The sequence below is a fragment of the Camellia sinensis genome, chromosome 5 (genome assembly GCF_055761805.1).
Source record: "Camellia sinensis isolate YWXY chromosome 5, ASM5576180v1, whole genome shotgun sequence".
Taxonomy (NCBI): domain Eukaryota; kingdom Viridiplantae; phylum Streptophyta; class Magnoliopsida; order Ericales; family Theaceae; genus Camellia; species Camellia sinensis.
The window spans coordinates 107,450,155-107,594,333 of record NC_138965.1 but is presented as its reverse complement, the minus strand read 5'-3'; the positions used below and the strand labels follow the sequence as shown (position 1 = coordinate 107,594,333).

The following is a 144,179-nucleotide window of genomic DNA, read 5'->3' as shown; positions in this document are numbered from 1 at the left end:
CTTAGTTTTAGCATTATGGCTACTGATTTGGGCATGACTGAGGTCTATCCATTTTGGTTTAAGTCCATCGAATATGTTATGTGAATGTTGTCACATTGTATCATATTGTTGCATGCTTATGTTGCCTTGCATTGTCTATGCATTAGCATTGTTTGCATGGCATTAGCTTTGTTAAGTTGACCATGTTCATTGCATTGAGTATGCCATGTTGAACTTTGCATTGTGCATGCTTATGTTACACTGCATTGAATATTGCCATGTTGTTCTTTGCATTGTGTATGCCATGTAGTTGCATTGTGTTTTGCATGCCTTGCATTGCATATTTGCATGCTTAAGTTTCATTGCATGTTTGCATGCTTGAGTTGCTTTGCATTCGTTTGGATTAGGTGTTAGTCCAAACACGAGAAGCGAGGGACATTTTATACTTGAAGTGATGAAATGTGCCTCAATTCTCGGTCGCCGACGCTCTTGATCATACATGATAGAGTTTAAGGCTTTATGTGTTTATGTGTGCATTCATTTTACATTGAATTGTGCAATTTGACTTCTCGGCCATCATGCATCGAGATGTGTGATTGGTGGCCCGAGGGTCGAGAACCACACTCCCTTAAGCTTATGAAATGATAAGGAGGGTAGTTGTGCACACATATCTTGCAAATACTTTGCCATGCCCTTTCTTGCTCTCTGTTGCAACAAACAGGAGAAGTGCAACAACAATTAGTCAGCCAACCAGAAAAACTAGCTGGCCGACCACTTTTTCTGGTTTGCAGCAATAGAAAGTGGTCGGCCAGTGGCTGGCAACACCCCTAGGTGGTCGGCCATGCTCCTGCAGGTCCCCAAGGTGAGTTGGAAGCTATCTGGAGCTTGGTGCAAAGTTTTGAGAACAATTGCAAACAGAGGCAAGTTGGGGCATCGCGACGGATTTTCGAACGAGGCGACTGAGCATGCGTGCATTCTTCTTCCTCTGAGGACATTTCTTTACTACTTTACTTAGCTAATTTGCTTAGCTAGTTTACGCTTTGGTTTTTTACTTAATTAGCTAATGTGCTTAGCTATTCAATTTGTGTTGTAATAATTAGTTGTAGCTAGTTATTCAATTTTGTGATGTAATAATTAGTTTCATTAGCTTAGAATAGCTAGTTAGCTTCTTATTCGGACCCTCTATCGAGAGGGCCAACTGTTGTAATAAGCGTGCGTGTGTATGATGCATGTCTTCCAATCCCCATTTCTTTCTCCCTTTTACATACTGCTTACGATGGTTAGTTTTAGGGCATGTTTCGATTAGCATCCGTATGCTTCGCATGCGTGCATTCATTCATCTGTTTTGCATGCACTGGGCTCGGTGCATCATATAAACTGCATTGTATTTCAATTCCAATTTGAATATATGTATCAATAGTTACATTTCACATAACATCTTAGAATAGCCAAGCCTATCTTAATTGTACTTTTGCATGTGTTGCATTAGCCATCTTAACATGGACTAGGATCATGCATGATTTCTAACTAGTTCTATGTTTTGGCTTGGAGTACACTGTGAGTGTTTATGCTTTAGCATACTACATGTGTGTTAATGTTTCCATGAAAGCATGCTTACCATGAGGCTAACTGCTTGAGTGTTTAACTGCCTGAATGCCTGTGGGTGAAGGTTGGATTGCTTGAATTTGAAAAATTCATCAAATCCCCGATTTAGCCTACTTGCGAGTAGCAAACTTCAATCATTTTTTCACAAACGAACATGCAATGTTTTGTTCCAAATTAGGCGATCTAGTCTATACTTGTATGTTGTGTGCATCACATAGTAATTCTAGGTTAATAATCGGAATAAGAACACAAGTGTTTTCAAAAACAAAATATCATGTTAGTAAAGGCCGATCTTTTGATCAGGGCGAGCGGGGGTGCTCATTGCATGACCTTCCCCTCTCGTACCCAAGTTCTCAAGCCGAGGCAACTTTGGTGATGACGAACACATGACTTTAGGCACGAGTCAAGGTTTCCTAAATTTCCCCCAAAATAAAATATTTAGGTGGCGACTCTGTATCTGGCAAAGCAATTCATGTTTGGCACTTCTTTATTAAAATCAGTTTTCCAAAACGATTTGCCTAATTTGGACTCTTTGGTGATTTATCGGTCTCACATTGCACTTTGTGAGATTAGATTCAGAACCGTGACACGAGTCTGAACTATAGTAGCCTAGAACAAAACAGATTTCATGCCCTCGCGCGTGGAGCCGGGGAGTTCTCCGGGCCGGTTTACACTAATGAGCCTCTCAAGGGTAATATTTTTTTAACTTGTCTATATTGATCGGTTGTGAAAATACCAGACCATCTAGGTCCATAAGAATAACTACCTCTCTTGACTAGATAGCTTTGATAATGTAAGGACCAGTCCAATTGGGTTTAAAGTTGGCCCTAGGGTCATGGATAGGAGCTCTGTTGTCTTTCAGCACTATGTCTCCCTCTTTGAGATTCCTGAACTTAACTTTCTTGTTAAAAGCCCTGGCAATTCTGCGCTAGTAGCCTTGAACATGATACAATGCCTTTAGCCTCCTCCCATCAAATAGTATTAACTCCTCAAATCTGCTCTGTTGCCAGTCCGTCTCTGCTATCTGACATTCAACCATAACTCGCAGCGATAGGACGTCAATTTCAATTAGCAAAACGACTTCTATCTCATAGACGAGAGAATAAGGGGTTGCCTCTGTAGATGTCCGGATCGAGGTTCTATAGCCCTAAAGTGTGATGGCAGTTTATCCGGCCAGTCCTTGTAGGTCTCAACCATCTTCTGCAAGATGTTCTTGATATTCTTATTGGTGGCTTCAACAACTCCATTGGATTGTGGCCTGTATATGGATGACTTATGAAAAGCCACGTTGTATTTCTCTAACAAGTCTATCACCTCTTTCTTGAAGTGGGAGCCGTTATCTGATATGATCTCGTTCGAAACTCCGTACTAGCAGATGATATTGTTTCTAATAAATTTGGCCACATGCGATGCCTTCAACACGGCATAGGACTGAGCTTCCACCCACTTTATAAAATAATCAATCGCCACCAAGATATATTCATGTCCATTCGATCCTTTTGGCAAAACAGCATCGATAACATCGATTTCCCAAATTGAGAAAGGCGCTGGCGAAGTCATGTTGTAGAATTTTGACAGTGGAATATTCATGCGATTAGCATGGATTTGACATTTATGGCATCGCTACACAAAACCAATACAATCCTCCTCCATGGTGGACCAATAATAGCCTTGTATGAGGATCTTCCGAGCTAACATTACACCATTCATGTGTGCCCCACATTCTCCATCGTGGATAGCCTCCATAAGGCGTTTCAATTCCTCTTCTTCCACACACAGCTTATGCATTCCCAGATAACCTCTTTTATATAGCTTACCCCCACAGATGATATATTGGATGGCCATACGCCATATTCGCCATTTGTCCTTGGCATTTGCCCCTTGTGGATACATCTCCTTTTCCAGGAAGTTACAAATATCGTAATACCAAGGGTTTTTGTTTTGCACTTTATCTATCGCGGCAATGGTTTCATAAGTCAGCGTGCATTTCTGTTCGATGATAATCGGACGCATCCGAACTCCAAATGGGATGTCTACCATAGAAGATAGAGTTACTAAAGCATCAGCGAACCTATTGTTCTCTCTTAATAGATGCGTGAAAGTTAGTTTTTCAAACCTAGGAATCAGAACATCCAGGGTCTGATGGTAAACCTTCATCTTCTCTTCTTTGACTTTTCAGTCTCCGTTTACTTAAGAAACAACCAAGTTCGAGTCTCCGATAATATCTGACCGTATTGCCCCTAGTTCTAGGGAAGCTTCTAAACCAGCAATAAACGCTTCATATTCTGCTTCATTGTTGGACACCTTAAACCGGAGTTTGAAGGCTAAAGGTATATGGAAGTCATCGGGTGCTATCAGCAACACACCTATCTCATAGCCGTACTGATTGGACGCTCCGTCAAAGTACATCATCCAAGTTTCCTCTTTGACTCGCAAAACGTCTTCATCTGGGAACAAATATTCCACTGCCTCATCTCCTTCTACCGGGTGGTCTGCCAGGAACTCCGCTGCAGCTCTTCCTTTAACTGACTTACGGGTGACATATTTAAGATCAAATTCGAAGAGAATAAGCAACCAACGAGCCAACCTACCCGTAAGCACTAGTTTCTCAAAGAGATATTTGATGGGATCTAATCTCGAAACCAAGATTACAGAGTGAGCTAACAAGTAGTGCCTCAACTTCCTGGTAGCCCATACCAAGGCTAGGCAAGCTTTCTCCAAAGGAGTGTAGCGGGTCTCGTAGTCTTGAATTTTCTTATTTAAGTAGTAGATGGCTTTTTCTACCCTATCTTCAGATTCCTGAGCGAGCATGCATCCCATGGTTGTGTCTGTTACTGATAAGTACAGAATCAAAGGCTTCCCTGGCTCTAGTGGCTACAACACAGGCGAATTCTGGAGGTACTGCTTAACCTGTTCAAAGGCAAACTGACATCAATCATCCCACCGAAATTTCTTTTCTTTTTTCAAGAGACCAAATAGTAGTTCACAAGTCAAGGTTAATTTGGCAATAAACCATCTTATGAATTGCACTTTACCCAGAAACCCACGTACCTCCTTTTCGGTCCTTGGTGGTGGTATTTCTAAGATGGCCTTGATTTTGGAAGGATCTACTTCAATTCCCCTCTGTATGATCAAAAAGCCCAGCATTTTTCCTGCCGTTACGCCGAAAGTGCATTTCTGCTGGTTTAACCTCAATCTGTATTCCTTGATCCGTCGAAAGAATTTCTCCAGAGCGGTGTAGTGGCCCTCTCGTTCTTTGGACTTGACAATCATGTCGTCCATGTACACCTCAACCTCTTTGTGGATCATGTCATGCAGAATGGTGGTCACAACCCTCTGATAGGTAGCTCCAGCATTTTTCAACCCAAACGGCATAACCCGGTAGCAGTAGGTACCCCATGGTGTAGTCAATGCGATCTTCTCTCTGTCCTCGAGTGCCATCAAAATCTAGTTGTACCCGAAAAACCCATCCATAAATGATAGCAATGCATGGCCCGCAGTGAAATCCACCAACTCATTAATATACGACTGAGGAAAGTCATCCTTCGGATTGGCTCTATTCAAGTCTTGGAAATCTACATACACTTGGATTCTACCATCCTTCTTCGGCACTGGGACAATGTTGGCCAACCAGGTCGGATACTCTGATATTAACAAGAATCTTGCATCAATCTACTTAGTGACCTCTTCCTTGATTTTCAGTGCCCAATCCGAACGAATCCTACACAGCTTCTACCTGACTGGTCGAGCCTCAAGGTCAAGAGGGATCCAGTGTTGTACAATCTCAAGATCGATTCTAGACATGTCTTCATAGGACCACGTGAAAATATCTTTGAAATCTTTTAATAAAGCGATTAAACGCTCGTGCTCCTCCGAAGACAATGTGGACCTAATCTGGACCAGGCGCAGATCCTTCTTAGTACCCACATTAATGGCAATGATTTCATCAGCATAGGGTTTAGCAAACCTCTTCTTCTCCCGATTAATCAAGTTTTTCAAAGCCAGAGGAATTTCTTCCTCTTCATTTTCATTAAAATTTTGAAAATCTTGGACAATACAATAAACCAACGGCATAAAAAAGTACACAGAATCTGCAGAGTTTTTATTCAAAATGTCCAGAAAGAAAAACTAAATGAAGACCTAGAAAGGACTTTGGTATCCGGGTTACCACCCCCAGAAATACCAAACTCAGACTTAGAAGAACTTAAATCTGATCCCAACTCCACAGACTTAGTGGAATCAGATTCTGGCTCATCGCCCGATTCAGGACTGGAAAGATAGCCCTTCTCCAGCTGCCAAGTACGATATGGTGCCCCTGATGCATCCAGAATGCCACTGGTTGGGTTCACACCTGGTTCTTCCTCGATCATGGAGACAGTAAAGTTATCTCCCAAGTTCTCTAGGTCGATCGCAGGATTTGTCAGAAGACTGGCCAGTGCTGTCCCTACTCTAGGCTCACTATCATCTGAGTCATCTTCCGTGCTCTATTCAACTTTGATGCTTGGTTCAACCATTTTCTCATTATCACTATCCTACAGCTGCAGATCAAAGAAAATCTCGAACCCAGGGATGCGCCTCTTTGAGGAATTTACCCAAGGCTCAGGAAAGCCACGAAAAGGAAAATCCTCTCCCTCTCGAACAAAATGGCCGTTGAGCGTCCCCGGGATCGGCCTGTGGACGAGCTCATAATGCTTTCTAACTCTCTTGGCCTTGGCTCTGCCTTTCATCTCTTCTCCATTCTTTATCCAGTCCTCTTTAGTAGGCACATAGCCCATTCCAAAGGCATGTGGGTTGTGTGGCACATCTGCCAATGCTGCAACACCTTCCGGCCACTCTTTCCGAGCCCCATTCTTGGAACATGCTGCAGTTTGTTCATGAAATAGATGGACTGGGTGCTGACGTACATGCCTTCCTCTGCGGCCAGTATGGTCTGCACTATCTGAGGCTTCAGCTAGAGTAAATCCTGAGAAGAATACATCTTCTTCACCATGGTTGATCTCTAGCACTAGTGTAGTCACTTCCGGGGGTGGATGGATGGATGAGTTCCCAAAAACAATTGTCACTCCTCCCCTATGAGGATACTTCAACATTTGGTGGAGAGTAGAGGAGACAATCTTCACATGATGCAACCAGGGCCTTCCTAACAGCAAATTAAAGGTAGCCAACACATCCAAGACATGAAACTTGATCTCTTGCTCTGATGGGCCCGCCTGGACTCTCACTTACACTGTACCCGTGACCTCTCTACTCGTGTTATCATACGCCCGTATTACTTGGGCTGTGGGAACAAAGTCCGCTGGTTTGAGGCCAATTGCGTAGGTGGTATAGAAAGGACAGAGATTAATGGTCGAACCGGTATCTACCAACACCACCAGCACCTATTTCTCCCTGCATTCCACAAATATGTATAACGGTTTATTATAAGTCGAGCCCTCCGGTGGCAGCTCTTTGTCAGACAAAGTAAGCATTGGCCTAGCACCACTTGGAAAGACCAAATCCACAAGCTACTCAGGCTTGGTGTCAATAGACAACTTAGCCTTGTCCATTGTCGGCAATACTGCCTGTCGGTGTACTCGCGAGGCCATGAGAAGACCCCAGATTGAGATGTCAGCTTGGATTTTCTTAAGCTGTTTCAATACTGTCTCTTCTTCTAGTTGTTTCTCCTTCTGTTTCTCGGCCTCTCTGTCTTTTCCAGATGCCTCTGCTTGATCCATGTGCGGCGGCTTAAAATACTGCCCACTGTGGGTAAGATGGTCTATCTCTTCAACATACCACGTATTGTCCAGAATGCAATCTCCCCAATCTTCGTCGGTATAAGCCAGATGCAAATCATTGTCATCCCACCACTTACCATTAGCCATAACTGGACCATTATTCGGTTCCACTTGAAGCATGTTCACATCACACCCTCCATTATCATACCACTCTTCTTCCATAACAACCCTCGGTTCTGCATCCAAAAGTCACCTGAGTTCCCTTGGAATACTTTTTCTGTCACTAGGCTCCCATTTGGGTTCTCCCATTCTTTGAACATTATCTGCAGTTGGCTCAGCCTTTGTTTTTCCCTTCTCATTGTCCTGCCCCGGTGCTATCTTTCTCCAGATTTCTTTTATCCTTTCATATTGGAATTGTTCTAGCTCTCATTCTTGCTTAGTCATGGCTTTACTCATAAGCACGGCTTCAGGCACGACTTCAGTTCCAGGTGCAACCACAGTTATCTCTATTTCCTTTCCCTTTGGTTTTACCCCAGTTTCTTATTCTTTGTCTAGCTAATCACTCAGCCATCCGGTATTATCGATCAACCCATCCAATCTGTACATCTCTTTGATCATGCTCATCGAAGAATTGCAAGTTGTCCAAATCCTCTTTGAGGTCGGCCAAATCATCCAACCCTTGGCTCGGGCTATCTTCTCTAACTACATTGATGTCTACCAGGTTGGCAGCACCAATTCAGGCTTGATTTAACCAGTTGACACAATATAGCAACTTGGATCATACACCCTGTCAGATAAGTCCTCAGGACACTCTAGCAACAGACTAGTACCTTCATCTAAGGTCGACTCCCCTTTCATTGTAAGTCTCATCACCACAGGCTTGGGTTGAGATTTGGACATGTCCATCAGGTACAGGTCTGCGCCTTCCGGAATGAACAACGTCGGTTTTGGTAGGTGGGAATGAGTAATATATATACTGGGGTCGTAAGAGCTAGCCAATGTATGGATAAGGTTAAGGTTTCGAGGTGGGGGGACTTGATTATGGACTGGGAGTGGATTTGTGGTTGCGTTCGGCTTCCAAGGTGGAGCGATCACCTTGTTGTCAATGAGATCTTGAATCTAATGACGTAAACGGTAGCACTGGTCGGTGTCATGACTATGCTGCTAGTGAAAAGCATAGTATTTTGCAGGGTTATGTTTTAGCGGAAGAAGGTAGGAAAGTGGGCGAGGTTCTAATGATTTTAGGTGCCCTTTCTTAACTAGCACCTGCATGGCTTTGGATAGAGTCATGTAAAGTTGGTTAAAAGTCCTCTGGGGTCGGATAGGGTTGGATAATGTTTGTGAGTTTGTGTTGGCAAAGGGGTCAGCAGTCTTGGTTGTGGTGACAACACTTACGTCTGACGGCCTCGCAGCTGTGCTACTACTGGCAGTATTGGAACTGCGAACAAATGGCCTTTTCGCCGGCTTTTTCTCATCTGTAATAAACCCCTGTCTCATGGCATCTTCAATTTGCACCCCTATTTCATGGAGTTCTGTAAATGTAAACAGAGGTAGAACAATCATCTTTTGTAGCAGCTTACCATGCAGATTCTGGAAAACCATTCTTATCTGATCTTTTTTCAAAGGTCAAGTGGTCATCATTGAGGCTTTAGCCCTCTATCTCGTCACTAACTCAGAGAAACCTTCTTTCGACTCTTGGTGTGTTGCCTCGAGATCACGAATTGTGACCTCGATTTGAGTATTTTACGAGTACTACGCAATGAAGGCCTCGGCTATCTCCTCCCAATTCGGTTTGACAAAATCTTCTAACTTAGCACTCCAAATGGCCGTTACACCCGACATGGTGCAACCAAAGAAAGACAGCTTCTGTAGTCTAGTCAAGCCCATCGGCCGCAAGATATCCAAAAATAGTCGTAGGTGAACCATCGGATCTCTAGAACCGTCAAACGGTTAATGTGTGGCATTTTAAACCGATCCGATAATGTAACTGCAAATCAGTGTACCTGTCCTCTGTAGACCGCCCGAACTCACTCCACACGCCCCCCTTTTCGGAGAGGGTGCGGATTTGGGTTCATAGCTACTACAGTTCGGACTCCTGTCACAGTTCTGAGTCTAATCTCACAAAGTGCAATGTAAGACTGATAAATCACCAAAGAGTCCAAATCCAGCAAATCGTTTTGGAAAATTAATTTTAATCAAAAAGCGCCAAACATGGACTGATTTGCCAGATTTCAGAGTCGCCACCTAAATATTTTATTTTGAAAAATTTAGGAAACCCTAACTTGTGCCTAAGGCCACGTGTCCGTCATCACCAAAGTTGCCTCAGCTGGGGAACTTGGGTACGAGAGGGGAAGGTCCTGAGATAAGCACCCCTGCTCGCCTGATCAAAGATCGGCCTCTACTAACATGATATGTTGTTTTGAAAACACATGTGTTTTTATTCTAGTTATTAATCTAAAATTACTATGTGACGCGTATAGCATACAAGTATAGACTCAATCGCTCAAGTTGGAACAAAACATCTCGTGTTTGTTTTTGAAAATGGTTTGAAAGTGCTACTCGCAAGTAGGCTAAAGTGCGGATTTTGCCACCCTCGAGTGGGCTTAAAACATGATGTGTCACTCCGCAAAGTGGGCTTAAAACTCGCAATCAATGAATTGTTCCAATTCAAGTAATGAAGCCTTCATCCACAGGCATTCATGCAGTTAAACACTTAAGCAAATAGCCTCATGGCAAGCATGTTGTCATGGCAATCACTTACACACATGCAAGGATGCTAAAGCATAAACACTTACAGTGTGCTCCGAGCCAAAACAGAAACTAGTTAGAAATCATGCATGATCCAAACTATGCTAAGATGCCTAATGCAACACATGCAATAACGCAACTAAATAGGCTCGATTATCTCAGATGGCATATGAATGCAACATTTTGATATATGTATTCAAATAGGAATTGAAATACAATGCAGTTTAAATGATGCGTCGAGCCCGGTGCATGCAATACGAATGAATGATGCACGAATGCAACCATAAGGATGCCAATTGAAATATGCCCTAAACTAACCATCAAAAGCTGATAAGTAAAAAGGAGAAAGAAATGGGGGTTGGAAGACATACACACACACACATACCCTTATTACAACAATACACCCTCTCGACGGAGGGTCCGAATAAAAGCTAAGCTACATCTAAGCTAAGCTAGCAACTAATCTAATAATCTAATTAGATTAATTACAACACAACCAAATTGAATAATAAACAATCCATTTACTAATTATTACGTCATTTAACTAATTAACAAATTAATCAATTAATTACAAATTCAATGCTAACTAACAAGTAAACATAAAACTAAGCTGCTCCAGCTCTGTTCGAGGAAGAAGAGGATGCATGCTCGGTTTCCGCCCCGAAAAGCTCTCTGGTTGCTCTCTTGAGGCTCTGTTTGCAGGGTGTCCTTGAGAACTTGTTGTTGGATCTTACCAAAACCATGCTGGGGAGTGCACCAGTGGCCTGCCGGCCATGAAAGGTGGCTGCCAGCCAAGAGTGGGCCTCTGCCGGCCAAGGATGGGAGGGTGTCGGCCATCAATGTGGCACTGCCAGCCACTGGTGTGCTGTGACACCATTCTGCAACAGAGCACCAAAGAGAGGAAATTGAGGGTCTCCCTAGGGCATGTATGTACTGTGCCACTCCATATCACTTCAAAACATCAATGGAGAGGCATTATTGGATCCAAGACCATCAATCAAGCATGTAATGCATGTTGGCCAAAGATCCAATCTTGTACACATTCAATGAATGCAATGCAAACAAGGCTCTAAGACCATAGCCTTATCATGAAGGGTCAAAGGCAATGGAGACAAAGGGGATTGGCTCACTTTCATCACTTTGAGTATGAAGTGGACCAATCCACCTCGTGTTCAACATAACGCCTGGTTGAACACAATGCAATGCACACAAACAACATGTTATGCAAACAATCATGCTAATCTTGACATGTTAAGATAACATGCATGAGACTCTATCATGCAAGCAACGCATACATGGCATGTTTAAAGGCTAAGGCATCAAAACTAGTGAAGTGCAAGAGGCATGCAATACAATGCTCAATGGACTAAACCAGCCCCAAACAGACCTCATGCATGCCAAAACAAAGGCCTAAGCATGCTGGAATTGAAGCTCAAAGGACTAGACAAACATGCATACATGTTAGGCCACAAACAAGGCACAATGCTCAACTCTCAAACACAATTAAAGAGTGATAAACATGAGAGTATAACAAGGCTATATGCTCTGAAATTATATATTAAATGATGCCATATCATAAAAGCATCACAAGTATAGCATGCAAGAGGCCCTAAAGCATAAGGCTAGTAAAGAGCACTATGCAATAAGCATGCAATACATGGCCTAAACAACCAAATTAGCTCTGGACAGAGCTCAATCATGCCAAATCAAAGGCCAAAATATGCTGAAATAATAGCCCAAAAGCTTAGACAAACATGCATACGTATTGGTTTACAAACAAGGCATAAGGCACATCTCTCAAAAGCATTGAAAGAGTGAAACATGTGAGAGTGTGACTACACTATACGCATTGAAATCTTGTAAGAAATGAGGCTAAAGCATGCAATCATCACATTCAAAGCATGCTAGGGACCTCCAACACAAAGCTAGTAAAGCCCAACTACACTATAACTATACAGAGCTAAGCATTTATGACCAAGACCACTTAAAATAGACCTCAAGCATGTTAAATCAATGGTAAAAATGTGCTGGAGCAAAGCTAACACATGCTAGAATGATGAACTAAAACATGAAGCATGTTAGGTCAACAAGCATGATTGCACTAGAGGTATAAGATGCAAGCAACCAATGACCAAATCAACCAAAAACAGAGTAATGGCAGGTCCAAAAAGTCACAAAAACATGCTTGGACTCAGCTTAAAAGAAGTAAAAAAGCATGCTCAAGTATGAAGCCAACAAGGGAAGGAAGCAAGACAAGAGAAGAGGGGACTACCCCCTCTCATTTTGGACCTCAAAAACGCCTTTCCACCACTAAAATTCCTTTGAGTTTCAATGGTAGAAAGGCCATGCAAAGGCCACTACAAAAGCTTCAAGGAATGGCTCCAAAGCTTAACAAATAAGGCATACAAGGGGGTGAAACACCCCCAACTCCCACAAGGCCTCAAACAATCATTTTAAACACTAAAAAAAAAAAAAAAAAAAAAACTTTTTGTAGTTGAAAGCCAAGCCTAAAATAGCATGCAAAGGTGGCTAAGATGGCATACAAAGATAAGCTTAAAAGGGGAATACACTCACCCTTGAAAAACAGCAGCAAAGCAGACCTTTCTCTGAGCTAAAACCAGCCTTTTGAGTCCAAACAAGACCCTCAAGTACCTCAGCAACAAAGTGATGGTGCTTTACTAGGTGTTGTAGTGCAAAAGTGAAGAGAAAACATACTTTGTGACACTATTGAGCACAATATATATATATATAGAGAGAGAGAGAGACAGAGAGAGAGATATTTTGTCTCTAAAATTCTGTGAACCCTCAGATAGGGAGAGGGAGCTCCCCTTATATAGAGCAATGCAAGCACAAGCTTTCTTGACACGCTTCAACCTGCCTCCACATGTATGGAGGATGGTTAAGTGAGCCACAGCTGGCCAAAAGATCTAAAATAATATCTGTTGAAACATGGTGGCCGGCCGGCCATCAGTGGTGGCCGGCAGTGCCTCATTGATGGCCGACAGGGCTTAGACCATAGCTGCAGCCCTGGATCATGGCTGGCAGTGCACTAAAACAAGCAATAGGGAAGGACTAGAGCATGGTCCAAAGATGGGGCAGAAATGAAACAGGGTTTGGAAAGCTCAAACCTGTGACGTCCCGCTGCGAAGTTCGAATGTTCGGTGAACAACCAAACTTGTTACTGGATGTACCTGCAAGCACAACCAAGTCTTGAGGACGGTCAAAAATGGGATGTCTACATCCTCTATGTCCGAAATGGAGTTAACCTCTTGTGCTCTCTTGAATAACTTTTCCAGTTTATTGACCTTGAGTGCAGTTGGGTCAACCTCGAATTCGAACGGAGCCTCGGTCTGATAAATAGGGGTTTTGGAGGCTTGTGTTGGGATTGGCTCTGCTGGATTGCCCTGATTTTCTTGAACATGGGCAGTATGAGCGATGACTCCGAGTGCTGGGATAGCCGCAGTAGGTGCATGGGATGCAAAGGCCACCGCTGGCTGTGGTTGCTATTGTCATAGCCTAGTTATAACCTCGGTCTGACGGGCCATGACCTCAGCCTGACGGTCACATGCTGCTGTAGGGTTTCAACTATCTGTTGCAGATGGTGTATCAGTTCTTCCACACTGGCTGGCGGATACTGTACCATTGGAATAAGTGATTGATCTCGTGATCGGCTAGAAGTAAATGACCGTTCCAGAACCAGACTGGACACAGGTGAGCTGAAGGGTGACTGCTGTAGAAACTGAACAGGTGAATTCTGCCTAATTCTCCTTCGTTTTGTAACTAGTGAGAGTGAGGTAAACACGGGTTGTCCCCGAACAAGATCCTCGGCTTTACAAAGTCTTCTGACTCGAGTCCATACTACTTGAGGGATATCCGAACTTTCTGAAGCTTTGGTTTTAAACTACCTCTCAAAAGAAATAAAGCAAAAGAGCAGTAATCAGAAACCGCACAGCACCTCAGCTAAGATGTTATCAACACAGACATGATCAAAGCTGTAGGACTATACTCCACACTGAATTATGCCCCAAAGCAGATACCAACTTTGTAACCGCTATGCACATTCCTATACAGTTTCACTGTAAAGCACATACCAGTTAAAAGAGAGCTTAAACATGGGGGTAAGGTTACCCTGTCCTAGTTTTGTCATGAACTAGGTTTCACTATTTCAATTAAGCAGTTTCACACAATCCTGTATTTTAGGTGAGCATCCTATCTTAGCTTGGATCAGCCACTATAACTTTTCTATATATAACTAGGCCAAATGGTCAAAAAGGGTGTCTCGGCAAGACTATCTAATATACCTCTCACACCTAATACCGAGAAGTGAAAGGAGGATCAAACAGTACAGCGGTAGTCCAGATCCAAGGGTTTTGTTCCCATCATGGCAAAGCCCACGACCAATCCGCCTTTTGGCAAGATTGTGGGCAAGCCTCCGGCAAACCATCCAGGAATAGTAGATAGCAAACACAGTGACATAAGCGCACCAATACGAATGCAATGCAAAGAACATACAAGTGTAGATAAAATTTCACATAATAAATTCCAAGTCAAGTTCTCTAATCTCCCCAGCAAAGTCGCCAGAAACTGTAGCTCGACTTCTCGTGCTCCTTTCGGATACGATAGCCCTATAGTTTGGACTCTCGTGGTTCCGAATCTGATTCCATAAGTGCAATGTGAAATAGATAAACACAAAAGAGTCCAAATCCAACAAATCTTTTAGAAAATCGATTTTGAATCAAAATGCCAAAAATGGACTACTTTACCAGATACAGAGTCGCCACCTAAATATTTTTGAAAAATTTAGGAAGCTCATGACTCGTGCCAAAGGCCACATGTCCGTCATCACCAAGATTGTCTTAGCTCGGGAACTTGGGTACAAGAGGAGATGGTCATGAATTGAGCACCACACTCGCCTAATCGAAAATTGGCCTCTACTAATCATGATGTGAATCTTATTTACATTATATGCTCTTATTCTGTTTATTAGGCTAACATTACTATGTGTTGCACACAAGTATAGACTAACTTGCAAAAATTGGAACACTTTGATTTCATGTTTGTTTTGAAAATGGTTTCGAATATATACCACTTGAAAAAGTGATCTCATATGTACATTACTCAAATTTATTTCAATTCAAGCAATTAGCCTTCATCCACAGGCATTCAAGCAAGTATACCAATTAAGCACTTAGTCTCATAGCAAGCATGCTAAACATGGCAACAATCACACACATACGATATGCTAAAACACAAAAATGCTCACCTCGTGCTCCAAGGCAAGCCAAAAGAAACAAAAGAGTTAGAAAACATGCATGCCCTTAATTAATGCAACATGACTAATGCAACACATGCAATGATGCAATTAACTCGGCTACTAATTATGACATGTGAATCAATTTGGAAGCATGCAGTTTTAAACATGTATTCAACGAAGTAATAAACAGCAATGCTTGTTAGAATGATGAACCGAGCCTCGATGCATGCAAGACAAGTGGATGCAAACATGTGAAATGCTAAAAGAAACATGATGTTCTATTCTATCCATCATAAGCGAGTAAATAAAAGGGAGAAAGACGTGGGATTGGAAGACATACACATTATTACAAGTTTTTCCCTCATGCAATAGGGTCCAAATGAATGTTTGAGTGTCAAAATAAACTAATTATTACAAAACCGAATGAATGAATTAAGCTAAGCTAACTACTTTTTACAAATTCTAATGAATACCAAAAAAAAAGAACTAGCTATCAAAGTTAACTAGCTATAACAATTACAAATGAACAATGGCTACAATAATATTAATTAAGTACAACAATAATAATTAATGATTAATCATCAAACAAGGATGCACAATGCTCGCATGCATAGCGTCCAGAAACTACCCTGTTTGCCTAAACCATTCTGTTTTACCTTCAGCCATTGCCCTCTATTTTCTACAAAACATGTTACTGACCAAACATGTGAGCCCAACCGGCCCCAAATGAGGCCTGAAAAGCCCAGATAAGGTCGGTCGTGCCCTGTTTTTGTGCTCTGAAGTGAAAACAGTGCAGACAGAGTTATACTGAACTCTGTTTGTCCCTTCTACTCTTCTCTATCATGGAAAGCCTCAAGAGAAGAATGAAGTCATTTCCAAAACCATCAATGAGCAAATTGATTGCTTGATGTGTTAGGACATGATTTTGGACAAAAATTAATGAATGCAATGAATCAATAACCACCCCTCCCTCCTATCATGGAGTAAGCTCAAAGAGGGAGGTAGAAACGCTTCAAGGCTCATCGAAACATCATGAATTGATGTAAGACGACCCTTGACACAATAGACTCGACATAACGTCCGGCCGAATCCAAGCAATATGACTCATTTTCTTTATGTGGGTTGGTTCATTTTAATAATTTTCTAGACCTTTCCATTCTTTAGTCCATTTGTCCAAGATAACGGTTAAGTCCTCTACAGATTACGTCCACTAAATGAGAAGCATGTCAAACGGGTAATGATTCTCAACATGAAAGAGAGACTATGCCGTTGGCGATGAACCTCCGTAGAGATTAAGTCATTAAGCATAGATCTCTAACTCATATTTTGAACAACCATCAACTGGTTGAAACAACTCTCAAATGAAAGAAATAAATGGTAAGTTGCTTATTAAAATGAGGCTCTTAACATGGAAATTAAACAAAGAGAGGCTAAGAATAACATGCAACAAGCTATATATGCGAACTTATGATACAACAAGTGAACTAATCAAAGCATAAACTAATTAAATAAATTAGGATAGCCCTAAAACAACCCCTAATAGGTGGAAAATAGTGGCTCAAAGTGCATGAAAAGAGCCCAAAAAAGCTAAACAACAAAGAAAGAAAATAAGGCTAATAAGCAAGAATAAGGAGGGGTGGCTAACCCCTCCACCTTTGAAATCTCAAAACATGATTTTTAGCCTCTTTTGAACTCTGAAAATCAATTTGAAAGGTCAAAGAAAAGAGTGTAGAAACAAGGGTTTGAGCTATAGGTGAAGGTGTAAGAAAGAGTGTTAACTCTCTCTACCTTTTGGTAGCTATTCAAACCCAAGTTTCAACACTTGAACTAGGATCAAAACAATACAAAGACACAAGAAATGGATAGAAAATGAAAGCAAAAGAAAGAGTTACAAGCTTATACCTCTCAAATGGAGTAAGCCTTGGTTGTTGATCCAACGCAATCCTAACACACTCTCAAGATTGAGTTGTACTCCTTAAGGTTCAACCAAGGTTCCAAGGTTAAGGTTTGAGGATGTGTATGGAGTATGGAGATGGCTTAAGGGTGACAAGCTTGTTTAAATATGACTTGCACAAGAAAAAGGAGCTCTCAATGTGTGTATAGGCTCTTTTTAAATTGTTCAACCCTCAAAACAGAGGTATAACCTCATTTTTATAGAATTTGAGCAAAACAAGTCGAAAATATCTCCAAAAATGGACAGCTGGCAGGCTCCCGCCCAGAACAGTATCTATCGCTATCGAGGCACGACCGGCCCCAAATGGCCACGGCCGGCCCTCAATGAGGCACAGCCGGGACCACAAGTGTTCCCCTGTTTCTCTATTTTAAACTCAGTGTAGGGCAGCACAAGGATCAAAAATAAAATTCAAGGGTTCAATTAGTGTAAATATGAAAGGTTTGAGATTGTTTTGAGCGCCCAACCTTGGTTGAGAAGGCGAATCATGCACAATACTATTTTCATCATCGAGTGTACAGGACAAAGCGCACAAGTCTTGCGAGCGGTCAAAAATGGGGTGTCTACACTTAGCTTGTTTACTGAGTAGGCTATACATGGTCTTGTACACCTCATCAGATATTTTAAACTTCCAATAACTTGAGAATATTCTAGTTGAAATACACTCTTACTATTATTCTCATCCAAATGTAGGCTCAAGTCAACCAGTGTCCTCGAAACACTTGTATCTGATTTACTAAATTTCTCGAGTATCTTATCAACATAATAAGACTGAGAAAGTATAATACTACCAGATGTTTTGGTAATCACATTTGCAAGGCCCATATCTTTCATATCAAACTTAGAATGCAACATCCACTTGGCAGTATTAAATATCTTCTCAAGTATTCAAACCTTAAAGATTTATTCAACTAAATCTTCATATAGGAAAGCTATCTAAACATCCATCTTGATGTATTTTCATACGTCGCACAATTGCGATCACACTCACTATAACTGGTGATCACGTCTCAAAGTAATCCAGGCATTCTCTTTGCCAGTATCCTTTGATAGCAAGCCTATCTCATTGGCTTTGATTCACTTGTATCCCAAGGCTTACTACCTATGCAAGATAAAGCTAAATTTTCTAGAGAAATCACAACATCAAAGAAGCTTTTAGCCTCACTAGCCACCATATAGGTTTAAGAAGATTTAGATAGAAGAACTTAAAAGTCCTAGCATATTAACATCTTCTAGGCTCATCTTTTTTCTCATGAAAATCACTTCCTCAATTTCATGATAATATTCTTGTGTAAATCTGAATAGCAAATTTGTCCACACAAAAAATTGATATGCACTATTATATTGTGCATAACCGTTGAATACAAAGTCAATAGATTTTAAGGCTATCCTACCTACTTGGGTTTAGGTATTGCCACCTTTTGCATGACACCCCCACATTATAGAATTTATACAAAGGCTTTCAGCCTTTCCAAAAATTCATGCAGGGTCTTTAAACAATTTCTTGTGTCACAATGATTATGAGACTCTCATAATCATATCACAGAAAACACATTTCCAAACCGTCATCAACCGAATTAAGTCTTTTCCAAATTCAAGGCATCAAATAAATTTGGTCCAACCTGTCACTCTGAAGCCAATAGCCTTACTATTAGGAAACACAAATCTAGTGTTCAGTAGTCTACTATTTGGAACTCCATAACATGGCCAGTAGTCTTATCACTAGGAATCACTAATTTCTTAGCATGTGGTCAGTAGACTTTCCACTACCAGGAATCACAATGTTTTGACATGTGATCAGTATTCACTCTACTACTAGGAAACACAACGTCTTGACATAGGATCAGTAAACCATTTCATTACTAGGAATCATCATGTCTTGACATATGATCAGTAGGCTCTTTTACTACAGAAAACCATCATGTCTTAACATATGATCACTAATCTATTTACTACTAGGAACCACAATCTCATAACTGTGTTGCCAGCGGTCTAACACCTCTTACAAACCACCAGTTTTCTATCTCTATGATCAATGATCTTACACTTACTAGGAGCCACCAATTCAAGAATATTTTTAGAATTATAAAAATTCAAAAAATACATTCACCAACCCTAACGGGTTGTCTCATCTTTGCTCTTCAAGCAAAGTCACATAGTAATCATACATGCTATAATTGACACAAGGATAACATACTACTTGCCTCCGATAAATTCAAAGATATCATCATGCAATCTTATGATTTCCTTTAATCACACTTGATCTCTCTTGATCTTCCTTTAAGAACCTCCCAAGGTTTAAGGTTTTCAGGTGGAACAACATTTCCTGTTGTCACCTTTTGAAGCCATTTCTAAAAAACCACAACAGAATTTCACTATTCTGTTTTTTCAGAAACTAAACTTAACACTAGAAAATTTCAAAGTCTGAAATTTAATTCAAAATTGATCTCACCACTTACTCTAGAATCGAACATGGTCAAGAAAGTTTCCAGAAAGACTGGAGAGGTCACACCGGTCCCACTTAAGACCCAGTTAACCTTAGACAAAACTTTCAAGAGTATGTTTACTCCTAGTCCATGAGAAACAAATTTAAAATTAAGTTTTCCAGGGGATAAACTAGGTTAAAACAAACCAAGTTTACAAAACTTATAAGCAATTAAAATTTTCTATTAGAATTACACCACTCATAAAAGTTAACCGGTACTCCAAGAACTGAGCCCATTATTTCTGAATAAAAATCAGAAATATTTTAGCTAATGATAAAATTTGGTTTCTTTTCCCACAACACTTTGGAAATAATCAGATTATAACCAAAGACTTTCTCAAAACTTGGTTTACTACCATTTTGGGAATAAAAATATTTAAACCCAAAGAGTTCCTCTAACCACAAAGGTTTTAAACCAAATCCATCTTAGTTTTTTGGAATAATAAAATTAATCTCAAAGACTTTCTTTAAACCCGAAGGTTTATAATTTCTTTCCTTTCCCATTTCCTTTCACTATGGTGAAACTATTACAAATTAGAAATTAAAACTTCCACAAAAGGAGATGCAACTGTTACAATTACAAATTATCTAAATCTGCAAAATCAAAGTTCATGGCTACATCTGAAATGGTTTGTTTAGCCAAGAACATACTTCTCCACTTGAAACCATCCTATCAGATTGCCAGTTTATCTTTGTTTAAAATACAATATAAAAAATAAACTCAATGCTCTATTCCATGTAAAAGTGATGTATACAAAACTTTATCCATGTTGTCGCTAAACCTCCATATTCACTGTTTATATACACGCTTGGATACAAAATAAGTTAATAAACCAATAACTTATATAATGCATATTACATAAGTAATTTAAATTATCACTCACATTATGTAATTCAAGCAACTATAGATGTATTGCACTTATAAGAATGTCATAAGTTTCATAGCTATGAAATAATTACATATATAGGACTATTATGATCATAACATTGGCATTCCAACCATCTAACTATGAATAAATAATCTTATAAACAATAGAGTTAAGTTCTAACAATACAGAATAATTTTTGGAGTAATTCACTTGATTGTACACATCAAGACATGGAAAAACTCACAACCAATACAACAATTAATTAATAGAATGAATACAAAGTAAAGACATTATAATGCAAAATATTCCACCATGCACTAATACTCTCGTAGAACCCATCCACCTTATAATGCAACATAAATATTATATTAGAAAAACCGAAACTGTTTTGCTAAATTTTCTCCCAAAACAAACCTGTTTAGAGATTTTTATACCGTTAGAAACCTCTCGACTAGCCGAATCTCTTGAAATTCTCAAAACAAAAAAAAAAATCCAAATCTTTATTTTTTTTTCAGAATTTAATTAATCAAATTAAATAGAAATTTTTACCAAACTTTCAAAACAACATACGGAATAAATCTGAAATTAACCTGAACTATAAAGTGAATAATTAAATTCACAAATATGTCCAAAATCCTAAATATCCAAAATTCTCATCCATGCTTAGGTTTCTCTGTTCAAAACAAAAATTAGTAGTCCCATTTGCTAATTCCAATTTGTTTTATTTGTTCATATTATACATCCTCCTTTCGCGTTTAGGTAAACCTGTAGAGAAAGTTAAGTATAAAAGAAAACAAATAAGAAACAAATCAAATAAATTAGTACGAATCTTAAGAAATAAAATTCTTACTTTATCTTATCAATACTTAGTAAATCATGCACTAACAATTAAATCACTCATGCAATAACAACTAATTAATATAAAATAAATTACATGAATAAATTACTTGAAACGAACAACTCAAATTCCAATAACTCTAGGCAATTAAATTAATTTTAATTTCAAGAGTCACTAGAATAAAATTATAACAAAAACTAAATTGTTTTATCAAAACTATTTATAATAAATCTGTTTTAAGATTGTTGGTATTTTTTCATAATAATATATGAAAAATATATCAAATAAATTAAATAGAAATGATAAAACATTTATTATTATTATTATTATTATTATTATTATTATTAAAGAATGAAATATACAATAAACTATAGAAAAAAAAAAAAAAAAACACACAAGAATATAGTAGATTACACCATGGAACATATTACAAGATGGATTCTAATGGACAGATAAAATAATATACGAGAAATTATTTAAATTTAAAACTTTGAAGAACAAAAGATAAAGGATGCAAACCGAAGCCTGTATGATACCACAATTTCCTTAAAACAGATTCACTGACTCCTGGTGAGTGCTGGAAGTAAGCTAGCGTCTGTCTCCCAAGATATGACGGTCGAAACCAGTTAATGCAGAAGCACCATCTGAATAGTTTCAGTGAACTTGACAATAGTTGTACTCTCTCTAACAAGAACCAAAGAAGGGGCTAGCAAAAGAAGATAGGAAAAATTTCCTTTGGTGTAAAATAAACATCTCCAACTTTTTATCTCAAAACACCACCTTCATTTTTCATCAAAAATCTCTCTAAAAAACTTTTTTCCAAGTTGGAGGGGAAAAGCCTCTATTTATACAAGTAGGAGAATCCCTAGCCATGACGGCTATACATCAATAGGGCCATCAAATGCCATTAACCAAGGCCATCAACTCTAGCCATTAGGACTAGAATTACAAAGGTTAAAAACCTATGGCCACTAATATGATCATCAACTTCATAATCAAAGGATAAGAGTTACAAAGGTCTAAACCTCCCATGTGCTTAATATATACAAATATATATATATATATAATGATGTTTGAATAAACCAACTAGATGGTTCACAAAATGGATACTAATGTTGGGTCACAATCCAATCTAAACCCAATTCTCAAACACATGCACAAGCTAAGGCCAACACAACATAGCTTAGCCCAAGCTTAATATTAAGTTGAAATCTAAGTCCAAGACCAAACCCAATACATGCACAAGCACAAGCACAAGTCTAGGCCCAGTCCAAATTAAGACTAAGTCTAAATCTAAGCCCAACTTTATTGATGCCCACTTTATGAGACAATTCTCATTCACAACTCAATGGTTTCAGCTCATTATTTTTATATTATAATCTTCTCACTTGAGAGAATACAAAACCACTCAAATCCACCTCAACCGGCGGTTGGGTCTCACATTAATTTCGAATTAAAGTTGCTGAAAAATCATTATTTTCCAACAATTATATTATTGTCATAATTTAACAGTCAAAAAATAAGTTCTAATAGTTGGTTAGGGCAACTATTAAATTTGACAAATATTAAAATTTATGTCAAATTGATACAAAAATTGTTGTATAAATTATGTGATAACATAAAACAAATAGATTCATACGGAACAAATAATTGAAATTTCATAAACAAGAACATGGTGGAATTTACAGAAATTCATAATAAAATAAAGCAAGCAAAAGGAAGCAAGTCGAAACCTACACTAGACAGTGTCCTTAAAACAGATTCGTCGCCTCACCGATTGGGTACTGGAGATTGTTCGACGTCTGTCTCCCAAGATATGACGGTTGGACCAGCTACGCAATGCACCGATTGAATAGCTTTGGCGAACAGAAGTTTGCAGCACTCTCTCACAAGAAGAATATAAAACTTGGAGAAAAAATTCTGAACACACAAAGATGGTAAAAATTTATTGTGTTGAAGAATGAAGGAGAAGGTCTCCTTTTATACACATGGAGGGAAAGAGGAAAAGACTCTTGCAACAAATGCAAGAGATTTAATTTTGCAAAACTCTCAATTGATGACAAGACTTAATTTTGCAAAACTCCCAATTGATGGCAAGAATTGATGGCTTTAATCCATCATCATTATAGGGGAGTTACACCAATTTTATACACATGTATAATGTGTATAAGTCTGCAGTCACCTTTTCCAACACCTCATTCATGAGGCCAACTTAATGAGTCAAGTTCTCATTCAAATCTTAATGGTTTTTTGTCATTCTTTTTGTTGTGTAAAGATATCATTATAAAGAATCTAAACTCACTTTAATCCACCTCAATTGAGGACTGGCACCTACTTTAATATTGCATTAAAGTCACCAAAAAACCATTATTTTTTCAACGAACATCCCTTCCTTCCTCTTACCCTCTCTTTCGTCGGCCAGTCGTCCCGAATACACCAATTTTTGTGTTTGGTTCTGTTAAAATGGCAACTGACCATGAGAGCACTATTGCTATAATTCTATCATTTCATACTATTCATTGTCATAATTTGGCAATGGCAATACTATTATAGCATATGCCAGTGGAGATGCTCTCATAAAAGTTTAGCAAAAGTTTAAGCGCCTTGGTAAACATTGCTTGAGGGTGTGTTTGGAATATTAATTTAAATATAAATTTTAAAAGGATTATGTTTTAGATAATTAAAAAGGAATTTTCATTCAAATAGTTTAGTTAAAAAATCATAATATAAAAAAATTAATTCATTCTTTCAATTTTTTTATTTATAAAAAAAATTAAAAATCACAATTCTCAAATGAACCCTTAATGAAAAATATACTCTGAATCTACAAGAAGTCTTTAGTTTGATAGTATGGTTGTTGTTTCACTAGAGTTGCAAATAATTGAATTGTTTGCGAGCTGCCTCGACTCAGCTTGGTTTGACTCAGCTCATTTAGTAAATAAGCCGAACTCGCGCTCAAGTATTAGACTCGTTTAGTAAATAAATCGAGCTCAAATAAACTTGGCTCGTCAAGATTAATTTGTTTATCTTTATTTAAATTATATAATAAATGTATTGTTTATATATTAAATAATATGTAAATAATAGCATAAATATATTATTTATGTATTAACTAATATAAATAGTACCAAAAAAAATCTTATTGAGTCGAGTCGAGCCAAACTTAAGTTTTAATAATATTAACATGCCGAGCTGAGTTTGAACTCAATAAACTAGCTCGATAAGCAAACGAGTCAAACTTCAAAACTCAGTTCGACTCTGCTTGTTTACAGTCCTATCTTTCACATATATTTATTAAACTTTTTTGATAAAATAATACATTTTTCACATATTTCAATACTTATTTTATTTGTTCATTTTCTAATCTTACCCAACGCCTTAGAGAGTCGTGGTTAGCATTCTCCAAAAGGTAAATTAGCCTATTTTGTTGCGCTCTTTAACAGGCTAACTTTTCAAACATTTTAAATGATCCAAATTATTTATTTTTTAAGATTTGTTGGAAAAAATATTTATATAAAAAGTTAAATTAATCAGATGTCAGTAATAAGATGATAGAATTACATTTGTCTAGAAAAAAAGAAGAAGATAATATCTATATCTATTTATATATTATATAAGCAAAAGGAGATATTTAGTGAGAAGACTTGTAAGAGTTTCAATACTCATACTAATTTTTTTAATTTTAAACAATTAAAAAATCTCTATTGGTCAGTTTTTATTTAACTATATAAAAATAAAACTCTAATTAGTCTATTATTTATTTAGTAATTTCACATGGGAAAAAGAAAAAAAAAAGCGAGCTATTTCATTTATATAAAGTAAATTTTATTCTCTCATTTAATATTATAGTGTCGTGCATGTTTCAATTCAATATAGTTTAAATTTTAAAATAAAATTTAAAAGTTTTTATTAATTAATTTTTGTGTAAGTTGGTTGTTCTATTGACCTAGCCAATTAAGCTGAATCATTTTTGGTTTGACCGATTCGTTGGTTTAACTGTGATTTTAGCAGTTTTATCAAAATATATATTGGTTAGATTTGTTTAATTCGAAATAAGTTAAAAATTGATCTGATTAAAGATTAAATGAATAAGATTACTTGATTAGAAATAAATTTCACGCCCAAACAATTGTTAACTTTTATTTTATAATCGCACATAGGAAAAGAAGAAGAAAAAAAAGTGAGTTGTTTTACTTCTATAAAGTGAACATTATGCTCCTATTTAATATTGTAGTGTTATACATGTTTCAATTCAAGATAGTTTAAATTTTTAAAATCAAAATAACATTTAAAAGTTTTAATTAATTAATTTTTCTATAAGTTGGTTGGCTTTTTGACCTAATCGATTAAGCTAAACCGTTTTCGGTTAGACTGATTCGCCGATTTAACCGTGATTTCTCATACTGATTTTCTTAATTTCAAACAATTAAAAAAATCTCCATTGATTAGTTTCCATTTTACCATATAAAAATAAAACTTCTCATATTGATTTTCTTAATTTCAAACAATTAAAAAAAAAAATTCACTGATTAATTTCAATTTAACCATATAAAAATAAAAATTTAATTAGTATATGATTTATTTTATAATCCCACATCGGAAGAAGAAAGAAAAAGCCAGTTATTTCACTTCTCTTATTTAATATTATAGTATTGTGCATAATTCAGTTCAAGACAGTTTAAATTTTAACATAAAAACTCTAATTTGTCTATGATTTATTTTATAATCCCACATTGGGAAAAGAAATGAAAAGCAAGTCATTTCACTAATATAAAGTGAATCTTATACTCTCATTTAATATCGTAATATTGTGCATAATTTAGTTCAAGATAGTTTAAAATTTTAAAATAAAATTTGAAAATTTTAAGCGGCAAACTTCACTTTACTTCCTGTGGTTTGGATCGGGTGCGGTTTATCCTCTAACATTTGGAAATCACCACATAACTCCCATGTGGTTTGTGGACTAAAGTACACACTAACTTCTGTTAATAGAATATATGAATTGACCATTATACTCTCTTCTTCTTCCTGTTCAAAATTAAACCTATACATACATATATATATATATATATATGTGTGTGGAGAAGTGGTTTGGAAATACTCTTCTGATCCTGGGGGACGCTCGTGATCCTCTGCTAGTCACCTAAAAATGAATAAACACTCCAGTCGGGGGTGCCGGAATTAGCACTCTGACAGGCAAGTCAGTCTGTACACTCAGGATTACTTGTATTCTAAGTTAAACTTAATAGTTCTCACATGCCTTTCTTTGACTGTTGTTCCTTTATTTGTACTCGTTTCCAGGGCCTCGGGGCCTGGTCCATTTTTCGCTCATTATCTGCTTATTTATTCGGCCCCATAGTTCAATAGTTACTCAGCCTATTTATTGTATTCGGCCTCATAATCGTGCAGGTTAGGGCCGAGTAATGTCTATCTTCTAAAGCGTACGCTTCTGATTCTGCTAATTATTCGGCTCCCACAATTGTCCCCCAAACTCTCCATTGACGGCAGTTAATTGGTGTGTTTGGTTTCGAATTTGAAAAGTCAAGAGAAACATAAATTAGGCGGCTTCACCTATCCCAATGTGAATGTTAGAACACACACGCCTTTTGGTCATCATTATATGTTCCCGCCTCATTCGTGCATCTTTTGCATTTATTATGATTTGAAACTTCAGTCTCTTCGAATGCATACTTTTTGAATATTCGAGCCTCCTAGATTGCCAGCCGAAATCCCTCCTCTATTTCGCGTCTTCTGCAACTTATTCCCGTCTCTTCTTGTCTCCTTTACCTCTCGTAAGTTTTCTTCTCTTCTCTTTGTAATCCTATTTTTCGTGTTCATTTTTTATTTAGAATACCTCTGAGCCCTTACTAGAATGGCTAAGCATTTGAAAGACCTCCTTTCCGAGGGTCGTATTTTTGGGTTCTGGCGACATTTTTCTATCCCTGATGATGTCCATATATCTCTAGTGACGGACAATACCCTTGATATGGAGAGGGAGGACCAAAATACCATCGTCTTTCCTCTCCTATCCATTGCGGAGGGCGGGGTTCGCTTTCCCCTACACCCATTCCTTAGGGTCGTCCTCCGCCATTGGGGTCTGATTCCTTCCTAACCCAATGTGAATTTCTTTCGAATCATAATGGGAATCGTAGAATTGAACCGGCGCCTTAGGATCAACCTTGGCATTCTGGCAATTCGGCAATGCTACGCTTTAGCCAAATCCTCCAGTCAGCTCGGGCGCTACTTTCTCAGGGCCAAGGACACCGACCATCACTTGGTAACCATGCTTGCCAGTTCTAGCAAACGAGTTGACAATGTAATGGTCAAAGTCCGAGGCAACTAGGAATTCGGCGAGGGCGAAGATCGCCTAGACCCTGTTCCCAGAAAGAGGGGTGAACAAGGTTGCCATGTAACTCGTTGTGTTTATTGATCTTTCTTTTATTCGACTTTTTCTTCAAGTCTAATCCTTTGTTTTTGCAGGCAATAAGTTGAAGAAGGTTCTGACCTCGGCTGACGACGCAGTCCTTGCGGAGATTAAGACTGCACTCAAGTATTTTGGCCGTCCAAACGTACAGAAGCAAGGGAGAGCCACCCATATACTCCTGCGGTACGAGCCCACTTATACTATGTTCTCGGCCGCGGACGACATTCTGATCCCATCTGGCGAACACCACCTTACGGCTCTTATCTTTCCCAGCTTCAAGACCCTTAGGAAAATTTGTTTCGAAGCTTCTGATTCAGAGCAAGACGTAGAGACGATGGTCGAGGTAGTTGTCGAACAAACGAGAGAGTTCGCTGCGAAGGCTGAAGAGGTCGACGAGGCTCTAAACTCAGCGTTTGAGGCAGTCGGTCTTAACCAGCCTGACCCACTGTCCACTTCGAGCCGGGCGGAGTTTTCCTTTGGAGATATTTTTACAGATTTGGGAGATCTACCTAGCGATTTTTCTGAAGGTATGGCTGGGGAAAATCTAACGTAGATGGCGCGAAAGAGAAATGCCGAACGCATGGCCGTGCAGCGAAAAGCTGAGGCCACCCGTTCTGGACCTGCCCGATTGAATCTTCACAACCCGTTATTGTAAAAGAAACGGCTCAAGTTTTTGTGGCCGAGTCGGATACGGAGGCCGAACAGCAGATTCCAGAAGAATGGCTGATTCAAGAAAAGCGGGACGAAAAACGTACCGCCAAGGGAGAGGCCGGCTCAGTGGAGAGCCCTGTTGACAAACAGCCTCATCTAGAGGAGTCGGATGTGGTTGTTCCTTTCGTTGTTCAACCAAAGATCAAAAACACGCCGATCTCCTCTAACGCATTTGCCTTGAAGGATCCAGCTGTAGCATTGAGCTTGGCCGCCTCAGTCTCGTTGCCGACTGACAAGGCCACCTTTCGAGCAGAGCCAGATTTGGTAGCTATAGCGTTAGCTGCCCAGTCGGCCCTTCTGGTATGTGACTTGATCTTTTTTACTCCTTGTTTGGTTTGGCTTACATACGATATTTCTTGGTATGAGATGATCCTGACTCCTTGTTTTGCAGACGGTTGGAATGATAGCCGAACAAGGCCACCGCCAGCACAATGCCGTTGAAAGAATTGGCCGCCTGAAGTTGGAAGCTGAAGGTGAGAGGAGCAGGGCTGAGTTCGAGGCGATAAGAGCCGCGATGGAAAGTGTTCGAGCCGAAGCTGAGAAAGAGAGGGCACAGACTGCTGATCGGCTCAGATCCGACGCCAAGGAGAGGGCGAACGCGTGCGAGGAATCGCTCAAGTTAGCCAAGGAGGCGCTTGCCAAGGTGGAGGCCGAGTTGGAAGAGTTGAGGAAGGCCAAGGAAAAAGCCGACTCTGAGCCTTCTACGGCATTCGAGGCTGGAAAGAGCGCCGCCCTTGAGAACTATGTAGAAGAAGTCCCCAAATTTGAGAATCGGGGATTCAAACATAGGTGGCTCAAAGCCCTTACTGTCGCTGGAATTACATTAGCCATGCCAATTCCATACGAGCAAGTGGACGTTGAGCCACTTGAGTCTGATCCCAAGGATTGATTTGGGAGACATTCTAGTTTTATTAAGTATTTTCAATTTCAATGTATGTTTTTGTTTAGTAGATTTCTGTTAGTTCAAGGTAATTTTCATGTATAAATTAGTTACTATCTGCGCTCAATTTATTAATGAAAATTTTCTTTTCATTTCACTATTAGTTTTAAGCAATTTTTGATTTTAATGAAGAGTTTTGCTTTTCACTACCTTGGATAAAACGATTACTGTCTGTTGTGCTTGCTAACTATCGATCCGATAGGAAGTAGGATCATGAGATGAGTAGATTAAATATCCCACTGCATAGCTACCGATTGGATAACAGTGTAACTTGGCAATTAATTTAACCTTAATTTATTCGAACAAGTAAATCGACTCAGGGCCCCGTCGCATGCCCTTGCCCCAGTTGGTTCATGAACATTAAATGCCGAATGTGGAGAGGTGGTTTGGAAATACTCTTCAAATCCTGGGAGACGCTAGTGATCCTCAGCTAGTCACCTGAAAAGATACAAACACTCCGGTCGGGGGTGCCGGAATTAGCACTCCGACGGACAAGTTAGTTCAGACACTCAGGATAGCTTGTTTACCAAATTTAGTGAAGTGATTCTTACATACCTTTCTATAACCGTTGTTCCTGTATTTATACCTGTTCTTTTTGAGCCTCGGGGCCAGGACCTACTTTTTAATCATTATCCTTTCTTTTATTCGGCCCTAAGGACTTACATTTATTTGGCGCATATATTATATTCGGCTCCCCACTCTCGTAAGATACAGCCGATTAATATCAGTCTTCTAATGGTACGCACCTTCTGATTTTTCCATGTATTCGGCTCCCACAATTGCCCCCCGAACTCCCTATTGACGGAAGTTAATCGGCGTGTTTGGTCTTGAATTGGAAAAATTAAAAATAGGTCAGGCGGCCTCGCGTACCCCAATATAGATGTCAGGATTCGCACACATTTTCGTTCATTATTACGCTTTCCCGCCTCAATCATGCGTCTCGCATTTATTGTGATTTGAAATTTCAGTCCTTTCGAATGCACAGTTCAACGAGTATTTGAGACTCTTGGACCGCCAGCGGATACCCCTTCTCTGACTCACATTTTCTGCAACTCTTCTCCGTCTACCCTCGTCTCCATTGCTCCTCGTAAGTCTTCTTCTCTTTTCTTTGCAATCCTACTTTCTGTTTATTATTTTCATTTTGGTGAACCCTTTATTTCCCGTGAAAATGGCCAAACACTTGAAAGACCTCCTTTCTGAGGGTCGTGTCTTCAGATTCCGGTGACACTTTTCCATCCCCGCCGATGTTCATCTATCTTTAGTGACGGACAACACTCTGGATATGAAGAGAGAGGATCAAAATTCAATCGTCTTTCCTCTCCTATCCATTACAGAGGGCGGGGTCCGTTTTCCCCTACATCCATTCCTTAGGGCCGTCCTCCGCTATTGGGGTCTGATTCCTTCTTAGCCCAACGTGAACTTTTTTCGAATCGTAATGGGGATCGTAGAGTTGAACCGGCGCCTCAAGATCGATCTTGGGATTCCGGCCATTCGGTACTGCTATGCTTTAGCCAAATCTTCCGGTCAGCTTGGGCGGTACTTTCTTAGGGCCAAGGATACTGACCATCATTTGGTAACCATGCTCGCCAGTTCTGGCAAGCGTGTGGATGACGTAATGGTCAATATCTGAGGGAATTGGGAATTTAGCGAAGGCGAGGGTCACCTAGACCCTATTCCCAGACGGAGGGGTGAACCAGGTTGCCGTGTGTCTCCTTGTGTTTACTGAACTTTTCCTTTACTCGGCCTTCCCTCTGTGTCTAACCCTTTGTCTTTGCAGGCAGTAATTTGAAGAAGATTTTGGTTTCTACTGACGACGCAGTCCTTGCGCAGGTTGGGACTACACTTGGATACTTCGGCCGTCCAAACTTACAGAAGCAAGGGAGAACAGCCCACATACTTCTTCGATACGAGCCTACTTACACTACTTTTTCGACCGCTGACAATATTCCAATTCCATCCGGTGATCGACAGCTTGCGGCTCTTATCTTCCCTAGCTTCAAGAGTCTCAGACAAGTTGGTCTCGAAGCTTCTGACTCGGGGCAAGACGTCGAGCCGGTGGTAGCGGTAGTCACCGAACCAGACAGAGAGTTTGCTGAGGAGGCCGAAGAGGTTGACAAGGCCCTAAACTCGGCATTTGAGGCAGCCAGACGTAGTCACCCTACCTCGCCATCCACTTCAAGTCGGGCGGAGTTTTCTTCTAGAGATATTTTTGGAGGTTTGAGAGATCTACCCGGCAATTTTTTTGAAGGTATGGCAGGGGAAAGCCTCACACAGATGGCTCGAAAGAAAAATGCCGAGCATATGGCCGCCCGGAAAAAGACCGAGGCCGCCCGTTCTGGACCTGCCTTGGTTGAGTCTTTCGAACCCGTTATTCAAGAGCCGGCTAAGATTATTGCGGCCAAAATGGTGCAAGAGGTTGAACAACCGGTCATTGATGAACGGTTGATTCCGGAAGAGCGGGGCAAGAAGCGTAGCGCCGAGGGAAAGGCCGGTTCAGAAGATAGTCTTGCTGACAAAAGGCCTCGCTTAGAAGAATCGGGCGTGGTTGTTCCATTTATTGTTTAGCCAAAGATCAGAGACACGCCGATTCCCTCTGATGCATCCATCATTACCGACCCAGTGGTAGCCTTGAGCCTGGCGGCGTCAGTCTCCCTACCAGCTGATAAGGCATCCTTTCATGCCGTGCCGAATTTGGTGGCCATAACCCTATCTGCGCAGTCGGCCCTTTTGGTAGGTAAACTTTGACTTGTTTTGATTTTGGTTGCCTATGGCATCTAACGATCCCAACTCGTTTTGCAGACGGTCGGCAGGATAGCTGACTTGAGCCGCCGCCTACACGATGCCCTTGAGACGATTGACCATTTGCATTCAGAAGTGGTCGATCAAAAGAGCAGGGCCGAGTTTGAGATAATGTGGGCCGCTATGGAGACTGTGCGAGCCGAAGCTGAAGTGGAAAGGGCTCGGGCTACCGATCAGCTCCGTTTTGATGTCGAAGATAGGGCGAACGCGAGCAAAGAATCGCTTAGGCTAGCCGAGGAGGCGCTTAACAAGGTGGAGACTGAGTTAGCAGAGTTGAAGGCGGCCAAGGAAAAGGCAGAATCTGAGGCTTCTACCGCATTCGAAGCAGGAAAAGGTGCCGCCTTCAAAGAATACGTAGATGAAGTCCCCAAGTTTGAGAATCGGGGGTTCAAACACGGGTGGCTCAAGGCCCTTGATGCCGCTGGGGTTACATTGGCCTTGCCAATTCCATATGAGCAGGTGGACGTTGAGCCACTTGAGTCTGACCCCGAGGATTGATCTGGGAGTCGTTCGAATTTTATGAAATGCTTTCCCTTTTAATGTATGTTTTTGTTTTTAGGACTTTTGTTGGTTCCGAGTAGTTTTCATGTATAAATTGGCTACTGTCTGCGCTCAATTTATTAACGAAAATTATCTTCTTGTTTCACTACTAATGCGCAGTTTGTGATGTTATGTTGGTGTAGAATGTTTTCCTTTCACTACTTTAGATAGAACGATTACTCTGTTGACCTTTTTATGATTGAATATCATGGCAAACTTATCATTCATATGCTGAATAGTTCGTTGGTATTATACTGAAACGATTCATGGGCCGGCTGGGGCACTTAAGCCGAGTGTATTAATAAATCTATCACGCCCTTGCCCCAGGCGCTGCATGATCATTCTGAAGTCGATTCATGAGCCGACTGAGGCACTTAAGCCGAATAGATTGGTTAATCTGCCCTTGCCCCAGGCGGTGCATGATCATTCGGGCGCCGGAAAAGACGAACTTAGGAGTTTTGTCGACGATTCATGAGCCAGCTGAGGCACTTAAGCCGAATAGATTGATTAGTCTGCCCTTGCCCCAGGTAGTGCATGATCATTCGGGCGCCGACGGGTCTATCCAGTCAGCGCCTGGCGATTGAGGTTTTCACAATTAATGAAATTGCCTCGAGGGTGCTGCCTCTGTAAAGGATGAATGATTAAGGGTACAACTTTTATGAATACAGTAAACAATTGACTCTGGCTTTTGAAGGTATTGTGTGAATGTCGAACAAACGTTTCTTTAACAGCTGCGGGAAGCGAGGACGCTAGCTGAGCTGGGCAGAGACATGCATCGAGGTGGTGACCCTTTGCGCACAGGGGGTAGGAGTTCCAAGGATTGAGAGAGGCGTCAGTCTCCTCGACGTCAAAGTAGGTCGCCTAGGCGGGACAAGCAGTCGCAGGGCAGATCTTCTCAACCTCAAGTCGAGAGGGGATCTGACTCGAATCCGTGCCCATTAAGCTTTGTGGTATTTGTGGGGAATAGACCCATGATAGAGGCGGACTCGATCGTTCGGGACCCAAATGTAGCGGCCGAGTTTGCTCGACAAATTTTTCCTCCTGAGATTCAGCAATTGATGGTAGGTCGTCAAGACTACGAAGTATTTCGCGAAGGCATTCACGGGGCGGTGAAGGGGCTTTACGCTGCCTATGAAATCGACATGCGGTTGCGCACTGCCCGCCAAGAAATGGAGAAGAAAGAGAAACGTATTCGAAGTTTGGAGGCTCGCGCAGAGGCGGCTGAGCGCGAGTTAAGGAAGACCAAGGCGGCCCAGGCACAACTCGCCGGGCACGAAAACCCAATCGTGGAAGAAAGGGTTACCAGTCGGCTCATCAGTTCCGTGCTTGCCGATCGTGAGACGGCGAGTATGTTCACAATAGAGAACGCGAAGGGGAGGGCCTATGAGAAAGGTTTCCATGAAGGCCGAAAAGTTGGAATCAAAAAGACCAAGGAAAAACTTGCCGTAGAAGTTTGCCGATGTGAAAATCGTGGATTTAGGCACGGTTGGATCAGGGCATCTCAAGCCGCAGAAGCTCTTCGAGCGTCGGGCATTGATTCGGCATCGCCACTCTACCACAGTAAACATTTTCCGTTTTCTGCTTTTGAAGTCGAGAAGAGTGAGGATAAGGGTGATGCTGTATAAGTATACTTATTGTAAGGTCGAAACGCAGATCGCGTTCAAAACTATGTAATATATTGCTTGTTTTATTGAATAAAAAAATGTTCTACGATAAATATTTTGTTGCAGTTCGTATTTAGTATGTATGCATTTCGTTTTACTGTATATGTTTGAATGAATGTATAGACGTTGATCGGCAGGGTCGGCCCATACGTGATAGCCGTTTATTCCTGAATGAGGCTATTGTAACTTGAGGAAGCCAAAAGCCAGTGGGTAGAGTGGCTGCGGCAAATTCAACTCGGCTCGAGACCTAGATTTTTGGCCAGTGCACGTGCTTCAAAAAGTCGTTTGGATGACTACGCCGTGGTGAATGTCAACCGACGTTTTTCTCATGGAGTTTAGTGTTAGTGAAATCGCCTCGGGATTGGGGCCTCAAGATCGCTGCCAGTATTGAAAATAAAAAGAGTGGGCACTTCGCGCAGATAAACAATCACTTATGTGAGGTGGGATAAGTGGGGATGTAAGTTAGAGAGACTGGAGTTCAGCCGAACTTGATGTTGCCATGAAGCGCGGCAGAGGACCATCCGTATGAGAAGTAGGGCGTCCAAAAGTTGGCATGAATCTTCAAGTCGTCGAAGCAGATCACCTCAAAAGGAAAGGCAACGACCGTTGGGTTTATCCTTCCTTGTCCTGGATCTTTGCCTTGACATTGTCAATGGTATCAGGGGAGGACTTGGGCACAGTTGGCTCAAGGCATTGCAAACCGCGGAGGACTTCCAGGTGACGGGAGTTGATTCGGCGCTGCCGCTTTACCAATGCCTCTTCTCCCCTTTTTAGCTTTTGAGTTTGGAAATGGGTATTGTAATGCTCAAACACAAGTTGCATTTATGTGACAACTGTCTGATTAAATAAAAATTGTAATGCTCAAATGCGGGTTGCGTTTATGTAACAACTGTTTGATCGAATAAAAGCTTTATTTCAAACATTTGCATCTTATTCTGAATTTTTTATATGCTCAGTTAATCGTCACCTTAGGGCCGATTAAGTCTCCGTATCCGGAGGCTAAATCGGCACTAAGGTGTTATGCACCAAAAGGGGGCTCCGAATCCGGAGACTTAATGTGGCCAATCGTGATATCCACGAAGGGCGCTCCGAATCCGGAGGCTTAATCGGCCCTAAGGTGACATACACCAAAGGGGGCTCCGAAACCGGAGACTTAGTGTGGCCAATCGTGATATCCACAAAGGGCGCTCCGAATCCGGAGACTTAATCAGCCCTAAGGTGACGTGCACCAAAGGGGGCTCCAAATCCGGAGACCTAGTGTGGCCAATCGTGATATCCACGAAGGGCGCTCCGAATCCGGAGGTTTAATCGGCGCTAAGGTGACGTGCACCAAAGGGTGCTTCGAATCCAGAGACTTAATCGGCCCTAAGGTGACGTGCACCAAAGGGGGCTCCGAATCCGGAGACTTAGTGTGGCCAATCGTGATATCCACGAAGGGCGCTTCGAATCCGGAGGCTTAATCGGCCCTAAGGTGACATGCACCAAAGAGGACTCCGAATCCGGAGACTTAATCGGCCCTAAGGTGACGTGCACCAGAGGGGACTCCGAATCCGGAGACTTAGTGTGGCCAATCGTGATATCCACGAAGGACGCTCCGAATCCGGAGGCTTAATCGGCCCTAAGGTGACGTGCACCAAAGGGGGCTCCGAATCTGGAGGCTTAATCGGCCCTAAGGTGACGTGCACCAAAGGGGGCTCCGAATTCGGAGGCTTAATCGGCCCTAAGGTGATGTGCACCAAAGGGGGCTCCAAATCCGGAGACTTAATCGGCCCTAAGGTAACGTGCACCAAAGGGGGCTCTGAATTTGGAGACTTAGTGTGGCCAATCGTGATATCCATGAAGGGCGCTCCGAATCCGGAGGCTTAATCGGCCCTAAGGTGACGTGCACCAAAAGGGGCTCCGAATCTGGAGACTTAATCGGCCCTAAGGTGACGTGCACCAACGGGGGCTCCGAATCCGGAGACTTAGTGTGGCCAATCGTGATATCCACGAAGGGCGCTCCGAATCCGGAGGCTTAATCGGCCCTAAGGTGACGTGCACCAAAAGGGGCTCCGAATCGTCGTCATGACGAGCGTTACAATGGGGTTTGTGAAATGAATTGAGCTACGAAGAAAAATGGTTTGCATTGCAGAAGTGATATATATACAAGTATCAAAGCCCACAGGTCGAGTCAGTGATAGGGTTTTCATAAAATCTCTGCTTGTGCCGATTGGGGGGAGCCATGGATCTCTTCAATGCCATGGACTGTCGGGTAGCGCACAAGCTGATGATAAGTGCTTGGAACGGCCTTCATAATATGTATCCAGGTTCGCCCCATGATGACATTATACGGCGAAGGGAGCTTTACGACCAGGAATTCTACTTCGATGGTTCTAGAGCCCGCTCGAACAGGTAGTATGATCTTCCCTAACGGGTATTTAGGATTCATATTAAAGCCGAACAATGGGTGAGGCGCCAGAGACAAATCTGACTCGCTGAGGCCGAGTTTGATGAAAGTTTGGTAACACATAACCTCTAAAGTACTCCCCGGGTCTATGAGAATGCGTTCAATGGTGAACCAATTTATGCGTAATTTAATGACCAACGGATTGGTGTGGGAAGCTGTTATGCCACTAAGATCGGAGTCATTGAAAGTAATTATCAGAGCTTCTTTGGGCCATTCAGTCGGAATACGTCGCTTTTGGGGGATTAGATGCGATTGAATTGCGTGCACGGTTGGGGATGCAGGGCTGTAGATCATATGGATCACGCCAAGTGGAGGTGAGTCCTACCTCAAGGCTAGTGCCTTGATTGGCTTTCCCTTTCTCACATACTGTTGCAGTCGGCCGTCTTGCACCAATTCTTCCAGGTGATCTTTTAATGTGTAACAGCTCTCCGTTTCGTGGCCGTGATCTTTGTGATATTCGCACCGCCTATCCCTTCTTCGCATGTCGGGCAGCCCCACCATCTTTGACGGCCATCTGAAGAATGGAAGGTGTTGGACTTTGGTCATTATTGCAGCGATTGGTTCTGACAACTCTGTGTACTTCTTGTCGGCACGCCTCGAACGCCTGCTGTCGACTTGCAATTGTTCATTCGTCCGGTGGGTGCATTGATCGCTTGATCGGCGAGTATCCCGTCTTTTGTCTCATTTAGCACATTGCCGAGGCTCTGGGCTAGGAGGTGGCACGGAACTTATTGGTTGAGCAATTTTAGAGGGGGCCGTTCTGTTGGACATTTGGCCAGCTTTTATTCTCAAAGCATCATCTTCCACTTTGCAATACTCTTTAACTTTCTTCATCAACGCCCAGACTGTTTTGGGGGGTCTTCTGGTCAGGGAACTGCGAAGAGGACTGTCAAGATATAGTCCCATTTTGAAGGCGGTGATGGCCGTGGAGTCATTGCAAGCGTCATCGACGAGGTTAAAGCACTCCCAATGGCACGCCAAATACGCTCTGAGCGTTTCTCCTGACTAAATCTGCATAGCCCACAGAGAGTCGGCCTGTTTCGACTGTACCTCATTGGTGATGAACCTGGCCCTGAAGGATTTCTGTAATTGATGGAAGCTTTTGATCGAGGCCGGCTCCAGCTTGTAATACCACCTAACAGCTAATGATCCCAGGCTGCTGGGGAATATTCGGCATATGAGGGCTTCGTTGTCTGCGTGCAATGTCATGGCCTGCTTATAGTGACGGATATGATTAGTGGGGTCTGATTTTCCATCTTAAAGAGTGAATGACGGAGCTTTGAACTTCTTGGGCAGGGTCACCCTTGTAATCCGTCGGACAAAAGGATCGTGCTGGTCCTCTTCGTGTGAACTGCTCCTTCTGCGCTTGTTCCTTGTATGTAGACTCTTTTCGGAGGAGCTGGAAGTTTCGAATCGTCCCTTCTTGTTGAGCTCCGTGGGTAATGAGTTGGAGTCGCTATCGATATCCTTTGGTCGGGCTCGGGGTTGTTGTCCACCGGCCCTCGGAGGTCGTTCGGTCTCTTGGCACATGGCTTCTCTCGATTTTGCGACTTCGAGGGCCAAATCTTAATGGAGACGTTCATTTTCAGCGATCATGTTCTCCAGGCTTTGTTCGTTCTGCTTTGCTTGTTCCATGACCGCCTGTATTGTCTCTTGCGCTGAGGTTGTTGGTGAGTTGAAGTTCAAGGCGCGTCTTGCAGCGATGGTTTCTTTTCGGAGTATATTTGCTGGAGTGAGGTCATCTCCCTGTGTGGTCTCGTCAATGGCTACCGGAGGATCTTCAGTCACACCTGCCATGGATGTATTTGAGTATTCCCACAGGCGGCGCCAATTGTGGAGAGGTGGTTTGGAAATACTCTTCAATCTTGGGAGACGCTAGTGATCCTCAGCTAGTCACCTGAAAAGATACAAACACTCCGGTCAGGGGTGCCGGAATTAGCACTCCGATGGACAAGTTAGTTCAGACACTCAGGATAGCTTGTTTACCAAATTTAGTGAAGTGATTCTTACATACCTTTCTATAACCGTTGTTCTTGTATTTATACCTGTTCTTTTTGATCCTCGGGGCCAGGACCTATTTTTTAATCATTGTCCTTTCTTTTATTCGGCCCTAAGGACTTATATTTATTCGGCACATATATTATATTCGGCTCCCCACTCTCGTAGGATACAGCCGATTAATATCAGTCTTCCAATGGTACGCACCTTCTGATTTTTCCATGTATTCGGCTCCCATACCGAATAACATGAACTTATGAAAATTGTATTGATGAATCGATGCGTGGAACGGCTGGGGCACTCAAGCCGACAAGATTGATGAATCTGCCCTTGCCCCAGCTGGTTCATGAACATTAAACGCCGAATAACATGAACTTATGAATATTGTATTGATGAATCGATTCATGAAACGGCTAGGGCACTCAAGCTGACAAGATTGATGAATCTGCCCTTGCCCCAGCTAGTTCATGAACATTAAACACCGAATAACATGAACTTATGAATATTGTATTGATGAATCAATGCGTGGAACGGCTGAGGCACTCAAGCCGACAAGATTGATGAATCTGCCCTTGCCCCAACTGGTTCATGAACATTAAACGCCGAATAACACGAACTTATGAATATTGTATTGATAAATTGATGTGTGGAACGGCTGAGGCACTCAAGCTAACGAGATTGATGAATCTGCCCTTGCCCCAACTGGTTCATGAACATTAAACGCCGAATAACAGTGGTTGATGAGTGATTGGGGCATATGACTCAATCGGCGCGGGGTTGTTGAGGTTTCAGTATTAATGAGATTGCCTCGGAGGTGCTGCCCTCGTAGGGAATAAATGGGCACGTAGACTTCTCTTCAGTCAGTCTAGCTCTTTGAGTTCCTATTTATATGCTCAGTCAGTCACTCAATCCAGCTCATTGAGAAAGGTTAAACAAGTGCGAATGTCAAGTAGACTTTTCTTCAACAGCAGGGGGGAAGCGAGGACGCTAGCTGAGCTGGGAGGAGATATGAGTCGAACTAGTGAACCGTCACGCACGGGAAGTAGGACTTCGAGGGATCGGGAGAGACACCAATCTCCTCGTCGTCGAAGTTGGTCGCCCAAGAGGGATAAGCAGTCTCGGGACAAAGCTCCTCAACCCAGTTCTGGAAGGGAATCCGATGCGATTCCGCACCCATTGAGTTTTGCGGTCTTCGTGGGGAATAGACCAATGACAGAAGTAGACTCGATTGTTCGAGATCCAAACGTGGCAGTCGAGTTCGCCCGACAGATTTTTCCACCCAAAGTCCAACAGTCGATGGTAGGTCGGCAGGACTTCAAATCGTTTCGCGAAGGCGTTCACGGGGCGGTGATAGGGCTATACATAGCTTATGAAATCGGCATGCGTCTCCGTGCCTTTCGGCGCGATATAGAGCAAAGAGATGAACGCATTCGGAAGTTAAAAGCCCGTGCAGAGAAGGCCGAGCGTGAGCTAAGGAAAATCAAATATGCCGAGTCTCAATCAGCTAGCCAACCCAATCCGGTTGTGGAAGAGAGGGTGGCTCAAAGGCTGATAAGTGATGCTATTGTCAATCGAAACACGGCTAGCATGTTCGCGATTGAGACTGCGAGGGCCACGGCCTATGAAAAAGGTTTCCATGACGGCCGAAAGGTCGGAATTCAGAAGACCAATGAGAAACTCGCCGAAGAGGTTTGCCGATGTGAAAATCGTGGATTTAAGCACGGTTGGATCAAGGCATCTCAAGCCACGGAAGCTCTCCGAGCGTCGGGCATTGATTCAGCATCGCCGCTCTACCAACGTAACCATTTTCCATTTTCCACCTTTGAAGTCGAGCGGAGTGAGAATGAGGACGACGCCGTATAAAAATACTCATTGTGATGTTTAAACGCAAATCGCGTTCAAAACTATGTAATCATCGCCTGATTGAATAAAATGTTCTTTTTTAAATGCGTTTTGTTGTAATTTTCATTCGGCACACACGTGTTTGCATGTTTGGTGTTTCATTGTATAAATGTATGAAAATTGAATATTTCTTCGGTCATACACGTGTTTTGTGTTTCATTATATAAACATTGACCGGCCCGAGATAACTAGGCATTTCATTCTGAATGTTTATATGCTTTGATGTATAAACGGGTTTTGCCGGCTAGATATGAGATCATTCTACATTAAGTATTTAATCGGCATAATTATGTTACGCACGGCCCGAACATCCACGAAGGGTGCTGTCATGGCCCCAAACCCGCCCCCGTGGATTGAGGACATAACCGGCCAGTAATCATGAGATTACCTACGGCCTCAAACCAAACCAAATGTATGTTAACAGAGTTAATGGGGGCCAAGCGGAAGCAGTTTAAAACTTTGTCCATAGAGCTGTGCTTACATGGCACATCATAACAAACCATACATATGCATATTAATAACTCACGACAAAATATGTACTACACAAGGTTCTGTACATACAGGATCATATAAGTCTAAGTTAACCCAAGAAAACTATATACAACATATTCAAAGACTTCGCCCACATGACAAAATAAAACAGAATGACAAAATAAAACAGAATGACAAAAAGACGAAGACGGGTCTCGGGCGTGAGACGCAAGGGCTGACTCTTCAAAACCTTTATTGTTCCTCACAGACTTCACTGGGGCTGGGTTTGGACTCCTCCTGGCTCACCTACAAACACATGAATGAGCGTGAGCGAAGGCCCAGTGAATAATATCAAATAAAGGAGTTATACAAACGGTATGTAGAACAACATGCTTCAAACGGCCTTGGGCCCAATTCATATTTTCATTTATGTCAAACTGGCCTTTGGCCCATTCATTTATTCGTATCAGACTGGCCTTTGGCCCATTCATTTATTCATGTCGAAACGGCCTCTGGCCCATTCATTCATTCGTGTCAAAATGGCCTCTGGCCCATTCATTCAGGTCAAAACGACCTCTGGCCCATTCATTCATGTCAAAACAACCTCTGGCCCATCCATTCATTCTTGTCAAAATAGCCTCTGGCCCATTCACTCTATCATTCAGATCAAACTGGCCTCCGGCCCATTCATTTGGCATAGCAACATTGTCCATCAATCGAATCAACGAACTTATAAAACTTACATAGAAGTAAGTAATATGGACAACAACATATTTCAGATATCTTTGTTAAGATATTACTCACAGTAATCGGTTGGTTGGTTTGCCCTGAAGCTCGACCCTACACATTCCATGAACACAAAAGGGTCACAAACATTCAATCCGTTCTAAATTCACATTTTCCTCTTTAGGCTTCATTCTTATCTCTTTAACTCAATTACAATGCTCAATGCATGCCTAAGAGTACTTAGAAGTGAAAGAAGACGGAAAACGAAACTCAGAATGCCTTTTCAAAATTTCAGAAAACAAGGTCCCCGCTCGAGCGTGAACTTCCCCGCTCGAGCGGACCCATGAGGTCTGCAAAAGTGCTGGATGCATCAAAATTACGCTCGAGCGTGAAGTCTGGCGCTCGAGCTGAAGGTCTTTCTACATAGCTCCCCGCTCGAGCGTCAACTTCCCCGCTCGAGCGGACATCCAAGTCGGCAAAATACTGGGAGCACGAAATTCACGCTCGAGCGGCGGTTTCCCCGCTCGAGCGGACATCAAATTTTCTGGGTTTTCCAGAACATGTTCTTGAGCTCCAATTCGACATTCAATGGTTCTAGATGCATGCTTTTGGCTCAAACTTCACAGAATCATATACTAACATGGTACCAACACCAAATTACAACACAATGGAGCTCAATTTCACAAATTAATCACATGCATGTCCCAATCTACACCAAATTCACTTTCAACATAACAATTTCATGCATTTAAGCTCATACTTCTTATGAATGGTACATGCATGTGAGATATAACTTTCATTTCAACTCAAATTGTACAAATGGTGGTCACAAGCATGGATTCTAGCCACAATTCTACATTGGATCATATTTTTCATGCTCAACTATACAAATTCGTGGCTATTATGCACATGCATGCATTCCATGACTTCAAATACAACAAAATCAACTCAATTTCCTTATAATGAATTTAATCCATGTTCTTGACCATTATTCAAACTTGAATTCAAGATCAATTACCTACTTAGAGGCTCAATTTCTCCAATCAATGGCAAATTCTTGAGTATAACTTCAAAGTTATCAAGCTTCAAGGCCAAAATTGCACAATTCTCCCCTCTCTCTTTCTCTATAGCCGGCCTTCTCACCCTCTCAAATGTATATCTCAGATTTTGAGCTCAAAAAGAAGCCATGAGAGTGTATATGGCCCTTTACATAAAGCCCTACTAATTCTAATTTAATAATAATAAATAATTGGGCACTAATTCATCAATTTAATCTGGTCCGAATCAATTTTTCAATTAAACTTCACCGTAGGCCCTAAAAATTATGCCAATCACAATGGCGTGACCAATTTCAGTTTCGGTGGCCAATAGGGCCTTCAATTTAATTTTCAAAGCAGACAATCAAACAGATATTCCTACGGTGAACAGATAGAAATTCAAAACCATATATTTTCACATAATGGCACACAAAGTCATGTCAAACACATAATCATATTCATGTTAAGGACCAATTAGCATACTATAGAACAAGGATATTACAGTCTTCCCCCCTTTAGGAAGTTTGGTCCTCCAAACTTAATTTACCTTCGTCGGGAAACAAATGTGGATAGCGTAGTCGCATTTCATTCTCCTTTTCCCACGTGGCATCCATCCCATAGTGTTCTTTCCATTCCACTTTCACCATTGGGATGGACTTGCTTCTCAGTTGTTTCACTTGTCGGTCAACGATTCGTTCCGGCCATTCGGCGTATTCCATATTTTCATCAATAGCTACCCGGTGATAATCAATCACATGAAACCGGTCTCGGAGGTAACCCCTCAACATCGACACGTGAAACACATTATGGATTTGTTCGAATCCTGGTGGCAAAGCAACTCTATAAGCAACTGGACCAAGCCTTTCCAGAATCTGAAACGGCCCAATGTAACGGGGCGACAACTTGCCTTTCTTTCCAAACCTGACTTGGCCTTTCATTGGGGACACACGGATAAACACGTGGTCACTGACCTCATACACAAGAGGTCTTCTTCGAACGTCTGCATAGCTCTTTTGTCAGTCCTGAGCTGTTTTGAGCCTTTGCCGAATAGTTTTGATTTTCTCAAAAGTATCTTGCACAATTTCAGGCCCAAGTAAAGCTCTATCCCCGACCTCTGTCCAACAATTTGGTGATATACACCTTCTACCATACAATGCCTCGTATGGTGCCATACCGATGCTGGAGTGGAAGCTGTTATTATAAGCAAATTCCGCAAGTGGCAAATAGTCTTCCCAACTCTCCTAAAAATCCAAAGCACACATCCAAAACATAACTTCCAAAGTCTGTATTGTTCGTTCTGATTGCCCATCTGTCTGTGGGTGGAATGCAGTACTGAACCTTAGTTCCGTCCCCATAGCTTCCTGCAAACTCTTCCACAATCTAGATACAAATTTTGGATCTCTATCCGACACAATAGATACCAGAACTCCGTGTAAACGGACGATCTCATCAACATAAATAGTAGCCAATCTATAAGCATTAAATGTAGTTTTGACAGGCAGAAAATGTGCAGATTTAGTCAGTCTATCAATTACAACCCAAATAGAATCCATACCTCGAGAAGTCAAGGTAGGCCAACAACAAAATCCATAGTCACATGCTCCCACTTCCATTCAGGAATAGGGAGAGGTTGCAGTAGCCCCCTGGTTTCTGATGTTCAGCTTTAACTTGCTAACACTGAAGACATTTGGACACATATTCTGTAATCTCTTTCTTCATCTTAGGCCACCAATAGGTCTGTTTCAAATCTCGATACATTTTATTATTACCCGGATGCATAGCAAACGCTGATTTGTGGGCTTCATCTAAAACCCTATTCTTTAGTTTCGGAATGTCTGGGACACACATTCGGTTTCGAAATCTCAACCCTTCATTTACAACGCCAAAATCTACTTTCGGACTTGTCTTAAATTCATCTATCACCTTCTTGAGGAATTCATCCTCTTTCTGTTTCTGTTTGATTTCATCAATGATTGTCGGCTCGGCTGCAATAGTGGCTATCAATCCGCCCTGTTCACACATTACCACTTCAATTTCAGACTTCTTAAAATCTTGCAAGATCTCTTTCTGTTCAGTAAGCAAACAAGCCATACTCCCCATTGATTTTCTGCTCAAGGCATCAGCAACTGTGTTAGCTTTCCCGGGGTGATACTGAATCTCTAAATCATAATCCTTTATCAGTTCTAGCCATCTCCTCTGTCGCATATTCAACTCCTTCTGCGTGAAGAAGTATTTCAGACTTTTGTGATCCGTGTAGACTTCACACTTTGCTCCATACAGATAATGCCGCTAGATTTTCAAAGCAAAAACAACTGCGGCCAATTCTAGGTCATGTGTTGGATAATTCTTCTCGTGTGGCCTCAACTGTCGAGAGGCGTAAGCAATAACCTTTCCGTCCTGCATTAACACACAACCCAAACCTTTATAAGACGCATCACTGAAAATTACAAAATTCTCCGTACCTGAAGGTAGTGTCAAAATTGGTGCAGTGGTCAATCTTGTTTTCAATTCATGAAAGACAGCTTCTCTTTCGTCGTTCCATTCAAACGGTTGCCCTTTTCGTGACAATTGGGTAAGAGGCACAGCTAATTTCGAAAAGTCCTTCACAAACCTCCTGTAGTACCCGGCCAAGCCCATGAAACTGCGGACCTTTGTTACATTCGTCGGTGTGGGCCAATTCACAATTGCTTCTATTTTCTGTGGGTCCACTGAAATCCCTTCTTTGTTGATAACATGCCCTAAGAAAACAACTTCATCCAACCAAAACTCACATTTCTTTAGCTTAGCAAATAATTTCCTTTCCCGAAGTATTTGTAGGACAGTTCTCAAATGATGTTCATGTTCAAGTCTATCTTTAGAATATATCAAAATGTCATCAATAAAAACCACAACGAATTCGTCAAGGTAGGTTTTAAAAATTCGGTTCATTAAATCCATAAATGCTGCCGGAGCATTAGTCACTCCAAATGGCATAACAAGAAACTCAAAATGTCCATACCTCGTTCTGAATGCGGTTTTCTCAACATCTTCTACCTTGACTTTCAACTGATGATACCCGAACCTCAAATCAATCTTAGAAAACACCTGTGATCCCTGCAACTGGTCAAATAAGTCATCAATACGGGGTAGGGGATATTTTTTCTTTATTGTTACCTTGTTCAATTCCCGATAATCGATACACAGGCGTAGGGTTCCATCATTCTTTTTCACAAATAATACCGGTGCACCCCAAGGCGAAGTGCTAGGTCGAATAAACCCCTTGTCAAGAAGGTCTTGCAACTGTTCTTTCAATTCTTTCATTTCGGCAGTAGCCATTCTGTAGGGAGTTTTAGAAATGGGCTGGGTGCCTGGCACAGTTTTAATAGTAAACTCTATCTCCCTTTCTACCAATTCCCCTGATAATTCATTTGGAAACACATCTGAAAATTCTCTAACAATGGGGATATCATTCAATTCAACATTCACAGATTATTCAGACAACACATAGCACAAAAACCCTGGCACCCTTTCCTGATCAGTTTACATGCTTTCATTGCAAATTTCAAATAAGGTGGGGGCACTACCCCATTACCCACAAACACAATTTCCTTATGCTCTGGTGGTTTAAACACAACCCATTTTGTCACACAATCAATGGTGGCACAATATTTGGTCAACCAATCCATGCCTAAAATTACATCAAAATGCCTAAAGTTCAAAGGCAACAAATCTACATATAGGATAGCATCCTCAACACGCATATCACAAAATCGGTATATAGATTCACACAATACAGATTCCCCAGCTAGAGCAGACACACATAGCAGATATGGCAGTAATTCTAAAGGTCTATTCAGTCTAGATGCAAATGCACATGTTACAAATGAGTGTGTTGACCCAGAGTCAATTAACACAAAGGCATCCTGATTACATATAGAAATGGTACCTGAGACAACTGCGTTGGCATTCCGTGTATCACCCGGAACAAGTGCAAAAACTCTCCCCTGTCTCATGGTATCCTCGGTGGTAGCGGATTTCAAAGTATTTCCCGACTTCGGGATCGATGCAGTTGAGCTAGCAGTTAGCTTTCCACCATTCTGATTACAATCTCGGGCCATATGCCCTTGTTTCCCACATTGAAACAGGCTCTTGACACACGGTAACAAACTCCACGGTGTTTTCTGCTACAAATATTGCACATGGGAGCTATGTCTCAGGAAGAATTTGAAGTATTTGAGGAGCCCGTATTTTGCTTTTTTGAAAATTTCTTCTTTGAGAAGAAGCCTTGCCTTTTGTTACGTTTCCAGTCAGTTGTTGCCTTAGTCTGTCTAGCTATGTTAGCCTCTGATATGATGGCCCTGTCTAGCACCCCAATATAGGTCTCCAGCTTCAAGACATTCACTCTTTCTAAAATGTCATTTTGAAGTCCACCTTCAAAATGTCTCGCCTTCTTATAGTCAGTATCAATTACATGTGGTGCAAACCTGGCCAATTCAGTGAATTTGGCCTCATACTCAGCTACAGTCATGCTGTCTTGCCCAAGTTCCATGAACTCTGCTACTTTCCTATCCCGAACACATTGTGGGAAGTACTTGTCATAGAAAATCTCCAGAAATTTCACCCAGTCAACATCTTTATGATTTTCTCGCATTAACATCCACCATCTTCTTGCCTCGTCTTCTAGTATAAAAGTGGCTAGAAGTACTTTCTGTGTCTCTGAACATGGGAACACTTCAAACAGTTTCTCAATGCCGAGGACCCATGTTTCGACTTTCAACGGATCTAGTCCCCCCCGTGGAACTGTGGTGGTTTCATTTTCTTGAATTCTTTGGTGAGTGCTATTATCCGATTGTCATTCTGATTATCTGGCACAGGAGGTGTCGGAGGTGGAGGTGGAGGTGGAGGGTGTGGTTGTTGCCACTATTGTTGCCACTCCTATTTTTGCCTCAACGTTTCTGCCATTTCCTAAATCAATCTTTCCATTCTGTCTATTCTGGCAATAGAGGACTCCTCTGTCTCATCACCTCTTGTTCTCACCATCTGATTAAACTTACATTATACCTTATACAAAAGATACACAAGTATGCATATACTAGAAAGCACACATATTCAAACAATTGCAATGCAAGCAATTCACAAACTTATAGCACATAATCGTTCATATCAAAACTGTTAGGCATATTCTCGATGCTTCCAAATTCATACTTATCACATGAATGCATCCTAGATCTTTTCTAGACGCTTATTGCTCTTTTGGACAAGTGTGTGAGTTATTAACTCGTGTCCTGATACCACTCTGTCATGGCCCCAAACCCGCCCCCGTGGGTTGAGGACATAACTAGCCAGTAATCATGAGATTATCTACGGCCTCAAACCAAACCAAATGTATGTTAACAGAGTTAATAGGGGCCAAACGGAAGCAGTTTAAAACTTTGTCTATAGAGCTGTGCTTACATGGCACATCATAACAAATCATACATATGCATATTAATAACTCACAACAAAATATGTACTACACAAGGTTCTGTACATACAGGATCATATAAGTCTAAGTCAACCCAAGAAAACTATATACAACATATTCAAAGACTTCGCCCACATGACAAAATAAAACAGAATGACAAAAAGGCAAAGACGGGTCTCGTACGTGAGACGCAAGGGCTGACTCTTCAAAACCTTTGTTGTTCCTCACAGATTTCACTGGGGTTGGGTTTGGACTCCTCTTGGCTCACCTACAAACACATGAATGAGCGTAAGCAAAGGCCCAGTGAATAATATCAAATAAAGGAGTTATACAAACAGTATGTAGAACAACATGCTTCAAATGGCCTTGGGCCCAATTCATATTTTCATTTATGTCAAACTGGCCTTTGGTCCATTCATTTATTCGTATCAGACTGGCCTTTGGCCCATTCATTTATTCATGTCGAAACGGCCTCTGGCCCATTCATTCATTCGTGTCAAAATGGCCTCTGGCCCATTCATTCATGTCAAAACGGCCTCTGGCCCATTCATTCATGTCAAAACAGCCTCAGGCCCATCCATTCATTCTTGTCAAAACAGCCTCTGGCCCATTCACTCTATCATTCAGATCAAACTGGCCTCCGGCCCATTCATTTGGCATAGCAACATTGTCCACCAATCGAATCAACGAACTTATAAAACTTACATAGAAGTAAGTAATTTGAACAACAACATATTTCAGATATCTTTGTTAAGATATTACTCACAGTGATCGGTTGGTTGGTTTGCCCTGGAGCTCGACCCTACACATTCCATGAACACAAAAGGGTCACAAACATTCAATCCATTCTAAATTCACATTTTCCTCTTTAGGCTTCATTCTTATCTCTTTAACTCAATTACAATGCTCAATGCATGCCTAAGAGTACTTAGAAGTGAAAGAGGACGGAAAACGAAACTCAGAATGCCTTTTCAAAATTTCAGAAAATAGGGTCCCCGTTCGAGCGTGGACTTCCCGGCTCAAGCTGACCCATGAGGTCTGTAAAAGTGCTGGATGCATCAAAATTACGCTCGAGCGTGAAGTCTAGCGCTCGACCTGAAGGTCTGTCTACATAGCTCCCTGCTCGATCGTCAACTTCCCCACTCGAGCGGACATCCAAGTCTGCAAAAATACTAGGAGCACGAAATTCACGCTCGAGTAGCGGTTTCCCCGCTCGAGCGAACATCAAATTTTCTGGGTTTTCCAGAACATGTTCTTGAGCTCCAATTCGACATTCAATGGTTCTAGATGCATGCTTTTGGCTCAAACTTCACAGAATCATATACTAACATGGTACCAACACCAAATTACAACACAATGGAGCTCAATTTCACAAATTAATCACATGCATGTCCCAATCTACACCAAATTCACTTTCAACATAACAATTTCATGCATTCAAGCTCATACTTCTTATGAATGGTACATGCATGTGAGATATAACTTCCATTTCAACTCAAATTGTACAAATGGTGGTCACAAGCATGGATTCTAGCCACAATTCTACATGGATCATATTTTTCATGCTCAACTATACAAATTCATGGCTATTATGCACATGCATGCATTCTATGACTTCAAATACAACAAAATCAACTCAATTTCCTTATAATGAATTTAATCCATGTTCTTGACCATTATTCAAACTTGAATTCAAGATCAATTACCTACCTAGAGGCTCAATTTCTCCAATCAATAGCAAATTCTTGAGTATAGCTTCAAAGTTATCAAGCTTCAAGGCCAAAATTGCACAATTCTCCCCTCTCTCTTTCTCTATAGCCGGCCTTCTCACCCTCTCAAATGTATATCTCAGATTTTGAGCTCAAAAAGAAACCATGAGAGTGTATATGGCCCTTTACATAAAGCCCTACTAATTCCAATTTAATAATAATAAATAATTGGGCACTAATTCATCAATTTAATCAATTTAATCTAGTCCGAATCAATTTTTCAATTAAACTTCACTGTAGGCTCTAAAAATTATGTCAATCACAATGGTGCGACCAATTTCAGTTTCGGTGGCCGATAGGGCCTCCAATTTAATTTCCAAAGCAGACAATCAAACAGATATTCCTACGGTGAATAGATAGAAATTCAAAACCACATATTTTCACATAATGGCACACAAAGTCATATCAAACGCATAATCATATTCATGTTAAGGACAAATTAGCATACTACAGAACAAGGATATTACAGGTGCTCTAAATTCAGAGGCTTAATCGGCCCAAAGACGTCATCCGCCGATGGGGCTTCAAATCGTGACATCCACGAAGGCTACTTTGAATCCAGAGGATTAATCGACCCAAAGACGTCATGCGCCGATGGGGCTCCAAATCCGGAGACTATTTGGCCAATCGTAATATCCACGAAGAGCGCTCCGAATTCGGAGGCTTAATCAGCCCAAAGACATCATACGCCGATGGGGCTCTGAATCCGAAGACTTTATTTGACCAATCGTGATATCCACAAAGGGCGCTCCGAATCTGGAGGCTTAATTGGCCCAAAGACGTCATGCGCCGACAGGACTCCGACTCCGGAGACTATTTGGCCAGTCATGATATCCACGAAGAGCGCTCCAAATCCGGAGGCTTAATTGGCCCAAAGACGTCATGCGCCGATAGGGCTCCAAATCCGGAGACTTTATTTGACCAATCGTGATATCCACGAAGGGCGCTCCAAATCCGGAGGCTTAATCGGCCCAAAGACATCATGCGCCGATGGGGCTCCGAATCCGAAGACTATTTGGCCAATCGTGATATCCACGAAGGGCGCTCTGAATCCGGAGGCTTAATCCGCCCAAAGACATCATGCGCCGATGGGGCTCCAAATCCGAAGACTTTATTTGACCAATCGTGATATCCACGAAGGGCGCTCCGAATCTAGAGGCTTAATCGGCCCAAAGACGTCATGCTCCGATGGGGCTCTAAATTCGGAGACTTTGACCAATCGTGATATCCACGAAGAGCGCTCCGAATCCAGAGGCTTAATCCGTCCAAAGACGTCATGCGCCGATGGGGCTCCGAATCCGAAGACTATTTGGCCAATCATGATATCCACGAGGGCGCTCCAAATCCAAAGGCTTAATCCTCCCAAAGACGTCATGCGCGGATAGGGCTCCGAATATGGAGACTTTATTTGACCAATCGTGATACCCATGAAGGGCACTCCAAATCCGGAGGCTTAATCGGCCCCAAGACATCATGCGCGGATGGGGCTCTGAATCCGGAGACTTTGGCCAATCGGGATATCCACGAAGGGCGCTCCGAATCTGAAGGCTTAATCCGCCCAAAGACATCATGCGCCAATAGGGCTCGGAATTCGGAGACTTTGTTTGGCCAATCGTGACAGCCACGAAGGGCGCTCCAAATCCGGAGGCTTAATCAGCCTAAAGACGTCATGCGCCGATGGGGCTCCGAATCCGAAGACTATTTGGCCAATCGTGATATCCACGAAGGGCGCTCTGAATCCGGAGGCTTTTATCGGAACAGCTTTGAACTGGATTTTGTAATGAGTAAATAGGGATCTTTGCATTACAGAAAATGAGATGTACATGGCGAACCGTTCAGAACAAGCATCATGTCCCACAAGTCGGGTCAATGATAAAATTTGCGTAAATGCGTGGAATTCCAAGGCCCTGGCAGACTCCTTCCTGACATGTCTTTAAGCCGATATGCCTCTACTCTAGCAATTAAATCAATCTGATAGGGGCCGTCCCAGTTAGGACCCAATTTTTCATCCATCGATTTCTTGGCAGCTGGAAGTACCTTCTTCAGGACCAACTCTCCTGGTATGTAGCAGCACAGCTGAACACGTTGATTATACGACTTAGTCAGCTGCTGTTGATACCGCGCCATGGATGCGAGGGCACGGTCTCTTCGTTCTTCAATCAGAATCAAATCCAAGGCCAGCATCATGTCGTTTTGGCCTATCAAAAACTGTTGATTTCAAGGTTGGGAGGCCGATCTCTAGGGGTATGATTACCTGGGTTCCAAAGCATAGGGCAAACGGTGGTTCCCCAGTAGATCGCCTCGGCGTAGTTCGATGAGCCCATAAGACACTAGACAATTCTTCAACCCATTTGCCTTTAGCTTTCTCCAGCCTATTCTTGATGCCGTCCAAGATGGATTTGTTAGAGACTTCAGCCTGACCATTGCTTTGTGGATAGGCCAGCGTGAAAAAGTAAGGCCAGATACCATACTTGCTGTACAACTCTCGGTAGACGCCACAATCGAACTGGGTGCCGTTGTCTAAGATAAGTGCTCTCGGAATGCCAAATCGTGTGATGATATTTCTCCAAACAAAGCGCTTTACGTCGGTATCTCGGATGTGTGTTAGTGCCTTCACTTCTACCCATTTTGTAAAATAATCTGTCACGACAATCAAAATCGCTTGTTACCCGGGGAACGAGGCAGTGGTCCGACGATGTCAAGTCCCCATTGGGCAAACGGCCAGGGACTGGTTATGGAGCTTAGCTCTTCAGTAGGCAAGTGGGTCAAAGAAGAGAACTTCTGGCACTGTTCATACTTTTTCACGTAACATTCGGCATATGCTCTCATTGTCGGCCAGTAATACCTCTGTGTCACGGCTCAATGAGCCAAGGGCCACCCGCCAGAATAGGCACCACAACTACCCTCATGTATTTCAGTCGGAAGCTCCTCGACTTTGTCCGAATGCACACATTCCAAACATGGACCAGAGAGGGATTTTTGATAAAGTCTTTTTTGTGGATCCAAGTAATATCTCAGGGCTTTGTTTTGCAGCTTGTGCGCTTCTTTCTTGTCCTCTGGGAGCTGTTCGGAAGACAGGAATGCAGTAATAGGATCCATCTAACTAGGTCCAAATTCTATAACATTGACCTGGACTTCCTCCGAAGGGCCAATGCTCGGCTTCGGGATGAAACCTACTTCGATGGTCCGTTTAATCTCTGAGTTAATGGCGGAGGCTAGGCAACTAAGGGCATCTGCATGTGTGTTCTGATCATGTGTTATCTGGTTCAATTCATGATGGTCAAATTTTGCTAGCAAGGAGTTAGCCGTTTTCATGTAAGCCGCCATACGGTCATTTCTTGCCGCGTACTCCCTCTTTAGCTGATTGATCACCAGTTTTGAATCGCAAAATACAAGTAAACGCCGAGCACCCAGAAGATGTGCATTCCGTAAACCGGCTAGAAGGGCTTCGTATTTGGCTTCATGAGCCATGATTACAACTCCGGCTCCACTGCCCCACTGATTGGATGATCCATCACAATGTAATTGCCAAATGCCCCCAACATAAGTTCTCCAGTTCGACTTCGGTCAAATTTCATCGGACTTGAAATCGGCAAGACCCCCAATGAATTCGGCAACAAAGTCGGCAAGCACCTGTCCCTTGATTGAGGTTCTAGGTAGAAACTGAATGTCATACTGGCCGAGTTCAAGAGCCCACTTTGAAACACATCCTGATGCTTCTGCACTTCGTAGTACTGATCGGAGGAGATAATCTGTTAGCACCCCAATGTTATGTCCCTAGAAGTAATGCATCAGTTTTCTTGCCGCCATAACTAGGGCTAGGATGAGTTTTTCCAGCTGAAGGTAGCGTGTTTCGGCGTCAACCATTGCCTTGCTCACATAGTACACTGGCCGCTGCTCCCCCAGCTCTTCCTTTATTAGTATGGCGCTAACGGCCTTGTTAGAAATTACCAGATACAAAATGAGCGGGTCACCAGCAGCGGGTGTTGTCAAGAGTGGTACTGAGTGGAGGTAGGTCTTGAGGCCGTTGAAAGTGGCTTCTCATTCACGGACCATTCAAAAGCCTTGCCCTGCCGTAGTGTATGAAAGAATTGTCGGCGGCAATCTGTGGACCGACTGATGAACCTGTTTAGTGCGGCGGCCATCTCCATTAACTTTTGAACTTCCTTGACCGATCGAGGGGAGCCGAGTTCTAGGATTGCTGTGATTTGCCTTGGGTTGGCTTCGATTCCTCGGTGGTTGACAATGTACCCCAAGAATTTGCTAGAGCCGATCCCAAACGCACATTTGGAAGCATTCAGCTTCATTCTATATTTGCGTAGAATGCCGAATGTCTCTGTAGACGTCCCCGAACGCCCCGGGAGGGAAATCCTGTGTTGTTCATTTGGGCTCACTACAAGTTCGGACTCTCAAATTGTCACGGTTCTAAATCTGAACCAAAGAGTCCAAATCCGGCAAATCGTTTTGAGAAAACAGATTTTGAAAGAAGTGCCAAACATGGACTGCTTTGCCAAATACAGAGTCGCCACCTAAATGTTTTATTTTGGGGAAATTTAGGAAACCCTGACTCGTTTGCCTAAGGCCACGTGTCCGTCATCACCAAAGTTGCCTCGGCTCGGGAACTTGGGTACGATTGGGGAAGGTCACTTCATGAGCACCCCCGCTCGCCCGATCAAAGATCGGCCTCTACTAACCATGATATCTATTTTTGGAAACATTATGCGTTCTTATTCCGGTTATTTAGCCTAGATTTACTATGTGATGCGCACAGCATACAAGTATAGACTGGGTCGCCTGAATTGGAACAAAACATTTCATGTTTGTTTATTTGAAATGGTTTGATGGTGCTACCCGCAAGTAGGCTAAGACGTGGATTTGCCACCCTCGAGTGGGCTTAGAAAAACATGATTTTGCCACTATCTAGTAGACTTAAAACTCACAGTCAACGAATTGTTCCAATCCAAATAACCCAACCTTCACCCACAAGCATTCAGGCAGTTATATCATATAAGCATATAGCCTCATGGTAAGCATGCTATCATGGCAGTCACTCACACGCATGCAAGGATGCTAAAGCATAAAACTTACCGAGTACTCCAAGCCAAAACAGAAGCTAATTAGAAATCCATACATGATCCTAATTATACAGAAATGCCTAATGCAACACATGCAAAAGTGCAACTATAGCAGGCTCGGCTATTCTAGACATGGCATATGAAATGCTACAGCTAACATGTATTCAACTTGGAATTGAAAATACAATGCAGTTAGTATGATGCGCCGAGCCCGGTGCATGCAAGACAGATGAAATGAATGCAAACATGCTACCATACTGTATGCTAACTGAAATATGCCCTAATCTAACCATCATAAGTGGGTAAACAAAAGGGAGAAAGACGTGGGGTTGGAAGACATACATCACACACACGCACACTTATTACAACATTGCCCTCGCGCAGAGGGTCCGAATAAATAATATACAGTCCCAAATGAATAATTACAGTCCAAATATGTACAAAACCCTAATTAATTAACAAATTAAATTAGGAAAACAATAAATTGGCATGCAAGCCAAGGACTGCCTCAAATCTGCTCCGGATGATGAATGATGCATGCTTCGGTTGCCTTTGTCGGAAAATCCCTCGTGATGCCCCGGTTTGCCTCTGTGTGCAATTGTTCTTGGAATGCGTGTCAAGCTCCGGAAGGCTGCCGATTTCTGATTTGCTGCAACAAAGAGCAACAAAGGGGCATGGCAAAGTATTTTCACATATGTATGCATGACTACTCTTCAGGGAGTGTAGTCCTCGATCCTCGTGCCACCAATCACGCATATCGATGCATGATGGCTGAGGAGTCGAATTGCACGACTCAATATGAAATGAATGCACATATAAACACAACAAGACCTAAACTCCATCATGGATAATCCGGAGTGTCGGTGACTGGGAATTGAGACACGTTCCGTCACTCGAAGTACGAAACGTCCCTCGTTTCCCGTGCTTGGGCTAACTCCTATCCCAAGCACAATGCATTATGCATGACATGCATGAATGCAACTAATATACAACCTAGCATGCACAATGCTATGAGATGGCATACACAATGCACGATGTAATAAGGCATACACAATGCTCTAACATACAACCTAGCATACGCAATGCTATGAATCGAAATGGCATACACAATGCATGATGGACTTACATCAACATGAGTGGACCTCAGCCACACTCACATCAGTAGCCATGAGATGAAAATGAGACACTCGAAATGCGTGAACACATGCACGCAAACCGAGGACCAAGCCTAAGGCATCAAATGCCACTCTTCCCAAAGCATGGCAAGGCATGGAACATGATATGCAAACATGCGAATTTCAACGCTGAAATGTGATACAAAACAGCCCCGAAACATGGAAACATGGCACCCGATGCATGGAATGAACCCCGAAATTCAAAACTAGGCACATGGAATGAATTACAGCTATACAAAGCATGCATTATTTGATCATGAGGCATGAAGACAGATGCAAGAAAGTCCCAAAACATGCATATTTCCAATTTATAACAAGTCTAAAAAATGAACACAAATAGGGCTAATCTATCATGCAAAAATGGCCCTAAAAGAGAGATTAAACACAAAGGGACAGCAGCCGACCCTAAATGGCAAAGAGACCTTCAACAAAGTTGAAGAGGGGCTCAAAACAAGGCACTTTACAGTTTACATCAAGCCGTGAAAATAATCAAAAATAAGGCCAAACTATCATGCAAGAAAAGGCCTAAAAGAGGGGTAAAGAGACAAGTGGTAGCTTCTGTTCTCAAACAGAGGAGAGCCCCTCAACAAAGTTGAAGAGGGGCTCAAAACAAGATATTTCATAGCTTATGGAAAAGTCCAAAACAGCTCACAAATAAGCCTAAAATACTATGCAAAAATAGGCCTAAAAGAGAGTTAAAGAGGCAAGTGATAGTTGCTGGCCTCAAACAGAGAAGAGCCCTTCAACAATGTTGAAGAGGGGCTCAAAACAAGACTATTTACAGTTTGGGTCGGAGCTCAAAAAAGCTAGCAAATATGGCTTAGATAGCATGCAAAACAAGGCAAGAAAAAGGGAAAATGGGACTCACCCTTATAGAACCAAGCTTCAACAACTTTTGGGCCAAGTTTGGGAGATCTTCACCTCTGGAAAGCAGCCTCAAGTTGCTGGAATGAGGGATGGAGGCCTTGTGCTATGAGGTGTAGGGTAAATGGTGTAGAACTTAAAGGGTTTTGGTGCTTGGAGTAGAGAGAGAGAGATAGATTGAATGCAAGAGCTCCAAACAAGTTTTTGTAACCCTCAAACAAGGAGCTGAGGGGCTGGTTTTATAGAGGAGAGGAGTGGAGAAAAGGGGAGGAAAATCAAATTCAAATTTTCCCTCCAAAAGACCCCCCCTCGGATACAGGATCTGGGGGGAAACAGAGGGTGCAGCTGTAAGGAACCAGGTGAAAGGGTCATGCCGGCCAGGTTCAGAAGGTTCAGGAGGCCGGCCGGCCACCCCCCATGGCCAGCCGACCAAGGGTCAAAGGGGTCAAGGATAATTGCTGGTCGGCCACCTCAAAAATGTGGCCTCTCATGTGTGCACAACACAACTATGTGGTTGAAACCCGGAGAATGTGAACCAGGAGAGAGAAAAACCCATTTTTTAGAGGGGTTCAAAAGGGGCAGGCACAATTACTGGTCGGCCATCAAATATTGGTGGCCTCCCAGGTGTGTACAACACAAATATGGGGTTTAGGGTTCAATAAAGTGGCCCCGAGGTGGTCAACATTGGCTTTCAAGTGAGGAAAACGGGCGTCGGAGAGCGATGAAGAAATAAAGCTGGCTTTTCAGAATAATTGCTGGCCTTCCACCCTCCTACAAGCTTCCTAACTATGAAAATAAGGTCTCCACCAAAAATGAACCAAAACGGACGCAAAACGGAGGTTTGGGGACCGAAACGCGCGGCCTGGGGCCCCGAAAATGGGCTGTTAAGCACTGGAGGTGGCATTCGACCACGAAGTTGGTCTCTCGGGCCACAGTATCCCCCAAAAGGGAGTAAATAAGGTGTATACCAAAAATTGGAGCAAACAGAGGTGGTTAGGTGGTCCCGAACCGAGGCACACGGCCGTCGGCTCTGAAAAAATCGAAAATCGGGCTCCAAATGGGAAAAATGGCCTACGACCACGAAACGTAGCCTACGACCATTGAGAGATGGTCTACGAGACCTCTCCCTCCCTTTGGGAAGAGAAAACAGAGCCTGGTTCGCAAATCAAGGCAAGGCACGACAGAGTCCGGAAGTCCAGAGGCAAGGCTTGCAGTCGGGACTCTGAAACTTCTGAACGAGCACAATATGCAATATCACCGAGCGCTCAACTGGTGACGTCTGAGTCTTAAGGTCGGTCAAAAATAGGGTATCTACAGTCTCTTCCAGATCGGCTATATGATTCTGCTCTTCCTTGGACTTGACCACCATATCGTCAATGTACACTTCCATAGTGTGGTCGAGTTTCTCTTTGAACATGGCAGTGACCAGTCTTTGGTAGGTTGCCCCTGCATTCTTCAACCCAAAAGGCATAACCTTGTAGCAGTAGGTTCCTCTTGGGGTGAGGAATGCAGTTTTGTCCTGGTCCTCTGAATGCATGGCGATTTGACGGTAGCCTCTGTAAGCATCGAGAAAGGTCATACGTTGATGGCGTACCGTCCTGTCTACAAGTTGGTCAATTCTGGGTAAGGGAAAGTAATAATTGGGGCAGGCTTTGTTTAGGTCCGTGAAATCGACGCACACTCGCCAACTCCCATTTTTCTTCTTCACCACCACTGTATTAGAGAGCCATGTAGGGTAGGTCACTTCCCTTATTGCCCCAGCTTCAAGCAGTCTGTCAACCTCCTCGACAACGGCGGCAATGTGCTCTGCAGCTGATCGCCGGCTTTTTTGGATGATCGGCTTGCGTTTAGCATCAACATTCAAACGGTGCTATGAAACTAACAGATCTATACCCGGCATCTCATATGGAGTCCACGCAAAGACATCGAGGTTGCTTAGTAGAAAAGAAATTAGCTGCTGTCTGTCGGCTTGATTCAGGGATGCGCCGACCATGAAGAACTTGTCTGGGTTTCCATCAATTTCAACTCGGTCTAAGCCTTCCGTGGCCTTTTCATTTGGGAGCCGCCCAACATCGTCGAGGCTCTCTCGATCCGGCACCTCAATGGAATTCACCTGTAGCTCGTTTGGCATTTTTTTAGTAAGGAGGTAACATGCTTGTGCCGATTTCTGGGAGCCACGGATTTGCTCAATGCCGTGTTCTGTCGGGAAGCATAGCAACTGATGATAGGTGCTTGGCACGGCCTACATAGTATGCAACCAAGATCACACCATGATGAGATTATACGGCGACGGCAGCTTGACGACCAAGAACTCCACAACCACTATTCGGGAGCCTGCTCGAACGGGTAGTGTAATTTTCCACAACGGGTATTCTGGATTGGCATTGAAGCCGAATAGCGGATAAGGAGCTGGGGGAAGGTCTGATTCAGAGAAGCCGAGTTTGATGAATGTCTTGTAATATATGACTTTCGATGTGCTCCCCGGGTCAATGAATACGCACTCAACGGTGAACCAGTTTACGCGTAACTCAATTACCAAGGGATCAGTGTGGGGCAGTGTCACTCCGGCCAAATCTGAATCATCAAAAGTAATGCTCGCAGCTTCATGGGGCTGTTTAGCCGGAGTGAGTTGATTTTGAGGGTCGGGATTCGACTGAATGGTATGCACTGCGGATGAAATTGGCAGGCTGTATATCATGTGGATCACGCCGAGTGGAGGGGAATCTTGTCTTAAGGCTATTGCTTTGGTTGAACTACCTTTTCGGATGTACTGCTGTAGTCGACCATCCTGTACCAATTCCTCCAGGTGATCCTTCAAGGCATAACAACTCTCAGTATCATGGCCATGATCTTTGTGATACTTGCACCGCCTATCCCGTCTTCGCGTGTCGGGAGGTCTCACCATTTTTTACGGCCATTTAAAAAATGGAAGATGTTGGATTTTGGACATGACCATGCTGATTGGCTCTGACAACTCCGTATATTTCTTGTCAGCGCGCCTTGTGCGCCTACTATCGACTTGCAGCTGTTCACTTGCTCGGTGGGAGCATTGGTCGCTTGATCAGCGGGAATCCTGTCTCTTATCTCGTTTTGCCCGATGCCGTGGTTCTGGGCTCTGAGGTGCTACAGAGTTTAACGGCTGAGCAATTTCAGCAGGAGCCATCTTGTTGGGCAAATTTCCGGCTTTAACCCGCAAGGCATCATCTTCCACCTTACAGTATTCTTCAACTTTCTTCATCAACGACCAAACTGTTTTAGGGGGCCGTCTGGTCAAAGAGCTGCAGAGGGCACTGTCGGGATGCAGCCCCATCTTGAAGGCAGTAATGGCCATGGAGTCATTGCAAGCATCGTCTACCAGATTAAAACATTCCCAGTACCGCGCCGAATACGCGCGAAAGGTTTCCCCCGGTTGAATCTACATTGCCCAGAGGGAATCAGCTTGCTTTGGCTGGACCTCATTAGTGCTAAACCTCGCCCTAAAGGATTTTTGGAGTTGGTGGAAGCTTTTAATTGAAGCCGGCTCCACTTTATAATACCACTTGACAGCTAGTGGTCCCAAACTGCTCAAAAATATTCTACACATGAGAGCCTCATCGTCTGCATGCAACGTCATGGCTTGCTTATAATGGCGGATGTGATCGGTGGGGCCTGGTTTACCGTCGTAAAAAGTGAATGACGGTGCTTTGAATTTCTTGGGAAGCACTGCCTTTGCAATCCGTCGTACAAAGGGATCGTGCTAGTCTTCTTCATCTGAACTGTTTCTTCTTCGTTTATGCCTTATACGGGGAGTTTCTTCAGAAGAACTGGTAGTTTCAGGTCGCCCTTTCTTCTTGGGCTCCGGGGATAATGAGTCGGAGTCACTTTCAAATTAGTCTTGTCGGGCTCAGGGTCGTTGACCACCTGCCCTCGGAGGTCGCTCAGGATCTAGGCGTACAGTTTGTTTGGACTTCGCCACCTCCAAGGCCAGATCTTGACGGAGACGTTCGTTCTCAGCGATCATGCTCTCCAACCTCTGTTCATTTTGCTTTGCCTGTTCCATGGTCGCCTGCATTGTCTCATGCTCCGAATTCGAGGGTGAGGCAAAGTTCAAAGCGCGTCTTGCGGCGATAGTCTCCGGTCCAAGCATGGTTGTTGGAGTGAGGTCGTCTCTCTGCGTGGTTTCATCGGTGACTATCGGAGGGTCTTCTGTTACGCCCGCCATGGATGTATTTGAGTATTTCCACAGACGGCGCCAATTGTGAAGAAGTGGTTTAGAAATACTCTTCTGATCTTGGGGGACGCTGGTGATCATCTGCTAGTCACCTGAAAAAGAATAAACACTCCGGTCGGGGGTGCCGGAATTAGCACTCCGACGGGCAAGTTAGTCTCTACCTTCAGGATTACTTGTATTCTAAGTTAAGCTTAATAGTTCTCACATACCTTTCTTTGACTGTTGTTCCTTTATTTATACTCGTTTCCAGGGCCTCGGGGCCTGGTCCACTTTTCGCTCATTATCTGCTTATTTATTCGGCCCCATAGTTCAATAGTTACTCGACCTATTTATTGTATTCGGCCTATTTATTGTATTCGGCCTCATAATCGTGCAGGTTAGGGCCGAGTAATGTCTATTTTCTAAAGCGTACGCTTCTGATTCTGCTAATTATTCAGCTCCCACAATATATACTCAGTTCTTCTTTTTATGTTTGTAAACCTCTTGTCCACATAGCCCATTCTTACTCAGCAACCACCGCCCAATCATAACTTCCCAACAATTTGAACACAAATTTACACTAGTTGCAAATTTTGTTTTATATTATTTTTTTATTTAGAACTTTTATTTACTATGGTTGCAAACCTTCACCCAGCGCAGCCCCATTCCCACCCAACAATCACCATCCAGTCACGGCTGTGATCTTGCACCCATTAGTTGTAATATTTATTTATTTTATTTTGATTTAGAGCCTTTGTTCTGTTAGTTAAGCAAATATACAGAGATTCATTTCTTAGTTCTCTCTCTACTTTCTTTCTTCACTCTCTAGACTCTGTTTCTGTTAGTATTTTTCATAACACCCAGTTTAACTAATCTTTGCTATAAAATAAAATAAAATAAAAATAAAAATAAAAATAAAAAAAGAAGAAGAAGAAGAAGAAGAAGAAGAAGCTATATGTGAGTATATATATATGCAGAATTGCAATCAGTTTAACACCCATTTTAACCCATAATATAATTATTATCATAATTAAATTAAAATTACTTTTATATAGTTAAGAGAGAAACAAAAGTGGCGAGAGATGGGTTTCTATAGTAGACAAAAGTAACAACTCACATTCAAAAATGTGAGGCCATTTTATAACCAATAGGTATATTTATATGAGCTAAATGGTTATTGTGATGTTTTTCAGCAAGTATAGGAGGTGTTGATGGATATGTAGAAATGGAGTAGACAAAGATATAATAGAGAGAGAAAAAAGAATGGAATTTTTTTTATAAATTTGAAGTTGTGTAAGTCACCAAAAAATCATTATTTTTCCAACAAGCATCCCTTCCTTCCTCTTTCCCTCTCTTCCATCAGCCAGTCGTCCCAAATACACTAATTTTTGTGTTTGGTTCTGTCAAAATGACAAGTGACCATGAGAGCATTATTGCTATAATTCTATCATTTTATACTATTCATTGCCATAATTTGACAATGGCAATACTATTATAGCATATGTCATTGGAGATGCTCTCATAAAAGTTTAGCAAAAGTTTAAGCATCTTGGTAAACATTGCTTAAGGGTGTGTTTGGAATGTTAATTTAAATATAAATTTTAAAAGGATTATTTTTTAGATAATTAAAAAGGAATTTTTATTCAAATAGTTTAGTTAAAAAATCATAATACAAAAAAATTAATTCATTCTTTCTATTTTTTTATACAACTTTTATAAATAGATAAAAAATTAAAAAATCACAATTCTCAAATGAACCTTTAATGAAAAATATACTCTGAATCTACAACAAGCCTTTAGTTTGATAGTATGGTTGCTCTTTCACTAGAGTTGCAAATAAATTGAATTGCTTGCGAGCTGCCTCAACTAAGTTTGACTTGACTCAACTCATTTTGTAAATAAGTTGAATTCGCAATCTAATATTAGACTTGTTTAGTAAACAAACCGAGCTCGAATAAACTTGGCTCGTCAAGATTAATTCGTTTATCTTTATTTAAAATATATAATACATGTATTGTTTATCTATTAAATAATATGTAAATAATAGCATAAATATATTATTTATGTATTAACTAATATAAATAGTACAAAAAAAATCTTATTGAATCGAGTCGAGCCAAACTCAAGTTTTAATAATAATAACATGCCAAGCAGAGTTCGAACTCAATAAACGAGCACGATAAGCAAACGAGTCGAGCTCAGCAAAACTCAGTTCGATTCTACTCGTTTACAGTCCTATCTTTCACATATATTTATTAAATATTTTTGATAAAATAATACATTTTTCACATGTTTCAGTACCTATTTTATTTGTTCATTTTCTAATATTATCCAACGCCTCGAGGGTCGTGGTTAGTTAGCATTCTCCAAAAGGTAAATTAGCCTATTCTGTCGGGCTTTGGCTAATTTTTCAAATATTTCAAATTATTCAAATTATTTATTTTTTAAGATTTGTTGGAAAAAAAAATATTTATGTAAAAAATTAAATTAATCGGATATCAGTAATAAGATGATAGAATTACATTTGTCGGGGAAAAAAAAAAAAAGAGATAATTTCTATATATATATACATATATATTATATAAGCAAAAAGAGGACTTGTAAGAGTTTCAATATCTCATACTAATTTTTTTAATTTTAAACAATTAAGAAAATTTCTATTGGTTAGTTTCTATGTAACTATATAAAAATAAAACTCTAATTAGTCTATGATTTATTTGATAATTTCACATCGGAAAAAGAAAAAAAAAAAAGGCGAGTTATTTCACTTATATAAAGTAAATCTTATACTCTCATTTAATATTAATTCAATATAGTTTAAATTTTAAAATAAAATTTAAAAGTTTTATTAATTAATTTTTGTGTAAGTTGGTTGTTCTATTGACCTAGCCGATTAAGCTGAATCATTTTTAATCTGAACGATTCGTTGGTTTAACTACAATTTTAGCAATTTTATCAAAATATATATTGATTAAATTTGTTTAATTCGAAATAAGTTAAAAATTGATCTGATTAAAGATTAAATAAATAAGATTACTTGATTAGAAATAAATTTCCCGCCCAAACAATTGTTAACTTTTATTTTATAATCCCATATAAGAAAAGAGGAAAAGAGTGAGTTGTTTTGCTTATATAAAGTGAACATTATGCTCCTATTTAATATTGTAGTGTTATACATGTTTCAGTTCAAAACAATTTAAATTTTTAAAATTAAAATAACATTTAAAAGTTTTAATTTATTAATTTTTGTATAAGTTGGTTGGCCTTTTGACCTAACCGATTAAGCTAAACCATTTTTGGTTAGACTGATTCGTCGATTTAACCATGATTTCTTATACTGATTTTCTTAATTTCAAACAATTAAAAAAATCTCCATTGATTAGTTTCTATTTAACCATATAAAAATAAAGCTTCTCATATTGATTTTCTTAATTTCAAACAATTAAAAAAATCTCCATTGATTAGTTTCAATTTAACCATATAAAAATAAAACTTTAATTAGTACATGATTTATTTTATAATCTCATATCGGGAGAAGAAGGAAAAAGTGAGTTATTTCACTTTTCTTATTTAATATTATAGTATTGTGTATAATTTAATTCAAGACAGTTTAAATTTTAAAATAAAAACTCTAATTAGTCTATGATTTATTTTATAATCCCATTTTGGGAAAAGAAAGTAAGTTATTTCACTTATATAAAGTGAATCTTATACTCTCATTCAATATTGTAGTGTTCTGCATAATTTCGTTCAAGATACTTTAAAATTTAAAATAAAATTTTAAAGTTTTAAGGGACAAACTTCATTTTGTCCCTTGTGGTTTGGGCCGAATACAGTTTATCTCCCAGACATTTAGAAATCACTACATAACTCCTATGTGGTTTGTAAACTAAAGTATATACTAACTTCTGTTAATAGAATATATGAATTGACCATTATACCCTCTTCTTCTTCCTGTTCAAAATTAAACCTATATATATATTCAGTTTTTCTTTTTATGTTTGCAAATCTCTTGTACACATAGCCCATTCTTACTTAGGAACCACCACCCAATTACAACTTCCCAATAATTTGAGCACAAATTTACACTGATTGCAAATTTTGTTTTATATTATTTTTTTTGTTTAGAACTTTTATTTACTATGGTTGCAAACCTCCACCCAACGCAGCCCATTCCCACCCAACAACCACCATTCAATCACGACTTTCCAGTGATCTTGCTTGCACCCATTAATTATAATATTTATTTATTTTATTTTGATTTAGAGCCTTTGTTCTGTTAGTTAAACAAATATACAGAGATTCATTTCTTGGTTCTCTCTCTACTTTTTTTTCTTCACTCTCTAGACTCTATTTATGTTAGTATTTTTCATAACACCCAGTTTAACAAATCTTTGCTATAAAATAAAAATAAAGAAACTATATATGTGAGTATATCTATATATATGCATAATTGCAATCGGTTTAATACCCATTTTAACCCATAATATAATTATTAACATAATTAAATTAGAATTACTTTTATAAAGTTAAGAGAGAAACGAAAGTAGCAAGAGATGGGTTTCCATAGTAGACAAAAGTAACAACTCACATTCAAAAATGTGAGGCCATTTTTATAACCAATAGGTATACTTTTATGAGCTAAATGGTTATTGTGATGTTTTCCAGCAAGTATAGGAGGTGTGGATAGATATGTAGAAATGGAGTAGATAGAGATATAGTAGAGAGAGAAAAAGAATGGCATTTTTTTTTTTAAATTTGAAGTTGTATAAGGGGCATTTTCGTCTTCAAAATGAACCTACTCTCTACATAGGCGAGTGGTTCTCACATTCTGTTATGTTAAACAGAAAAGCTAACAGTGTACTTTAGATCACAAATCACATGGGGTTATGTGGTGATTTCCAAATGTCAGGGGGTAAATCGCACCCGGCCCAAACCACAAGGGGTAAAGTGAAGTTTGTCCAAGTTTTAATTAATTATTTTTCATGTAACTTGGTCTTTTGACCTAGCCAATTAGGGTGAACCATTTGTGATTTGACTGATTCCCTGGTTTAACTGCGATTTTAGTGATTTTATCAAAATATATTGGTTAGATTTGTTTGATTCAAAATAAATTAAAAATTAATTGAACGATTAAGATTGCTTGATTAGAAATAAAATTCTCGCCCCAATAATTGTTAACTTTTATTTTATAATCTCATATCAGGAAAAGAAGGAAAAAGTGAATTGTTTCACTTATACAAAATGAACGTTATACTCCTATTTAATATTATAATGTTGTGTATACTTCAATTCAAGACAGTTTAAATTTTAAAATTAAAATAACACTCAAAAGTTTTAATTAATTAATTTTTGTATAAGTTGGTTAGTCTTTTGATTTAGTTGATTATGCTGAACTGTTTTCGATTGATTGATTCACTGGTTTAATCGTGATCTTAGCGGTTCATCAAAATATATTGGTTAGGTTTGTTTGATTCAAAAAAAAGAAGTAAAGATTGACCTAATTAAATATTAAATGACTGATATTGTTTGATTCGAAATAAACTTTCCACCCGAACAATCGTTAATTTTTATTTTACACAATCCTATATCTGGAAAATAAGGAAAAAGTAGGTTGTTTCACTTATATAAAATAAACATATGCTCCTATTTAATCTTATAGTATTGTGTATGTTTAAGTTAAAGACAATTTAAATTTTAAAATAAAATAAAATATAAAAGTTTTAATTAATTATCTTTTCTGTAAGTTGGTTGCCCTTTTGACCGATTTTAACGATTTTATCAAAATATATATATTATTTTATTTCTAAAAGGTTCATTTAAGTTTTATGACAAACTTTAATATAGAATAAACTAAACTTAAAAAATTTATAAAATCAAATTTATTTTTGTTTTATCAAAAATATAATTTTTTTAATTTATTCTTTTTTTTTATCTTTACCAATTAAATTATGACATCTATTCCTTATTTTCGAACTTAGAATATATAACTAATGACACAATAATTGAAATATGTATTCTAATAAAATAGTTAAAATTTAATTCATTTTAAATTATTTTTCTATATTTTTTAAATATATTTTATGTTATTATTTAATTTTAAAATTATTTTTTATTATTTATTTATATATTAATATTTTTAAAATCATATATACCGTCCAATTTTATAAAACAAATATAATCCGAATATATAGTTTCGATCCGATCAACTGATCCAATGGAAACAGTTGCCCAAATCAAAAAACCTAATTTAAAATTAGTGATAAAGAAAAAGATTGGTATTTAATTGCATAATTAAAGTTGGCCCATAGTGACAATATCGCAGATAAAAATAAAAATAAAAATAAAAAGTAACAAAAAAATACTTCCCAGGCTTTGTTCTTTTTTGATAAATTATAAATTTATTTTTTGAGATTTACTTAAAATATGAATTGTCCTCTATGATATGAAAAATTACAAATATCTCATTCTTAAATTTTTTTTATTTAACAGAATTAACTAAAAAAATAAAAAATTTAACTGTTCTCTTATACAATAATAAAATTATTTGAATTATTAACTGAAATATATTTCTCATATCATTAAAAATTATTAATTAACTTTACGATTTATTAATAAAAAGGTCCATTTGTTATGAAATTAAAAATCTCAAAGGTGGAATGTAATTTTCAGAAATTCATGGAGCGATTTGTATTTTAAACAAAACTCATGATTATATTTATAATTTACCTTTTTTTTTAACAAGTTCCTAGTTTTAGGGTTATTTGGAAAATTAAATTTATTTTGTGATTTTTTAATTTTTTTTCAAAAAGATGTATAAAAATTTGAAAAAAAAATTTATAATAACTTTTTACTTTTTAACTAAATTTCAAGTCACCACATTTTATTTTATTTTATTTTATTTAGATTGGCAAACAGGCCTTAGCGTGAATGTAAATTAACAAACGTTGATTTAAGCGTCAATACACCTCCGAAGAAAGACCCAAAAAATGATTTATGGCTTTTTTTTTTTAAAAATTATTATCAAGTTTATGGCTGATGTTCGAATCAAAAATTTAAAAAACAAAGTAAATTAAAGTCACCTCCTTAAAATTTGAAAAAAAAATACCTTTAATTTTACAAATTTGATAATACATTGACTTCTTTCTTATCCCTATGTTAGCTATTAGTTGCCTTTTTTTTTCTTTTTTCTTTTTTTTTTGACTATTTTATGAGATGAAAAACGTTCTGTTTTGGATGATTTGTGAATTTTTTTTTGTAATTGAATAGATAGTTGTAAAAGAAAAATTGATTGATTGATAGGTAGAATGTAATATTTTATCTTATTAAATTTTTTTTGTCTTTTTTTGCCCTTATTGGCTATTTTAGTCATTTTAGCTCATCACAAACACTAAAACTAAATAGACAAAAATAAATATTCATTTCAGTATAAAAGGTGTGACAATAATAATTTTTTTTTTCATTTATGTGACTAATAAATTACGAATAAAAAAAATTAAAATATTATATGAATTAAAATCCCTAAAAAAATAGTGTAATTATGTTTAAAATATTAAACTAAGAGTGCTGCTAATAAGCCTTACCATTTTTTCCTTTAGTAACCCACACAACACCTATCAAAATTGCTCATCACCTCATTTACTTTGAATCCTATCATAATTTTCAAAATATCCTTTCCACTTCGTACCTGCACCCCATCTTACCATCCGTTTCTCTACAAACCACCATTTTTGACAGCCTCACTTCGTCACCCTTTTTTCGCAGACTCATCAACCTCTCTTACTCATCTTCGCACTCACTCTCTGTCTTCGTTAACCACTCTCTCTCCCTTTTGTGTGTGCTCTCTCCTTCTCTCTCTCTCTCCTTTAGAATCAGGAGGGCATTGACTTTTTAGCTTTTTGACTTTTTTGACTATTTTAGTCTAGGCTAAAAAGCTTAGTTTGAAAAGGATTTTTTGACTTTTTGACTTTTTTAACTTTTTTTTTGTGAGAGAATAGTGTAATAATTATGGGTTGGATATGATTGTTATTTGTTGTGGCTAAAATAGCCTATTTTGTCTTTTGTAACTAAAATAGGCAAAAAAACCTATAAACCATCTTCCCAAACGGAGCTAAATAGAGATCAATGACAAGAGTGATAAAGATAGAGAAATCAAAGTTATACTTCCTGATTTGAAAAACTAGTGCCGAACAAATAGTGGTAGTACATATATAAACCACTAAATAAATGTTAGTAGTTTAGATGTAGTCTACTGAACTAGATCTGATAAGATTGTAAGGGATAGATAGTGAGGGTTGAGTTGTGGGTGGGACGACAACGACATGGGTGAATAGTGGAAGGAACGACGACGATAGGATTAGGTTATGAAAAAAGTGGCGGTGGCGAGATTGGGCTATGAGAGGGATGGTATTGCATTGTGTAGGAGACGACAATAAGAAGGAATTGGGCCATGAAAGTGGGACGAAGGCTGGGGTGGGTTACTGGCCTGGTAAATGGTAGGGGAAGATATATCGGAGTTGGTGGTAATTAGGTCTTAAGGAAAAGGGTAAAGGTAAAGTTAGGGTTTGAGTAGGGGTTTGGGAGATTGAGTCCGGATCCTCGGCCGCACAAGCCTGCCGCCATCCCTACGGCACCCCCAAAACGACTTCGTTTTGGGGGAAATTTCAATTTAAAAATAGAAAAGAAAAAAAAGGAGAACAAAAACCAAAGAGAAGAAGGAATGAAGAGGGAAGAAGAAGAGGGGAAAAGAATGAAGGCAGATCCGAGCAAACCACTGTCGACTAGGCTGACGTCATAAAGTCTTGTTCGGCGCCAAGGGTGATTTTGGCTAGGATGGTGGGAGGGGAGCCGCCGAGGCCGATGCAGAAGAGGGCACCGCCGCAGTCGCTAGTGGCGCAGTGGCCTCGGAAGGTGGCGAGGTCGAAGGAGCAGCCGTGGTGGCCCCAGATCCGGCCGAACCAGGCGAACAGAGTCTCCGAACAGAGATTCCTCCATCTTGGGGTGGACGATGGAGAGGAATTTCTTAGAGCAAAACTTGCCGAAGTGGCAAGTAGATAAGATTCCGAGGAGCTCGATTGGGTCCATGGCTTTCATGTCTCGTTACTGGGTGAAGCACTCGCGGCGGAACTGGTCCGGGTGGAGGAGAGAGGAGAGGCTATCGTCCATATAGAAGGTCTCGTGGTCGAATCCTTGGAAGATTTTGCGCTTAATTTGGGTTTGTGTAAAGAGTTAGGGTGGGTTTGATTTTGGCCTCCCTCTGTCCTCTCTCTCTTCTTCCCCTCTATTTCTGGGTTTGATTTTGGTCTGTCCTCTCTCTCTCTCTCTCCTTCCTCTGGTTTCTGTTTTGCGCTTTTTTTTTTAAATTGAAATTTCCCCTCAAAACGACGTCGTTTTGGGGGTGCCACAGGGATGGCGGTAGGCTTGTGTGGCCGAGGATCTGGACTCTAAGGAGATTAGGGATGATAAAAATAAAATTAAAATTTTGTATGGATTTAGAATTGTAATAAAAATAAATAAAAAACATGAGGTGTCCAAAAAAAAAAAAAATTGGATGTTACTAGCAACACCATATGGTGGTGTTTGGGAACTTGGGTTTGAGATTTTTTTTTTATTTTTTCTACTAAAAGACAAACTTTTTACAAAATCAAAAAAAAACATATCCAAACAAAATATCACATCCAACCCCATAATCATTTCATTTTTTCTCCTAGAAATATCACATCCAACCACAAAAAAACCCAACAATCTTCCCAAACACAAAAAAAAATTTATCCAATAATATCTTACAACTAAAAAAACCTACATAAAAACCCACTTCCCAAACACTCACTATAAACTATTATATTTTCACTGGACATAAATATAATTTATTATAAAAATTAAAAAAAAAAAAACAAAAACAAAAACAAACAAACAAACAAACGAATGAAGAATTAAAATGGGATTTTTTTTGATAAATCCCCTTTCTAAGTGTTTTGTTCCATCTAGCCGAAAACGTTTTTGACTATTCCAATAAATCCTATACCTAGCAATTTGTCCAAAACACCCCTAGACATTTTTGAGCATTTATTTCCATTCAAAATGTCATAGCCCAAAAACATAGGAGCAAATCACAAAATATACGGCGAGGCTTTCGGAAAACCCTTTTTTCCATACCAGTTCTCATCATCTCATCGTTTGAATCCTCCATCGCGATTCTCATGATCTCTGCATCCCACCACTGTCACGTCGTTGTCGGCGATTGAAACCCTACTCCGAAGTGAAAAATCAACTCTGTGAAAGTTTGCATCTACCAATTAGATGCGGACCAAATGTAGCGCCCATATTTTTTCCTCTTTTGTTTGTATAATCATCGAATGATTGTTTGGTTCAATATGAACTTTCACATGTGTTGTTTATATTATTATTATTATTGTTTTTCCAATTTTTCTGTGATTGTTGTTTTTGTTGGTATTGATGTGAATCACTCATTTTTGACCATTTTTCCTTTCCAGAAAACAGAGTAAACGTCCATATCTTTTCCTCTTTTGTTTGTATAATCATCGAATGATTATTTGGTTCAATGTGAACTTTCGCATGTGTTGTTCATATTAGCGGTGTTGTTTTTCCAAATTTTCTGTGATTGTTGTTTTGTTGGTGTTGATATGAATCACCCATTTTGACCATTTCTTTCTTTCCAAAAAGCAGAGTAAGCCACCATATTTTTTCCTCTTTTGTTTGTATAATCATCGAATGATTATTTGGTTCAAAGTGAACTTTTACATGTGTTGTTTATATTTTTGTTATTATTTTTTCAATTTTTCTATGATTGTTGTTTTTGTTGGTGTTAATGCCCAATTTTTGATGGTTGCCAACCCTATTTTAGTTCAATGTGAATTCTTGTAGGCATGTTGTAAATAATAACATCTTATTGTTTCTTTTATTATTGAGTAACAACCAATGTGAACATTAGCATTTTGAGGGTAGCCATTTTATAAATTTACATAATGGTGTTTGTTGTATCTCCCCCCTTATGTCAATGTCGGACTTGTTGATGTTGTTGGTTATTCATGGTGATCAAATAATTACAACCTTAATTTTGGATAGTTGCCAACCCTGTTTTAGTTCAATATGAATTCTTGTGGGCACGTTGCGAATAATAACATCTTATTGTTTCTCTTGTTATTGAGTTACAATCAATGTGAACATTCACATTCTGAGACTAGCCATTTTATAAATTTACATTATGGTGTTTGTTGTGTTGTTTGTTGATTAACTGCTTTATTCTCAATTTCGTAGTCTCAAATGTTTGTGTGAATATTCACATTGCTCGATGTGTTTTTGTGCATATTGACACTATGCAAGCCAACTTGATTTTAACATAATGGTCTTGTCTTGCTGTAATTGTGACTCAATCAGAGTTTTCTAAAGTTATGACATTATTCACAATATGACTCATGTAAATATTAGTCTGAACATTCACATTATATTTATTGCTAAAATAATGGTCACATGGGTTTGGTCAATGTAGTTATGGGAATATTGATGCTGAGATAATATGTAAATGTTTCCTTTATGTTGTGAAATTTTGTTCGTGTTAATATGAGAAATCGACATATATTGGTGTTGTCTCACTCCTATTTGTACCCTAGCAGTAATGTGAATATTCACATCTCTAATGATGTAAATGTTCACATTATTATGTTTGTCATCTAAATAGTACTTTGTTGCTTTTACTTATATGAATATCGCTGAATGTAAACATCCACACTGACTAATGATGTACTGATGTCAATGTGCATGCCTACCCTACCAATTCTATTGAAAACAAATTTAATGTTCATATAAACACTCACTATTTGTGCATGCCTATGTAACAGATGTTGCATCTAAATTATGCATAAAGAGGAAGAGGGAGAAGTATCATGTCAAATAAGAGAGCATGCCTCTAGAGAGCAACACTCACATCGACATGCGACATGTCAATTATCAATCAAACATTACAAGCTTAGTAAAACTGATGACAAGCACCAATTCTGGGATCCTCAGCTGGACTATTTGAGGCAAACTCCATTGTTCGATGGTTGGGGTTGTCCACCATAGACTAGTTATACCAAAATACAGTGCTAGTTTTTTTTTTTTTTTTTTTGGTAATTTTGAAAACTTGTAATTGAAAACACTTGACAACATATATATAAATTAGTGATATACTTCTCACAGACCTATGTGTTTTGATGGTATATTTGGTGTTGATGTGTTGCTTGTGCTAAACAATATAAACTGTAAACACTTACATTTGTTTTTTTATGTTGAAGTTTGTGTGAATGTTGACATTGTAACTTATATTTAATAATGTTCAAATTATGTCCTATGTTTACTATGGCTGACTACAGATGTTAATATTCACATTATACATTAATTAGGTGTATGATATATGCACAAATGTATTAGAATTAATGTGAATCTTCACATCTATCTATTGCATTGTGAATATTTATATTATATTGTGGTTGACTACAGATGTTAATATTCACATTATACATTAATTAGGGGTACGACCCATGAACAAACATATCAAATGCTAATATTCACATTTTATATATGTAAGGTGTATGATTCATCCACAAATATATCAAAAAAAGAATATTGACCACACACAATGACAGTTCACCAAACAATGTTTTAAACAATATGAAGTGTGAATATCCATATCTGATCTCTTATGTTGTGTCAATGTTCACATCGTAATTATGTTGAGGCCCATTTTCAATCACATTATGTTCTATGTTTATAATAGTTGATTACAGATGTAAATATTCACATTGTATTTACCATTCAATATTATATTAGTGTGTGAATAATATTAACATCAATTGATAACACAATGACAAATTTTCAATTTAAATTAATGTGAATATTAACATTGATTAATAATATGAACATTTACATCATTTTTATATCAGACACATTACTAATCTCAAAAAATCATTACTGTATTGAAATCCAATAACAAAAAATAAATATCAGTGACAATAACATAATCATAAATTCAAAAATCTCAATCTCTCAAAAAATAAAAAAACCATCACACAAATCCTCCTCTATATCTTCATAATTTTAGTCTCCATCTTTATCATTATCACTATTGTTAACACCTCTTACAATTCCACCATTACAGCAATCCAAATAAAACCAAACACTCATCATCTCTTCACAAAGAAAGCCACATTACTGTATCAGAGACATTATTCTTCACAATTCCAACACTCATTTCTTGAACTTCCAAACAATATGAAATGTGAACATTCACATTGATTGACAGAAAAACCAAAAATAATGGCAGCAATAGAACTATAAATTCAAAAAAAAAACCTCAATCTTTCTAAAAATAAAAAATTATCACCTACATCTTTATCTTCATCATAACTCTGTAATTTCAACACTCAATCTCTCTGTAATTTCACCATTCCACCAATTCAAATCAAATCAAACCCACTTTCAAAGAACAAGTATATAACAACATAGGTTGGATACAAAAATAGTCGCGATTCAAATCTATCTCCTCTTTCCCTTTGATTCAATCCAGTTGAATGTGGGTTTCAATCAATCTACTGAATAAGTTTGCAAGCCATTACCTCTGTTCCTTCGATTTAAATCCTCCTCTTTTCCTTTGATTTTCAGCTGAAATCATAACTATGGAAGAAAAAAAAAAAAAAAAAAAAAAAGAGCATAAACTCTGAATCGTCATCTTCTCCCCTACAGGAATGAAATCGTATCGCACTACAACATTTTCTTAGTTTAGTGGCATTTGAAAGTGTCACAAAACTATTCTTCTAACGACATTTTTTGGTCTTGTGGCATTTTGAACAAGTGCCATTTCTATCGGTGCCACGATAGATACTTGCAAGTGCCACTGCACCATTATGGCTGAAAACTTTCAATGACATTTTAATGTCATGGTAGATATTATTTGTAGCACTATCAAGCGCCATTAAAAAAAGAGTTAGTGACACTTGTAAGTGTCATTACACCATCAAGACTAAAACCTTTCAGTGACACTTTAATGTCATTGTAGGCACTATTCGTGACGCTATCAAGTGTCATTCATGACGATAATTTGTTGTAGAACAATTTGATCCGCTCTTGCGGAGACTCGAACCGCCAACCTTCCGCACCATAAACCTTATACACCACACTCTTCCCACTACACCTCTATAGCACCACATGATTATATATGCAACATATATTATTTATATAGTGCATACATCCATATTAATATAAAAGTATATGTATAAACATAATTATTTTATTGAACATAATTTATGTAAATAAACTATTTACTACCAAAATAAAAAAAAGACCACTTTTGGCGACTAAAAATATTTTTTAGTCGCCAATTCTATACTTTTGGCTACTAATTATTTTTTAGTTGCTAAAAAATTTAACTTTTGTCGATTAAAATCGGATTTGGTCGCCGAAGATGCACTTTCAGCTACCAAAATTTTAGTCACCAAAAAATTTTATTCCCGCCTTAGGATTTTAGTTCTCCCGCGCTAAAAATGATCACTTTTGGCGACTAAACTTATTTTTTAGTCGCCAATTGTAGACTTTTGGCTACTAAAATTTTTTTTGGCACAAAAAAGCTTTACTTTTGGCTACCAAAATTTTTTTAGTCGGTAAAACCCATATAATCAGCAACCAAACTTATTTTTAGTCGCCAATTGTAGACTTTTGGCTACTAAATTTTTTTAGTCGCCAAAAAGCTTTACTTTGGGCTACTAAAAATTTTTTAGTCACTAAAACCCATATAATCAGCGACCAAACTTAGTTTTAGTCGCCAATTGTAGACTTTTACTAAAATTGTTTAGCGCCAAAAAGTTTTACTTTTGGCAACTAATGCTGTTTTGGTCGCTGAAAGCTATACTTTCAGCGACCAAATTTTTTTGATCAGGAAATTTAGTCGCCGAATATGCTTTTTCCTATAGTGTATATTGAGTTTAATTCATTTATTTTTAATCATTTACTGCATTTTAAAAATTTAGAAAATATGTTGGCATTTTTTGTTTTTTCAAAAATGTCATTATAAGTTTGGAAAGTTTTTGGCTTAGTGGCATTTCTCAAAATACTATAAAATATTTGTTTATGACACTTTTCACCTAAGTGCCATAAAAAGTAATTTACACCTACCTAGTGTCCTGACATTTTTTAAAAAATGCCATTACAAATATTCATAAAAAGTTTTTGTAGTGACATTTTTGTTGTAGTGAAGTGACATTTTTTTTAATTGAAATGCCACTAGAGCCTTGTATGTTTGTGGCTCTATGGCATTTTTCTAAAAAATGCCATCAAATATTATTTTTGTGACATTTTTTAAGAACATGCCACTAGTATGGTGTCACTAAACTATGTTTTTGTTGTAGTGTTGTGACACTTGTTTATTGAAATGTCACTAGAGCCTTTTATGTTTGTCGTTTTGTGGCATTTTTAAAAAACGTGCCACTAAATATCATTTTTGTGTCATTTTCTAAAAATATGTCACTAGTGTAGTGCCACTAAAGTATGTTTTTGTTGTAGTTTTGTGACACTTGTTCATTGAAATGTCACTAGAGCCTTTTATGTTTGTCGTTTTGTGGCATTTTTCAAAAACGTGCCACTAAATATCATTTTTTGTGGCATTTTCTAAAAATATGCTACTAGTGTAGTGCCACTAAAGTATGTTTTTGTTGTAGTGTCGCAACGAAACACTATCACGAACTGTGTCGTCGTCTTCTCTTTTATAGGAACGAAATCCTACCACAACAAAAACAGGGGGAAACATATATATTATTTTGTATATAATATATATCAATATATAGACATAAGGGTATAATAGTTCAACAAAAAATATAAACCAGGAAAAAAAGGATCTTATGAAATAAAAGTATAAACACATGGGACTAATTAGGTTATAATTTTTCTTTGCGGACTTATTGAGATAGAACACCTTTAGATGAGATTTATCAATAAAAAAATCCAATTAAAATTATTGATTTAGAAGAAAATGAAGTGAATTTTAACGTGGGAGATCCGATGTGGCAAGAGATAATTGGGCGGAGGATCCAGGTGGAGTGGTAACGTGAGCCCACGTATCTACGTATAAATATACGTATTCCGATCTTCTCCCCCGGACTCCCTCTCCCAGACTCAAAACGCCCTCTCTCTCTCTCTCTCTGCGATCTTCAAAGTCGGGCGATCCGAGCGCTGATCGGCCATTGTTCTCCTGATTCTAAGGTGAGTTCACTTCTCTCTCTCTCTCTCTCTATATATATATATATATATCTTGTGATTTATAACCTGTGATGCAAGATTTGCGATTTTTTGATGTCAAGGTTTAGCTGTTCTTATGGCTTCCGATCAGAGAATCTTGAGATCTGTGCTAGGGTTTTAGTTGTGTAACTTTCATGAGATGCTATGGTTTTTTTCCCCCTAGATTCTGTATCTGTGAAAATTCGGGGAATTGGGTATGCTTCCTGATCAATTTTGTGTTTGAGTAATTTGCCAAAAAAAATTAAAAAAAATTCTAGGTAATTGTCAAGTTGGATTGCTCCTGGTCTTTTTTCTTTTTTTTTTTTTTTTTTTTTTTTTTTTGGGTGCGAATATCAGTTGTATTTTATGTGAACTTGTTTTTATTGTCGATGTCGATTGAATCTTCTGTTTGTTGTATTGAGGACATCTTAGGCATCATTTGGGACTCTATACATTTTAGCCAAAAAAAACCAAATAGTCACTGTCACATCACTATGTCTAGTTTTCTCTGCACATATTTTCTTTAAAAAATAAAAATAATTACTAAAGTAGTATCTTTCCAAATGACGCCTAGTGTGACTTGTGATATATATATATATATATATTTTAAAACTTCTTGAAAGTGCATTCAAAGAGGTCCTTTGTTTAGCTTTCTTTTATTTTCTTTGTGCTTTTACTGAAAGAAGAGTTTGCTTTCAAATATCTCTGGATGTGTGAAATTTATGTAAGGGATCAATATCTTATTTCCTTCTGAGTTGGTGGGACTTGCTCAATCTTCTAAGGGCAAATACAACTGTAGTCGTTACATTTTGCCCTTGTGGTATTTTCATCCCTAGACTTTAAATTGGCTCAATTTTGATTATTAATTTTAGGTTTGTATCAGTATTTAAGGTTGTTAAGACCTTAAGATATATTCTGGAAATTACCGCATATGGTGGGGATCCTGGAAGGTATTCATACCCATTGGACAACACTCTGAGTTCTAAAACTTTGGATAAATTTGCATCAGAGAGTGCAATACTCAGATTAGGATAGATATCAAAATAGACTGGACCATGGGATAAACTGGTTTCAACAGCTCCCATGAGAGAGGCTCTCCAGTCAGTACATCGTCCATCTCTAAGGGTACACTGAAGACTGATATTTTAACCTAAAAGGGTCAAAGGTTTGAAGGCTATCTAGACAAGTCCTATGTGGACATACTTGTATTTTTCTAGGAAAGGGTATAGATCCTGGAAATGAAGGAGATGTATTATCTCATCATTGTTCTGGACAGGCATAGCATGTTCAAATGTTTTGATTATGCGTTTACTGGAAAAATCAAGTTTACCTATCTTATAGATGGTATCTGGTTTTACTTTTAGGATAGTCCACTTATCAAGAGCTTCCTTAACCTCTTGATAGGCAACTAGTTCTCTGGCTTCTGATGAAGAAGCTTCTGTATTGGCCACTGTTTGGGCTACTGTAGAGACGGTATCTGCTATAGGTTCTGTAGACATTAGGATGTATGATGACTATATATGTATAATTAATTCAGAATAAAACTAACTATAACACATAATAAACTTGGCTCTAATACCAATAATGGTGCTTGCACAGGTTATGGCTAACACGTCTGTCAACGACTTACGAGACAAGACCTAACTGCACTCACTGCTAACGGTCTAACTCTACGCGACTTAGGTGACGTCCCATTAACCCTAACGTTGTCGTAACCATCATTAAGCACTGACCCAAGAATATTATTAATTATGGTTTTATTTTATTTTAGATTAATTATGCCATATATGATCTCATGATCTAATTGTCTGAAGGAGGTGGAGGCCTACCGGCCAATATGAGCAAACAGATTTGTTCCTGAATTTGTAATTGCGTTTGTTCAATTAATCTATTAACTTCTTCTAATTGTTGTAGACCCCAAGGGTCATTAGGCCAGATTGATAGGAAATTTGAGAAAATATTATTTTTTCGATTTATATGATATGTTAATATATCATTTAATATAATAAGTACATATTCAGACATGCATAATGAAATAGAAAAGAATACTTACAAACAGTACTTACTCAATACGGCACACTTTATTAGATACTTGAAGAGTGTATATTACAAGAGCACACCTGAGAGAGTACAAATTTGTAAACGGAAAAACTAAAATTTCGTTCTGCCTCAACAAGGGTGAGGATGCCCTTTATATAGAAATGAAAATATTACAAGAGATGTATCTGCGAGACAGGTGGTGTGTCCTGGATAGGCTGGAGTCGATCATCTTTATCTCCTTCTGATCCCTTATCAATAAGTGTCGGTAGGATGGACAGCTGGATGGCGTCAATTAAGTATGGCAGACAAGGAATCTGCTTTTAGAAAAAGTATCCAAAAGTATTTTTGTCGCCATGTGGAGCTGGATCACGCGTCTGAATGAGTGGAAAATAAAGGAAAATTATTCTGCTTTTCCTTTTCCTTTTTTGTCCTTTTCTTGACTGAGCTTGTCGGCAATTAGTCCTGTGAGAGAATCTCAAAAATCTCCAAGATTGGGATCAGCATCGTCTGGTTCTTGAGCTTCACCAGCTAACACGCTGAACTCATTATCATCATTGTATGGATCAGGATGGCCTTCATCTTCATGACTGGCACCTGACTTCATGCTGATGTCATCACGGTTGAGAGATTGGAGAAATTGCTCCTTCATGTAATCCATACTTTTGATTACTAATTCTGATTCAGAAAGTGCTGGAAATTTTTGCCTTAATTCATTTTGATTAATATTTTGTATGGATCAGGATGAGCTTCCTTAACCTCTTGAGAATACCGCCAAACCCTAAATCAAAAGCATCAGTTTCAACAATTTTTTCCATTCTGGATTAGGTAAAGAAAGGCAAGGTAGAGTTTGAACTCTAGCCTTAATTTTCTTTACTGCTGTTGTATGTTCTGGACTCCATGCAGGAGGATTTTTTTCTGAGTCTGGAATATAGAATTGCTGCATCAGTAGCAAGGTTAGGATAGTAATCATGAATATAATTTAAACTATCCAAAAATCTCTGTAATTGAGTTTTATCTTTAATTTCATTAGGAAATTTAGAAGCAAATTCCATACTTCTATTTATAGGAATAATAGTGCCATTGTGAATATTATGGCCTAAAAATCGGATAGTTGTCTGAAAAAGTTTTATTTTGGAAGCAGAAACTACTAAACCATTTTTTATGATAACATGCTTAAAAATATTAAGATGTTTCACGTGTTGGTCAATTGATGAGGAGAAAAGTAAAACATCATCAATATAACAAATTGAGAATTCTGTATAAGGATTGAATATGTCATTCATTATATGCTGGAATTCTGATGGAGCATTTTTTAAACCAAATGGCATTACATTCCATTCGAAATGCCCAAAGGGTACAGTAAAAGCAGTTTTATACCTGTCTTCTTCAGTGATTTGGACTTGCCAAAATCCTGATTTCATATCAAATTTGGAAAATACGACGGCATCGCGGAGGCGATCTAAAAGATCTTTTTTGTTTGGGACAGGATACCTTATCCACTGTAAGGCTTCATTGAGAGGTTTGTAATTGATTACTAATCGTGGAGTACCTCTTTCGATTTCGGCATTTTTATTCACATAAAATGCAGTACAACTCCAAGGAGATTTACTGGGGCGAATGAGTTTCTTCTGGAGAAGCGTATTGATCTCTGTTTTACAGAGTTCCATGTACTCTTTTTTCATTTGACTAGGGTGAGCACGAGTAGGAATTTTCCGCTCATCATAACCGGGTTCATAAGGTAGGGAGACAATATGCTTCTTCCTATTCCAAAAAGCATTGGGAAGATCACTGCAGATTTCCTGTTTGAAATTCTTGTTCAAGAATTTTGATTTTCTGTTGGAAAGAGGATTGACTAATCCTTTGTTCTGTAGTAAGAAAACTAATCTCTTTTTGCAGGAAATTAGTTTGCTTTTCTTTGAAATTAACTAAGTCCTTGATTTGGTCAAGTTCCTTAGTATAGGGTTGTGTAATAAACTCAAAAATAATTGGTTGATTATTCAGGTTTGTATGAATGCCAATAGAATCAATCTTCAAAATTGGCATCAACAGACACAGGAAAGGAGTACCAAGAATTATGGCCTGAGACATGTTCTTAATAAGAACAAAAGAGGTGGGAAGACATAATCCTTGATTACAAATTAAAACTTCTGGAAGTTTATACTGGATGTAGAGGGTATTACCACTTGCACTTCTAAGTGATTGCATTGTTTTATGAAAGTATTTGGTTGGAATAAGTCCTTCCTGAATACAATTCATATTAGCACCACTATCAACAAGGGCAATGGCATCTTTGATGATAAAGTCAGGTTTTATCATAAAAGTAATTCGGATGTACCATTTCTGGAAAGTTACGGAGTTCATAAGCATTAAATAATCTGTTGCTTTGGTTTCTGGAGGATTCTTGGAAGTGGATTCTTCAACATTTTTATCTTTCTGAAGTTTGCTATTAATCCTTTTAATCTCAGAATTGATAGCGATGTTGGAATTTTGTAAATGCTTAACTTCTAATTGTAAAGCATTTACTTCCATTCTTAAATCCTGAATGGAGATGGGTTTTTCTTCTGTCTAGATATTTTGGAGTCGGTTAAAAACTTCTTTCATCGTATAGTGTTGTGGAGGAAGAATTTCTTCCTTCTTCTGTTGCTGTAAGCATAATTCTAGGAATTTTAATTTCATTTCTGGATTAGAAATTTGGTCAGCAAAATTAATAATTTTGTGTTCATTTGCTGTTAGAACATTAATACTGGGTCGTCCAATATCAAGTCCATTCATTTCAACTATTGCTTTCCAATAGTTGACTTCATCTGAAATTTGATTAATATTTGTTTGGCAATCACAAATTTCGGGATTTTCTTCTGATGTATTGGAAGAGTCTGAATATAAAACATTAAGCTCTTCTTCATTATCAGAAGAAGTGTCAGAATCTGAAAGCATTTGAAGAATTTGTTGCTTCAAATTATCATCTAAAGACAGTTCATTAAGCTTATGTTGTATTTTGGATTTACAACGGTTGGCATAATGTCCTGTCTGTCCACACTTATAACATTTAATAGTGGATTTGGATGATTTCTTTCTGTAAGGTTTTGATTGCTTCTTGTAAGGCGTAGCTTGATGAGCCTGTGGCTTAGCATACTTTTGTATTTTCTGGATTTTTTAGGATAAGATTTGGATTTTGTTATCTTTTTATATTTTCTGGATTTGGGGTATTGTAAAGTATCACCATAGGCAAATTGTTCACAGAACTCGCCTATTTCTTTTCGACCAGTAAGATGTTGATGTTTCATTTGTTGTTGGAGTTTGAGTTCATTGCAGAGAGCAAGACCTTCATCAGTAATTATGGCAATTAGCTGACCATAGGTATATCTATAATAAGGTATAGACATTCTATCATGTCGGTCACGCAATTTCTTCCTAACTCTTTCAGCAAAAAGAGTAGGTAAGCCATCTATAAATTTGGCCTTCCAATGTTCGGAACTGGCATCTGTACGTCGATGAACTTTCATCATGAAAACATCTTTGTACCATCTAAAATGAGATAAAGATGGACATCGCAATTTCTGAAGAAGTTCACGAGTACGATCTTCAAGGCCAGTAACATTGCCAATAAAATGCTGGATGATGGTATTTACTAAGGTGTAAACAGCATCTTGTTCTGGAACTTCAGTTCTAGTAATAGGATCCAGGCGTGTTCGGGTTGAAGTTAGGATTTCGTCATTTTGAGCTGTTGTGAGAATATTATCCCACCATCCTTTAAGGATACCGGTGAAACCGCTGACAATAAATCTCACAACCTAATGGTCTGTGTTTTCATTTTGTTTGCAAACAGTTGCAAACATCATCATGTGCTGTAAAGTTTCATATATTTGATAATCAGTTAAACCATCTATGTTCCATTCATAAATGGTACGACTTTGGTAATGTTTTTGATTTTGTAGGAAATTTTCTTCATACAAGATATCAACAGGAGTTGGTCTGGAATAATAATACCTACTTGGGGCTAGGTAAGGGTGTCTATCAACCTTAGTGTCATACATGACCCTATTGATATCACTAGGCTGATCATCCTGGAAATTAGCTTGAATTTCAGCTATTTGTTGAATGGTTAATTCGGAAAGAGGTTCTTCTTTGGCTATGTGATCTCTGGATAACATATTGACCTGGGACGGCCCAAAGCCAGTTGTCGAAAGATTAAGATTTTTAATTTTATCTATCAAAGTGTTCATAAATTCAGTATTATCATGCTTTGGTTCCAAATTAAAATTGGTAACCGTCGGATTAGGTTTTAGTAAAGCAGGCTGGATTTCCGGTTGCTTCATTGGTTGAATTTGACAATGTTCTTTTAAATGAACAACCGTTTCTTCAATTCGGGTTAACTGTTTCCCCATGGTTTGACAGTAAAGATTAGTGTAATTATTCTGTTTAATAACAGGAATAAATTCTTTGACTGTCAAAGCATTGGTACTTTTAGGAGGAGGCTCCATAAAAGGGGAGATAACTAAAGGTTGGCTGGAAGTTGTATCACTAAGAAGTAATTCTAAAGATTTGGCTGGAGGATGGATGGAGGTATACATATGTCCATCAGTGGTGACCCAATTTCTTTGGATATTTTCTAGTACGTTAACCTGGGAAATCGGGATTTGTGCATGGGTTTTGAACCATAAGGGAAAAGGTTGGAGTATTTGGTGGATTTCCAAATATCTATAATACTGGATTTTGAAATTTTGTATCTGCGCTGGAGTATGATTGGCAAAATACCAATTTCTGAAGTCGGTATATTGTTCATGGTAAAAGTCTTGATTTAAGACTTTTCTATTTGCACTACCAGGGCTAAAATCCATTAAACTTCAAAGTTCATGTCGCTGGCAGTAGGACTGTAAGGTCCTTTGCTACTGGATTTCCTTGGCTCATAAGTGCCATGCGGGATTTTGTTGGGTGAAAGTTGTAATCCGTGAACAATAGGATCCATAGGATCTATATGATCAGGAGTACTATGTGACCTGGATGACAGTCCTTGAAGGACAGCTTCAGGGGGTTCAATACTAGAGTGTCTGGATGATTCGGGAAGATCTACCTTATATGGTTCTCTAAAAGAGGGTGTAGATCTAACACTAGCAGTTGACATGCTTCTGGTTCTGTCTTTGTGGTCTATGGAAACGGAGGTAAACATTACCACCTTCGGTTTGTATGACATCTTCCAAATTGTGCCTAACAATTGGTCTAGGGGGAACAGCATGGGTTATCTGCCATCTTTCTGGAAAGGTTATCTTTTCCCACTCAATCATTTTGGGAACAGTAACTTGGCTACTGTAAAGATTGGGGTATCAATCAAGACAGTGTGACCTGTGGGACTTTGTTTTCTAATATATGGATTTAAGGTTGTTAAGACCTTAAGATATATTCTGGAAATTACCGCATATGGTGGGGATCCTGGAAGGTATTCATACCCATTGGACAACACTCTGAGTTCTAAAACTTTGGATAAATTTGCATCAGAGAGTGCAATACTCAGATTAGGATAGATATCAAAATAGACTGGACCATGGGATAAACTGGTTTCAACAGCTCCCATGAGAGAGGCTCTCCAGTCAGTACATCGTCCATCTCTAAGGGTACACTGAAGATTGGTATTTTGACCTAAAAGGGTCAAAGGTTTGAAGGCTATCTGGACAAGTCCTATGTGGACATACTTGTATTTTTCTAGGAAAGGGTATAGGTCCTGGAAATGAAAGAGATGTATTATCTCATCATTGTTCTGGACAGGCATAGCATGTTCAAATGTTTTGATTATGCGTTTACTGGAAAAATCAAGTTTACCTATCTTATAGATGGTATCTGGTTTTACTTTCAGGATAGTCCACTTATCAAGAGCTTCCTTAACCTCTTGATAGGCAACTAGTTCTCTGGCTTCTGATGAAGAAGCTTCTGTATTGGCCACTGTTTGGGCTACTGTAGAGACGGTATCTGCTATAGGTTCTGTAGACATTAGGATGTATGATGACTATATATGTATAATTAATTCAGAATAAAACTAACTATAACACATAATAAACTTGGCTCTGATACCAATAATGGTGCTTGCACAGGTTATGGCTAACACGTCTGTCAACGACTTACGAGACAATACCTAACCGCACTCACTGCTAACGGTCTAACTCTACGCGACTTGGGTGACGTCCCATTAACCCTAACGTGTCCTAACCATCATTAAGCACTGACCCAAGAATATTATTAATTATAGTTTTATTTTATTTTATTTTATTTTAGATTAATTATGCCATATATGGTCTCATGATCTAATTGTCTCGTAAGTCGTTGACAGACGTGTTAGCCATAACCTGTGCAAGCCATGGCATTCAAATTGATGCCTTTCCTAACGATATCCGCACTGCATTTAATGAATGGCATGTTGCTTTCAGTCATCTTCCAGGACAGCAGGAAATTTCCATATCCAAATCTACAACTCATTTTGTTATCCGTTTTGGTATTCCGTGGATTTGGAAATGGGACTTTCAGACTGATTTTCAGAATAAAGTTCCTCGTTTAAAAAGAGTATTCTTTTATAAATTGTGGAATAAAATGGACGATCCAAAACCACGACAGGAATTACTCCAGAAAATTAAGGCTCATACTCAAGCCTGTTGGGATGCTACTCCCAAACTCATCCCAACTGCTCCAGTCCAGAATCCATTTGTCCAGATTCAAAATGAATTAAGGCAAAAATTTCAAGCACTTTCTGAATCAGAATTAGTAATCAAAAGTATGGATTACATGAAGGAGCAATTTCTCCAATCTCTCAACCGTGATGACATCAGCATGAAGTTAGGTGCCAGTCATGAAGATGAAGGCCATCCTGATCCATACAATGATGATAATGAGTTCAACGTGTTAGCCGGTGAAGCTCAAGAACCAGACGATGCTGATCCCAATCTTGGAGATTTTTGGGATTCTCTCACATGACTAATTGCCGACAAGCTCAGTCAAGAAAAGGACAAAAAAGGAAAAGGAAAAGCAGAATAATTTTCCTTTATTCTCCACTCATTCAGACGCGTGATCCAGCTCCACATGGCGACAAAAATACTTTTGGATACTTTTTCTAAAAGCAGATTCCTTGTCTGCCATACTTAATTGACGCCATCCAGCTGTCCATCCTACCGACACTTATTGATAAGGGATCAGAAGGAGATAAGGATGATCGACTCCAGCCTATCCAGGACACGCCACCTGTCTCGCAGATACATCCCTTGTAATATTTTCATTTCTATATAAAGGGCATCTTCACCCTTGTTGAGGCAGAACGAAATTTTAGTTTTTCCGTTTACAAGTTTGTACTCTCTCTCAGGTGTGCACTTGTAATATACACTCTTCAAGTATCTAATAAAGTGTGCCATATTGAGTAAGTACTGTTTGTAAGTATTCTTTTCTATTTCATTATGCATGTCTGAATATGTACTTATTATATTAAATGATATATTAGCATATCATATAAATCGAAAAAATAATCTTTTCTCAAATTTCCTATCAATCTGGCCGAATGACCCTTGGGGTCTACAACAATTAGAAGAAGTTAATAGATTAATTGAACAAACGCAATTACAAATTCAGGAACAAATCTGTTTACTCATATTGGCCAGTAGGCCGCCACCTCCTTCAGACAATTAGATCATGAGACCATATATGGCATAATTAATCTAAAATAAAATTATAATTAATAATATTCTTGGGTCAGTGCTTAATGATGGTTACGACAACGTTATGGTTAATGGGACGTCACCCAAGTCGCGTAGAGTTAGACCGTTAGCAGTGAGTGCGGTTAGGTCTTGTCTCGTAAGTCGTTGACAGACGTGTTAGCCATAACCTGTGCAAGCACCATGGGACAGGCGATCTTCAAAACCCCTCTCTCTTTCCTAGGCTCAAAACCCTCTCTCTCTCTACGATCTTCAAAGTCGGGCGATCCGAGCGCTGATCGGCCATTGTTCTCTTGATTCTAAGGCGAGTTCACTTCTCTCTCTCTCTCTCTATATATATATATATCTTGTGATTTATAACCTGTGATGCAAGATTTGCGATTTTTTGATGTCAAGGTTTAGCTGTTCTTATGGCTTCCGATCAGAGAATCTTGAGATCTGTGCTAGGGTTTTAGTTGTGTAACTTCCATGAGATGCTATGGTTTTTTTCCCCCCTAGATTCTGTATCTGTGAAAATTCGGGGAATTGGGTATGCTTCCTGATCAATTTTGTGTTTGAGTAATTTGCCAAAAAAAATTAAAAAAAATTCTAGGTAATTGTCAAGTTGGATTGCTCTTGGTCTTTTTTCTTTTTTTTTTTTTTTTTGGGGTGTGAATATCAGTTGTATTTTATGTGAACTTGTTTTTATTGTCGATGTCGATTGAATCTTCTGTTTGTTGTATTGAGGACATCTTAGGCATCATTTGGGACCAAACATTTTAGCCAAAAAAACCAAATAGTCACTGTCACATCACTATGTCTAGTTTTCTCTGCACATATTTTCTTTAAAAAATAAAAATAATTACTAAAGTAGTATCTTCCCAAATGACGCCTAGTGTGACTTGTGATATATATATATATATATATGTATTTTAAAACTTCTTGAAAGTGCATTCAAAGAGGTCCTTTGTTTAGCTTTCTTTTATTTTCTTTGTGCTTTTACTGAAAGAAGAGTTTGCTTTCAAATATCTATGGACGTGTGAAATTTATGTAAGGGATCAATATCTTATTTCCTTCTGAGTTGCTGGGACTTGCTCAATCTTCTAAGGGCAAATACAACTGTAGTCGTTACATTTTGCCCTTGTGGCATTTTCATCCCTAGACTTTAAATTGGCTCAATTTTGATTATTAATTTTAGGTTTGTATCAATTTGGTTCAACGAAAGTATAGGGATTACTGGTGTAATTTATCTATTTATTATTATGAGATATGGGTTTTAATTTCTTTGAAGCAAGCATGTCTGCAGAGAATAAAGAATTAATTTTTTGTCAATTGATGACCACTGATGTAATGTTAAATAGGCCCTTTTTGGTGTAGATTATTGGAAGGTAAAAACTGATAATCAGAAAGCAGAAACTAAAAGCACATCTCTCCCAACCTTTAGATTATCAACTTTTTTTAGCTTATTTATGCCTAATAAGTTATAACCAGAAATTGTACCAAACAATCTGGCATATATTTCTAAATTAAAATAAACTATAATCACATTTTTTAAGTTGTAACAAACACCCCCATAGTGATTCTAGTTGGTGAAATATGGCAGCCAATAACTTCTTAGTAGAGAAAGCTTTCTGTTCCTATAATTGAATCAATTGATTAATTTTGCAACTTCATTGGAGAATGTAAAATAACAATTTTGAAATTAACATATGGTATTAATGGCTAGTAAGTTTCCTGTAGAACATCATAACAGTTTCTTTAAATAGCTAAGGACTTTGAAATTTTGGTATTTTGTGGATGAATGATAAAATTGTTAGGAATGGTTTCAAACACTCCTTTCTGAGAATCCTGCAAAACTTTAAATGGACTAAACAACGGCTATTCTTTGTTTGCTCATACTCAAATTGGAAATAATGTATCCTATTTTTATGCTATGCTCAAGTACATCAGCTATGTGGAAGATGATACAACATTTGTCTTGCACCAAAACAATTGACAATGTTCATTCAATGTGCTTTGGAAGTCCCAAAACTTTTACTAGGAGAAACTTAAAGATTAGGAATATTTATGTCATATTTTGTTGCCTACATCTTTGTTTTCATATCATATGAAGCGCCAATGGGGTCACGTAAGCTCCTGATGGCTCTTGTTTTACTGTATACATCTTATGTGTGTCCCTTTGTGGTGGTGCTTTTTTAATAAACTTTCTTATCCAAAAATACGTTTTGTTTTTTTAAAAAAGCCTACACGTTGATAGTTTTGGACCACCTTGTACACATATTCTTAAAAGAGACCTTTGACATTCTCTTTCAGTTACTGTCACTTAAAATTGTCATGAGGTGCAGTGTTATCACATGATAACTATGTTATCTGAAATTATGGTTGATTGAGGATGCAAGTTATTGAATTGCCAGTTTATGTTTTCTGTGCTTCTGTCAGGATAATGCATTGATGATTGAACATTGGTCATATTTCATTTGTATATATTAAATGTTACCAAGCCTACATGCTTTGGTATGCCCATGACAACCTATGAGACACCTGTCCTCCCTACTTTTATCAGCTGCGAATAGCAGTGAGCTTCGGCTGCTATATATATGCAGGATTATTTAATACTTCTCCATATGCATATAAGCCTTTAGTCTAAAAAAAAATTGGTGTGAATTTGCCAGTTGAATAAAATAGAGGATTCTAATGTTGTTGATATACTAATTTATCAAAAAAAAATAAATGTTGTTGATATACTATTTGTATTGTCAAATGTAATTGTGTACAACTTAGGACTACCATAATTCTTTCTTTATGTTTTTGTTTGAATGATCCTATTGTGCATATGCATGCATCTTTTCGGGGCGGGTGGGATGGGTGGATGGATGAAGCTTTGTGTGGCCAAATAAGGAATGAACAGAGTGGGTGTTTGGTTCTGAACTTGAAAATAGTTTGTTGCAGAGATGGCTCTAAATGGAGGAGAACCCCCTAGAGGAAGTGCAGCAGCAGCTGCTGCCAATCTGCGTAGGAGGAGGACGACAAGTGGTGGTGGGGCTGCAGGAGGAGCAAGCGGCACCATGCTCCAGTTTTACACAGATGATGCCCCAGGACTCAAGATTTCTCCCAATGTTGTTCTTGTTATGAGCATTGGTTTCATAGCATTTGTTGCCGTTCTTCATGTCATGGGTAAGCTCTACTTTGTGCATAGGGAGGCTTGAGATAGGCTCTGTTACCAGATTGATTGGTAAATGTACTAAATTTTGGATTTTCATTGGCTGTTTCGGTTTGGGTTCTCATGATATATGATTTTCAAGAGTCATTACTGTTCTTTAGTTTTTTGGATATACCATTGGGGAAGCACAATTTTTCCATCATGGAATCTGCAAATGCCCTATATGAGGGTGATTGTGATCATCTCTTGATTATTAAAATCCAAGTTTTGGACACTTAAAATTGTTATGGATACTTAGACTAGTTCGGTCTGGCTGAGAGTTTGTCCAATTCAAGCTCAAATTGAAATGTAGAGGGATCTATTCAAGCCCAGTCCGAGCTTGACCTCTAGCCTGAATTTTCTTGGCTGAGCGTGAGCATGAGCATGAGCTTATCTCAAAAATAATTTGGGCTTGGCTCAAGCAGTCCAAATACAGTGCAAAATTTATTTGAAAATACAAAAGATACTCTCAAAAAATACATACACGGAACATACATAATAAGAATTTTGTTTTGAGTTATATGTACTAAGTAGCAGAATATATTACATTGCAATATAATTGAATCCAACAGTGAAAAAAATCAATATTTTCTATCTATATTTTATGTTTATTATTATTTATAATTTGGGTGGCGCTAATGCCACGAAGTGCAATGCTTGATCAAGTCAGTTGATTCTCCTGCTGTTTTCTTCTCTCCCACCCAACCCTGAAAACAGAGCATCGACCTGTTGGATCTTGACAACTCATATTTAACCAATCCTCAACACCAAAGATCCTCTAGAGTGTCTTTTTCCTAAAATTTCCTAAAGTGGTGTATTGTGTGGTTGAGATTTAATGTTGAAAAATTGATGTGACTTGTCATTAAATCTCAACCACACAATGCACCACTCTAAGAAATTTTAGAAAAAAAAAACTCTAAAGGATCCTTGCTCAATGCTCAAGCCCATGGGCATATCTCACTGTTGTTCCCCTTCATATAGCTTTCACTATTTCAATTAAATAAATGTACATATTTGTGCCAATGTTTTATAAAGAAAGTTTTTTGAGGCAACAATACTAAGATGGGTATTAGGGTGCCTCCATTTTTGTTGCTCTGTTTCCACACAGATATTGTAGGTCTTTTTGGGTGTGGTGTTAGACTTTTTTTTTTGGGCAAAATCTATTCTGATGTATAGGGGTTGTATGGCATGTCCTATATTAATACACTCTTTGTTTTTTGGTCTTGGGCGAATTACACTAAAAGTTTTTATAATTTGAGACTTATATCACTTTGGTGTCTAACTTTTCAATTTTGATACATTTGATCATGAATTTTGAATCTTATTCCAAATAAGAACAATTAAAGACATTGTTGTTCCATTTTAAGGGTAAAGTCGTCATACAATTTATTTTGTGTTGGTTAACTTATATGTTGTTTGAATTATAATGGCTTTTTTTTTTTTTTTTAATGAATAATGTTGAAACTTTTTTTGTTATAAAGTTCTGTTTGGTTTGGTTTGAGAATTTATTTAAATTGGTGAAACAAAATTAAAAATACATCATTTTTATATAATAATATCTTTTGAGAGGATAGAAATAATTTTTTTAAATAATTTGTTTTATATTTATTTTCGTTAAATTAGTTTTTATTTTTTTTAAAATCAAACATGATGACAACATTGATGTCATTATTAAATCAATTCATTAAGTTAAAAAATTCAAAATTAAAAATATTTTACATATTAAACATATCGATTATATATTAGAAGTATAATAACCATCAATTACATGATAACTATTTAAAAATATTTATTAATAACAAATACAACCATTTAGTCCATGATAACCATTCAAAAATATCAACAAAAATAACCTAAAAATATTTATTAACAACAAATATAACCATTTAGTCCATGATAACCATTCAAAAATATCAACAAAAACAATCGCTTATTACATGATCATCATTCAAACGCACACTGAAAATTAATTTGGTATAAAAATAAAAAAATAAAAAAATTTATCGTTTTTATATAACTTTATCTTTAGTGAGTAGATATAATTTTTAAAATTTTAAAAAAAAAAATTTGATATTTTTTTTTTGGTTAAATTGGCTTATATTTTATCAAATTGACAATTTTGCCGTGAGGCAACAATGTTTTTAATTATTCTTATTTGGAACGAGATGCAAGATTTAGGGTTAAATATATTACAATTGAAAGATCAGGGATCACACAAGTCTCAAATTACAAGGACTATTAGTGTAATTCGCCTTTATCTTTTTATTTTTTTTTTGAGTCACATCACCTTTATATTTTTCTACACATCTTTTCTTAAAAAATCAAAAAGTATACTTATTTAGATCATTTTAAACAATCTCATAAAGTGAAAGCTAGTGATGGTGTTGATATATTTGTGTTTCATATTTTGAATTTTTTCAAAATAATCTTAGAGGTGATATTTATGTAAAAAATAAAGAGAACATGATTTAAAGCCAAAATTATGAATTTGATAAAGCAAGTCGTTACCACTTGAGTAACAAATATTATATGTATATTTTTTTATCATTATTTTTATGTGCCGCTAGTAAAAATTACATTTAAAGAGAATAAAACGCATACATAAGAGTTCTCGTATTCAAATTACATAGCCGGTCAAAAACATTACACGCAGAAAGGAAAACATGAAAGTTAAATTGCAACCATGTAAAGTCACCATCATTACGAAGTACTTGAAATTTTATTTGTAGCTTCCAAATTAACAACCTTTTAGCAATCTTCTTAAGCATCCTTTTCTCAAAGCTCCAACACCACACGTCCAAGCGGGAAGACTTGAAAAACATAAGAAAGGAATCAGAAGTAAATTGTGACCGTCAATACGATGGTTAATGGAGATAGAGACGCTGAGGGGTTCCAAAGATATCAATATTAGAACTGTCTTTACTGATACTTCTTTTTTTTTTTTTTCCCCCAAGAACAACTTTGAGGGTGAGATACATCCATAGCCTTAATCCACGTCTTGTAGCGCACTTGGTAGAGACTTAGGAGTCAAGACTCAAGGTCTCAAGTTCGATATAAGAAAGGAATCATGAGTAAATTGTGACCGTCGATAGGATGGCTAATGGAGACAGAGACGTTGAGGGGTTCCAAAGATATCAATATTAGAACTGTCTTTACTGACACTCATTTTTTCTTTTTTTTCCCCAAGAACAACTTTGAAGGTGAGATACATCCGTAGCCTTAATCTACGTCTTGTAGCGCACTTGGTAGAGGCTTAGGGGTTAAGACTCGAGGTCTCAAGTTCGAAACTTTTTGGGTCAATTTTTTGAGCATAGCGTAGTTGGTTAAAAGGTTAGCCTTAAGTTGTTATTACCGCAACACTTAGTGTGGATTCAATATTCCTAATTGCGCGAGTTCTGACTTAAGCAGAACTTATCTTGAGAGGTCGGAACGAGTTCTCAATTTATAGTTTCTGACTCAGAACGAACAACATGGCACTTTGGTGATCTCTGTAAAGGGCGCTACCTTAAACTTGCGGGAGAGGAGGAGGATTTTCCTGCAACAAAAATAAAAAATAAAATTTACATAGCCTTATGGCTTCTCATTACACGGCGTTGGTGCCACTATTTGTTTAGATCGTTTCACAGAAAAGTGTAATCATTTTGGAGGAGCCAAACATATCACAAATAATGGCTCTCACTAAAAAGAAAATCATGCTTGTCCAAAATAGGACTAGCATCCGGAGACTGAACAGTTGGAATGACCGATTCATCCAAACAAGGAGAATTTGAGCTGCTGCCAAAAATGGAATTAATCATTAATGACTTCAATAGTGAGGATATTGCATCTCCAGGGATGAAAAATCATTTTATCTTGTGCCCATCTCTAATATACAAGACAGCAATAAGTTCTCTTATGGATATGGGTCAGGCTCTAATTGACCTTTGATTCTGCCCAATAGCCCTTTCAGGTATGAGCAAGTTTTCCAACTCTGGTTGAATTTATTCTTAAATTCCAGCCAAATTTAACTCAGAATTTAAGAATTAAGTTTTCCACCCATTAACCCTTAATTTTGCCCAATAGCTTCAGATTGTTGCATACAAACAAGTTTTCCAACCAAATTTTGAGCTAATTAATTCTTAAATTAAATGAATTTATTCATGAAACTAATCTGACTACTATGTTAACAAATCAAGTTGTTTGAGATTGATTTGTGTACTATGTAAATAAATAAGTTTGAATACATTTGAAATTCATTAACTATCTAAATTTGGCTCAAAAAAAAAGAAAAATAAAAGTAACTAACATTTTTTTTAATACTATCTGTACCTGTCAAAAACATTAACATCTTTTAAACCTCATTTTCAATAATCTTGTGCTTGTTTGGGAAGTGGTTATTTTAGAGGCTTTTTGACTTTTTGACTATTTTAGTAGGCTATTTTAGTTTTTGTATCTAGGTAGATGGGATGAATTTTTATTTGAATTGTTGTGTTGAAATGATGTTTGAAGTTAAAATGACAAATTTGTCTCTAAAATCACATTTTTTCAAAATTGATGTAAAGGGGCAAAATCACATTTTTTCAAAATTGATGTAAAGGGGCAAAATCGTAATTTACCAAGTGATGAAACAACTTGTCAATGTGCCTACACTGTCCCACGGCTACAGCTATTTATTTATTTATATATATTTTTTTTAATAAAAAGGGTTGGTTTAGGGGCTTTTTGGCTTTTTTTTTAGTTTGAGGCAATTTTAGCCTCCAACCCATCTTCCCAAACACCCCCCTTGTGTTACTACGACGCTGACAAATCAAGTGATTCGAATTTGATTTGTATACTTTGAAAATGAACAAACTTGAACACATTTGAAACTCATTAATTATCTAAATTTGGCTCAAAAAAAATTATTAAAAAAAAAAAACTCAAACATAATTTTTTATTTTTTTTAATTTACTATCTATCTGTCCAAAAAAAAAAACCATTTAACATTTTTTAAACCTCATTTTCATTCATCTTGTGTCAGCACTAACACATGAAATAATGTTTCTAGACGACTAAGAGTAACAATCACAGTAACCTGTCATTTTGGTTGGCTTAACTAGATTGACTTAACTAGATGGGAGACGAGGTCCTAATACTTTATTTGATTTGTTGAAATAAGATGAAATGAAATAAAATAATAACTTTCAAAAAAATTTCTATGAAATGACCAGTTAAAATAATGAAAAATAATTCCATTTGTAATGTGTTTGTTATTAATTTTTTAATCTAACAAACACAGAAATGCAAATTTTAATAGAATAATCATTTTTTTTACCAACTCATTCCAGTTACCTAAGCAATGAATAATTTTCAATCATGCCATGCTCACTGTGTAATGACCCTATTTGATAGGGCTTATTTTTAATTTATTTTAACTTTTAGCTTAATTTAAACTATTTTAATGTGTCTAGTTCAACTTAACAATACAGCTTATAACTTTTTGTAAGTCAAAAATCAACTTATTTTTTGAGTAGGGGAGGAGAAGCTTAATTTAAAAGTCAAAAATCAGCTTATATTCACAGTTATAAGCTATAAGTTATAATCACTTTCCTATAACTCTACCAAACGGGGCCAATGCAGAGGACAAAGCGAAGGCTTTTTAGAATGTGTTTAGAATAGAAATTTGAATAAGAATGAATTTTGAGAGGAATTTTAAAAGATACAAGAAAATGCAAGAGAAATGAAAAATAAAATAAAAATCATATACATTCACATTTTCCTTTTTCATTCTTTCCAAATCACTAATCAAATCTATGATCCAACAACAACCGAAATTATGATAAAATTATTAACCAACAAATGGGTATACCATAGAAAGTTAGACCAAGCCATCTTTTTATCACCAGCAATTGAACTATAAAACATCTTAATTAAATGAATTCAGGAACCCAAAATACACGGGGGGGCATGCAAAATGCAAAAACAAAATCAAAATATATTTACATTTATATAAGATATATTGTCTATACATTCAATTAAGTCACAACAATAGATTTGCAAAAGTGTTTTGGGAAAACAAAAGTAAACGTACAACCGGACAAATTTGCAAGCGGCAGACTTTAGTGCATGTCGTCGGATATCCCACCTGAGACCATGCTTTCATCCACAGGTTTTAGGCCACCACATGATCTTGAGACCGATTCAAAGAGTTTCTCAATCTCTGGTGCACACCTTGTAAACGACCGGCTCCGGAAGTTGTATCTAGGATTCTGCTTTTTGACAATAAAAACACAAACCAACTTTGTAAAATACAATTTACAGACAACAGATAGTGCACTATCGAGTCCGGATCCTCTGCCATACTTTCCTGTCATACTTTCCTGCCATGCCCCAAAACGACGTCGTTTTGGGGCAAAATTTCAAAAGAAAAAAAAAACAAAAAAAACAAAACAGAACCAGAGAAGAGAAGGGGACGAAGAAAGAAGACAAGAACGACGGTGCCGATTCGATGTATGGCGAGAGAGAAAGTCATGATGTTGAAGAACGAGTGACTAAGGTGCCTCCTTAGGGATCTTGGGGTCTGAAATCACAAAAATCTCTCTTGATTTTCTCTCTCTTCATCTTCGATTTGGTGATCGGGGTCGGTGATGTCGGTGATCGGTCGCCCTTTCCAGTAGATCTGGATTTGATTGTTGATGAAGATGATGAAGATGATGAAGATGATGATGATGATGATGTTGAAGGTGATGATGATGTTCAAAACTGAAGATGAAGGGCAAACCTTGTTGATGAACAAAATTTTTTTTTTTTTTGTTGATGTTGATGATCTGGATCTGCAGAGTTTTTTTTTTTTTTTGTTGATGTTGATGATCTGCAGAAATTCACTATTGTTCTTCAAAAATCAAAGAGTATATATATATATATATACACATACAACAATATACATGAACAAATGTCTAGTGCTATAAGATAATTTTCTTTTTTTTTTTTGTTGATGTTGATGATCTGGATCTGCAGAATTTTTTTTTTTTTTTTTGTTGATGTTGATGATCTGCAGAAATTCACTATTGTTCTTCAAAAATCGAAGAGTATATATATATATATATACACACATACAACAATATACATGAACAAATGTCTAGTGCTATAAGATTCTCTCTGCCCTTCAAATAACTCTGTTTTTCATGGGTTCTCTTTGATTTTGTTCAATTTAGTGAGGTTTTGGTTTAATTTTTCTTAATTTCTTTTAGTTTTTGTTACTGGGTTTGTTTTATATTTTGCTCATGAGAGCTCACAAACCTTTGAGAGGTCAGGGGAAAACAAAAAAAAACAAAAATGATCCTATATATATACATATGTATACATACGTGTGTGCATATATATATATATATATAGATGATTGGGTTTGAAGGGTGGGTTTGTTTTGTTCTGTTTTACACTTGGTCAAAATGATCCTATATATATACATATGTATACATACGTGTGTGTATATATATATATAGATGATTGGGTTTGAAGGGTGGGTTTGTTTTGTTCTGTTTTACACTTGGCCTTTTCAAATGAGAGAAGAAAACAGGTTCAAAAGGAAAAGGAAGAAAGAGAGAGAGAAAAAAAAAAACAAAGGTGTTCTTCCTCTTAGATTTGGTTGTTTGAATGTTTGAATGGGTGTTTGAATCGCACTTTTTGGAGATTACATGATAATATCCAGAGGTGTTCTTCCTCTTAGATTTGGTTCTTCCTCTGGTTCTGGCCTCCACTTTCTTTTTTTTTTTTTCTTTTTTTTTGAAAACTTGCCCCAAAACGACGTTGTTTTGGGACACCGCAGGGACCACCGCAGGAGACCACGGCAGAAGATCCGGACTCGAGGTGGGTTAACAATCAGGCGCTCCAATAGAACTCTTGTGATTTGCTCCTGAATGATTTCCTGCTCGAGTCCGGATTCTCGGCCGCCCTACCCGGCAGCCCCCCAAAACGACGTCGTTTTGGGGGGGTTTTTTTTTTTTTTTTTTTTCTTTTCTTTTTCGTCTTCGTCTGGCTTTCTCTCTCTTCGAAACCAGACCAGAGGGGAGGGAGGAGAGGAAGAGGGAGGAAGGAGGAGGAGGAGGAGGAGGGAGGGAAGGGCCGGACTGGAGGGGGCCATAACCAGTGGGGGAGGAGGAGGAGGAGGCGGAGGCGAGGCGGTGCAGCTGCGGCGACGGCGGTGCAACTGCTGCGACGATCCGGATCGAGCGACGATCGGACGGCTGCGACGGCCGGCGGCGAGGCGACGAGCTGCGATGGCGAGCTCGCAGCCTCCTCCCTCCTCCTTCCTCCCTCTTCTCTCTCTCCCTCCCCTCTGGTTCGAAGAGAGAGAAACGGCAGAACGAAGACGAAGAAGAAAAGAAAAAAAAAAAACAAAACAAAAACCCCCAAAACGACGTCGTTTTGGGGGCTGCCGGGTAGGGCTGGCGGGTAGGGCGGCCGAGGATCCGCGTTCTTCCTGCTCAGCATAAAAGTGAATTTCCGTAAAAGACGGGTCAGTACAATAATATCCTCATTTGATGGATGGATGACGTGGAAACAACAATGCTAAAGTCTTTGAGGTGTCCCAACAAGATAATCTTGAATTTTACACTAGGAAGCACTGACACTTCAGGTTCCGTGTCGGTGTTGACCACGTATGGGACACAAACAGGGACACTTGTCCACATGTCAGACAGGCTACACGGCATGCCAATTTTCTAATTATTTATTTTTTATAGGACACTTTGGGAACACTTAATGGACATGCATGTCCTGTGATTATTTTTTATAATTAGAGAGTTAATTTGAGGTGAAAGTAAAATATATGAAAATAAAGACAGAAGAAAGTGAAAAAATAAAGATAAAAATACACCCACATACACATTGGTGCCTTCTATATTTCTGTACCCTAAATTTATATTCAGCAAATAAAAGTATTTTTTTGTCGTATCGTATCCTTTTTTTTTAAATCGCCGTGTCTTGTGTCAGTGTTTGTGTCCATATCTGTGCCCGTCACTATATTTTACAATACATGCATCACTGTGTACATATCCTCTACTTTTTTAAGAAAAAAAAAAAATCACCATGCGTGTGTTTGTGTATGATTAGTAATAGAGAAGTCTTGCTAACCTGGTTTGATTCGGCAAATAGGTAAAGAAGGATGAAGGAAAAATAATGCGTATGATTGTTTGGATAACGTAGTTGGTTAGTAAACGCATTCAAAAAGAGGTAGTGCCCCTCAGTATCAAGATCCATTATTAAAGTCTGGAAGATATCCAAGGCAGCACCAACTAAGAACACAGCTAATGGAACGCAACTGGCCATTGACTGTCCATGAGGAGGAGTTCTCGCCTGCAGCTGCTGTATAGCCTATGGAATGGTGCCAAAATATGAGTGTCAAGAAAGGGGATGTAAAATACAGGAAAAGAACCCACAAGTCACCTAGAAAGAGAGAACCCCACATGCGGACAAGTGATTAAATCAAAACTTAAAAACATGCAAATTAGCAATTCATAAATAAAATATTGTAAGTCAGGGGCTTCAAAATAATATGAAACTAAAGAGGTTTCTAGAAAAATACGAGGTTGTTGAAAAAATATCATTAGACATTTCAAAATTTGGCATTTAATTTTGTCCCATCCACTTATTGATGATAAAAGAGTCCTAATTATTTGAGAAGGGATTTACAAAAAATAAGATTATTGAACCTTGTTTTCCCGAACATGAAATCTCTCATCTGACCTATAATTTAGCCTGCTGGAAGTGATTTCTAATCCGTGAAAAATATTAGGCTTTAGTTTGTATTATTCAGTTTTGGAGATAATATTAAATAAGAATAGGTTGTGGCCATCATTCGAGTGTTTCTTCCTCTCTTCTACATATTCTACATCAAGATAAACATAGCAAGCCTGACATGTAATTGCTCACAATGAGTTGAGACTGGAGAGTTCCATTAAAAGGTTTTCCAAATTAAAGATAGTTTAGAACAAATATTTTTGAAGAAAAATCATGGGGTACTTACCAATCAGTTCTATTAACTAGACTTATTTATCCACAGGTACTGACTGATAAATTTATCACTGTAAATTTATTCATAAAAATAAGAGAGACTGAGACTGATAAATTTATCAAACTTAATGCGTAATAAGTCTCAAAAGTAGGATCTATTGGTAATTTACCCAAAACTAAATTTATTATTTGTTGAAACAAATGACAATATGCACACATTACATATATGGTGTAATTAATAATTTAAGATGGGAATTTTTCAAAAATAAAAGAAGAGTAATGTTATACAAACAAACAATTCATACATAATTTTCATACATAATGATGTGACTCGTTGTGAATCTTTCACCCTAAAATAAAACACCATTGAAGATGGATTTATTTACAATAATAGCATTATCACATCATTTTTGTGAAATTCTTTGTATGAATTTTATGTCAATAGAATTTACCATAAAAGAAAACAAAAGTCTCACAGCCTCTATGGATTATAAGGGTGGCATTTGCATAGCCTCCTTTTGCTCTGGACAGTGCATTTTAGTTTTGTTTATTTTGATGTACTTTCTATTGGAAGGATTTATTATCATTCTAGTTGTATATTCTCTCATTGCAATTACCACTATTGCATAATGAAAAAGTAGAGATATTCAAGAACACACCTGCATTCCAACATAAAGCACAAGGGAATTGATCAATGGTACATTTTACCGTGTCCCAGCCAGAGCAGCATCGTTAGGTGGAAGCAGCAGTTTCTGCTTCAATTCAGTTAAAAATGAAGACCCCTGCTGTCTCGTCTGCACATAAATTTAGAAAGGAAAAGACCAACAGCATGAGATGAATAAAGGGAACAAAAAAATTAACTCCATATTATAAGAAAAGAGAGGAACACAAAAAATCCATCTTCATTGTTCTTAATCATATGTGGGTTGCTCGGGGGCCAAATGTAAACAGACGAAATCCAGATACCCGCAGATACTCATCTACATCACCCTTAATCTGCTTTGCTTTAAGAGCCGCATCAACCTCGGAGAGAATATGCGGAGATTGACTAATCTCTGCTAGCAGATCAATCTACACAAATAGAAAAGAACAGTTAATTTTGCGATTAATTAAAATCATTAAAGAATTTACAAGTAGTCAATTATGCTCTATGAGAAACCTTTAAATTTGGAGTAGATGGGTCTGGTAGCCTCATATTACGGGGGAATGCACTGAGGATTATGTTCCGCATCTGTATGCAGCTCAGAGGAATGACATTGCACAAGCTGAAATGATAATCGCAGAGGAACTCAGGGTAATCATGAAGTAGCACTAGCAACACCCTTAGTGTGCCTTTGTACAGAAAATGAACCTGTAGGAGTTTTAAAACAGGACACAAGGTGCAATAAGCCACGGGTAATATTAGGAGGCAAAGTAAAAAAAAATAACCAATTAAGGAAAAGAGGCAAACCGGCTCTGCAAGTTCAGCATTCCTCAAGAATGACTCCAGGAATTGAAATAAGTCAACCAGCAAGCGCTGCATATATGGCCATCCCTTCTGAGCATTTCCAGCAAGCAATTTTGGCATGAAACTCCTGTGACTCACCAGCTCAAGCCATGCAAAGCTGAAATCATTTTAATCAAGTTAGCTGTGTGTAACAAGTAAGGAACTTCATCAAAGCATATTCACAAACAAAATTCTCCCAAATCTAGATCTATTTCACTTCAACAAAAACAATGGTTGTTACAACCAAATCTAATATTTTTAACTAGTGGAATTAACTTAAAATATAGAATGTAAAAGCAATTCCAGTGGTGCAGTATTTAGGTGTAGCAGTGCTAAAATAGAGCACAGCACGACATAAACACTCACTCCCGCAGTGTAGTACGTTGTGCTAAAAAAGCAGAGTGCTATTTCCTGTGCCACAATGATATTTTATACTACACCTTTGACCAGTTTATTTTAATAAAAATTACATCTATACCATTATAATTAGAGTCTAATTTATCACTAATTTATTATGTCATTATTAATCCAACAACAGAGAAATTGAAACCCTAACTACTGAAATCGTCACATATCCTCCTTAATTTAATAACAATTAAAACCCTCACCAAAATTCTGGACTCCAATCAAGATTCAATTGAAGTTGGTGTAGATTCAGCATAAATCTCATTTTTACGTTATTGATAACAAGCTTTTATGAAATAGCACGCTCAAAAAACTCCGATTGTAAAGGGCGCCCTTCATGATTTTCATGATTATGTATTTTGCTTATTTTATTTAATACACCTTTCATTTATTTTGGAACATCGACTTAAATTAACAGTAAGCGATGGTAGTTGATAATAGGTAGTGGGAAAAAAAAACAACTTTTAACATTGAAAATACTACATTGGAGCCCTTGCGCTGGCACAAGGGTTGGTTTGAGAATAGACTATTTTAATAACTTTTTGGCTAAAATATGAGGTGAAAAAAATTAGTATGTTTGGGATGATTTTTTGATTTTTTACGAAAAATGTGCAAAAAGTAGAGAGAAAAGATAATCTGACTTTTTTGTATAGTTCTTTGGCTTTTTGACCTTTTTAGTGACTTTTTGGCTTTTTTAGTTCTTCCCAAAACAAGCCTAAATACTACATGTTAGTGGAGCAGCTTTTAGCAAATCTATATTAAGTGTACTTGCTGCACTAAAATAGCACAAAAAATACTACACCAATGGAGATGCTCTAAAGGGATCAAAATATCTGGTCAAATAGATCTAAAAAGAGCAATCATCATATTGGGTACAAGAGTTCCCAAAAATTCCTACAGCTTTTTAAATTATATTTGCAAAACAAGACATTATGACTAGGGTGTAATAATATAGCACCTTTGACATCAGCAATTACTCTAAAATTCAGTACTACCAAGTCAACACAATAATGCATTAGTTATGGCAAATATATATCTTCTAAACACGCACAACAAAATGCTTAACCCAGTGAACTTCAATGTGAACGAGGCAAGTTATGTGTTCAACAGGCAGATAACAGTTACTTAGGAAACTATTTAGCAAATTAACCAAAAAGGCCAAACAATATCTCCAACAAAAGCAGCAACTAAAACATAGCTGCCCACTGCTTACGAAATTGATAAGCACTCAATCAAGATCCCAATCTGGGATTTGAAAACCACAAAATGAATCTTTATTGTAGATAAAATGAAGCAAGTTATAAACAAACCTAAATCCAGGAATTTTAAGGGGCTGTAGAGCATGAAATGCATTTGCAAAAGCTGTCAAAACCTGAAAATACACAACCAAGATTAGTTACTTAATGGAGACAAACAATGAACAAAGCTAATACAGAAACAACATACCTGAAAGTTTGCACCCTCAAAGACTTCCATGGAACCCAGGTCCATTAGCCAATTAATGAACAACCTGAAATATGGCCTTGGATTAAAAGATGCTTTCCTCTCCTCTGCATCTTTCTGAATGAACCTCACAGTCACTGCCAGAACCTGTAAAATACCAAACACTCTTGAAAAAGCACTGCTCCTAGATAAGCAACAAAATAACTGATATAACTATTCAGTTGGGACTCGAACCTTGGGCAAAAGAGAGAGTTTGCTTGATCACTGGTCCACAGGGAAAAACTAGCAATTTACAACATGAAAAGCCAAGCCATGAATAATAAATGTGAAAAAGAAAACCATATTATATATCCAGAGGGAAATAGATATCTACCTTTATGATCGACAAGACAAGTTTTGAATAGATATCAATAGCAAGGAAAGAGAGGGACTGGACTTGTTGAGGTGATTGCAGAGTACCAGAACTAATCACCTCAGAAGATAGGCAATGTGACACAGAAAGTTCCTGAGTTAAAAAAAATAAGAGAGAATAGGGAGGGAAGAGGAATTCAGAACTCAGACTATAACACTGTGGATATAACTTCAAAGAAGAAAATTTACAGTGAGACAGCGGAAAAACCGATCTGACAAATCATCCCCTTTCAGCAATCCACTTTGCTGCAATTGTAAAACATAATGGGCACAAGCTGAATCATTTGCACCGGCAAGTTCACATATCCTATACCATTCTGCAAACAGTACTGAAACCTACAGAAAACACATGTTCCAGCAGGAAATGATTACTACAAAATATTTAGTTGACCCTCCAGCTTCAAATCCAATTTCTAATGAGAAAATTTTCCAATCCATCCCCCAAGTTTCCCAGTTATTTTTTATTGAAAAAGCAGGCCAAGAGAATGAGGTCTGGAAGAATTTGAGGTACCATCAAATTAACATTCTGTAAGACCATCTCCAACGGTGAACCAAACTTGGCATCAAATTTAAATTTTGGTGAAAAAAACACTTTTTGATGCTCCAACCATTTCACCAAATTGATATCAAAATGAGAATTCAACAAAAAAATCATCAAACTGAGAATAAGCTGCAAATTTTACCAAATTACTGTTCCTGACCGTTGGAAGAGCTGAACCGGTCAACCAGCCGGTTGCCTGGCCAGTTGACCAACCGGTTCATCAATTCTGCGACGTGTTTGAACTGCGACGGGTTTGAACTGTTTGAACTGGTTGGTTTGAACTGGCCTGTGGCGTGACCGTTGGAGTTGAACCGGTCAACCAGCTGGTTGCTCGACCGATTGACCAACCGGTCAACCGGTCTGATCAATGGTTTGGACCGCTTGGTTTGAACTGGTTTGAACAGCTTAGGCTTGGTTTGAGATAGGTTATTTTGTGGAATTAGAATAATTTGAAGGGTGATATAAATTTAAATTCCCTTGAAAATATAATTGAAATTGTTATCTCATATATACATATTTTACAACTAGCCGTTTCAATAATTTACCATTGGATGGACAAAGTATTTTGAAAATTTACCGTTGATGATGTGTTCTATAAAATATATCTGTTTTGTATATCAAGCTGACAGAGCATTTTATTTTCAGAACAGCATTACATTGTATGTTGTGAATTTTGTTTCTTCCGTGTCATTTAGAAATTTTTTTCTCTTGAAACTTTAATTTATATTATCTGATTAAATTATCTGATTCTGAGGATGAGTGTATATCATTCTAATATTTTTCAGTAACTTAGATATTGTATGTACTGTATTTTTTCCAAAATATGGAAGATTTTGAAATGTTTGAAGAATCACAAATGTTGGAGCACAACAGTGATATTAATTTTATGTTGGAAACTTCACGAGAGCAGAACACGCAGAACAGTGATAATCATTTTATTTCAGAAACTTCTCATGTTTCTCGTGGTAAATTGTTTACAATTATAGAAGATGAAACTTTATGTAAATTTTGGTTAGCAGTCTCTCAAGATCCCATTACTGGTAATAGTCAAACTATGGCTATATTTTAATTCACAATTGAGCAGTGAATCAAATCGAAACCGTATTTCTTTGTCTCACCGTTGGTCTGGCATGCAAAAGGCAATTAATAAATTCTGTTGTTTTCTTGAACAAATTCAATTGAGGCAACAAAGTGGAACAACTGAGGCAGACATGGTAAAATTTATTTGTGTTATTAAGTATCAAATTTCTTTTCTAAATGTATACTTGTTATTAAAATTTTTGTAATTTTTTTTGTAGGTCGTTGAAGCGAAGCGGATGTATCATGCAATACAGAAAAAAACACTTCACATTTGATACATATTGGGATATTTTGCGCCGAAGTTGTAAGTGGGATGAATTTCGAACACAATCCCAAAGAAGCACGCAACATGCTTATCCATGTTCGAATCCACCAAACGGAGAATCTGATGCATTTCAATCCAACCAGAATAATGCGGTGCACGAACAACCATCTAATACATCAACATGACCAATTGGTACTAAGGCAGCCGAAGAGAAGTTGAAGAATCAAACAACGCATGATAGTAGATTTGATGAAATGACTGCCAACCAATCCAAAATTGTTGAAGTGTTATCAACTATCTCCGCTAGAACTATTGAGCGAGATGAACAAAAGGCGATCGACCGTGAGCAGAAAGCTGCAGAGCAGCAAAGAAGGGCCGAAGATAGGGAGGAACAACTAAAACTCCTATCTATGATGAATGAAAGAGAACAACGAAATGAAGATCATAAAATAATGTCAATGAACATGACAATTTTAAATCCTATGCAAAGGGCGTACTGCGAAAATCTTCAACGACAGATTTTATTTCGAACAACTAATAGATTGCCTTGAAAGGTTCTGTATTACTGGGTTTCATCTATTGGTTTCATCTATTGCAAAAGGAAACGGAAAAATTGTGTAAAATTATGTGAAATGTCTCACTTGCCTTTTCCATTTCTCTAAAATTAAGACATTATTATTAATTTGTTCTAGGTTTTTGTTTCTTGAGATGGTCGAGTTCTATTCTCTGCTGCTACTTTGGATACCATATTGATTGATAAAAACAAAAAAGCCTAATTGATAACTATTAATCATGACTGAAATTCTTACAATGCATATGTCAGATAAGGGCCTCCTATTTTTTTTTTTCTTCTACAATTCCCTACAACTATCTCAATGGGTTTTGTTCTTGGGTTAAGTAATGCTAGTGTTCTTTATGCTAGTGTGATGCATATCTTCTTGATACTAGGGCAACACTGATTTTTACATTCTCACTTGAATTAGGTGATGCATATCTTCTTGATGCTAGTGTTCTCATCAACTTCAGTTTTAACTTTTATATATGCCTTTCCCGATTCTGTTTCATAAACAGTGTTGTAATGTCACTTTAAAAGAAAGAAAAATATAAAAGTAGGTTTTAGAATTTCACCCTTCATTCAATCTGCTTCTTATCTTGATCTCAATGAATCTCCTCTGTCTGCTTTCTCAAATAAGAATATGTTGTACATGTATATACAATGTTACAGATAAATACTTACATATAAATACATCATTTCTTCTTTTCTTTGGTTACCATTACACCTTCCAGAAATTTTCATACAAATTGAAGTAATCAGAAACATTAATAAAATTCAACTAACATGGCATCAGTGAAGCTCGAAAAGATGGTGCACATGTATTACCAAGGCAATGTAAGTGAAAAACTAACAGAGAATTTTATATCAGATAATATGACAAAACCACTACATTTATAAAAGAAATTGACCCAACAAAAGGTTGTTAAAATAACAAAATACAAAACATAGCAAATACATAATGTCACATAGATCAACAGTCATTATCTGGTGGTGATGGAGGAGGGAAGTAGTGATGGTATATGTCATTTACGCGATATTCAATCCTATCTATGCGATTGTTTGCCACGTCATGACGTCTTTCAATGTCCAAACGGAACTCACCAAATTGTTCAATTAATGAGTTCTGCGCAGTGGCAAATGTATCAAACTGAGTACCCAACGAATTGACTTGGTTAGCCATATGATGTTCCCATTGAACGCGTTGATGTTCCCATTGAACGCGTTGATTATAACGTTGTTCTTCCATGGCCAAAAACTCAGTCCAATATTGAGGTTGTTCAGTTGGTGGCATCACATTGGCAGGAGGAGCTTCTGAAGCATCATCTAGTGGGACTTCATCTTCTGAATCTTCTGTAGCATTAACACTTCCCATTAAATTGGCAGCTGCACCAGCACGGGTCACTGTATTCTGATTAATGGGTGAACAGATTTTCATCTCCATTTCATTTACAAGGCGAACCCTAAAATGTTTGAAAATTTTTGTCAAGAGTGCCCCAAACAGTAATGACCGGCCCGTGAATTGACCTTGATTTGCGAACATCATTTCTTTCATAATTATGTAACACAAATCTAACTTATGGCCAACTTCAAAATAGTATAACAAATAGCCATTAAAATATGGGACCGCATCATGATGCCCTTTTTTCGGAGTGACATTTTCTACAATCCACCGGTGGAGAATCCGAAGATGAGGTTTTAAATGTCTTGCTGATAGACTAGTTCCAGTAAATCTGTTCTCACATATAGTAGTATATGCATCAGTAGCATTACCAACAATATCAACTAACTCAGCCTCACTCTGAAAATGGATATTTTCATCACCTACCTCAACTCCAATAATGCTTGCCAAAGTAGTAACATCAAACTGTATACCCTTTCCTTTCACATATGACAAAAGAGTAAAATTTCCATTTTCTTCCTAAGTACCTCTTAGGTGAACATAAAAAAGAGATACTAGTCGTGGATATACCTTTTGGGGTAAATTAATTAAATTTAGCCACCCCATTGCTTCAAGTTTACCAACTAATAGTGCATCATATTGAGGTGGCAAATTTACCCTCCTCCCTATTACAATAGGTCGGCTGGAGAAGTTTGAAAAGGCTAATTCATGACTTTCACTGAGAAAATCATCAGTAGGATATGACTGATTTTGAGGCTGCTGTTCTTGGCGTCGTGGAGGGTTGGAACTTTCACCAACTTGTGGTCTCGCTCTTTTAGTTCTAGGCATGATGTCAATATCTGTTCAATTTTAATGAATATGTGTTACATATAAAAGCTGAATTACAGTTGGCGTGGTGTTTTTCTGGTGTTATGCTGAATATAAATATAGAATTCAAACATGAACTTAAAATGAACTTAGAATTGAAATGAATGTAGTTTTAATATTACAATACATATTACAATGGAAAAACATGAAAGCATTTAGTATGCATACTAATTGGTTTTGCATACTAATGAAAAATGCATACTAATAAAGTGCATACTGAAATGAAAAGCATTTTTATGCAGTGTTTTTACTTCATGTTATGCAGTAATTGGTGTATGCTTAGAATGGCACATTAATTTTTATATTATACTATTTTAATATTAGAATGCATATGAAAGTGTTTTTACTTCATGTCATTTTTATACTGAAGTGCATACTAATTGGTGTGTGCTTAATGGCACATTAATTTTTACTTCATGTTATGCAGTGTTTGTTGTTCAGAAGTGCATACTGAAACTAAAAATCATCATATGCCAGTAAAGTAAATGTGTTCTGTTTCACAAAAGTTAATTTTTAAAATATTGAACATGGATGTAGTTTGATTAAAACATGAATTTTATGCTCTTGAGAAGGTTAAAGTTGAACAAATAAAACATAAAGTTGAACAAATAAAGCATGCACACTGAAAGGCAAAAAAAAAAAGAAAAATTAACAAAGGGCCGGTTGACCAACCGGTTGACCCGTGCCTGCAACCTACCTGTTCCTTGTTGTTTTGTTGTTCTGCTGCCTTGTTCTGTTTTGGGATGCTGCCTTCTTGTTCCTGTTCCTACTGATGTTGGATTTCCTACCTATGATGGTTTGCCTTGCTGATTATGTGGATTCACAAATATGTAGAGTTTGGGATTACAATTTGGTTAAGCCAAATTTGAAGGTGGTGGTGGAGGGAATACAGTGAATGTGTTCTTATAGAGGCAATCTGTGGGCAGAGGTATTCAGTGAATGGAGTGAATTTTTTGATGACAAGTTTGTAGGTGGTGAGGAAATTAATACTCAACAACCGTGGTGTGTGTAAACTGAGGCATGGTAGGTGGAATGAATTCAATGAATGGTAGGTATTGTTGAATTAATGAATGGTAGGTGGTTCAAACGTATGCAGTGTCTGTAGTAGGCCATGAATGTAGGTGGATTGCATTTATCCACTGACTACATGAATTTCTACATTATTAAATATTTTTGCACTTTGTATGTTGAATGCATTTTAACTGAGACAATAAATGAATGGCAAGATCAACATCAGTAAATGAATGGCACATTAATAAATTTGAATATGCACATGAACATTATCATTAAATTAAATTATGATTATCATTAAATTATCATTATCATTAAATTATTGTCTCAGTTATCATTAAGACATTATCATTAAGACATAATCATTATCATTAAGACACTATCATTATCATTATCATTATCATTAAGACATAATGTAATTTAAGACATTATCATTAAATTATGATTATGCAGATCAACAACAGTAATGTAAGACATTATGATTATGCACATGAACATCAGTAATTTAAGACATTATGATTATACACATGAACATCAGTAATTTAAGACATTATTATGAAATTATCATTTAAGACATGATTATTAAACGTGCATAAATGGATGTGGTATTATCATTTGTGGCACATCAATACTGAATTCAACACAGAATTTAAGACATGATTATTAACTTTATGTGGTATTATCATTTGTAACTGATTAAGACATGATTATTATCATTTGTAATTCTCATGAATTGAACACAGAACAATTCTGAATATTAAAGATTGGATCATTACAACACCACATCACCACATAACTTCTGAATTACTTAGTTAATATAGTGCATGATAATAAAGATTATAAACAAGACAACCTTCCATTCCAAAACTATAAACAAAATTACATAAAGTTGATGTGGTGAATTTAGCGTTCACCATGAAGATGCCACATGTGTTCTACTAAATCATTACAGAGGGCATGATATGCATTCTTATCTCTAATACCTAAATGACGAGACAAAAATGATTGGAAGTCATTGGTAGGAGTAGAGGAAAGTTGCACTGGTGTGTTCGTTGATGAAATTTCATAATCGAAATCAAGGTGCTCCTCCCTCTCATTTTCGACAATCATATTATGTAATATAATGCAAGTCTTTATTATGTTGGCAAGCATTTTCGAATCCCAAAAACGTACAGCACCACCTATAATTGAGAATCGAGATTGAAGGACTCCGAATGCCCGCTCTACATCTTTCCTGGCAGACTCTTACATCATTGCAAAATGTTGTCTCTTTGCTCCTTAGGGAGAAGAAATTGTTTGAACCAGTGTTGCCCATTAAGGGTATATACCATCAGCAAGGTAATAACCCATATCGTAACTATGTCCATTAATAGTGTAATGGACAGGGGGAGCTTTACCTTGCGCAAGATCAGAAAACAAAGGCGATCAGTCCAACACATTCAAGTCATTGTGTGAGCCAGGCATTCCAAAAAATGCATGCCAAATCCATAAGTCATAAGATGCTACTGCTTCAAGAATAATGGTTAGCTTTTTTTGATGGCCTACATATTGACCTTGCCATGCCTTTGGACAATTTTTCCACTCCCAATGCATGCAATCTAAACTTCCCAACATACCAGGAAATCCCCGAACCTCCCCAATAGCAAGTAATCTAGCAATGTCAGTTGGTGTCTGAGATCTCAAATATTGTACTCCAAAGATTTCAATCACTGAATTACAAAATTGTTGTAAACTTTGAATTGCAGTGCTTTCTCCGATACGCATGTAATCATCAACTGCATCTGCTGCGACACCATATGACAATATTCTCATCGCTGAAGTCATTTTTTGTAGGGGAGATAATCCAACTACATGAGCTGCATCTTGTTTTTGAACAAAATATGAATTGTGTGCTTGGATTGCATTCAAAATTCGCAGATACAAAGGACGACGCATTCGAAAACGTCTCCGAAATATTATAGGTGAATACACTGGATTTACAGCAAAATAATCTGCAAATAATCTGTCATGACCCTGCCTTCTATCTCTACGTATATACCTATGGCCTACAACAGAACCACCTATTTTCTTTGAGCTATCACTTGACTTAAGAATCTGAAGCATACTACTATTATTCTGCTCATAAGCCCCTAAAAGTGCAAGTTGAAGCAAACTGAACCAGTTTGCTATGTTTGGTCCAATATTGAAAAAAGTATATGCTAAAGAGACTTAAACCCAACACCGCAAGCTCCAAAAAGTATGAATTTCCACTCTGATATTAACTGTATTCAAACTGATTTCTCTCAAACACATGTATAATTAATATTTTTACAAACAATATTAATATAAAAACATATATAAACATATATGTTTGATGAATATATATATTAAATTATAAAAATATTTTAAATGAATGTATTTTATTTATTTTTAAATTATAAAAATATTCATAAAATAATTACGACATTACGATTCGATTCCGATTCAACCCGACATTTGAACCAGTGATCCGTCCACCCAATCACTTTTCCGATTCGCTCATCGGTCCGGTTTTTAAAACATTGCTCTAGAGTGCTTTCTCACTCCATATTTTTTGTTATCAATGTGTTTTTGCCTTTTCCTTGTGTTGACCACTAGTTGACTGATGTGGTAAGCAAACTCTATGGTTTTTACTTGTTTTGGGGCTGCCAGTGTGTTTGGTAGCATTATCCCGTGATATGCCGAGTGTTTCAGTTACTTTTTTATCCTTTTAGGGTCCCTATGCTAATGTGGTAAGCACATAATTGTTTCTTTTTTTGTTTTGGACTACCAGTGTATTTGGTAGCATTTGTTGTGATATGGCATTTTCCGGCCTTTTTGCTTTCTCCCTCGGCTGGTTTCTCTTGTTGCCAGCATGACTGATTCTATGCACATTTCTTTGTTGCAAAATGTTGATTCCTTGCCTATGTTCTCCGAAGTGGTCATTAAGGAGAGTTATTACAATTGTTGTCGTTTTTCAACAACTTAATTGTAGTTGTTTGTTATGATCACCCTATTTTCGAGTTGACACTTCATTTCAACCGTTCCGTGTTCCAACTTGAGGGAGAGTGTTGAAAATAAGGGATTGTTTGAGATGACCTAAATAAGTGTACTTTTTGTCTTTTTACGAAAAGATGTGCAGAAAAGTAGAGAGGTGATGTGATGGAAAAAAGATAAAAAGATAAAAAGTGTGTACTTATTTTGGGTAGCCAAACTTGGCCTAAGATTATATTGTTAAAGATGTTAGAAGATACGAAAGATATCAGAATATATAGAGATCCCATGATTTGTGTTTTTTATGATTTTTTGTATCTTTGATTACTTTCAATCCTTTAACTGAAGTGATTTGATTGTATCCCCCACTCTATATATATGGTGTATCATGTAAACAAGAGTATCAAGTTGAGGGAATGAAAGATGTAACCCATAAGGCTTTGTGTGTGTGAACATAGGCCAATATTGGCCAAACCAAATTAAACCTATTGTGTTCTTTTCTGTCTCTATTATCTCTCCATATTCAACCTTATTGCCTTATTACGAAATTTTACTCAAAGTGCACTTTAAGTTTTTACCTTAAGCTCCTGGCAGATGTCCAAAACTCTACTTATATCGTCTGGATCAATATTGCGAGCATCTAAAAAACTCTGCACCAAAAGGTTAGGGTTAACATGCCAGAGATGAAGAACCATACCACTCCCTGTGCTATTTTTAAGTTTCTTGGCGAAAACAATCGAAGACACTTCGTATTGGAGGAAGTTATAAGCAGTCTGCAGTTAAAACAAAAAGTTTTATCAAATCAAAAGGAAAACACCAAAACATTAAAAAGAAATGTCCATTTACATTACATTAATGTGGGCCATTCCAAGAAGCAAGACTTCAGGGCAGTGCTCAAGAGGATGCTTAAGCATTGATTGAACAGCACTTGCATGACCTCTCTCAGCTAGCAGACACAACACCTCCAAAAGATCAAGACATAGCCATGCATGATTTGCATGTCCAGGTTGAAATTTAAGACCATGCACAGCATCAACATATGCCTGCAAGAGTAGTTTGATTAGTTGGATCACTCAGAAACAGCAAATTACTAGTAAGACCTGGATATTAAGAACTTTGTTATCAAAATCTTACGGTTCGCGATTTGATTCACGATTCGATTCGCGATTCGATTTGCAATTTTTGCAAAATCGATACGAATCTATGAGTGAATCTATTTTGGAAATGAATCTCTAGTGAATCGCACGATTCACGATTCGATTCACTTCTTACGATTCATGCAATTTTTGAAATTATTATGTCCAACATATTTTCAACTTGTTTTTTCCCCATCTTTTTAGTGAAAATGACATAATAGAGCTTCTAATAACGTTTAATATCAAAATAACCAACATATATACATGATTTATTGTTATTTTAGTGATCGTGGAGTTTTTGATAAGATCCAATCAGATTCAGTCAGACCCAACATATTTTTAACATTTCTTCTCATTTTTTTTTCCCTTCAAAATATCGTAATATATCTTCTAAAGATGTTTAAGATTAAAGTTACACTATGAATTATCTATTGCTATTTTATTAAATTGAATATTACATGTGTGACGTTAGTTATACCTTTTAAAATGTTTTTGACTTTAAATAAAATATTCTAAATAATTCTTTCTTATTATTTGCTCACTGTTACTTAGAAAAGTATATATGTTTATTGTCCAAATATCAATATCGTTGTTAATTATTGTTACTTTAGAAATTGATAATTTGTCTATTTAGTTATTATCTTTATTAAGAATAGTTGATAAAAAATATCTAAAAAAGAATAAAAGATAAGATTGTGATCTTATATGAAAACCTTTGTTAACTTCTTACCTATTAAACTACGTGATTATCATTCAAAATAACATTTTTGTTGATTCAAGTCTAAATATTTTATATTCATAAGAGCTATTTAACATCTAAATGTATAGATATATGTTTTTAAGTAATTTAGAAAAAATGACCGAATCTTTATGATTCACGATTCAATTCGATTCGCAATTCGGTACAAGGCCATTTCGATTCACGATACAAATCCCGATTTGACAATTATGATTAAGAATATCATACCAGTTGCCTCCCAGCATTTGCAAAGGTAAATACTTCGGGTGGCACTGCAACGGCATTCTTAAGAAAAGATAGCTGGCCCTCAGTATTCTTCCAAACAGACCCACAAATAGCATGGAGTGGGAATGGTGTTAGCATATTATATTAGCCGAAAGTGTTAGCATATTTTATTAGCCGAAAGTTACACTAGGGTCTGTAATCATTTTATGCCCTCAGGGATCATCTTGTAATTGTGTTTCTTGTAAACCCTAATCTTCATTTATAAATAGGAGGTGATATTCTATCATACCCCAAGCTGGGTACCCAAGCTTCATGGTATCAGAGCTTCACCTCTAGGGTTAGGATTCAAAACATACCTAGTTGGATCATCTGCTGGGTCGATCTTCAGCCACCGTCGTCATTCTGCTTCGTCTTCGTCTCCGTCTCAGCTTCGTCACTCGTCGATCTCAGCTCCTCAGCTCGTCGATCTCAGCTCCTCCAGCGGTTCGTCGCTCGTCTCCATCACCCTCGTCGTCCTCTGTCGTCTTCGTCACTCATCCCCTTCGTCGCTCGTCTCCACCCCCCCCTCGTCGTCCTCTGATCTCTTACCCAAGTATATATAACTATATATATCTATCCTGATATATATATAAATCTAGCCTAATATATATATTTATATATAAGTAACATGTATACATAAATAAATCAATATATATATATAATAAATAAAAAAAAAACAAAAAAAAAACAAAATGGTTTCTTAATGTCTTTGTAGTGAGCATTGTGCCTGTTATCTCCCTTCTGGGTTTGTGATTGCCACTAGTTTTGTTGCGGGTTCGGTAGTATTGTATCCATGACAGATTCCACCAGTGTGTCCCCTTCTTCTCAAACACCAAAGAGCGAGAGTCCTATTCTACCTACTACCATGACTGAGAACCCCAATCTGAAAATCACCACCTCTCTATTTAATGGTCAGAACTACCTCGCATGGTCTCAAAGTTTGACTATGTTCTTGAAGAGCAGAGGGAAGATGGGGTATGTTGATGGCAGGATACAGGCACCTAGTACCACTGACTCAGATTATGACCAATGGGAGATTACCAACTCTTTGATTATGAGTTGGCTTATCCATTCGATGGTTCCAGAACTTGGTGAGAGCTACTTGTCTATGGAGACTACCCAGGACGTTTGGGAGGCTGTGGCTGTTACCTATTCCCGCAAAGGGAATTTTTCACAGGCATTTGAGTTGCGCCGCTCTATTGAGAGCTCACTTCAGGGGGAGCAGACTGTTCTTCAGTACTTCACTTTCCTCACCAACGGCTGGAAACGCCTTGACCACCTGGAAGACTATAAACCCGTTTGCCCTACTGATTCTGTCGGGTACAAGAAGTTCATCGCACGGGAACGGGTCTTTAAATTTTTGGCCGGCCTAAATGTGGAGTATGATCCCGTTAGGGGTCGAGTTCTGAGTATGGACACTCTTCCTTCACTTCAGGAGGCATTTGCCTATGTACAAAATGAGGAGAGTCGCCGGTCTGCTATGATGTCCTCTGTCTCTACTGACCGTTCCGCATTACTATCTACTCCTCGAGATGGCCTCAGCCTGCCTCCTCCGTCTGTTGCTAAGGAGTCTGTCTTCTGTGATTATTGCAAGAAGCCGCGGCATACTCATGAGACGTGTTGGAAGCTTCATGGGACTCCATCCGGGGGTCGAGGTGATCGGTCTGGTTCTCGAGGAGGTCGGTCAGGCCCATCTAGAGGACGTGGTTCCTATTCCCGGGCTCATCAGTCTAGTGCCGTTGATACCCTTGATTCTAATTCTACTTCTGTTACCCAAGCTTCTGATACTGAGCTGGAGGATGCTTTGCGCCAATTGTTGGACCGCCGATCTTCTACTGCTCTCAGTACCGCTTCCTCGTCCTTTGCCCGCTCAGGTAACTTAGCATCTTCTCCTTGTGCTTTCCTGTGTCATACATCTTTGCCTTGGATTATTGATTCTGGTGCCTCAGATCATATGTCTGGCTCTTCTGATCTTTTCTCTGTCTATAAGCCCTCTTTAGGTCAGGACAAAGTTAGGATTGCCGATGGTACTGTTTTTTCCATTTCTGGAAAAGGTTTAGTCCAAGTCACTCCTACCATACATCTATCTTCTGTTCTCCATGTTCCCAAGTTTTCTGTTAATCTGTTATCCTTAAGTCGTCTTACCCAGGATTTGAATTGTAGTGTGACGTTTTTTCCTGATCATTGTCTTTTTCAGGACCTTGTCACGAGGAGGACGATTGGCAGTGGTAGTGCAGAAAATGGTCTCTACTTCCTAGATCAACCAGACAAACTTGCTTATTCTTCCACCACGTCTTCTACTACCCCCGCTGATTTATGGCTGTGGCATCGGCGTCTTGGGCATCCCTCATTTCATTTACTTAAGCATTTATTTCCTTCTAGTTTCGCAAATCATCATGTGTCTGACTTTCTTTGTGAGTCTTGTCAACTTGGAAAACAACATAGAGCTTCTTTTGCTCCCAGTTTGAATAAAAGCTTCGTTCCTTTTTCATTAATACATTATGATGTTTGGGGTCCCTCTCATGTTCTGTCTGTGAAAGGTCATCGCTGGTTTGTTACATTTATTGATGATTTTTCTCGTGCTACTTGGGTGTATCTCATGAAAGATAAGAGTGAGGTTTTCTCTGTGTTTCGCACTTTTCATAAGATGATTTGTACTCAGTTTGGGGCCACTATCAAAATATTTCGTTCTGATAATGGCGGGGAATACACAGCTTCTGGGTTAGGACAATATTTCTCTACTCATGGCATTATCCATCAGACCTCTTGCACCAATACCCCTCAACAAAATGGGGTGGCCGAACGCAAGAATCGGCATCTTCTTGACATGGCTTGGTGCATGTGTTTTTTTATGCATGTGCCTCGGCCCTATTGGGGCGACGCTGTTCTCACCGCTGCCCATCTCATTAATCGTCTCCCTACCCAGGTCTTGAACAAACAGGCTCCGCTTCACGTCCTCTTCGGTTCTCCGTCCTTATTTTCTATTCCTCCCAAAATATTTGGTTGTGTCTGTTTTGTCCATGATCATTCTCCCTCTCGTGGTAAGTTGGACCCTCGCTCCCTCAAGTGTGTTTTCCTTGGTTACTCTCCTACTCAAAAGGGGTATAAATGTTACCACCCTTCTTCTCGTAAGTGGTTTGTGTCCATGGATGTCACTTTCTTTGAGTCCCAGTCCTATTTCTTGTCCTCTCCGGTGTCACCGTCCTCATTTCCGGGGGAGCCTTGGTGTGAAGTGAGTCCTGTGCCTCCTATGGTGGAACCAGTTGTTCTTGTACCACCCTCTACTACTGTGCTTCCTATGGTGGACCCAGTTGTTCTTGCACCCCCCTCTTCTACTGGGACTATAGAACCCACTGTCACCAAGAATAAGGACGGGCATGTTATGTCCGGGACATAGACAGAAAACAAGTTAACTGGATACACGGGACCGTCTCTGCTACTCCACTGCCATCTCCTGCTTCTGATAAGAGTCTAGGTAACTTTGAATCTCTTGAGTCCATTGATCTTGATGTTCCTATTGCCAAGAGGAAGGGTGTGAGATCTTGTACTCAACATCCTATCTCACAGTTTGTATCATACTCTCATTTGTCAGCCTCATATAGAGCGTTTGTGTCCAATATTTCCTCTGTTAGCATTCCTAACCATTTTCAGGATAGTCTTGCTACCTCTGAGTGGAAACTAGCCATGATTGAGGAAATGAAAGCACTTAGGAAGAATGGCACTTGGGAATTGACTGAGTTACCTACAGGCAAACGACCTGTGGGATGTAAATGGGTATATACTGTGAAACACAAAGCAGATGGGTCTATTGAGCGTTACAAGGCAAGACCTGTGGCAAAAGGTTTTACTCAGACATATGGCATTGATTATCAGGAGACCTTCGCACTCGTGGCTAAAATGAATTCAGTCAGAGTACTTCTCTCTCTAGCAGCTAATCTAGATTGGCCGCTTTATCAGTTTGATGTCAAGAATGCTTTTCTCCATGGTGACCTCGAAGAAGAAGTATATATGGGCATTCCTCCGGGTTTTGAGGATCATCAAACAGAAGGCAAAGTATGCAAACTTCGGAAGTCATTATATGGTCTCAAACAGTCTCCAAGGGCTTGGTTTGAGAGATTCACTCAGGCTATGGTTAAATATGGCTTCAAACAAAGTCAGGCAGATCACACATTGTTTGTGAAACATTCCTCACGCGGTAAGACTACAGCACTTATTGTTTATGTAGATGACATAGTTCTTACAGGCAATGATAGTGGAGAAATACCTCTGTTGAAGAAATATTTAGCTCAAGAGTTTGAAATCAAAGACTTGGGAAGCTTGAAGTATTTTCTGGGAATTGAAGTTGCTCGCTCTAAGGATGGGATATTTATCTCACAAAGAAAATATGTGCTTGACCTGTTGAAGGAAACTGGGATGCTTGGCTGCAAGGCATGTGCCACCCCACTGGAACCCAATCAGAAATTGGGGGATGATGAAGGAGGAGAAGTTGTGGATAGGGGGAGCTATCAACGATTAGTGGGTAAGCTCATTTACCTATCTCACTCCCGTCCTGATAATGCTGTTGCTGTCAGTGTAGTTAGTCAGTTTATGCATGCTCCTCATCAGATTCACTTTGAGGCTGTCATGAGAATCTTGAGGTATTTGAAGTCTGCTCCTGGTAAGGGTCTGTATTTTTCAAAGTATGATCATCTTCGTGTAGAAGCCTATACAGATGCTGACTGGGCTGGGTCAGTAACTGATAGGAGATCAACTTCAGGGTATTGCACATTTGTTGGCGGCAACCTAGTTACTTGGAGGAGTAAGAAACAGAATGTGGTTGCCAGGTCAAGTGCAGAAGCTGAGTTTAGAGCTATGGCACAAGGTGTGTGTGAACTTTTATGGATCAAATTATTGTTGAGTGATCTAGGTATTGATCAGACGGACTCCATGCGGTTATACTGTGACAATAAGGCCGCCATCAACATCGCTCACAATCCAGTTCAACATGACAGGACAAAACATGTTGAAATTGATCGCCACTTCATTAAGGAGAAATTCACTAGTGGTACCATTTGTACTCCTTTTGTCCAGTCTGGTGAACAACTTGCTGACATTCTCACCAAGGGGATTGGGAATAAACCATTTCATGAAATATTAGGCAAGCTGGGCATGAGAGATATCTTCGCACCAGCTTGAGGGGGAGTGTTAGCATATTATATTAGCCGAAAGTGTTAGCATATTTTATTAGCCGAAAGTTACACTAGGGTCTATAATCAGTTTATGCCCTCAGGGATCATCTTGTAATTGTGTTTCTTGTAAACCCTAATCTTCATTTATAAATAGGGGGTGATATTCTATCATACCCCAATGTTTCAATGTTTTGTACAAACAAGAAGTTCCCTCTATCCACATAAAAATCAGATAAAACATATTTTACATACATGTAATTAATTAAATTCATGTATGAAACAAACCTGGCATGCATGTTTATAAACGGACATAAAAAAGGAAAATGCTGCCTCATTAGGGAAGTAGAATCCCTCATGATCTAGGTTTTCAAAAACACTTATCCAGTTGGTTTCAGGAGCCTGTACTTCAACATTTATAATTAGAAACAAGGAATGCACTTTACCAAATTGCATATGCAGCAAGATAAAAATAAATAAAGCAAGATACAGAATGATATGAAAAAAAAACTCACATGCTGCTTGATTGAATCAATAAGGACATCAATATTCCATGAGCACATCAATGGCAGATCAGACGAACTGTCAGTACCAAGAGCATAACAGAAAGTCGAAAATGCATTCTGATTGTCCTCAAGCCCAGCATGGGTGCGGGCAATTGTGCCAAGTATCCTAGAAACAGTGATTTCAGTCAGCGGCAAAAAAAGAGATAACATCTCCACGCACTGTGAGACATTAACTGTGCATCCATAGCCCAATTCCTTCATTATATCAGACATGCTCATCTCCTTCTCCATTTCTGCTAGAACAGCATCAAAATCATTCTCATCGCCTTCAAACAAATCCAAGCTCCTGGAGCAAACAAGACGAGCAACAAGGCAAATGATGACCTTAAAACAGGATACATTAATTAACAGAACAAGCATAAAACTAATAGCATAGCTGTTTCCAGAGGAAAAACAAACACAATTAATACCTCAAGAAGGTTGCCTCATGCAATTCATCTGAAAACAATGGAGCTAAAATAAAGTGGTCACCCTTTTTCAATTGCACTAAAGATAACATCTGCATAAATGAATCCACGTGCTTGGACAGGCCCTCAGATCAATGAAGAAACATAAAAATATTTTGAATTTTCTCAGTAGAATTAACACACACAGGATTGGCAAAAAGTTCCCCAATCTGAACCATGCAGAAGTTCTTCCCTAGAAAGAAGTGCACGGTTAACATCCATATTGAAAAGCAGCAAATGTACAAAACTAACAAAAAGGAGAAAAAAAAAACCAATAGATTAATAAAATGAAGCACATGTGGCTTCACTTCTTGTCTTTTTTTCAAGGAGGGGAGCGGACAGGGGTATAGGAACTTACCACACATTCTGATGTCAGGATTTTCTGAATCTGACAAAGCAAGACCAATTCCAATTTTCTCAGGTGTTTTTTTTTTGGATAAGTAAGTCATATTATAACCAAAAAAGATAGATATACAATGAAGTTCAATACACATCCTTTGTAGGGAGAACATACATAAACATAGAAATAAACTACTCCCTCAAAAGAAACAAACTAAGCCTATAGACGACAAAAACACCAAACACAACAAAGGATTCAAAATTTCCCTCTAACACTCTTCAAGTAATGAAGTTTCGCTTTGAGTTTTCTTCTGTTATCCTCCTTTGTAGTCTCCTCATTAATGGGATCACTTGGAGATGGACCCCCTCTACTTTGTAGGCTCTTTGTTTGACACAACAACTCTTGATTTAATTCTCCATTTCCCAACTCTCCCATATTACATGATTCAAGGACATCAAAAGCATTAGATGTTGATGGGGTGAAACACTGCATCTCTGCCTCTTTGTTTATCACTGTCGTTGAACCTTGCCCACCATCTCTCCCTTTTTTCTTCACCACTTCCCATTTGGTTGGAACTTATATGTTAGTCTCCTTGACTCTCCACTCTTGTTTGGGAGATGGAGGGTTCAAGGTCTTTGGCTTCTGAGGACACAAATTAGTGGTATGACCAAAAGTCTTACAACCATCACACCTTTGAGGCTTCCATGGAACCTCAACTTGAATCTCATATGGGTCACCATAACCAAGATTTATTTTGAAAGACTTAGGGATCTCTTTATTTGCTGGCACTTCAATATATATTCTCGCAAACGTAAGTCTGCTTCTCTTGAACGTAGGCTCATCCAAATAAAGAGGAGTTCCCATGATGCTAGCAATGTAACCCAAACCTTCTTCAGTCCAAAGCTCCAAAGGAACATTATACAACTTCACCCACAACGGCACACTCGAAAATTCACACTTTGTTAGTTTTAGTCCAGGTTGCCATTTTTTAACAACAATCAATCTAGCCCCAATGTAATAGGGGCCATCTTCCAAATTTTGTCTATAGCCTCTACACTTCACTTTAAAAATAAAAAACACATTATCAATAGAGACAACATCCTCAAGCAAATTTTCCCAAAGTTTCTCTGCCCAAGTTTTCACATAATGGAAAGAGAATCTTTTATCAATGAAGTATCCAACCAAGGCATTTTCCCAATAAGAAAAGCCTTTTTTTGAGATCTCTATAGGGACATTGTACACGTCATCTACTAGGTTCTCAATCTTATGGGCACCTACTTTATACTTCATTTTTGACACCTTGTTAATCTCTTCTTTAAGTAAAGAGCTCCAAGCTTGTAAAGGCTTACCTAATATAGCAGTTGTATCACCATCAAGACATTCATCCTTGCCATATTGTGTGTCTTCCATATGTAGTTCAGCTAAATCTTCATTACTACAAGCTCGCACATTTTCAACACTCTTCTGTTGCTTGGTATCAATTACTTCTCTCCTTTGGTCAGCATTGGGTGAGCCAAGTTTCTTTGACATTATCATTTCATTTGCCGCCAATGGGGAAACAACGTCCATATTTGGCCACTGCTCAAGATCAATTAGCACTCTAGTTGGTGTGTTCCATGCATTAGGTATTTGGTGCTGCTTTGATGATTGCTCAGTTGAGGCTTGCATTTCCACATTCATTTGCAACCGTGGTGTACCAAGATTTCCACACAAACATAGACCGACACAATCACACTCGATTGAGCTATCCTCCGATTCCACATCCCTTAATCCCCTTTTGTTTTCATTCGAGAGCCTTTGCCATGGTCCCACAAAATCTCCAGATATGAGAGATTTGGGGGCTACTCAGATACGTGTAGACCTGCAGGGGAGTACATCAGGCATCTCATCGGTAGATATTTGAGCATCCCCCTAATTATCAAACCCCATCAAGGAGACCTTGGTTGATTTGCACTTAGCAGATTTACATTTTGATTTACTCTTGGCTAATTTGCTCTTAAGCTAGTTTGCCCTTCTTCATTGATAGCTTGCTGCCCTCTCTGTCTCTCTCTTTGTCCCTCTGTCTCTCTCTCTCTTTCTCCTTAATCATCTTGTGACTTCTCAGTGACAGAAGTTCACTTAGGCATTTTGTCGAACAGGTTGAAGGTAAGACAGCAAAGAATCGATTTTTCAAAGCTTTAGTGTATCAGTTCATGCCAAATGGGAGCTTGGAGAAGATGTGTACAGCTACAAGATGTGTACAGCTACCTCTCTATATGGAAGCTTCAACCTAAACAATCTGGGTGGGGCGTCTCAGGTGTTGACAAGTGTAAAGCATTAGCGAGATTTTCCAGAAAATATTCATTGATCTCTATACTTATTAGGGACTCACAGAGCACTGTATTGAAATTCGGTTTATCCAACATAAATTTAATAATTGAACCAAATATTGGTTCCAATTGTGTATTCTTCAAATGCTTCCCATCAATATTCAGGTGATCCAAGCAGGTTTGGAGGATCAGCATGCTTCCCTCAGTTCCATATCCAACATATTGTCAAGAGAAACATAAAATCAGCAAGGTTTATAGGAGAAGATCAAAATCAAATCAACTCAACTCAACTTAATACAACAAATCCTTAGGATTCACTGATTTTTTCAACCTCCATGGATTGAATTGTATATTTTCAAAAAAATCGAATCAACTCAACTTAATACAACAAATCCTTAGGCTTCACTGATTCTTTTCAATCTTCATGGATTGAATTGTATATTTTCAAAAAAATCTAGCTAATGAAGATTTTCAAATTACCTATATACCTTCCCCAAAGTTTGGGATTGTGAAAGGATAAAGGCTCTTATCAGGTCAAGGGCGCAGCACATAGACAAACAAATATAATGTATGTTAATGGGTACATAAATAGCTACATTTGTAATTATCATGACTCTATCTACCACTCCCGTCCTTAAAATGACAGTGCCACACAATAAATTTGTCAACTACAACTCTCAGGGGTGGCTTGGGATGATCTAAATAAGTGTATTTTTTGACTTTTTATGAAATATGAGTTGGGTTTGAAGTGATGTGATAGAGAGATGATGTGACTTAAATAAGATGATGTGACTTAAATAGGATAATGACTTTTTGACTTTTTGGCTTTTTTAGGTTATGACAAACAAAGCTTCAATATTAAACAGCCCTAAAAGAATCAAGGGGTTCCAAACCTCACCGGTTCAAGTAGAAAGAATTTTATGTAGTCCAAATAGGTGCCTCTTTATCAATTGCAACAACAAAAAAAAACTAGATAACAAGCTTGGGAGCACTACTTCGAATAAACCCCACACCTATCCCCCATTTAACGAGAATTTCTTTTTTGATAAGCAAATATATATTAGAAACCTTGGCCTAATAACCTTGGGGTTATGGGTTCAAGTCTCGAGTTCAAGTCTCGAGGCAACCATTTTGGTACTCTGCCAAAGGTTAGGTGCGTACCCAATCTTTTTCCTCCCAAACACACATTAATGTATACTATTTGGGCGTTGATTTTAAATGTATATTAGAAACAAAAATGTCAAAGCCTGGGTAGTGTACATCCACAAGCAAGTGCAAATCTCCTATGAACTACATAAGAGACAAAATACAAGGACAAGCATCTCTCAGCCAAAAAAATAAGAAAATACCAAAGACACTTTCAAACTACACAAGGTTAATTCAATGTCCTTAAAAGATCTCCAATTGTGTTCCCAAGTGCCTATGAAATTAAGGAATCCACATAACACCACTATCATCGAACATGAGATACTCCTCCACATTCGCATTAGGATCAATAGCCAACCAGAAAAGATTTGGAAACACTACCTCAAAGGTCGACACCCACACCACAAATCTAGCCAAAACCTCACTATTTTCCCATTACCCACCTTAAAGGGGATTCTTTTAGCAAACTCACACCATACCCCTATGATGCCTATTAGCAACCCCGCCCTATAGAGCACACCTATTGTCCCTATGGGCAAATTATCCTAATCTCTCCCATATTTTACTTCCATACTTTCCTCCGCAAGCTATCATCCTTAATAGCAAACTACCATAGTCAACTCCCCAACAAAGTTTTATTAACTATTAAACACCACCAAATTATGAACCCCAAAGCATCCCTCCCTTTTGAATGGGCAAACAGACTTTCTCAATTGTTGCTAAAGGCAGCTTTGAAAGAGTGGTACCAAAAATATAAAATGTCATTGCCCTTGTTGTGTTTTTTAAACTATATGTTTTCTCAAACAGAACACCCAATTAGGGACCAAATGAGTAATTACAAATAAATCAAATTAAATATATTAGTAAATTAATCCAAGTATATATATTAAAAAAGCTGAAGAAGAAAGGTGTGTGAATATTTATTGTAGTTCGGGTGGGACTGTGGGCGGAGATGAGGAATCAGCACACACAAAAAGGCACACTCATGGACATTAACTTAGCATTGTGCCCCTATATTGCCCATTTTTCTAGGAATCTGTTTTTTCAGCAAGTCAGTCGTCATCTGTCTACTATAGAAATCATTTGTAGATGTTGCGTTGATATCATATTTAAAATGCAAATTTAAAATAATAATAATAATAATAATAATAATTTTTTTTTTTTTTTTTTTTTTTTTGTATGGGAAATAGTTTGTTGATCTATAAATTGAACGAAGTATCAGCCCAACTGTGGCAAGATAGGAAAAAACATGTATGCAGGATAGTCTAAAAGGGTTTGTTTGCCAGGGCTACCATTTGTTAACTCCATGAATGCATGTAAATTCATTTTTTACACAACTCATACACCAAAAGTTGTCCCCACAACTAACTTCCTTTTCCCTGTCATTAAAGGCGCCAAATTTACTTGTTATACACTCTCCAACACTTCATATATTGCACACAGGGGTAGCGCCATTAACACCTCAGGGTAGTAATAGCATAAGTTTTGTATGGCATTTATGACTTCTATAAAATATTTTGAATACCTTACGCACCAATTGTCACCTCTCAAAGTTTGTTTTTCTTTGAACACCATAAGCTGTTGTTTTGAGCGAACTTCTTCAAATTTTGAACAACCCTTTTATGTCTAGTCCACTCCATTCCCAAAAAAACAAAAGTTAAAAATTGTCTTCTTAGGGCAATATCTCCAACCCAACTTTCAAATGTAAAGCTGTCGCCCTTTTTTTATGATTTATGTGGTACTTTAACATCTTCAAATTTGACATCTCGAAAAATAAACACTCCACCCATATGTCAAATTTGAATTGGGGAGAGCAATGTCAAATGACTCTTGCGCAAATGGCATTTTCATTAGAGCTTGTATAGATGTCAAATACAGCTCTTTGTGTTGCCAATTAAAATTTGACATACTGGTTGGAGATACTTCTATTAACTTCCAAACCTGACTTTCATTTTTTTCTTTATAATTTTTTAATGCCCACACGGTTAGCCGATTGGCTAAGAGTCCATGCATATAACTAAGAGGTTAGAGGTTCAATTTTGTCCACCTGCATGTCCCTCGTATTTGTTTGAGGTTTTTGTTGTATATTTATGGTTGTATGTTGGACATTCTTTCACAGTTGAATGTTCAAATTCAGGTAATTCTCATAATATTTGTAATCAATCTTCTATTGATTGATTAAAAATAAAATAAAATTGACTACCCTAATAAAAATTCTTGAAGCCGCCACTTATTGCACAGTGCAGTATGATCATTGCAAGTTTCAATTCCTATTAAGTATTTAACTAAATTCACACAATCAAATCTTAAGAGAACCAGTATGAGAGAGCATACAACCCAACTTTTCTCGCTATGTTTGGATTGAGTGATTTGAAGAGAAAAGAAAAGAAATCTAGAGATATGCATTTCTCTTACTTGTTTGGATAACCTAAACTGGAGAGAAATGAAAAGAAATTGAGAGAAATGGAGAGAAACTCATTTCTCTTATAACCTCATTTTCAATCTTTCAAAAGTGGAGAGATTGGGAGAGAAAAAAAACCACTATTTTCATAACACCAATTTTATCCTTATAAAAATAAAAGAAATAAAATAATTGAAAACATAAAAAGATTATTTTGGTAATATAACATAAAATAATTTCTTTTCTTTTCTCTTAATGAAATCTAACCAAAGAATGAGAGAAATCATAATTATTTCTTTTCTTTTATTTCTTCGTTATCCAAACAAAATAAGAGAAATCACAATCATTGCATTTCTTTTCTTTTCTTTTCTTTTCTCTTCTCTTATTACTTAAGTAATCAATTCTTTTCTTTTCTCTCCTACGTTCCCAAACAGTGTAATTTTTTCTTTCTAACTTTCTCTTTGTGGCTAGCCACAAAACCAACAACAACAATTAATAGCTTAAAACCCAAACAAATTGAAATTAAACAAAATTCAATAAACCAACATGCAACTTACCTATCTAGGTGATTTTACACAGAGAGAGAGATTAGAAAATGAGAGAAAGAAGCTGATTTGTGATCAATATATCTACATGTGGATTACCTGACAGAACTCCTGAAAGACATCTTGGGAGTTCGATTCGTTCAAGCTCTGGAGTAAATACCGAATATGGCCCGAGAGGGCTGAAGAGAAAGGAAGCATGGGGATTGAGAGGAGCAAATGCTAGGGTTGTCCGGAGAGTGAGAGAGTGAAGATAGAACTTGAAGAAGAGAAAAACTGAGAGATTTGGTTTGGTGAATTTGGGGGATTGCGGGGTGCCAAAATCGGAGAGAGAGAGAGAGAGGAGAGAGAGAGGAGTTGGAGGGTGGTGGGGCGAAGAACTTCCAAGGCTGTCTTTATAGGTCGGGACTTGGAGTGTCTCGGGGTATCGGTGCATGCGCTCAATGCATTACTTAGCTGCAAACAAATGGTGCCGACCATTGCCGAGTTGGAGTCGCTCGTTTATTTATCGAGTTTATTTAGCTTGCTAAGAAGTTAGACCGGAACTTAGCTCCGCCGTTAATGTTAATAAAATTTGAATTCGACTCGGTTGGATAAGTTTTTTTAATATTATTTATATTATTTAAATAAAAAATATTTTTTATATTATTTAATATATAAATAATATATTTATTATATAATTTAAATAAAGATAAACGAGTCGAATTTATGCAAGTTCAAACTCGGCTCGTTTATTAAATAAGTCTAATATTCGAGTTCGAACTCGACTCGTTTACTAAACAAGCCGAGCCGAGTTGAGCCTGTACATAAACAGTTCGGTTCATTTGTAACCCTAATTACCCTTATTAAATATAGCAAAAAGGGTATGGGTTAGAGCAATGCTACATGCTCAAAAATTTTATCAAAATTTTTATTAAATATCTTATATCAGCGTGTTATTTATATAAGACTCATATGATATGGATTTTATATCTATTTGAGATATTTAATAAAATTTTAGTAGAATTTTTTAGATTTTCAATATTTTTCTTTGAGTTATTGACGATTATGCTCTTTAAATTATAAAAAACTTGTACAAATCAACCTCTAAATTATTGATGTGTTTTATTTTGGTCTATTTTGTTAATGGGCTTAATCTGTACGCTTTCGTAATTTAAGAGTTTATTTATACACTTTTATAATTTAAAAAATAAATTATACTTTTTAATAGTTTATGAATTTATTTTATACATTTTTATAATTTAAGAGACCGAGATAATACTTCTCAATAACTTAGGAGGTTTTTGTGTAAATAACTCGAAAGTTTATCCAAGATTAGATTATGAACTTGAGAGACAATTAATGTTTCAATTATTCCAATTATTTATTTTATAAAACTAGTATATATTATCTATAAAAAAAATTAATATTTTTTATAATTATAATTTTTTTTATTTTATTGTGTTTATGGAATCAATATGTGTAAATATATTTTTAGAAGTAGACCATTCATATTTTTTAGATAAACATAACAAAATAAAATAAAATAAACAAGATTATTGAACTTATTTGATTTTTTTAGAGTAAATTACAAATACATCCCATAAGGTTTGTGTAAAATACAAATTGTTTATGTAGTTTGAAAATTTACAAATACTACATTGTCAAACAAATTTATTTAATAGGATTAACTGGAGAAAAAAATAAAATTCATAACTACTTTCTTATATATACAATAATAAAGTTACCTTAATTAATAATTGAAATAATTTTTGATATTTTTGAAAATTGTTAATTGACTTGATGATTTCTTAGGACTACAAACAAATTGAGTCGAGTTGAACTTGTGAATGTTCATGCTTGTTTATTAAGAATTAGTCGAACTCGAACTCAAGTTGAGATTAAATAATCAAGCTCGGCTTGTCATGTCAAATATTTGACAAACTTATGCTCAACTCGAGTTCACTTTCATTACATAAACAAGCCAAGCTCGAGCTCACTTTGAATATATGTTGGCGATTTTTGACACTTCGAATGTTAGAAATGTAATTTGAGCGTACCAACAATGATCTAAAAAGTCCTTGCAGAAAATAAATGCCAATTTTATTAAGCGATTGTGTTAAGGTTTTATTAGCCTCAATGGAGAGGACTTTACTATGTTATGTTGAAAAGATGAACCAATGTTTTAACTCAAGTTCGTAACTGAATGGAAAGAAGAGACAGGACAGAAATTGTAATTGATTAATTGAATAAATAATTACAAAATGTTACCTTCAGTAAGGGCAGTTTTGAAACTTTAAACCGACCGAGTTCTAGGATTACAAAGTTAATCTACTCTTATGATGTGTAAGTGCAGTGCATAAAAAATAAAATGCTGAAATTTAAAGATAAATGAAATTAACAAAAACATAGAGTCTGGATTTGGTCAGGAGCCTTCTTAGTCTTTGTTTTCATCTATTTATAGTCTTCTTTTGATGCCTTCAAAACAACTAGGCTATTATCTTTCACTATGATCTCCCTCATTCTCGCTACTTCTTAAAGCCATAATCTTCTCTTCGTGTGTATGTGTAACTGCTAGCAACCGCTCCTTGCTAACTCCTTCTTCACATGCCTCTCACATGTTACTCAACATCTTTACCAGTTGAAAACTTGCATTCGCAGCTCTCGTGGACACCTTCAAAGGTAGGACTCTTCACTATCTCTTCAAATACTATAGAATACCCTTCACATGTCACTTTTCGAATTAGGCAGTTTAAAGGTGGCGCCAACACAGTTTTAATAATGAAACTAAGTAAATGGTTTAGATTAAAAACAAATCGAAATATTATAATTTAACTTGCCAAAATTAAAATTCTAATATTTATTTTGTTACAAGAGTCAATTTTTTTTCCCCTTATAATTTCTCCAAAATGTAATCTAAACCAATCATATGAGTTACACATTTTTTTTAAAACCTTAAAATTATCAAGTTTGGTTAAACGGGTTGGCCGAGCCATCACGCCCTTGGCCACCTTATCATATCAATGTATAGGGCTTCAAACGAACAAGTTGTTTATAAACAGTTTGAGCTTGGCTTGTCCAAAACTCTTTTAAGCTTGACTCTTACTAATGAACAAGCTCGAACACAATTTTTAAGCTCGTTTATTAATCGAGCTGAGCTCAAATAACTTGTTTATTAATCTAGTTGAGTTCAAATAGCCCCAAGCGATAAAGCTCGTAAACATAAAGTAAATAAATTAATAATAAATTTTTATTAATTTAAGTTATTTTTCTATTTGTGTTTGGTATTTTTATAAATTTACATATTTAATTAGTGAAATTTATTATTAATATCAGCATTCTTGTATATTTTACTCCTAATTTGTTTTTTCATATAATAAGTAAATTAATCTAAGTTTTTTTTAAAAAAAAACTTAAACTCGAGTTCAAAGTCGGCTTGTTTACGTAATTGAGTTGGCTCGAGCCGAACTCGAATTTATCAAATATTTGATGAGCTAAACTCGAGCTCGATGATTTAAACTCGATTTGATCTCTGCTTGAGCTCCACTAATTATTAATAAACAAGTTTGAACACAAAGCTCACCTTGGTTCGACTCAACTCATTTGCAACCCTATCCATGTATAAATGAACTTATTACTAATAAGGGTTTGGCTTCTCTTAAGTTGGCCATCTTAGCTTGAGAGAGCGTTTAGGCTTAGTAGACTCGTTTTTGGACTGATTTCAGTGATTCAAATCATTCACATTTTAGGATTCATTGAGAAGAATATTTACGCAAAAAATCAAGACGATAGAATATCGATAGTTATATGTTTAAATCAAATTTGTATTACAAAAAATGGATAGTTATTCTTAAAATTATATTTGTCATCTATTTATGATTTAAACATATAGCTATCGATGTCCAATCATTTTAATTTTTTGCATGAATATTCTATTTAATGAATCTTATAAAGTAAACAGTTTGGATCATCAAGATCGGTCCTAAAATGGGCATGTCAAATCCAAACACTATCTCATATTGAGATGCCAACTTGAGGGAAACAAAACCCTACCAATAAATACTTTATTATTGGCTTCTTAGGATCTAAGATCACCCCTTTGTGGTAAGTTCTATTTTTTTTTAAGCTATATCATATTAACTCTAATGGAAATTCTATTTGCACACCACAAAAAATCTCAGTGCAAATCATTCACCGTGTTTGGTTCCAGAAAATTGAGTCTACTTTTTAGAAAATTGAATTTTTTGTTTTTCATATATTTTTGTTTTTAGTGAATTTTTTTAATAATTTATGTATTTTTTTATTTTTATTTTTTTAGATACACCTAATCTAAAGCTTAAAAAGTATAATATTTGTGGGGAATTTTTTTTTTAAAAATTCAATAAATACAAAAAATATAAAAATTATGAAAATCCAATCCATTTTTGTATTTTGTTGTGTTCAATGAATTTTTAAAAGTTTTTTGAATAATTTTGTTTACATTTAAAGTATATTAAGATTAAGTGGATCTAAAAAAATGGTTAATTTTTTTAAAAAAACATTAAAAATACAAAAATGTAAATTGAAAATGCAGAAAACTATTTTTGAAAACTTAAGAAGAAATATGATTATTTTTATTAATTTTAAAACAAAAGACAAATGTTTGGACATAAATTCATGAACAAAAAAAATTGTTCAAATACGTATTCCGTTCAACTATTTATGTCCAAATAATTACTTTTCGTTCATAAATAGGCTTTTATTTAAAAATTTATATCTGAATCATATAAATAGTGTATAGTGAGATTTTTTTTGTGGTGTTCATCTCTATCCAAACCTTCAAAATTTGGTGTGCCAATTTTTTTTGAAAGAGGTGGCAAATTATGTTGGAACAATCTTTTGTGTAAATAAAATAACTTAAAATAATTCAAACAAAATAAAATAAAACTTACAGAATTTATTTTGTTGAACCGAATCAATAATTTAAAGACCAAGTCGAGTGTGTGACACTCTGTCCTTAAGACAGATTCGCGCCGCTACGGTGCTTACGGTTATGTGGCGTCTATCTCCCAGGATACAATGATCTTCACAAATTTGTAGTAGCACTTCAAACAAATTTGTTCGACGAACCAGAACCTTGTGTTCTATAACTCTCTGAAATTTTTCCTAAAATAATATGAAGAATAAAGGACGCAAGAGAGCAACATGAAAGCAAGGAAAATGAATTTTCGGAATCAATCAAAATTGGAATGGGGCTGCCTTTATATAGGCTTTGTTGGCACCTATTCAATTTGAATAGAAAATGTATGAAGAAGGGACATACCCCTTCCTTTAAAATAAAGAGACACCATGAAAGGTTTGCATCCTTTCATTCAAATGGAGGTTTGACCCTTCCTTTAAAACAAAAAGACACCATGAAAGGTTACACCCTTTCATTCAAAATGGAGTCTATTTCAATTCACAACTACCTCTTTATAAATTTTCCAACAAATTGATATATGTCAATTTGACATAGAAACTTTTCAACCAATATGTCAAATCTATTATTTTTGTTATTTTTAAAAATGAAATTATTTAATTGGATGGACTCAACATTTGACATTAATTATTCACCCAAAAAAAAAATATTTGACATTAACATAGAACATGTCAAATTTGACATATTGAGCTCATACTAAATGCCAACTCAATATTTGACATATCAAATAAATTTTATTTTGGGGCATTTACACACAAGTCCTAATTTATGAACTTATACTCCATTAAGTCCTAACTAAGATTTTTTGGGCCTTCAAGTCTCATTAAATTTTTAATCGTCAGAATTACCCTTCAAACAATGATTGTTCATAATTTATGATTATTTATAAAGGAACGTGATGATTTGACATTTATTTTTATTTTTAAAACTTTAAAATATCAACTTTTAAATTGAAAAAACTAATATATATATATATATATATATATGTACCAAAAAAATTAAAAATATCGAAAAAAAACTTAATTATTTTTTGTGTAAAACTGAAAAAATTGTGTCTATAAAGGGGCATAATGATGGAACATTGATGTGCAAAACTGGAAAAAAATAAATACTTTATAAATGAAAAAACTGATAATATTTTCAGTTTTAAAACTGAAAAAAATTGATAATATTTTCAGTTTTATTGGATAGTTGAATCATATTAATAAATAGAAGGGCAAAAACATTTAATCTCTTACTATGTTTTTTTCCTCAATTAGTGAAACAATTATCTGGAATATTTCTATGCAAAATTGATAATATTCTTAGTTTTACAAATTGGAAAAAACTGATAATATTCTCAGTTTTGCTAAATAGAACTTATTGGTTCAAAAAATCTTAGATTGGACCTGAGTTACCATAACATTCGTAAATATGACTTTTAGGTAATTAACTCTTTTATTTTTCATGTGAAAATAAAATTATTGGACTGCCACATTAAATTTAGCATAACGAGTGGAGGTGCTCTTGCCGAACTCTAATCCTTTGTTACTTTTTTAAATTACAAAATTAACTTGTTCTAGTGAGTGCAAGGCTCATATTCTCAGTAGAAGCCCAAGCATGAGAACAAGGTGTAGAGAAGCGTTCAAAACCAAAAATTTCACATTGAAACTCTCAAAAATGGCGACAATGGCCGAATCATCAAACGAAAACCAATTATACCACCACCATTATCATCTCAATCACAAAGTGATGTCTCTTCGTTTTCAAAATCGAAAACCCCAGAAGTCACCACTCTATGGATCAACTACGCAACCAAGCAAGCTTAATTGGTGTAAGAGGTCGTTGAAGACACACTAGACTCTGTAATTACCATCACCAGATCTCGCCTTGACTTGTAAACACCCCATTTTGACCGATCCTGAGACTTGGATGCTTTCTTTTGATTACCCCAATGATGAAAATAAGAATGTGTTTCTCGCATAATCCTCAATAAGAAATATGCAATTTGTACTTCATTCTCAATTTTAAGTCCGTTTTGGCCAAGTGTTCAAGTCTCATTCAAAACTCTATTTCGAAACCTTCTTTCCGCACTTTGTTCCAAATATTTTCTTAGTGTTTCAAGGCTCATTTTTAAACTTCAAAATAAGACCTTTTTTTTAAAAGGAAATTGAGCAAAAAACAGTGCGAAAATAGGAGGAAATGATGATAAATCTATCAAAAAATCATGTTTCATGCAAAATAGTCAGGCCACGGCCAATATTTTTGGCTGGCCAGTTAAGAAATTGGCTGGCTGGCTAATTTGCCCAAGAGCAAGGCAGTTTCCGCAGAATTCTTGTTCAATACGTATAGGTCATGCCATTACAGCTGTTATTGATACGTTCAGTGCACAAGATATACACCCACCCCCTTCATTATCCTTATTTGGCCTCCATTGTCAAAAGGAAGATTATTTTCTTTCCAAAAGAGGGTATCTAATTCAACCACCCATGTCATCCCATCAACCTTGTCTCTCATCTCCTTGACTTTGCCTTCCATCATTGTCTATATGGAAGAGATCAAAATGTATGTTTCAGGATAAATGAATTAAGAAGAGAGAAATGAATTAATAGAAGAGATATAGAGAAAGAAAGAGAGTTGTCTTAAGCTTTGAGCCAAAACACTTCCATTTTCCATACACTGATATATCAAGTTTTCATCTATCAAAACCATCACATAAATTCTGTTATAGCCAAATTCAAGAGCTTTGATTCAAAAGAGAGTGAGTGTTATCAAAAGAAGGGAGGGAAAAATAAAGAGTTGTATAACTCTCCCCATACACACTCTTCAACAACCCAAAAACACCATTCAAACAAGAAATTCGAATTTTCAAACTAAGAATTGAGGGCACACTTCCTAAACTTGAGAGTGATCAAAAAGAAGTTTAGAAATCAAATCCTTTCCTTGAAAGATGAATTTTGCACACTTTCATTTTCTTGCATTTTCTTTCTCATATTGCTTTTCTTGTTCCAATTTCATCTAATAAACCTGTTGTAAGCTAACTGGAAGTGATTAGTTGAGCCACTTGCATATTTTCTATTTGTTTTTCTAGTGTTTGAATTAAAACAGAGTTTTTGGCTTGGCCTGATTGGCCGGCCGGCTAAGTTTTTGGCCGACCAGCTCATCTTTGGTTGCCCAGTCACTTTCTCCTGGACAGAACCCAGTAGTCCTCTGAATGTTAAGCAAAACAGCCTCCGATGGTCTCTGAGGCCCCCTAAAGCTTCTATTTTTGTTGTTTTTATTTTAATTAGAGAGAGTTGTGAATATTTAATTTTGTTGTATATTTTTATTCCTCTTCTGCCATATTCAAATTTGTAATATTTAAAGTGATGTAATAATTCCTCATCCTTGCTTCTTCCTATCCCGTTCTTTTACTCGCTTTCATTATCTGCACATATATAGTATATTTTGGTCTTGTCATCATATCTGTGCTTTGCATCCATGTTTCATGTCTTAAGATCTAGCTAAATTTGCATCTATGGGTTTAATCAATTATTATGTGACTTTGTGCACTACCTCATGTTTTGAGATGATTCACATGCCATATAATAGAAGTCAGATCTTTAGTTGCATTTCATGAGTGAATTGCATTAGGATCTTATATATAAGATCATGCATGTTTTTACTAACTTTTGCTTTGTAATTGTTTGTAGGACATCGGTAAATATGTAAGTTTTTGTGTTTTGACATTCTGCTTGTGTGTGTTTTTCTGCTATGTTTAGCATCTTACCATGTGTCTATTTGTTTATTTGATATATGTCTATGCATGCCCGTGGATGAAGATTGTGTTGTTTAATTTAGAATAAAATTGATTTTCATGTGTGTAAAACTCAATTTTCTGTGTTTTGTACGCTATTCAAAACATTTTCAAAATAATGAAATCGAGTTGTTCCAAATTGAACGACACAGTCTATATTTGTTTTGCTTCACATAGTAAATTTTAGGATATACTAAATAAATCAGAACATGAACACATAAAGTAAATAAAATTCATATCATGGCTTAGCAGAAATTGATCTTTTGATCGGGTGAGCGGAAGTGCTCAATTAATGACATTCCTTCTTCATACCTAAGGTTCCGAGCCAAGCATCCTTGGTTACGATGAACAGGGGTCTTGGCATAAGTCACAAGTTTCCTAATTTTTCCAAAATATTAGGTGGCAGCTCTGAGATCTAATAACTTAGTCCATTTCTGGCAAAGGTTTTTGCAACAAAATGGATTTTCTATAAAAGTTGCCAACTCTAGACTCATATCTATGTTTCACATTATACTCGTAAGACTAGATCGAAGAAATCGAGGGTCCGAACTGTTTACACGCTTGGGTATCCCTCGAGCGATGTTACACGATCGCTTTTTGACTAGATCGGCTCATCTTCACTAGACCATCGTAAGTTTGTTCTGTCCTGCTCAATTTGCATATGTTTGGTTGTCACGAAAAGAAAAGAAAAGAAAAGAAAATAGGAGAGGAAAATTTGTAGTCTTGTGTTTTATGTTGAATTCGACAATGGCACTGGATATATTCGATTTACTTTATCTTTCCACATTGGCCTCCTCGTTTGCTTCCCTAGAAAATTTGAGGAGATTTATTATTAGTTCGTTTTTAATTTGTTAGTATTGTTTGTATCCTGAAGAATAAACAATTTGAGATGGGTGGTTGAATGAATAAAAGAAAATAAATCTTAAAATTTGCATGTTGTGTTTCATGCCTTGGTGAGAAATAATAAGAAATGAAGAGAAAGAAAACTCTTTTATCATGTTGGTTTACAAGAAATGGGGTAAGAAAGAGAACTCTCTTATTTTTTAGGTTTCATTTCTCACAAACAAATTGATTGGTTATGTATTTTTTCTATAATACCGAGATTGCATTATAAAATATAAAGGTATAAAATGAAATCTCATCCCTATCTTTGTATCACATATTTTGCTTTGTTACTCATCCAAATATGATAGTAAGAAAGCACAACCATATTTTTTTTTTCTCACCCCACTTTCCAAACATAGTGAAACTACATCTGCCTAAGATTGTACCTAATGCTACTAACATTCTATCACTTAAAATCCTTTAAAATTCTAGCTCTTTCGTAGTGGTATCTCACTGATGACTCGCCTTCTAACTAAGTTGCATAGGAAAGGCTCAAAGCCAATCTTGGGAAACAGTAAAGCTTCATAGACCAGGACCATGTAGTGCATCAACATGGAAGTTTTTGATTCTTTCGTTTCGGGATAAATAGCCTCATATCATAGTGCAATAGGGACATTGGGTATATTAGCGGGTCTATTCCCCTCCAATAGGAAATTTTAGTAATACTTGGGCTAAGGGTCAAGTTGGTAATTTTTCTTGCATCCCGCCCCCCTTTTTGTGACCCTAGGTTTCGTGTATGGAAAATTCTGTTTCTACACACCACATTGTCTCTGTCCACACACTTAATGAACTTTATTTTTATTACAAATTTACCTTTAAATAAAATGATCAAAATAGACATCCATCCACACACTTAAACATCCAAAATAGAGATCTTTGTACACATCTTTTTCTTGTAAAAGCTTTTTGTGCACATCCACTAGCCATTGCCTATGTTATTGACACTCATTCTCACACACTTCACTCGTTTTCACACTATCCATTGCTACATTCTTCCTCCACTCTTTCTCACATTTTATTGCCTACTTTCTTCCTTCATTCTTTCTCACACACTCCATTGCCTACCTTCTTCCTCCATTATTTCTCACACATTAGAATCCATTGCTAACATTCTTCAATTGTTCACTCATTAGGTTACCATTGTTTGTCAAACTAAACTTGATGAAAGATTTGCCAAACAATTCAGAAAACCAGGAGGATATGCAAAACAACCAATGCAGCGACAAAAATGTAACTTTTTTTGCTAAGAAATTGTTTTACGTAATTTCTGTTCGCGATCACCATTCGGCAAACCAATGCCAAATACATAGACACTCGAACAAAATTAATTTATTCGAAACTCAACTTTCGAAATATAATTCGGAACTCAACTCCCGAAATATATTAAATCATTCGGAACTTAACTTTCGAAATATATTAAATCATTCGAATTCCAACTTCCGAAATATGTTAAAATATTTGGCTCTGAAGTTTGGACTATACTAGTCAATTTACAACAAATCAGGTACAAGGTCATTAATCATGGCAGGCCCTGTCGGCGCAACACGATGACCACAAATATTTATGTGGGTTAATATGAGGGTGTGCACACATTTTTTATTAAATGGGCATATTTGGAATGTGGGGTGTGTGGATTGAGATAAATGCCTAAGAATCAAATTACTAAGTGAATGGAGTGAGAAAAGATGTGCACAGAGACAACGTGGTGTGTAGAAATATAATTTCCCTTTATATATGCCCCCAACTCCCCATAAAACAAATCATTTAATAATAATAATCAACTTGTCATATTCTCACGTCCCACATCAACTTGATTGCATCAACATGGCCATTGGATTGTGGTTTCTATGTGTCAAGTTTAAGTAGAGGATCTAACTTTTTCTAGGCACTTATTTTGGAAGAAATAATGTAAACCTTCATTTGAATTGAAGGCTTTATTTGGGAAACAATTGTTGTTTGGGATTTGAAGATTTTACAAATTCTTTAAGGCATTCTTGTTGAAACAAAGGCTCTATCCAATCCAACAACGAAGGCCATTGTTTATATGGGAGGCATGGAAACTGAAGGCATTATTTGGCATGCAAATTAACATAGAACAATTGTTGGATTTGGAGGCTTTATCTGGGAAACAATTGTTGTTTGGGATTTGAAGATTTTACAATTTCTTTGAGGCCTTCTAGTTGAAACAAAGGCTTTATCCAATCCACCAACTAAGGCCATTGTCAAAATTAAAATTCTAATATTTATTTTGTTAATAAGAGTCAATTTTTTTTTCTTATAATTTCTCCAAAATGTAATCTAAACCAATCATACGAGTTACACATTTTTTTTTAAACCTTAAAATTATCGAGTTGGGTTAAACGGGTTGGCCAGGCCATCATGCCCTTGGTCACCTTATCATATCCATGTATAGGGCTTCAAAAATGAGTTGTTTAGTTTGAGCTTAGCTTGTTCAAAACTCTTTTAAGCTTGGCTCTTACTAAATGAACGAGCTAAAATTCGATTTTTAGACTCGTTTATTAATCGAGCCGAGCTCAAATAGCTTGTTTATTAATCGAGCTGAGTTTAAATAGCCCCAAGCGAGAAGGCTCATGAACATAAAGAAAACAAATTAGTATTTATTTTTAATAATATAACAAATATTTTTTTTATTAATTTAAATTATTTTTCTATTTGTGTTTGGTATTTGTATAAATTTACATATTTAATTAGTGAAATTTATTATTAATATAAGTATTCCTATTATTTTAATCAGAATTTGTTTTTTCATATAATAAGTAAATTAATCTAAGTTTTTCTTTTCTTTTTCAAGCTTAAGCTCGAGTTCGAACTCGGCTAGTAAATGTAAATGAGTTGGCTCAAGCCGAACTTGAATTTGTTAAACATTTGACAAGCCAAACTCAAGTTCGATGATTTAAACTCGACCTAAGCTATGCTCTAGCTCGATTAATTATCAATAAACAAATTTGAACACTTAAAAGCTCTGTTCAACGTAGCTTGTTTGCAACCCTATCCATGCATAAATGAACTTATTACTAATAAAGGTTTGACTTCTCTCAAGTTTACCATCTTAACTTGAGAGAACGTTTAGGGTTAGTAGGCTCATTTTTTGATTGATTTCAGTGATCCAAATCGTTCATATCTTAGGACTCCTTAAGAAAAATATTCATGCAAAAAATCAAGATGATTGAATATAGATAGCTATATGTTTGAATCAAATTTGTATTATAAAAAATAGATGGTTATTATTAAAAATTATATTTGTCGTCCATTTTTTAAAAAAAACAAATATGATTTAAATATATAATTACCGATGTCCAATTATTTTGTTTTTTCATAAATATTTTACTCAACGAGTCCTATAAAGTGACTATTCATATCACCAAAATCGATCATAAAATGAACTTACCAAATCCAAAACGCACTATTAAGTTGAGATACCAACTTGAGAGAAACAAAACCCTACCAATAAATACTATATTATAGACTTTTTAGGATCTAACTCAAGATATCACCCATTTGTGCTAAGTTATTTTTTTTAAAGCTATCTTATATTAATAATGGAAATTCCATTGCACACCATAAAAAATCTCAGTGCAAATCATTTGCCATGTTTGGTTTTAGAAAATTGAGTTTACTTTTCAGAAAATTGAATTTATTATTTTTTGTATTTTTTTTGTTTTTAGTGAATTTTTTAATAATTTATGCATTTAAAAAAAAAATTAGATACACCTAATCTAACCCTTAAAAAGTACAATATTTGTAGGGAAAAAAAACTTAAAAAATTCACTAAATAGAAAAAATATAAAAAATATGAAAATCCAATCCATTTTCATATTTTGTTGTATTCAGTGATTTTTTTAAAGATTTTTGTACAATTATTTTTTTTTTTACTTTCTAAGTATATTACTAATAAGTGGATCTAAAAAAAATGATTAAAATATTTTTAAAAACCATTAAAAATACAAAAAAAATACAAATTGAAAATGAAAAAAAATTGTTTTGGAACACTCAATATAGCAACCCCGGTCTTTTCCCATTTGATTATAGTATTCGGACTTAGGTTCTGTAGATTCTGTCATTGTATAATTGTTGTTGTTGTCCCTTATTTTCTCATTTGGAGTTAGGATGTGTTGGGCAGGTTTGTTTCAGGTTGGTTGGGTTTAGAAACCAAGTGTTGCTGTCCAGAATTTTGGATCTTCGCTCGAGCGAGGAGTTGGTCGCTCGAGCGAGCTGTTGTTTTTGGTTCTTCGCTCGAGCCGGAGTTTGGTCGCTCGAGCGAGAGTTTGCGTCTAGTATAGACCTGTAGTGTTGCATTCTTGGCTTGAGCGAGCTTTTCTTCGCTCGAGCAAGGTTTTCTTGTGTCTGGTCACTCGAGCGACCATGTATTCGCTCGAGCGAGCCTGTCCAGTTTATATACGCAGCAGCGGGTTTTGATTAGTCTTTTTCATCTTCTTTTTGATTCCAAACCCTAGGTCCGACCTCTCTCTCTCCCTACTCACCTTCTCTCTTAGGTTTGATCTATTTAGAGTGTGTTTTACCCTAGTTGCTTTATTAAAAAGATAGAGGGAGTCGAGGGCTTTCATTTAATCTGAACATTTGGCGATTTGGATCATATTGGTATTTGGGTATTCATCTCTGTCTTCTCCATTTGGGTTGTTTTCTTCGAGGTAGGGATTTTCTACTCCATTTTATAGGTTTTGTTCTAAGTTTTGGTATTTTGATATGTTGGGGTTACTTTGATAATTTTGGAAAAAAACCCTAGTAGTATTAATTAATTAATTTGTATAATTAATTTAAGGGAATTGGGGAATTTGGTTAAATTCATGAAATTGAGGAATTCATTGATTAAATGGTGTAGTTGGATAATTTAAATCACTCGCCTATTGAATTGTTGATATATTTATTTCCAAATCTAGAAATAACTGTTTTGGGCTATCGGTGGAGGATAGTCGTGATTGTTGTAGACATTGCATGTGGATTAGGGATAACTGAAACCAATCACATTGGTTGAGTCATTCATTTTGACTGCTGAATTAATACAGACATTATGTGTATTGATTGTGTGTTATATGTTATGTGTTTACATACATTGTTTTGTGTGGGAGGAGATAAATGATGTACTCCACGGTTTAGGGGAAGATAGGGGATGGACCTCTAAACCGGATTTTGTTTGGGAGGAGGTAGGGGATGGACTCCATTAGCATCACTTTTATGTGTGCTTATTTATATTGAAGTGTTTTTATTGATACAGCACTAAAATGTGTATCAAACTGGAAGTATGAAGTGTTTTGATTTGAGCTTGAGTCTCATTTGTTTGTTGACATTGGAAGAATGTGAATTTGATATATATAGTTCATTGTTTTAAGTTTGGCCAGGTTCTGAGTCATATTGATAATGTTGGAAAGTAAAACGTGTCTTAGACATTAATGTCATGAAACTGTATAATGATGTAATTGATTATCTTGGTTAACCATCTATTGAATGCTATTGCTTTAATCAATGCTTATATTTGGTTTAGTATATTTCTACTGGGTTGTGGCTCATCCTATATGGGAACATCATTTTCAGGTTCAGGTGATAAGCTACCTCCAAGGACTTAGCTTGGAAGGGACTTGGATTTTGAAGACTATTTTCAGTTGTTTGTTTTTATTTGTTAGTACATGTAAACACTCAAGCCTAGGGCTTTATTTGGATTTGAGTTAGAACTCATACTTTTGTTGTCCAAGTGTTGGCTTGGAAAGATGTAAGCCTGTAGGGCATTTAATTTGAGGTTACATGTAATGCTTTTATTGAGTAAGACTCTGATGAATATTATAATGAAATGTTTCCTCTCTATCATTGCATGCTGATGATATATATAATTAATGGGTTTATTTTTGAGGGCGTTACACTCAAAACCAAATAGGGTTAGTTTTATTAATTTTCAAACAAAAGATAAATGTTTGGACATAAATTGATGAATAAAAAAAATTGTCCAAATACATATTCCCTTCAACTGTTTATGTTCGAACAATTACCTTTTCTTTATAAATTTATATTTGAATATTTGATTTTTATTTGAAAATTTATATCCGAATCATATAAATAGTGTATGGTGAGATTTTTTTTGTGGTGTTTATTTCCACTCAAACCTTCAAAATTTGGTGTGCCAAATTTTTTTGAATACTCTGGTAGTAAATTGGCATATGTAAATTTAACATACAAACTCTCCACCCAATATATCAAATATATTATTTTATTATTTTTAAAAATAAAATTATTTTATTAAATGGACTCAACGTTTGACATTAATATAAAACATATCAAATTTGACATATTAA

General features: G+C 37.4%; 2 protein-coding genes across 2 annotated transcripts; both read right to left on the bottom strand.

The window, feature by feature from the left end:
- Nucleotides 1–85,197: 85,197 nt before the first annotated feature.
- On the bottom strand, nucleotides 85,198–85,902 carry LOC145791599 (uncharacterized). The gene has a single exon (XM_082871970.1). It carries the CDS (start codon nucleotides 85,900–85,902, stop codon nucleotides 85,198–85,200), a length of 705 nt encoding a protein of 234 aa, XP_082728096.1.
- A 10,957-nt stretch (nucleotides 85,903–96,859) lies between these two features.
- Nucleotides 96,860–124,393, bottom strand: LOC114308741 (uncharacterized). The gene is given in 22 exon segments (XM_082871969.1): nucleotides 96,860–97,009; nucleotides 98,602–98,664; nucleotides 99,873–100,112; nucleotides 101,411–101,545; nucleotides 101,718–101,822; nucleotides 101,911–102,102; nucleotides 102,202–102,355; nucleotides 103,953–104,014; nucleotides 104,089–104,232; nucleotides 104,320–104,367; nucleotides 104,459–104,590; nucleotides 104,686–104,832; nucleotides 107,969–108,802; nucleotides 108,908–109,176; nucleotides 111,832–112,344; nucleotides 113,781–113,979; nucleotides 114,058–114,249; nucleotides 115,310–115,438; nucleotides 120,778–120,912; nucleotides 121,026–121,362; nucleotides 121,487–121,715; nucleotides 121,881–124,393. Coding segments are annotated over 22 exon segments (4,563 nt in total). The 5' UTR covers nucleotides 122,035–124,393.
- Nucleotides 124,394–144,179: the final 19,786 nt, after the last annotated feature.

What these genes read in the sequence shown, in the direction of transcription:
- LOC145791599 (XM_082871970.1), bottom strand. Translation starts at nt 85,902, where the DNA reads ATGTCTACAGAACCTATAGCAGATACCGTCTCTACAGTAGCCCAAACA.